The 144,179-nt window shown below is 41.6% G+C and overlaps 3 protein-coding genes across 9 annotated transcripts in view; 2 read left to right on the top strand and 1 right to left on the bottom strand.

The window, feature by feature from the left end:
• The window catches only part of rbfox3a (RNA binding fox-1 homolog 3a), a 340,376-nt gene extending 293,201 nt beyond the window's left edge, over nucleotides 1-47,175 (top strand). The window contains exons 8-12 of the mRNA XM_070990201.1: nucleotides 19,363-19,495; nucleotides 20,293-20,332; nucleotides 20,496-20,554; nucleotides 27,174-27,252; nucleotides 47,091-47,175. Of these exons, the coding sequence (XP_070846302.1) occupies nucleotides 19,363-19,495; nucleotides 20,293-20,332; nucleotides 20,496-20,554; nucleotides 27,174-27,252; nucleotides 47,091-47,093 (314 nt within the window). The 3' untranslated portion in view covers nucleotides 47,094-47,175. The remainder of the gene's footprint in view (nucleotides 1-19,362; nucleotides 19,496-20,292; nucleotides 20,333-20,495; nucleotides 20,555-27,173; nucleotides 27,253-47,090) is intronic.
• A 34,401-nt stretch (nucleotides 47,176-81,576) lies between these two features.
• csnk1db (casein kinase 1, delta b) lies at nucleotides 81,577-135,288 on the top strand. Of its 7 annotated transcripts, none has more exons than XM_070989881.1 (10): nucleotides 81,603-82,081; nucleotides 92,860-92,970; nucleotides 93,321-93,469; nucleotides 112,926-113,154; nucleotides 113,290-113,460; nucleotides 113,600-113,748; nucleotides 116,803-116,971; nucleotides 117,528-117,667; nucleotides 118,325-118,395; nucleotides 132,917-133,057. In XM_070989881.1, the coding sequence occupies exons 1-9, from the start codon at nucleotides 82,006-82,008 to the stop codon at nucleotides 118,355-118,357; spliced, it is 1,227 nt and encodes a 408-aa protein (XP_070845982.1). In that variant the 5' UTR covers nucleotides 81,603-82,005; the 3' UTR covers nucleotides 118,358-118,395; nucleotides 132,917-133,057. The 7 variants fall into 7 exon arrangements, 4 of the variants coding, with proteins under 4 accessions (XP_070845981.1, XP_070845982.1, XP_070845980.1 ...); XR_011603448.1 differs by having other exon boundaries at nucleotides 81,618-82,081; nucleotides 117,548-117,667; XM_070989879.1 differs by having other exon boundaries at nucleotides 81,618-82,081; nucleotides 118,330-118,395.
• Nucleotides 135,282-143,516, bottom strand: slc16a3b (solute carrier family 16 member 3b). The gene is made up of 5 exons (XM_070989877.1): nucleotides 143,265-143,516; nucleotides 143,005-143,148; nucleotides 141,913-142,508; nucleotides 141,374-141,554; nucleotides 135,282-136,037 (listed from the first exon to the last, which is right to left on the bottom strand). The coding sequence occupies exons 1-5, from the start codon at nucleotides 143,485-143,487 to the stop codon at nucleotides 135,721-135,723; spliced, it is 1,461 nt and encodes a 486-aa protein (XP_070845978.1). The 5' UTR covers nucleotides 143,488-143,516; the 3' UTR covers nucleotides 135,282-135,720.
• Between the last annotated feature and the right edge of the window lie 663 nt (nucleotides 143,517-144,179).

Raw genomic sequence — 144,179 nt, 5'->3', positions numbered from 1 at the left:
CTAGGTGAGACAGGTGATGTGATAACTCAGAAACCTGAACCGCCATGTGCCGGCTCAAATCACACAAAGCCTGAAGCAACTGCTCGTGCAGTCCTAGCTGAACCTCCTGATTTAGAATTGCACTTCGCATTGGATCTGCTGAGTCCATAATTGGCCTGTTCGTTCTGTTAAGGATTTTATCCTTCAGTAAGTATATTTTCAGGACTCAAAGGAGCAGACCAACACAGAGTCAATGACAAGAGACAAAATTCAATTTATTACAAAAAGGAGGAACAAAAGTTTTATGTGTGTGAGTGCACACAGACCAGATGGTTGAACTCACAGTGATAACTCAGAGAACACAGAGTAAACGGGCAGGTAGAAAACAATCCACAGATTTATTAACCAAGGGTGTCCACCAAAACAGGAAACTGAAGGCAAGAGCAAAAAACGCTCTGGAATAGTAGCCAGCAGAACTGTATAGTCTTTAAACAGAAAGAGTCCACAAAAAAACAGGAAACTAAGGGTGAGAGCATAAAATGCTCTAGGCAGGCAGCAAACCAACTCTTCTCACAGGCAAGGCTGGGCTGGGCTGAGGGCTTGCCAGACAGGTGAAGCACCTGAAAAAAATAAAAGAATTCAGGTCAGGAATGACAGGTTTCACAGGAATAGCAGAAGACAGGCAAAGGAACAGACGGGTGTACCACTGAGACAAGCAGACGATCCGACAAATACTGGTGGACTGCGCCGTGGTTAAATACAGCTGTAGATTAGGTTTAGATGAGATGATGACTTGTAGGTGAGAGAGGGGGCAGGGTAGGAGGAGCTGGCCGGCAGGTAAAGCCCACAGTACAGACCTGAACAGACAGGGGAAGACAGACAAGACCACAAGGGGGCAAGGAGACACAGGGAAAACACAGGGGAAAGGAGGAGGCCGAGCACTGCCTAATAAAAAGGCGCACTCAAAACTGAGTGGAAACAACTTAGAACTACACTGGTTACTGAGCAAGAGAGGCACACCGAGCAGGACTGAGAACACTGAAATGAAAAGCAAAGAAACAGAAGCATGAGTCCAAAAGTTCAACAGAAAATCCACTGGTAGAAAACTCCAAGACAAATACAAGAGCAGAGCTGACAAAAGCTTTCTTGGTAATTACTCACACAAGGGACAGGATGTTCACACAGTTGAGATCAGGACAAACTGGTGATCACATGTCCAGAGAGGCTCTCCTAAATACTGCTGGCACACAGCTCTAATGTGCCTCAGGTGTGCAGGTAATTAGGCAGAGCAGCCATGCATGGGGGAGGACCTGCCCAGACTCAAACATACAGGGGAGACAGACAAACAGACAAATAACACTAGGGAAAAGGGGAAAGAGAAAACACTGGGAAAAGACAAAAGGCAAATCCTAACACAAGTATGGGTACAGTTCTTTTAATTGTGGCATTATGTCAGTTGCCCAAAGTTCTAATTACTACTCACAATCAGTTACTTGCTTTTTCATTGAAAGTATCACAGAAACTGATCAAAATTTGAGCTCGTAAAGGACAGAGGTGTCTTTACATGGTTTACATCTCAGGTAACATTTACCTTAACTGTGCAAAATGCTGAAGATGGCAGTGTGTGCAGACAGTAGCCCCTTTCTGTCCTCAGCGTGACATGAGAGAATGCTATGTTTTTGTTCACATTCCTTTTTCCTGTGGCTCAGGTCTACTGGCATGTTCACCCATAAATGCAAAGTGCATTTTATATCCACACCTCCACCCTGCTGTCTGGGATTGGGATTTCTTTTGGAATAATTATGAGTGCATTTAATCTAGTTGTGGGCAGGAGTAAAACAGGATGTAAAGTGAGATGTAAGGGCAATTAATCACGTTTTATCAGACATCTTTGCCAGCACTCTTTTCCCAGCACTCTCTGGTTGTTCTCTCTGCAAAAGAAAACCAAACACGGATAGTTACACACAGCTGCACTCACACACATGGATACAATGAATTCTCAAATTGCAACCGAAATAATGGTCAGGTCTCAAATAATGTGAGTGTGCGGTCTATACAAATAACCAAAGGTCTGTCCCAATAACCCAGGACAGAAATACTGTATTAGGGGTCAACACCCACAAAGTTTAGGTTGCCTGTTCTCCTTCAGGGCCTGCCTTTCAGCAATGCAAAATAATTCAATTCAATTCAATTCAATTCAATTCAATTCAATTCAATTTTATTTGTATAGCGCCAAATCACAACAGAAGTTGTCTCAGGACACTTTCCATATAGAGCTGGTACAGACCAAGCTCTTTTATCTACAAAGAAACCAACAATTCCCCCATGAGCAAGCACTTGGCGACAGTGGCGAGGAAAAACTTCCTTTTAACAGGCAGAAACCTCGAGCAGAACCAGACTCTGGGTGGGCGGCCATCTGCCTCGACCGGTTGGGTGAGAGAGGAAGAGCAAGAGAGGGAGAGTGAGACAGACAGACAGACAGAAATGCAGTCAGAGAGAGAGAGAGAGACAGAGACAGAGACAGAGAGACAGACATGCAGTCACAGTAACAGTGACAGTGGATGTAATAACAGCAGTAGCAGTTGCAGTGGATGTCAGGCAGGGCCAAGGCAGGAGATGCAGCTGAAATCCACAATCCAGATTCAGCCACTGTCCATGGGAACCTGCAAGACGACAAAGCACAGAGACTCCGGGGAAGGAGCTAAGTTAGTAACACGCCGTGGTAGGACATGAAAGCGTGCAGATGGAGAGGGACAGAAGGACAGAGGAACTCGGTGTATCTTTGGATGTCCCCCGACAGTCTAATCCTATAGCAGCATAACTAGGGGCTGGTCCAGGACAAGCCTGAGCCAGCCCTAACTATAAGCTTTATCAAAAAGGAAAGTTTTAAGCCTACTCTTAAATGTAGAGACAGTGTCTGCCTCCCGGACAAAGACTGGAAGATGGTTCCACAGGAGAGGAGCTTGATAGCTAAATGCTCTGACTCCTGTTCTGCTTTTTGAGACTTTAGGAACCATAAGTAGACCTGCATTCTGGGAACGCAGTGTTCAAGTAAGGCAATAAGGTACTATGAGCTCTTTAAGATAAGAAGGTGCCTGGCCATTTATGGCTTTGTAAGTAAGGAGGAGAATTTTAAACTCTATTCTAAACTTTACAGGGAGCCAGTGCAAAGTGGCGAGTATTGGAGAAATATGATCTCGCTTCCTGGTTTTTGTCAGAACACGTGCTGCAGCGTTCTGGAGCAACTGGAGAATATTCAGCAACGAATTTGGGCAGCCTGATAGTAAAGAATTGCAATAATCCAGCCTGGAAGTTACGAATGCATGGACTAGTTTTTCTGCATCATTTTGAGACAAAATATGCCTGATTTTTGCGATATTACGTAGGTGAAAAAAGCAGTCCTTGAAATTTGTTTTACATGGGAGTGAAAGGACATGTCTTGGTCAAAGATAACTCCCAGATTCTTTACAGTGGTGCTGGAGGCCAGCGCAATGCCATCCATAACTGCTATGTCATCAGAAAGTGACTTTCTAAGATGTTTAGGGCCTACTACTATAACTTCAGTTTTGTCCGAGTTTAGCATCAGAAAATTGCAGGTCATCCAGGTCTTTATGTCATGAAGACATGCTTGTAGTCTAGTTAACTGACTGGTTTCTTCCGGTTTCATTGATAAATATAGCTGGGTATCATCTGCATAGCAATGAAAATTTATTGAGTGCTTCCTGATAATCTTACCTAAAGGAAGCATATATAAGGTGAATAGAATTGGTCCAAGCACAGAACCCTGCGGAACTCCATAGCTGACTTTAGTGAGCACAGAGGAGTCGTCATTAACGCGTACAAACTGAGAGCGATCTGACAAGTAGGATTTAAACCAGCTTAGCGCAGTTCCCTTAATGCCAATGAAATGTTCCAGTGTCTGCAATAGGATGCCATGGTCAATGGTATCAAATGCAGCACTAAGATCCAGTAAGACTAGTACAGAGACAAATCCTTTATCAGATGCAATTAGAAGGTCATTTGTAACTTTAACCAGTGCTGTCTCTGTGCTATGATGCACTCTAAATCCTGACTGGAAATCCTCGAATAAACTATTATTGTTTAGAAAGTCGCAAAGCTGATTGGCAACTGCTTTCTCAAGAGTTTTTGAGAGAAAGGGAAGGTTGGATATCGGTCTATAGTTGGCTAAAACCCCTGGATCAAGAGTAGGCTTTTTCAGTAGCGGTTTTATCACAGCTACTTTAAAGGACTGTGGTACGTAGCCTGTTGATAAAGAGAGACTGATCATGTCTAAAACTGTAGAGTCAATTAGAGGTAATACTTCTTTAAACAGCTTAGTCGGGATAGGATCTAAAATACAGGTAGATGATTTTGATGATGAAATTATTGAAATTAGTTGGTGAAGGTCAACAGGAGTAAAACAGTCTAAGACTGCGACAGACTGAGTAACAGTTTCTACGATTTCTGCGTTTGAAGACAAAACAGTACCTGTTAACGGCAGGAGTCGATGAATTCTGTCTCTAATAGTTAGAATTTTATCATTAAAGAAACTCATGAAGTCATTACTGTTCAGAGCTAAAGGAATACATGGTTCAATAGAATTATGGCTCTCTGTCAGCCTGGCTACAGTGCTGAAGAGAAACCTGGGATTGTTCTTATTTTCCTCTATTAGTGCAGAGTAATAGGCTGCCCTGGCACTGCGGAGGGCTTTCCTGTATATTTTAAGACTGTCTTGCCAGGCGGACCGAAATTCTTCCAGATTGATAGAACGCCATTTCCTTTCCATTTTCCGTGAAGTTTGCTTTAATTTGCAGGTTTGAGGAGTATACCATGGAGCTAACCTCCTCTGCTTAATTTTCTTCTTTTTTAGGGGAGCAACAGAGTCAAGTGTCATACGCAACGATCCTGTAGCACTATCAACCAGGAAGTCAATCTGGGAGGGACTAACGTTAGCATAAGACTCCTCTGTTGTATTGAGACATGGCATTGAATTAAATACTGATGGGATCATATCCTTAAATTTAGCTACAGCACTATCAGACAGGAGTCTGGTATAAGAATTTTTGCCTACTGGCTGGTAGTCTGGTAATATGAATTCGAAAGTTATTAAATGATGGTCTGATAAAAGAGGATTCTGTGAGGAGACTATTAAGTCTTCGATTTCAATGCCATATGTCAGAACAAGGCGAGGGTGTGGTTAAAACAGTGAGTCGGTTCATGTACATTCTGGCGGAAGCCAACTGAGTCTAATACTGAGATAAACGCAGTGCTAAGGCTGTCATTATCAACGTCGACATGTACATTAAAGTCACCTATAATAATTACTTTATCTGCTTCAAGAACTAAACTTGATAGAAACTCCGAGAACTCAGCTATAAATTCGGAGTAAGGACCAGGAGAGCGGTATACTACAACAAATAAAAGTGGCTGCACTGTTTTCCATTTTTCATGAGAAAGAGTGAGAACAAGGCTTTCAAATGAGTTATAGTCGAGTTTAGGTTTAGGGTTGATCAAAAGGCTTGAGTCAAAAATGGCTGCAACTCCACCTCCTCTGCCGCTGCCTCGAGGAATGTGGGTATTAATATGGCTCGGAGGAGTAGCTTCATTTAAGCTCACATACTCTTCAGGACACAGCCAGGTTTCAGTCAGACAAAATAAATCAACATTATGGTCTGATATTAACTCATTTACTAGAACAGCTTTAGAGGACAGAGATCTGATGTTAAGGAGTCCACATTTAATTATCCTATCTTGTTGTACTATTGCAGAGGTTGTTCTAATTTTAATTAGATTCTTATGTTTAACTCCTCTTCTCTGTACTTTTGGTTTACTTAGTTTACGTGGTCGGGGGGCAGACACAATCCCTATGGAGTGACTGCTCTAATGTAACTGCTCTAATGGAGGCGCAGAGAAGCGTGTAGGACTGCAGCTCTGCCTCCTGGTCTCAACTCTGAGTTGTCAGGGGTTAGGTTCATAAATAAAATCGGTCAGATTTCTAGAGATGAGAGCTGCTCCCTCCAAAGTGGGATGGATGCCGTCTCTCCTAATCAGACCAGGTCTTCCCCAGAAAGTCTGCCAATTATCAATGAAGTGTTTGCTGGACACCACCTCGACAGCCAGCGATTGAACGATGGCATGCGGCTAAACATGTCATCACTGGTCAGATTTGGCAGGGGTCCAGAGAAAACTACGGAGTCCGACATCGTTTTAGCATATGTACACACCGATTCCACATCAATTTTAGTGACCTCCGATTGGCGTAACCGGGTGTCATTACCACCGACGTGAATAACAATCTTACGGTATTTACACTTATCCTTAGCCAGCAGTTTTAAATTTGATTCGACGTCACCCGCTCTGGCCCCCGGCAGGCATTTGACTATGGTCGCTGGTGTCGCTAACTTCACATTTCTCAAAATGGAGCTGCCAATAATCAGAGTTGGTTTCTCAGCGGGTGTGCCGCCGAGTGGGGAGAACCTGTTAGAAACATGAAGCGGTTGGTGGTGACCCGTGGGCTTCAGCTTGGGACTATGCTTCCTTCGAACAGTCACCCAGCCTCCCTGGTTTCCCGGCTGCTCGGGAGCTGTCGAGGGACGGCTAGCCGGAGCTGCACTTGGTCGGTCCGCACCGACTACGGGGGCCTGGCTAACTATAGCTAATGGTTTTATTTCCATGGTGCGGAGCCGAGCTTCCAATTCACTAAGCCTCGCCTCCAACTACATTTATTACACGTACCAGTATCACTAAAGGAGGCAGAGGAGTAGCTAAACATGTGACACACCAAGCAGGAGAGAGCTGGAGAGGGACAGAGAGAAGCCATCGCTAGCTGCTAGGCTAAGTTGGTATAGCTAGCAGAGCAGACAAGCGCGTAGACAAATAAAATTGACGGTCGCTAAATAAACAGACTTATGGGTGCTTGAGCAGAACTAATGTTACTCTAGCACGCGGATAAAAGGCCGCTGTAACAAAACACAGAGCAAATTAGACTCAGAGGAACAAGAGCGACAAACGCACACTACTCGTAAGGCAGCAACCAGAAACAGGAAGTGAGACGATACGCTTACCTCAGCACGTCAGCACGTTTCATCAAAATAAGCACGTTTCATCAAAATAATAGAAATAGCCTTGGCCAAAATTACTGTAAAATGAAGAGGACACAGATGTTTAGTGGATCTTACCAAACTAAATTTCTTGCCCCTGTGTACATGTGACCAGTCTTCTAAAGCAAGCCCCTTCAAGACCGAGAAAGAATCACTGTGACAGTAACACGGCAGGATGAAAGGAACCATCATTACTTGTGGTGTGTTCTGTAAACTTTTTTATCACGAGATTAACGCCCTTTGTGACCTAGTGAACTTGTAGTTTTTTATAAGCTGTGGCCACTGCCAGTAATGTAAGAAAAACTAAGGATCCAGTTATAAACCGAAAACAAAACAATTGGTGTACACTACCGGTTTGTGTGGATGTCAATTGCGAAATGCCGAAATGGATGCGAACAAGAATCTGAATGGCAAGTTTAGTTTCAGAAAGTTGCCAGATGGGTCGACTGACAAGACCAAAGTTATCTGTGTGTATCGTTGGTGTGAACTGAATTATCACCGTAGCACATCCAGTCTGAAATACCACTTGATGGCCAAACACACGGCGAATACGAATTCTCTGCCACCTCCTTGTCAAAACCAGGTGACAATGGATGGCTTTTGACAGAGGCATGTGAGTACTATTATGTTCAAAGGAAACTTAAGAAAGGAAAGCTTAAGCCATGGTTTAACTGCACTATAGCCTCTATAGTCCTAGTTTAGCGATAATAGCAATAATGTGCACTTTGTAACTTAATCTTGTATCACCCTGTTTTGATCCCTTAGAAAGGGTTGTTGAAGGGGCTTTTTTGTAACCAAGTTGTTTTTTTTTTCTTTTTTTTGGTCATCTGTTTATTGACTGTTAAATTGTGTGAGATTTTGCTTCATATGTGAATGACTGCTCAAAGTGAGAATGTTAGTGTGAAATATAACCCTACACGTTGTTGTTTTCAATTAAAATACATTTGCTACAACATTAAATAAGACAGTGTCCACATCTGAACATTAGACTGTCTGTCTCTCATTGGACCCTCAGTGCAAATGTTTTTTTGTTTTTTTTTTAAAATATCTTATATTGGTAACACATTTTTATGAATGCATATTTCCAAATACAAGGGAGATTGTATTTGGAAAGAGACTGTGGTTTCAATTAAGTGTTGAGTTAAAATGTTTTGTCTTGTGCTTCAGACAGCATATTTTTTAAACCTAGGCCATTATCTCTTCCTTACCTTAACTAAGTGCTGTGAGTGCCTAAACACAGCTATGCAAATGTTTATAAATATTTTCATTGCTATGAGCAGATATTGTGGAAAAACAAATTATATGTGTTTTTAGTGAACGATTCAGAGATAAATGTGTAGAAGTGTTAACATTTAGTGACTTTCCAGTTACTATTAATTATGAAGTTTTGACATCATATTAATGAAAAAAAAATTGCTGTTGCAAATTATTACCATATAAATGTAATTTAAATTCTGATGAGAATGGGGACCAGACAAACAGGTGTGTGTGTGTGTGTGTGTGTGTGTGTGTGTGTGTGTGTGTGTGTGTGTGTGTGTGTGTGTGTGTGTGTGTGTTCAGGTGACTGAGTAAAATGGGTTGCATGGGCATAAAGGACAATGAGGAAAATGTAATACTGATTGATTGACTGTGTCCTATACTGAATATATGCAAAGCAGGACATATGTGTGTGTGTGTGTGTGTGTGTGTGTGTGTGTGTGTGTGTGTGTGTGTGTGTGTGTGTGTGTGTGTGGCCATGTATTCCTTAAGTTGTAGGGACATAAATCTGTTTACAAAGTCACATTGTGGGGACTCACCTTCCTGATGGGGAAAGGTATGGTTAGGGTTTGGTTAAGGTTAAGGTAAGGTTTCGGGTTAGCCAAGTAGTGGTTATGGTTATGGTTATGGTTAGGGTAAGTCTCCAGGAAATAAATGTAAGTCTATGTAATGTCCCGAACAGTGATGGAAACACGGCTCTGTGTGTGTGTGTGTGTGTGTGTGTGTGTGTGTGTGTGTGTGTGTGTGTACACACATATAACACATATATATTATTAAAAGTGAAAAGTGTCGTGCAAACATATATAAGTATGAGAGTATAAAATATAAATAAAGTTGCGACGCAAAACGCTGATGTGGGCTGAGGCATTCAACGGTAATGTTAGCTTAACACTTACGTATGAGACTTTTGAGAAGCACTTTAGGTTTTCGATCATCGTAATTATTCTGGTAACGCTTCCAGTTGACTACTGAGTCTCAGGCAGGGCTTCCACCCCGCCGCCAATTACACCATGAGTTTCCAGATGCTGGGCGCAAATGCAGGATGGAATGACACTGAGTACTCACTGCCATTCTCTCTGTCTCCGCTCTGCCATCCTGCCGTCTGGCAGAGTTTCCGGCTCAGTTACAGCCACCCCTGAACCTCCAGAATTCTCTCATGTTCCCACTATATATCATGACCTCCAGGAGGTGTTTAGCAAAGAGCGTGCTCTGTCTCTACCCCCTCATTGCCCCTTTGATTGTTCCATTGATCTCCTCCTGGGCGCCCCACTCCCCTCCAGTCTGCTATAAAACCTGTCGCGCCCTGAAAGAGAGGCAATGGAACAATACATCACGGACTCATCGGCAGCAGGCATCATCAGGCCTTCCTCCTCGCTGGGGGCAGGCTTCTACTTCTTCTTCTTCTTCTTCTTCTTCTTCTTCTTCTTCTTCTTCTCCTTCTTCGTTGCAAAGAAAGACAAAATTCTCCAACCCTGTTTTGACTTCTGAGGGCTTAATGACATCACTGTGAAGAATAAGTATCCTCTGCCACTAATGAATTCTGCCTTTGAGTCTCTCCAGGAAGCAGCTGTCTTCACTAAGCTGGACATAAGGAATGCTTACCACCTGGTGCAGATAAAGGAGGGGGGCGAGTGGAAGACAGCATTCAACACCCCTTTAGGCCACTTCGAATACCTGGTAATGCCTTTCGGTCTCACCAATGCTCCAGCCATTTTTCAGGCTCTCATTAATGACGTTCTTAGAGTTTTTATCAACAGATTCGTCTTCATATACCTGTTCGTATACCCGTTCAGCCGAGGAGCATGAGATTCACATCTGGCAGGTGCTCACTTGCCTGCTGGAGAATAAACTATGTATTAAAGCTGAGAAGTGTGAGTTCCATGTTCAGTCAGTTTCGTTTCTCAGTCCCAGTCGTCCCAGAAACCCGTAAGGAGTTGCAGCGATTTCTGGGGTTTTGCGAACTTCTATGGGACTATAGCAAAATTGCTGTCTTATTGACTAAGCTATCTTCTACCAAAGTGAAGTTTAGCTGGTCAGACGAGGCAGACAAGGCTTTCATTAAGCTCAAGGGGCTTTTCTCCAAGGCTCCAATACTGATACAACCTGACCCCAGCAAACAATTTATTGTGGAGGTGGGTGCCTTGGATACTGGGGAGGGAGCAGTGCTCTCCCAGTGGGTGGGGGCTGAGAACCACTTGCTCTCCAGGCTTTTTTTTCCTCTCGTCTCTCCCCCGCGGAGCGAAGCTACTGCTGTTGGCTGTTAAACTGGCATTGGAGGAGTGGAGACACTGGCTGGAGGGGACTGAACAGCCTTTTGTTGTATGGACAGATCACAAGAATCTGGCAGACAGTCTGCCAAGCAGCTGAACTCTAGACAAGCCAGGTGGGCCTGTTTTTCAGAAGATTTAACTTCTCTCTGACTTACAGACCAGGATCCCGGAACACAAAACCCAGTGCCCTCTTTCGGCAGTTCTCCCCATCTGTGCCTGAAACTACTCCTGATACCATCCTGCCTGCTGATCGGTTGGTGTCAGCCCTCACCTGGGGAATTGAGGGCGTAGTTTGGGAGGCCCAACAACACCCTGACCCAGGTAAGGGACCTGCAAATAAACTTTGTCTCTCCATAAACTTTGTCAGTCCATTCGCAGGTTCTTCACTGGTCACGTGCCTCCCGCCTCGCCTGTCACCCCGGAGCCAACCGCACCATCTCTCTGCTCTGCCGACACTTCTGGTGGCCATTTCTCAAGGCCGACACCCAGGAGTACGTCGCCGCTTGCACCATATGTGCATGGAGCAAAGCCTCCCATCAGGCACCTAGAAGACCTTGGTCTCACATAGCTGTGGATTTTGTCACTGGTTTGCCCCCGTCGAAAGGTAATATAGTCATACTCACAATTGTCGACTACTTTTGTAAGGCTGCTAATTTCATTCCCCTCTACAAACTCCCATCTGCCTTTGAGACCACTGAACTACTCACTAGCCCTGAAGGGGCTAGGGGAGCCTCAGAAACTTGGAGGGAAGTTAAGAAAAAAAAGCAAAAAAGCCAAACATGTTAGTTAATATTCTTATGTTTAACAAATGTAATAATTATTGAATAGTGAATAAAAGTAAGAAAATCATTCTAAAAGTTGATGTTTCGTTACATATTTTGTAGCATTGTCAGTGGGTTTGCAAAGGGGGTCCCCGGCCAGAAGCTAATGCTGTTTGGGGGGCCATGGCATGGAAAAGTTTGGGAACCCCTGCCCTAGTGTTATGTTTTTGTCTGTCTGTTCCCCTGTCTCAGCTGGGTGTCTCCCTGCACCCAGCTGGCTCCGCCTCTCCAGCAGCGCACCTGGAGCGCATGAGGTTGATTAGGACTCCGTATATAAGGAAGACGCTGAGCTTGGTTTGTCACTGCATTATCCTGATCTCTCCTGTGAGTTCCAGAGCCCGCACCTAGTGAGTACCTCCAGTTGTTTGTCAGTTGCTGTCTCAGTATTTTGCGCATCTAGTAAGGTGGGCTTTCATTTGTTCTTACGTGTGCTTCTGGCTTTCTTGAAGTGCCTATCAGCCACATCCAGCCTTTGCTCAGCCTCAGCCTCGCACGTGGAGTTTTGTTTGTTCCAATTGTTTGAGTGCGCCTTCAGTTTGTTTTTTCCACTCGCTTGAGTGCGCCTTTATTTTAGTTTGGTTCCACTCCTTATGACTGCGCCTTCTGTTATTTCTTTAATAAACTTGTTTCCTTTTTACTCTTGTCTCCGGTCTGTATATTGAGTCCAACTACTGCTAAATTAAGGCCAGAGCCTAACAGATTTAAGGATTGATTTAAAGACCAATTGGTTAGGTAGATCATAATAAAAAGTGTTCTGTCATTATCCTACAATTGTAGTGTAATGTTTTAGATCCCAACACACTTACACACATGTGTTTTAGATCCCCACACACTTACACACATGCACATACACACATATATACATAAAAAAGCTGCAAAAAACAACCACATATTTCTCAATCACAACCTTCCAAGTTACTTTTCTAAATAACAGAACATATAACTTATATTATTCTTATCATCACTCCAGCCAGCATCACAGCTAATTCTCACACCACCGACATTAGCAGATAAGATGTGCATGTATGAACGTCTGTGTGTGTATCAGTGGATGTTTGTTTTTATGGGTCTACTGGCTGTCAGGGAGAGGCCCTGTCATGACTCATGGGTTTTTACAGTGCTGCTGTAGCATGCACAAGCCATAGCATCATCCAATTGTCTTTATATGCGTCACACCACTAACAACATACACGTGCGCATGCTTTCACATATGCTTATGCACATACTGAATCCCTGCTGGAACACATGTTATGGGGCTGTAAAGCCTATTGAAATAGGACCCAGAGATGCAGACCCGAAAACAGAGGTTGTGTGAAACAAAACAAATTTATTAATAAAAAGGGAAACAAAAAACACGCTCAACGAGCGGATAATACTAAACAAAAGACGCACTCAAAAGGAGTGGAAAACAGAAGGAGCACCGACGAAGCGGGTATGACACGAGGCACGCGTGGAAGCGGCAGGCAGGCACTGAAACAAAGGAAAACACAGCTCACTTAGAGACTGGAAAAAATGTGGACAATAAACAAACGTAAATCTGGTTGAGAGAGTGAGACTAAAGACATGTACTTACGAACCATACTACCAACATCGACAAGGAGCTCAAGGAATAATCCGGCGACGAGGAGCAGGAAGTCCACGTCTTAAATACTCTCCCTGATGAGGGAGAGTGACTGCAGGTGAGTAGCAGTGGGAGGAGCTGGCAGCAGGTGAGGGGCTGCCCAGCCATGGATCCAGGGGTAGACAGACAGACACACACACAGGGATAAGGGAGAGGAGACACACAGGGAGAGACAAGAAGCCAGGATCGTAACAACACACACAAAGATAAATGAATATATACCTATGTCTGATATTAAGAAAGTGAGAAGATGAGGGCAATTTAGGAGAACTTGATCAATTTACTCACTAATCACCAACAGACTATTTACAATCACTGTGGTATATTAATGCTGTTTTCTGATAAATTAGAGTAGGCAAAGACACACAGCAGAGAGTGGTGGATCTCTATCAACCTAGATAGAGGGTTAGGAGAGAGAGAGATGGGTGGAAGAATAAGAGAGACAGAGTGTTTATGTTTTTGAGCACTTAAAGTATTGTGTTTTTCTCTGCTGCTGCAGACAGCAGATGTGGTCATCTATATACAGGTCTTCTCAGATGCCTGAGATTGGATGGTGATACAGTTTATTTGGAGGTTAACTGGAGCACTTTTAAGTGATCCATCTGTTCAACTTTACAGCACACAGTGAAAAGGGTTTTATATTGTTCTACACTCTACTATTATGTATACAGTGGTATGCAAAAATTTCTGTTCCTGTGATTTTCTAAGCAAGTAAAAGATTACTTACTTTCCAAAAGACATTTTAAGCAATATTACTTTTTTATTTATATAATTTATAATATCAAAGTAACAAAGCAAGAAAAGGGCCTGAAGAAATAAGTTTGGGCATCCTGCATGGTTTGTTTTTAGTAAAACCCTCTTTGACAAGTATCATAGCTTGTTAGCACTTTTTGTAGCTGGGTAAGACTCTTTCAATTCTTGTTTTGGGGATTTTCACCCATTTTTCTTTACAAAATCAGGGTTTGGGGTTTTAGTTTAGTTTATTACCTGTTTCATAAGCATCTCTCCTTATGTTTTGTTTTTTCCTACTTGTTTCCTGTTTCACCTGTGTTTTATTAGTTGCTTGGTTTTCTGTGCATTTAGTCAGTGTTTTTTCTCTCTTTCAGTTGTCAGGTCATCTGCTCCCCTGTCCTGTGTTTGTTTCTCATGTTCCACTTGCCAGGTTTGTTATTAGCTCAGTTATTTGTGTTTCTTCAATCTGCCTGTCTTCAATCAAAACTATTAAAAAATAAAAGGACGCCCTTACCTGATATGGTCCCAGTAGACCATCCACCGCAGAATCTACAGGACTCCCTCTGCACCCTGGTTAGCGCTGTTAGCTCTCCCATCTGACTGGGGAGAGATCTCACATTCCCTATAATAACAGACCCTATGTGATGGTTTGGAAATCTTGAGCTTTCTTTATGTGCTGTGGAGTGGTGTGGGGTTGGGTTTCCTGTGTTTCCTTTTTTGGCAGATGCTTGGCATGGTTCTCCAGGTGGCTGGGAGCTGGTTCCTACTCAGCTGAGACTTGTCACAATCAGCACAGTATAAAGACTGTGGACTGCTGAAGACTCTTCGTGAGATTGTTTCTGCTGCTTAATGCGAATTCACCACCACCAATCTCCAGTTCCAGTGTCTCTACCACCATGCTGCCTCAAGCCTCCTGCCTCCACCTGCCTCCTTTTTGCACCCTGTTTGACACCATGGACTGCTCAGAGGATCAGTCCATGAGGAACAGCATCAGTCACACACACAGTGAGTCAGCACACTGTGGAGGATGTACACCAGCAGCTGAGCTGTCGTAAACCAGGCAAGGTTCCAGGGCCAGATCGTAACCAGGCACGGGTGCTGAAGGAGTGTGCCATGGAGTTTAGGACTGCCTCAGTGCCTGCCCAATGGAAAACATCCACATCATACCCCAAACCTTGTCCGTCAGAACCACAACCACTCCTGCACAGTTGCACTCACCTCAAAAATCATGAAATGTCTGGAGAAACTGGTTCTCAGCATTATCTTTCCAACTGTCAAACCACTCTTGGACCCAAACTAGTTCACCTAAAAGGCCAAAAGGGTCCTGAGGATGCACTAGCATGTCTCCTCCATCCCCTCCTACAACACCTTGAATCACCCTGTAACTTTGACAGACTTTCTCACTGACTTCAGCTCAGCTTTCAATACCATCCAGCGCCACTAGATGATCAGGAAACTCCAACACCTGAATGTTCCACCACTTCTCATCCACTGGGTACACAGCTTCCTCAGTGACAGAACACAGTCCATTTGAGTGGGCAGTACAACATCCTCATCCTTCATCACTGGAGTTCCAAAAGGTTGTGTCCTGAGCCCCTTCCTGTTTACCCTCTACACCAATGACTGTGTCAGCCCCTCACCCATCATCACATACCTCAAATACTCCGACGACACTGCAGTACTTGCACTACTCAAATGATTACAACTCGGTTCCAAGCCATTTCTCATCGCATTTCATACAGTGGTGCATGGACAATCACTTGCAGTTAAATGTCTCCAAAATGTCTCCGATCATGAGATAAAACCCAGTCAGTCAATCATGTGAGATGCAAACAAGTCAAGTATTAAACTGAAATAGGCTGTTCATCAGCAAAAGTTTAAGACCATATCCGGAGGATCAAGGTGAGAAAGGCTGCAGGTCCAGACAGCATCAGCTCCAGGCTCCTCAAGTCCTGCGCAGATCAGTTGTGCGGGATTGCTGAACGCATATTCAATCTGAGCCGGAAGCTGGGGAGAGTGCCACAGCTGTGGAAAACATCCTGCGTGGTACCAGTGCCCAAGACTCCGCACCCCAAGGACCTCAGCAGCTACAGGCCAGTGGCACTAACGTCCCACTTGATGAAGACCCTAGAGTGGCTGATCCTTGGTCATCTCCACCCACTGGTGAGCCCGTCACTGGATCCACCTCAGTTTGCCTACAAGCCTGGCATCGGGGTGGACGATGCCGTCATCTTCCTCCAACACTGAGCTCTCTTTTCACCTGGAGAAACCTGGGAGGAGTGTGAGAATCATGTTTTTTGATTTCTCCAGTGCTTTTAACACCATTCCATTTCCATTTCCATTTCCATTTTTGCATTTCTGAGGGACAAGCTGGAGTACACTGAAGTGAACCATCACCTCACACATTGGATTCTGGACTACCTCGCCAACCATCAACAGTATGTGAGGACCCGGGACTGTGTGTCCGACACGGTCATCTGCAGCACGGGGCCCCACAGGGGGTCCTGGCTCCGTTCCTCTTCACTCTCTACACTGCAGACTTCTCATACAACACACCCACCTGTTACCTGCAGAAGTTCTCTGATGACTCTGCAATCGTCTGCCTCATCACAGATGGGGACGACAGAAAGTACAGAGAACTGACGCAGGACTTCGTGGACTGGTGTCATCAGAACTGCCTCCAGATCAACGCAGGGAAAACCAAAGAACTGGTGGTGGATTTTCGCAGACGAACACTCTGCTCCCTGACACCGGTGAATATCCAGGGAACGGACATTGCGATGGTGACATCTTATAAGTACCTGGGTGTTCACCTGAACAATAAACTAGACTGGACTCACAACACAACCACACTTTACAAGAAAGGCCAGAGCAGACTTTATCTGCTCAGGAGGCTGAGGTCGTTTGGAGTGCAGGGGGCACTCCTGAAGACCTTTTATGACACTGTGATGGCATCAGCCATCTTTTATGGAGTGGTCTGCTGGCGGAGCAGCATCTCGACAGCTGACAGGAAGAGACTTGACAAACTGATCAGGAGGGCCAGCTCTGTCCTGGGATGCCCCCTCAACTCAGTGGAGGTGGTAGGAGAGAGGAGGATGATGGCTAAGCTGTCATCCATGATCAAGAACGACTCCCACCCCCTGCAGGACACTTTAACAGCACTCTCTCCTTCAGCGACAGACTGCTTCATCCAAAGTGTGTGAAGGAACGCTATCGCAGGTCCTTCCTTCCTGCAGCAGTCAGACTTTACAACAAGCAGTGCTCCCAGTAGACCACACATTCACCAAGTCTTTCAAACTGACTGCACTATAATACACTGTGTTCACTTACCCTGTGAAAATATTTTATTGCTCTGAATCTCAACTTATGGTGCAATATGTCAATCTTTCTATCAGGTGTATTATTACTCCTATGTGCAATATCAATACTCAATTATTGAATTCTTTTTATATTCCTTGTTTATATTGTTTATAATGCTTGTTTGATATTTAATGTCTTTTTTACTGTTGTCCTCTATTTTTTACTCTCCTCTTTGCTGCTGTAATACCTGAAATTTCTCCAATGTGGAACGAATAAAGGTATATCTCATCTTATCTTGATGCTAGTGTTTCCAGGAGGCTAGTGGGAATGTTGCTCCAAGTGCTGAAGATGGCTTCACAGAGGGCATCCACTGTCTGGAACTGGTGTCCATTTTTCTAAACTTCCCTTGCCATCCAACCCCAAATGTTCTCATTTGGATTTAGATCAGGAACACGCAGAATGGTCCAAAAGAATGATGTTATTTCTCTGGAAGAAGTCCTTTGTCAGGCAGGCATTGTGAACTGCAGCATTGTCCTGTTGAAAAACCCAGTCATTACCACACAGACGATGGCCTTTAGTCATGAGGGATGCCCCTTGCAACATCTCCATATAGCCAGCTGCCATTTGACGCTTCTGCACAACCTGAAGCTCGATTGTTCCATTGAAGGAAAAAGCCCCCCAGATCATGATGGTGCCCCCTCCACTGTGCCATGTAGAAAACATTTCAGGTGGGATCTCCTTGTCATGCCAGTAACGTTGGAAGCCATCAGGACCGTCAAGGTTAAATTTTTTCTCATCAGAGAATAAAACTTTGTTCCACCTTTCCATGTCCCATGTTTGGTGCTCTCGTGCAAACTCCAAACCGGCAATTTTATGCCGTTGAAGGAGACGAGGCCTTTGAAGACATTTTTTGTTCTTAAAACCCCTCTCTCGCAGATGCCATCTGATGGTTATGGAGCTGCAGTTGGCACCAGTGACAAGCTTAATTTGGGCCAAGGATTGTCCCGTGTCTTGATGGACAACCAATTGGATCCTCCGGCTCAGGGCTGATAAAATTTTTTTGGGTCTATCACTTAACTTTTTTGTTCCATAACCCTCAGGATCTTTTAAGAAGTCTGTCTTACTGCATTCAACCTCAGCAGTAATGGCACGCTGCAAGATGCCTTACTTATGCAGCTCAACAATCCAACCGCGTTCAAAGAGAGAAAGCTTTTTTGCCTTTGCCATCAGGAGGTCATGGATACCTGACAGCAAATGACACTGAATCCACATTTTTGCGAAGATTTGGGCTTTTAAATGCTGTGGTCTTAAACTTTTGATCAGCTGATGAACAGCCTATTTCAGTTTAATACTTGTTTGCAATATATTGCTTAATTGCTTAATTTTTTTTTGTCTCTCTCCCATTTCTTCTTTTTGCATTTTGAAGCTCTACTTAGAACCTTCTTAAGATCCAACAGTGCAAAATGTAAATTCTTGCAATTTTTCAACTGGTCTTAAAATTTTGATCAGGAGTGCATGTGTGTGTGTTTGTGTGTGTGTATACATATATACCTATACTTGATTGAAAATGGCATTATCATATTTATGATTTTGTTTATATATTATAAGGCTTTGAGTCTTCCAACATTTAACATTTGCAAGGCACAGGAGCGGAAATCTCCTCTCGGTTGCCTGTGACCAAAAGTCCAGAGCAACATTTTCTACTAGAAGGAAAAATTGAGTCACTTTGTCTGGCACGTATTTACTCAACATTCAACAAACCATGAACCATGCTTTAAGAGCTGCTAACCCACCTAAAATCATGCATATTTTGTATATATTTTAAAACATATTCCTCATTTTGTCTGTGTTCTACAATGCGCTCAAGCCATAACCCACTGGACCATGTTTTTAGGTAGGCTATGGCTTCAGTGTATCATAGAACGCAAATGATGTTTTAATATATTCCCTCCACAGCATTAAGACACTGCAAGTGTGAGTTCTTTTTTTTTTTTTTAAGATTAGCCTTTTCAGTAGGAAACAATGAGCTTGGAGCTGAGAGCCACACCCAGGACAGAAAAGTAGAAACATTTTTATATATATAGTTAGAAATGGACCACCACATTTTTGGTTTGGTCTTTTCATGGGTTTTGTTTACAAAAAGATGTATTTCAGAGTTGTTTTTTTTTTTTTTTTTTTGCAAAGATGTACATGAATATTAGCATTGTGACATGTTGTTGCTGTTGTTCTGACATATTGCCTTTTCTGACCTCTCTCTCTTTGTGTGCATGTGCCACTCTCAGTGACAGGGTTTCCATACACCAGTACAGGAGCAGCCATGGCCTATAGAGGGACCCATCTGAGAGGGAGGGGTCGCGCCGTCTACAACACATTTCGCACTGCACCTCCTCCTCCACCTATCCCTACATATGGAGCGTGAGTGCCTGCTCATGCACACACACACACACACACACACACATCCACCTGACCCACATGTACATAATCAAATAATCACTGTATGGCAGGTTTTCAAGACGGAAAACACACTACTGAAAAAATCTAATACACAGAAGTACACAAACACAGACACTAGCACACGCATACTTACAAATATGTATCACACTTAGATACATGCAGTAACAAGAGAATGGCAAGTGGGAAATAAAAAGAAAGCAGAAAATTGCTCTTCAATTTCAGAATGACCAAATTTGTCCCTCTTTTTTCTAATATGCCATTCTTTATTGGGCTGTGAATGGGCTGCTTTGACCTGCCCTGCACACACCAACATGACTGCCTCAGAAAGAGCAAGAGGCCTAATTGACATTAAGGCGGAGATGTGGAGAGAGAACGAAAAAGAGGTGTCTGCATCTGAGTGTCTGAGTGATGAATGAAGAATGATGAATGCAGCAGTTTGACCACATGGAACTACTAAATTTCTAATTTACTGTATGTTAGAAATTCAGATTAATTTTCCATATTTTGATTTTAAAATATTAAAACCACTTTAAATCTTTAATTTTGAAAAAACAATGCTTTATGTCCAGTCGGATGTATGTATTTGTGTAAGATGAGATTGTTCCAAAGATGGAAACAATTTTCCTTGCAGAAGCACAAATAAATCTAAATCTAAATCTGTCTAAATCTACATTCTTAATGACACCATAATCACCATTTCATTTTATTTTAATTAAATGCAGTAAAAATGCTTAATTTTTGATATCCTCTGTCAATAGTGTGGTCTACCAGGATGGCTTTTATGGAGCAGAAATATATGTAAGTCAAAATCTACTTATTCACAATAATTAATCAACAAAATAAAGTCTTACTGAGCATCTTAAACATTTGATCAAATACCTAACCTAAAGTCAGTTGTTACATTCGCACCTTAATTTTGGTTACGATCTTGGTGATACTGGTTCCCTGTGTCTCTCCTCAGGGAGGTTATGCCGCTTACAGATATGCCCATCCAGCTGGTACTGCTGCATACAGTGACAGGTATGTTGGCTTCTTTTTGCCTTTTGAGGATCACTTCAAGGTACCTAGTTATGATTTCATTGTAAATTATTTTAAAGGATAAATGATTTTATTACGGGCTGCACGGTGGCGCAGCAGGTACTGTAGTGCGCGTGCCTCACAGCAAGAAGGTTGCCGGTTCGATTCTTGGGTCGGGCCTTTCTGTGTGAAGTTTGCATGTTCTTCCTGTGCAAGCATGGGTTCTCTCCGGGTACTCTGGCTTCCTCCCACAGACCAAAAACATGCTCATTAGGTTAATTGGTGACTCTAAATTGCCCTTAGGTGTGAGTGTGAGCGTGTCTGTATATGTTGCCCTGCGATCGACTGGGGACCGGTCCAGGGTGTACCCCGCCTCTCGCCCGTTGACAGCTGGGATAGGCTCCAGCCCCCACGCAACCCCGAAAGGAATAGGCGGTATAGAAAATGGATGGATGGATGATTTTATTACATTCGATGTTTCATAAAATACATTGTGCACTTTGTGTGTCTCTCCTACTTTACATAAAACCTTCCCAGAAATGTGTTCAGACATGGATGGTGGCTCAATTAAAAAAAAGTTCCTTCTCAAGTCATTAAAAGAAGTCGAAGTCAACACTGAATGCAATGATGTCATGTAAATCACTCATGGAACAAGAGAAACTGAACTTTCTCACTAAGACATGAATAATAGCAGCATCATCATTGTATTGTTTTTTTATGTACAATATATAATTTGCCCTAATGGAAGCACATAGGCAATAAATAATAGAGGGAAAAGTGATACTGACCTATTTAAAAAAAAGTAATTGATACCTGCAGTCAAAATTTAACTACAGAAGCAGAAAGCGAGGTGAAATATATGCAATAATTACACAATAAAAGCTACAAAATAATAAATTGTAGATACAGTAAAATAATATCCAAATAATGGTAAGGCAATAAATACGTTCCTTTTTAATTATGGTTTCTATTTCAACATGACTTGTACAGTGGAGACTATGGTAAATTTGTTTTTTTTCCATTGTGACGTTTTGGTGAAGACAGGGAAAGTAGTCAAAAAGGCCTATAGAAAATAGCTGAATACCTGATTGAAAAAAAAAGGTATCTCACCAAAATGTAGCATTTCTAACTTATTGAGCTAATCAACAGTGTGCTTAATTGATATGTAACTATAATCACCATGTATTACACTTTTAGTGTACACTGGTTTGTTTTAGACCTAGAATGGAAATATGGTTGTTAAAAAAATGTTTCTCCCATCAAGATATAATTCATGGAAAGCAAAGTAATTAATTCATTGTTGAAAATGTTTCTATTGCTCTTTGCTACTTCTTACTTTATTCTTAAGTTAGTGCTTTTGTCCATGATGGGATCCCATAGAAATTATGACTCCAATTTTTCCAGTCATCTGATTGGTCAGTAGTCTCTCCACAGGTCCACAGCACAGGTTACCATAGTGATATACTGGTTAAATATCTGACATTTGGTTTACAATGTGTAAGCATTGTGATGCCAAAAAACTTGAGTTAAGCCCAAACACATCTGGTTAGACCACTAAACTTATCATACTGTATTAAGTAACAGCAATAATGAACTAAGGATAATTTGGCGACACTATTTAAGGGGTGTGCATAGGTCTGACATGACATCTGTCATGAACATGAAGGAATCTTTATGAACGTTTATGACTGCTGTCATTGTGTCACTCGGCCAATTAACTACTAACACTTAATGACAATAGTCATAAACATTCATAAAGACCGATTCATGACAACTGACATGTCATGCTTGTGATGGTGTCACGTCAATCTCTGGAACCTCTGATTCCTGAGCCTGTGGAGCCTTGTACCTTCGCTTCCTCCTGCCTCTGCCAAGAATCACTGCTCTCCCCCTTGTGCAGCTGTCCTCAGTCCTCTAAGAGCCTGCAGCCAGCCTGAGTCCTCTTGATCAAAAGTGAAGAAGTAGGAAAATCTGTGTTTGTGTGTGTGTGTGTGTGTGTGTGTGTGTGTGTGTGTGTGTGTGTGTGTGTGTGTGTGTGTGTGTGTGTATGTTTCTGTATGTGTGTGTGTACGTGTGAGTGTTTTGCACCTCTGCTGCTGCTACTACTGCCTAGGTGTGTGTGTGTGTGTGTGTGTGTGTGTGTGTGTGTGTGTGTGCGCGCGCGCGTGTGTGTGTGTGCGTCTGTGTATGTGAAGGTGCTTGGGGAGCTAATCTTAGGGAGATTGAGCATGTCAGGCCTGATAAGAAACAGCCACTGCATGAGGCTGTAAGCCTCAGATAATGTAAGATTTATCAGAGGCAAGGAGCAAGCGGTGTCCTCGGGGGAATTATGAACAGAGCAGAGGAGAAGAGCGAAGTAGATGAAGGGGCTCGTCTCTCTCTACAGGACTTTCATTCCCTTTCTTTGTCTCTCACACATTCCCTATTTCTCACTGTCACTATTATTTGTTCTCCCTCCATGGACGATACATATATCCCACTTCACTGTGTCCCCGTTTAATCTTCAACCAAATTAGTTTGTTGTGAAGGACTCCTTAAGGTCATCTGATCTAAGGGGAAACACAAGCAGTGTGGTTGAGTTGATAGGGATGGGGAAATACAAGGGGGTGAAGGAGTTTTTTTTCTTGTGATATAAGAGAGGTCTTGTACAGTGGATGGGCAGAGGACTGAGAGACTCCACCTCTATTCTGTCTCCCTTGAGTGCCAGCACACACATGCCATTTATATGACAAAAGGTCAGAGGAAGCAATCAGGACTGACCATTAAATTCACATCCATCATTTATCACTAGCACTTTAAATACTCCTCTCCACACTCACTGGATTTGGCTTCTCAGGATCTGCTCTCGGCTGGTTTGAGTCCTACCTCTCAGGGAGATCCTTTGTGTCTAAATCCCACTGCTTGTCCACAGGGGTACCTCAAGGGTTGGTGCTTGGACCCCGTCTCTTTTCAATATACACCATTGCACTTGGTGCAGTCATCTGCTCACATGGCTTCTCCTACCATTCAGATGCTGACGATACCCAGCTCCTCCTACCGATACCCAGCAACACAACTCTACTACAAGTGCTGGTACTATCACGCCTCGACTATTATAGTTCCTTACTGGCAGGGCTCCCAGCATGCTCATTAAAACCTTTGCAGATGATCCAGAATGCCCAAACGAGCGTTTGTTCTCTCCCATCTAGAACCTTGCTTGTGATGTATGAAAATCTCATATGTACGTTGCTTTGGATAAAAGCGCCTGCCAAATGACAAATTGTCATTGTAATTGAAAAGGCACTAGCACAGAAACAACCCTTTAACACCCACATTCTTTGTTATACTATATTTGTAGGGTTTCAGTTTTGTACTCTGCTGTGTATTGTACTGTGTATTGTGTATTGTGGATCATTTTTACAAAATGGACATTCATTTTGAAATAAACACAATGAAACAAAAGCTGATAGTATAACCTATCGATACATGTATTACATGTTTGCATTCATGTAGGTTTTCATTATATTGTCAGTCCATGAAAGTTCTATACAGTTTTTGTGGTCCCGGGGATGGAACAGTCAAAAGCTTGTTTAGTAGACATGCCAAGAAAGAAAAACAGTTGCGCAAGTATGACAATGTTTAGCAGCTATCTGTTTTATGATATTGTCACTAACAATAACACTACACCTTGGGCTCTGGGAAACTGAAATTTATGGACTAAATTATAAATCATGTAAAACTTTGCATCATTTGATGTTGAACTCAGTTTTTACTTGACTGCTATTATTATTTACAGGTTGATGTCATGATCACTGCATGTGTTACTTAGTCACGTCACAGGCATGCCATATTTTGTGTTGACTCAGAATACCATCAAATAGCCTGTCAGTCGTATTGTTGTACTGTTCTAGGCTTTATCTACACCATGAAAAGTCATGCTCCATTAGCTACGAGCAGCACCTGTTCACACTGCAACCATGGAAACAGACATCACTGGATTATTGTTTATACTGAAGAAAACAGCTTTGTTTTATGAATTTTAAACAGCTTTAGGAGACATATTTGTATTTATTTTGGAACACATTTTATATACCATTTCACCATAAAGGGTGAGTCAGATTGGACTTAGATATACTTAGAAAAGTGCTTGATCATTGGTGAAAATAATTATTATTTGCAGCCCTAAACATTAACCTTGCTCCTTCCTTTTTCCCTCACTGCCATACTTTCCTTAGGTCTCCCTCTGTAACACATGGTCTAACACATATTATTGCCCTCTTATCTTTGCCCTCCAGACCTACAGTGGCTTCCCTTTACTTTTAGAGGAGAATAAACAAACACAACAGGAAGGTAGGACTATAAATAAAGTGGTCTTGTGTCATCAGGGAAAGAGGAATGGATGGGGTGGAAAGAGAAAAAAGATGAACATTGAGGGAGGGGATTAGTTCCAAGCCAGTGCCAGTGAAAAGACTAGAAATAAGTGTCAGGAGACATAGAGATTCAGGGGGAGATTGCAGCAAGGGGAGACATAGAGGAGAGGAGGAGAAAGGCAGTTGATGAAGAAGACAGGGAGGCATGGGACAGCATCAGAGAAATGTCCTACCTTTATTCTGTCATTCTTTCTTGTAACTTCCTACTGGCTGTCCCTTGATTTAATCTCTTTCTCCTAAAGATTTTTCCTCATTACAAACCTATAATTCCTTTTTTCCCCAATGCCTTCCTTTTTCTTTTTCCCTGCCCCAAAGGATGATATTTCTCCCTTTCTCCCTCTCCCTCTTCATGAATGATCTTATTTCTCCCTCCCTTCAGCCATCTACTACTCTTATCACTCTGCCAAAAAAAATAAATAAATAAATAAAAATCTTATCTTTTTCCTCTTTGGCTGACATTATTTTTATTACAATCCTTCCCCATTATCTGAAAGATAAAACACTCTTGCCTTTTTTCTCATAAATTGAAAGGGGTAAGGCTGCACGGTGGCGCAGCAGGTAGTGCGCGTGCCTCACAGCAAGAAGGTTGCCGATTCGATCCCCGGGTCAGGTGGGGCCTTTCTGTCTGAAGTTTGCATGATCTTCCTGTGCATGCGTGGGTTCTCTCCGGGTACTCCGGCTTCCTCCCACAGACCAAAAACATGCTCATTAGGTTAATTGATGACTCTAAATTGTCCGTAGGTGTGAGTGTGAATGTTTGTTTGTCCTTACATGTGGCCCTGCAATCGGCTGGCGACCGGTTCAGGGTGTACCCCGCCTCTCGCCCATCGTAGCTGGGATAGGCTCCAGGATGGATGGATGGATGAAAGGGGGTAAAACAAATTATTGCAATCACACACTCTCTCACCTTTACAATGGCCGATATCGATTGCATTTTCATCCTGTCCTAAGGCTGAGTGAGAGGGGGAAATGATGATAGATCTCTCCTCTGGACCACAGTTAAAATCAACGACCCAGTGCCTTATGTGTCTCATGCATACTCTCCCTTTTTAGTTATTGAATCTATTCAATCAAAACCAAAATTCAAAAGGGTTTATGTATGGTGGTTGGAGTTGGGAAAGGGGGAAACAATCAACAGTATTTCCCAACTCAGTAAATTTCCGTCTGATTTGCACTGGTTTATAGATAGATAGATAGATAGATAGATAGATAGATAGATAGATAGATAGATAGATAGATAGATAGATAGATAGATAGATAGATAGATATTATTCATTTAGAAGTTTCAAAGTGTCATTGTTATTCACATAACATATATAAACATTAATTAATAAACTTTAATGCAGATGTCATGTGCAAAGAAAAGACAAAACAACAAGGACGAAAAAAAACTTGCAAACTTGTTTGACTTGCACTGGTTTAAATCCATTTTAGTTTTGTGTCTGGAGAATAAGTCAGTATGTCATAATATGCTTCATAGCTGTGGAAAAAAATGTCCTCCAAAGCTGCAGAGCTGTCCTTGTTCGGACTTCCTAGCCAGTGGTAAATACACAATATCATATGTTCACACGATGGGAAATAGGGGGAAAAAGAAGAACTCTAAATTTGAGATACCAATAAGCTTGTTGAGATAAAATAGCATTAAAACAAATTTTGTTTGGGATGTATTCACTCCAATCAGAACCGTAACTTGAACTATGTTACCATATTAAATTAGTTTTGGATACATATTCCTTCACACAAAGCTGGATCTAGTTTAACAACCATTATAATTTCATTAGATGTTAGGCTTTCATAGTGCATATTTATTTATATTTAATTAAATTACCACAGACTAACACAAAAAAACCTGGGGCAGGTAGCACACCAGCATAGAAATATCTCGATATCTGGGTCTGTGAGCAAATGTGTAGTTTGCTGTTTGCAGCAGTGTGCACCTGAGGGATACTTAAATGGAACAAGATATAAAGATAGTGGGGGGGGTAGTGGGGAGTCAATATAAGCCCACAGTTCAAATTTTCCCCAGGGATGCAAACTATTGCTTAATTAGTATTGCTGTCAAGGCACACAAAATCCTAGTCAAACACTGTGCACAAGCCCCTGTTTGTCTTTTGAAGTCTTGGGGAAGCTACTGTAAGACTTTAAGTTTTTTATTACTCCATTTTATCTATTTTTGTAGTAAACACTGTTTATGCCTGTTTTCTCCTCTATAGTTATGGCAGAGTCTATGCAACAGCAGACCCATATCACCATACGATTGGTCCTGCAGCCACATACAGTGTGGGCACTATGGTGAGTCTGTTCCCTGTTTCTTAGCTGCTGAATATTGTATCAGACTGTATGAGGTATCATGATGTACTGGGTCACCTGGACACGGATATTTAACTTTATGGGAAACCCATTTTATACCATCAAGGTCTGCTGAACAATTCATATGAACTGCTGAACTAAATGAACCACTAACCATAAATTAATAACTCAAATCAAATGATTTGCTGATCTTCAACAAAAGAGCCTATTTTTACCTTTCAACTTGTTGTTCCTGAGTTGTGTTTCCCTCTGGGAGATCCATTTTAATGTTTAATGTGAATCTTCAGTAAATGAAAAAGGGACATTGCTGTATTCTCAAACTCCCCATTCAATTTCATTGACCTGAAGTGACTTGCTTGAAATCCAATCAAGACTGAGAATTCCTCCCCGCAGGAAACAGTCTTTTGGGGGAGATAGTTGAATGGTTAATGCTTGTTTTTAGCTAGCTTTGCAGCTAACATCAAAGATGAAAAAAATCTTTCTAAAGAAAGAAAGAGCACCCCAGAGCATGGAGGAGGAAGAGAAAGTGTAACTTGTTTCCTTTTGTAGATTTGGGTAGCGACTTCCTCCAAAGATTAATGACCATCTACTACATACATCAACATGGAAGATTAAAGTTGAAAAAAAGAAAGATAGTCTACAAAACAAGGAAAAGTAGGGGAAGGAGAGAAAACTTTAATTTCTTGGCAGCAAACCAGCTACACCTGGAGCTGCTGCTTGGTGTAGCATTTTGGACTCCTGACAGATGAGAGTTGATGCTGAGTGTTGACATGCTTGTAGTGATGGAAATCAAAAGCCCTACCACTTCCCCCAAGTGTACCCCTAACACCTACCTTCCTCCCTTAGTGCAGCTGCTAGCTAAAAGCCTTCATTAATTATGACCATCCATTTTTTCCTCTTCATTTATTAATTAAAACAGTGGCCAATGTTTTCCTCCTTATTCTACATTTTCTTTATCACATTTTCATTATCACATTGGCCAAAAACTCAAAGTAGTGCAGAAATGCTATAGTCTTCTGTCAAACATAGCTGGGACTATAAATCTCATTTAGTTCGTTATGTGTCTCTCACTGACTGTTTTCAGAATCTAAGTTAAAATCATTCTCATGTACAACATACGTACAGAAATCACACACACACACACACACACACACACACACACACACACACACACACACACACACACACGCGCGCGCGCAATCACAATCTGTCAGTTCAGAAAATTAGAATTAAAACTACTTTGTGCACAAAATCACTCTAACTTAAACAAGAGGCAAGTGGAAAAAAGGAGGAATGTTTCTTTGGAGGAAAGAGAAGAGTTAACTTTAATATTTATGTGACAAGCAAAGATTCTACTTTGAATACTGATTGGAGATTTTTCATCTTTGATGTTGCAGGCTAGCCTTTACAGAGCTGCAGTCGCTTCACTCCCTACTAGAAAAGAGGGAGACCATTTCTTTCCCTGCAAAACATACCTACAAAAACCCAACAAATGAAATCATTGAATCTCCATCTTCACCCCTTTGATGGAAAACTAAAAACAAAATAACTCGAGGCACGAATGTAGCGAATGTGACCCTGAAACCCAAGGAACATTCTCAAGTTGCTTCCCTATACAGAGTGTACACATTGTCATTTATTGATGCAATGTAACTATTTTGAAAAAAACACTTTTTGTTACTCTGTGTTGACTTGAATGTGCTTGTAATAACATGTCAATAGTGGAAAAAAGTGTCAAAAGAGTTGAAATAGTCTTCCTCCTAGTTCTTTCCTGTTTAAATTATTGGTCCGCAACTCTACTCCTTTGTGGTGGACTTTTGGTCAGGTTTAAAGTCTTGACTCCATCTAATTTCTGTGACTTTATTGTTTCAATTAGTTATTTCTCCATATGCATTAAGATCACTAATGTTCAGCAATTCTAGTTAGAGCAACAAATTTCATATTAGGTCTACTAAGTACATGATACAGTCATTCCACCTCTTAAGAGAACTCAATTCCAAGTGAGCCAATAACTGGAGCTGAGTTTCAGACTGACTTAATGGGACAAAATGGCTTGAAGAAAGTGATGCATTGTGGAAACCAAAAAGTGAGAGGATGTATTTCTGAATCTGATTCCAAGAGGAAGTTATGTATAGCAGGGTCTGGAACAAAAGCTATGGTAGCCATTGCAAAAAGTGCACCAGTGTGTTAGACTCCATTGATTGTTGGCATCGTACCATTTCCAGGAGGTATCCAATGACTGCTGAATAGCTAAATGACACTATTTCCACACAACCTGTTTCTGTTTCATGTATCCTTGTGCCCTGCACATACTGAGCAATAATCCCACACTTACCATATATGCATGTGGGGGAATACTGATAAATATCTTTGTCTTCCTAGTGAACAGATGGGAGAATGTGATCTTCTTCAGTTTAGTTAAATTCACATCTTAATGTCACGCACATGTCAAAATTGCATTAATCACATTATGGCCACTAGCTGGCAGAAAAACATCAAAACACATATCACAGGCTAACATGTTAGCCATAACAATTTTATGTTTTCACATCCAGCAGACACAGAGAACCACATTACCTTTCATTTGAAGTCACATTTGTGTAAAGATGATAAATAAGTCCAATAGTCACTCTCCTATCAGCTTTGGTTTGGTTTACACTTGCCTGATGATCAGAAAATTTCACCCTATATTACCTGATAACACTTCTAAAAGTTCTCACCAAGCAATAGTGAATGACATAACTTTTAATTCTGTAGACATCATTTTCAGTGAACGTTGCAGCTGTGACATGAATGGTTAAAGTTTTTTCACACTTATTTTTTGTTAGTTCTGTAAATCAACTACAACAACTTGCACACCAATATCTTTTTCATCCACACTTTTCTGTCACTGTTTATTAATGTGTGTAACTATTTAGGAAGTAGATGTCCCCATTCTGAATCTTGTCTACAAAGCTCTGATTGGGCAATTGATATGTCAGAAAACAGCTGTCAATTACTATACTTTTTCACTGGGCATACAGTGAAATAGTATGTTCTCTGCTGAGCGAACTAGCTGGGACTGCTCCCTACTAAAACACTCTGATTATTTCACAAGGTTTTACTAGTACAGCTCCCTAAACATCAGTTGAGTGTCATGTTGTCAGCTGAAACAAGGTGCATCATTTCCGAGGATAACACTCATGTAGTTTTACAAACCTACTCATGTTGGAAAATATATAACTGTCAACTGAATTATGTTGGATTTAAAGGCACACCTCCTTTTCTTTGTGCGGCAGGCCCCATTTCCTCACCTTCCCATTTCTGCACACTCTGCAGCTCTAGAGCTAAAAGCAAGCAAAGCTTCTGAACCAGACCAGACCCTTACACCACTTTTCTTCTACTTACCTGTCCAGTATTATCAGCACTCAAGCTGACAGCACAATCAATAAATAAGCATGTTGATAGCCCTATCACATATACACGTTGTTGTCCCACGTATGTTGACCAGCTCATCAAATACCTCTGAAAACTAAAGCTGACATGTTTACTAAAATACATGATTTAAATATGAGAGTTGAACAGATAAATGATGTGCAACCAGGTATTGGTCGCTCAGTGTCATTCATATTGAACGTGAGCAGCTGTTTGCCTCTTCAGAATCAGAATCAGAAAAAGCTTTATTGCCAAGTGCGATTTTACACATACATCTACTAAAAAATAAGCTATTAAAAAGTAAAAAATATAACAGTATAAATATATATATACAGTACACAAGTCTGTTTTTGTTTTGTTTTTTTCCAGAAGCACAGTCTGTTTTTAAACACAGTCTGTTTTTTCAGAAAGAAGGAAGTCCAAGCTTCACTATTTACTGTCAAATGGCAAAACCGTGAAAAAATAAAATAAAATAAAAGATACTAAGATACTGTCTCAGAGCAACCTCAATCCAGCCTACTTGTGTAAGTTATTAGGCCTCTAAGTTTATTTCATATGTAAGTAATTTTAACACATTTCCTTGATTGTTATTGTTAGCATCAGGAGGGATCTAATGGGTTTTATGGGGTAGTTTTTTTTAGTGTTTAATACAGATTGGTTGAAATATAAACAGGTGGAGATCCAGGGAGGAAACGCTAGAGTAACTTTCAAAAACCACCACAGACCATCTTAATGGATGTCAAGTAAAAGAGGGAAATATAGGATCCTCATTGGAAACACAAGCTCTCTCATCTGCATCAAGTTAATTAGTTTTCAGTAAGATGAGCTGTCAGCACAAAAAAGAACAGTGAAGACAGTGCATGGACAGATGTTTAGATCAGTCAGTCATTCAACAACAACAGATAACCATTATTTCGTTATTAGTTATTATTTCGTTATCAGTACTCTGGATGGGTACTGGGTCAGTTGATACACAACCTGGATAGAGGGAAAGTTTGGTTTGGTTAGATTTCACATTTACTTTTTAATTGAAGTGATGTATTTCAGTTTTTCAGTGTAATTCAGTTTTTCAGTATTCAGGCATTAAAAAAAATGAAACCACAGACCCAAAAAGGTTTTGAGGCCCAGTCTTCAAAGTTCATGGAAAACCAATGTGAAAAGAATAAGAAATGGTTTATAGACTTGACACAAACCAAAAAAGTTCAGCTGTGACCAACTAAAATCAAATATGTGACCAACCACGACAAAAATAGCAACAAGTCTCCCGGGAGGCATTTTGAGTTATTTACAGATTCTGAAAGTGTAGTTTATAAGCTTTCCAATGATGTCTAACACAAGAAAGCAGAAAATATTTGAGGAAGATGTGGCCATTTGAATGTAGGCACTCCTCAAACTAGTTTTTTGAGAAATTGAGTCTGAAAGATTCTCACCTACCAGGACAGCCAGGTAACACAGTGCTGCTCATTGCATCTCATTTATATATATCACTACTACTACTCTTCGTCGTATTTTTCATCGTCTTCATCTTCAGCTAAGGTCAACTGTAAATTAGGGATGTTCTCCAGTGAAATGCAGTCGTCCTCTTGTCAATTTCTTCAGTTTCATTTTCTCGTTGGGGTTCAGAATCAGAAGTGAGATTGCCGTCAGCGTAACCAGAAGCTACATAAGTAGCCATGTGGTTCCCTTTTAACGTGCAGCTGATTGGCCGAAAAAAGAACAGAAGCACGTGAATAGCCATGAATAGCCAAAGAAAGCCAGTATGCTAATTTACTGTTGAATCGCCACACCCCTAACTAGGACCGAGAATTTCCTCTAAAACAGCCCAAATTCAAATACAAAGTTTACGGTTTTAAGGCCCCCAATACTGTTATTTGAAACATGGAGTGGCTTCTTCATTATTCCAACTTACATATTCTGCAAAAAGCAAAAATGAAAATCCCAAATTTTTTTCTTCTTTACAAAGGGCCGACTTATTGCTGGTTTTCACGTGGCGGGTCACATATCCATTTATCTAAGCATTTTCTGCAATCAGGAAATTACAGGGGCTGTATGTAGGAATCAAATGATGCACTACATAAATATTTAGCAAAACATATTATAATCACATGACACACAAAGGAAGTCAATATACTTTGCTGCTTCGAAGCTGAAATCTGAAATGTCATTGCACTGGCCAGTAGCTTGCCACCTTTCAATATGAAAGTATTAATAAAACCAATTTAAAACAGCATCCCATTTCACAAATGCAGGTGACAGATTTATTTTTAGTGGTTAAATGTGTCAAAATAAATGCAAGAGGATTTTGCTAGAGATATTGGAGATGCTGAAGTCACAGTTTGCATGGTTCAAATTTAGAAAAGCAAACCCTAGCACCATTCAATACAAAGTTATGTTTACCTGAGTTACCATTAAATGATAAAATGACTATTAAAAAAAAATAACTGAACCTGTGCGAAATGGGAGCCCACTCATCAAAACTGCTCTATAGCACCACTAGTGGCAAGAAACTACGCAGTGAAGCTTCAATATTGGAGAAGCTACATCATCTAATAATGATGTATTATGTGTGTTGTAGGAGAATTAGTTTATTAAACCTTTGTATTTAATGTTTGCGCTCATTAATATAGAAAGAGTCACCAGTCTGCATGAGATCAGAAGGATTTTATTTATTCTTTTTTTTAATGCTTATTTAATAATAATTAATGAATTAATGGTAGATCAGTCTCATCATCTGAGTCTCATCAATTCAGTGATCAGTTTCCAACACAAAAGGACGCTATCCAACAATGACTTAAGTGAAAAATATTATTTATTTGGCACACTAATGAGAATGGATATGAATAATGAATGATATGGATTATATGATGTAATATTAAAAAAAACTGAATGAAGAAGCTATAGCAGGATAATAAAATGAATGAGGTTGGCAATAGTGAGACGTAGTTTGAAGAGAATGAGGACTCAAATGTAGTGTTAATTTCTTGAATTAATGACTAAGCGAGTCTAATGAGAATTGAGATTGTTATAGCCTACAACACCAACTCTTGTCAAATGCAGCATGGGGGATGCCTACTTCTGTGCCAGCAGTGCTCTGATGAAGGATTGTCCCAAACTGACTCAAATTGGCTCCAGGCTGTCGCTCATTGCTCCGATTTGCACTGCGGTCCAATGGGAAGAACCAGTCGAGTGGCGGTGTTCAGAGCTAATACTGGACAGAGATGTTTCAGGGGCTGGTCCTTCTGCATCGGTAACAGAAAAGGAGTGGCTCTTTCAGTGGCTATTTGACCCAGACAGATGGGTTGAGGCTGGCTGCAGAATTTTGGTCAAAACTTGTAGTTAATAGTTGACATTGTAGTTGAAAATACTTCTGATGGCCAGTTGAAAAATCTACAATAATATTATTACATGATTACCTTAACGGTTAAAGAAAAGAAGAGTTCAGCTTTAATTTTGAAAAAGTTATGCAGTTTAACATAGCAAGTAAAAGTAGACAAAAGATTACAATAATGCACCAATAGGCAGGAAAAAGGCAAACGACAAACAAGAACATGAAGTTACAAGAAGACTGAAAGAAGAACTTAAAGGGAACAAAGACAAAATGGAAAACTAAAAAAAAAATGTAAAGAGAAACTAAAGAAAGAGTAAAAAAGTGAAAGAGAAGAGAGCGTTTGCAGTGGACTGCGGGGAATATACCCTCCAGCGCTCCGGGGCGTGTATGTGATAAACGGGCCTTTGTTCACTTAATTGATTTACAGGTGAACGCTGTTATTTCATCCTAAAAGAAAACAAAAAAACATTAATTTACAATTTCATGCGATGGACTCATCTGCTTCTCACTATGGTCAACCATAGAGTTTAAATGACCAGTTTTCGGTCACATTTCAACATTGTTTACAGCATGTATCTTGGCACAAATATACATACATCAGACACATTTCACTGATTAACGGCAACATTCTTGAATACTAATGCTAACCTATATGATAACTAATAGTATAACTAACTAATAAAACAAAGAAACAATGAAAGGCAGATTATATTTGGTGAATTTAAGCACTACTAATTCTAACTGTCTCATGCCACGTATGTGAAACCTAACTGCCACTAGTCTCTAGATGGCAGTATGGTTCCATGGTAAAAACCTGGACAAAAATGCTTATTAGAATTAAGATCAGTTTTGTCATTTTACAAGGTAGAAACACAGGAAAAACATTGATACCATACAAATTATGAGTTTAGTGTTGTGGGAGCATCCAAGTTGAATCAAACATATCAGAAATCAGAAAGAATCAGAAAGCCTTTATTAGTCCCCCGGAGGGGAAATTTCATTTCAGTTACATCCCGTCCAAGAAACATGAAAAAAACAATGACACATAACATGGGGAGTACAGGAACAGGAGAACTGTGGGTCTGCACAATCCAGCGATCAGTACCCCGTTTACTTAGATAAGAAAAAGGAGAACAAGAGGGAGGAAGAGGCAAAAAAAGCAAATCCCAAACTAGACTCCTGTGTGTGTATGTATGTGTGTGTGTGTGTGTGTGTGTGTGTGTGTGTGTGTGTGTGTGTGTGTGTGTGTGTGTGTGTGTGTGTGTGTGTGTGTCGGGTGGGGGGGCAAAGTGTGGGATTAGGAAAAAAACACCTCAGCACACAAGCAACATAATAAGACATTACAACAAAACTCAAAGACTTGCACATGTGGGAGCGGGTGAGGGTTTCCGGGGGGTGGGAGGTTTCGCAGTACAGACACAGAGGGGGCATGCATGCAGCCACATTACGGTGCCTCGCAGACCCCCTCCGTGATATACTACAACAGGAAGGGAGGGGGAAGGGAGGCACGAAGGCGTTGAGTTTGAGGGGGGTGTGTGTGTTATATGTCTCTTCGTGTGTGTGTATGAGTAAGCCCATGTACATCATCTCTGCTCAGTCCCAACCCATTGTCTCTTCCGTCTGATGACTGATGACGAAGACACAGCCATAGCCATGGAGACGACCTCGGAGAGTTCTGATCCAGAAACAAAGTTCACGGGAGTAGAGGCTGTTTGGGGGAGGAGATAGGGCCAGAGCGTCCTGTCTGCATAACATCCAGGAGAGTCGAGAGATGCCGACCTTGAGAAGGCCGGTTATCTCGGGGAGCCAGGAGGGCTCACCTTGACCCAGTCTCTTTGTCGAGAAAATTTGGTCGATTGCATTGAGAGACCAGCTAATCAAATCCATGATTTTGGGTTTTCGGAGAGGATGACGAGAGAGGCTCCAATAGATCAGACACAGACAGCACAAGACAAGAGTAGCAGCAGCAGGGCAGATAAGGGCAGGGAGGGAGCAAGAGAAAAAGCGTCCGCCTTCGTTTAGAGCCAGAAGAGAAGCTGTTTGCTCCAGGAATGTCTAATTTTCAACTTGTCAGTGTCCAGCTCTTGAGACCTGTTAATCGTCAATCCTGTCGGTTTTAACGCCTTTATCTGGTGTGGTGCTGGAGGAAAGTATTAGTATCTCCATGAAAATGTTGAAAATGTCACTGAAATGTCTTTCCTCCCCAGCTCTCCTGAAGGAATGTGCAGGGGTTAGATGCAGGTCTCTTGTTCTCCTATAGTGTTATGTACTTAAGTCATCTGTTTACACGCAACAATGTGTGTGAGATTGGTGGGTAGCAGTAGCAGTAGTGTCGTATTTCAAACATTTCCTTTTTTGAAAGTTAGTAAGTTTTCATCTTAAACAACTAGTTGTGGTCAGAGGACCCCCATCATCATCATCATCATCATCATCATCATCATCATCATCATCATCATCATCATCCCCACTGGAAATTTAGGCTTGTTATACTATAACAAAACATTCACAGACTATGCTGTGCTAAAACCAACACAAGGAACACCTAATACACCCAAGAACACTGCTACCCACCAATCTCATTCCCTCTCCCAGTCACACATACACTCACACACAAACTCTCCCACCAGTAAATAGCATCTGTTCCTGCTGTGTGTGATGCAATCGTAAATAGGGGAGTCAGTAGTGCAGGAAGAAAGGGGCTGTGTGAAGTGAAGCAGCAACCGAAGCATTTTACCCCACAGATAAGAGATGAGAGTTCAGTCAATAAGCACTGATCTCATTTGAAGATATACCAGACTGATTTGACACACACACATGCACATGCACATGCACACACACACACACACACACACACACACACACACACACACGCACGCACACACACGGACAAACACAAACACATTCACAACAGTCTATTGCTGCCACTGTTGTGTCTGTCTCCAATCTTTTCTCTCGCTTTCTTGCCATTTCCAACATGGATGAAGCCATTTTTACAGTAAATATGGATTGGACAAATCCACCACTCAGTGTCTAATAACACAACTCATTTTTTTTTTTTTTCGGCTTTATTTTTGTACACAGATGAAATGTGGCCTTAATCTAACATGTCTGGAGCCTCTTAAGACATGCCCCTATACACGGTACAGCTTTCTGACTCCCACTTACAATCCCTCTTGTATGCAAATTATGTTTTTGTTCTTACTGAATTCCATTAGTAGACCAAAACCAACAATTACTTGATCCTACTAACATACAGTACCTGTCATACTGTATCTTATTCTTCTGTGCCATAGAGCACCACTGTTGTCCAAAAGCTATTAAAAACAAATCACTGAGCCACACTGTTGCACTGGGTGACATGTTCCTTCATTACCATGAACACACACTGTAATTTATTTTGACTCAATCCCACATATACGATCCTGCTGCAATACTCACTAGAGCAGCAAATGTGGAATAATCTGCTCCTGAAAATAGTCCACATCAAGGCCAGCTATTTTAAGAAACTACTGAGCCTTTTAAAAAAGGAAACTGTAATTTTTTTTATCATTTTTACTATTTTTTATTTTTATTTTTAAATCACTTTACTTTTTCAGAATGAACCAATGAGAGTGGCTAAGAAAAATTTGGGATGCAGGACAGTATATTGGTTTGGGCCCCCATAGCAGGTTAATCTTGCCATGGATTTGAGTGCCAAATTGTCCTTTCAGATCTAGTGTATAATCTCTGTGACAACATGAATGATTCAAATAAATCAAATGTTGGTGGCAAAATGTTTGTGGCAAAGTGTAAATGTACACAGAACATGCTTACATATTTGATAGAAAATTTGGTGTTTGTGTTTTCTTTAATCCATTGCTATTCCATGCACTTTAAAATTTTTAATTTTATGTTTTTCCTAAGGTTTTAAAAGTAATTTGCCAGTATTTGTGTATCGTAGAGAGAAGTTTCATAGCATAGTATTTCCATCCATCCATTCTCTATACCGCCTATCCCTTGCGGGGTTGCGGGGGGGCTGGAGCCTATCCCAGCTGTCAGCGGGCGAGAAGCGGGGTACACCCTGGACCGGTTGCCAGTCGATCGCAGGGCAACATATATACACAAACCACCAGTCACGCCCACACTCACACCAAAGAGCAATTTAAAGTCACCAATTAACCTAATGAGCATGTTTTTGGTCTGTGGGAGGAAGCCAGAGTACCCGGAGAGAACCCATGCATGCACAGGAAGAACATGCAAACTTCACACAGAAAGGCCCGACGCAGGGATTGAACCGGCGACCTTTTTGCTGTGAGGCACACACACTACCAGCTGCACCGCCGTGCTGCAGCATAGTATTTATAGTAAACTTCAGGGATATCAATCTCTGCCTTTTAGGAAGCACAAGTGAATTTGACTCAATTACACCTGCTTTGGTGTAAATGAAAATGACACAGGTGCAATGGAGAGGCAAAAGTAATGCAACCCCTAAAAAGTAAATGTTTTTGAATATGGTGGTCACAGACAATTGCTCTCTCCTTGTCCTTCCTGACTGATTCTTCTCAAGTTTTGAGTTCTGTTAGTGTCTTTGTAATTGCTGGTAGTATGAGGCAGTATCTGCAGCCCAGTCAGGTCGCACGGGTAGTCTAGCTCCTCCAGGATGGCACATCCGGTCACAAGAAGGTTTGCTGTGCTTCCCAGCACAGCCTCAAGAGCATAGAGGAGATACCAGGAAACCGGCAGTTACACAAGGAGAGTTGGCCAGGTCTGTAGAAGGGTGTCAACCCAGCAGCGGGACCAGTATCTGTTCCTTTGTGCGAGGAGGAGCAGGAGGAGCACTGCCGGAGCACTACAAAATGACCTCCAGCAAGCTACTGCTGTGCTTGTTTCTGACCAAACTGTCTCAGAAAGACTCCATGAGGGTGGCATAAAGGCCCGACATCCTCTAGTGGGACCTGTGCTCACAGCCCAGCACTGTGCAGCTCAACTCGCATTTGCCAGAGAACACCAGAATTGGCAGGTCTGCCATTGGCACTCAGCTCTCTTGACAGATGAGAGCAGATTCAGACTAAGCACATGTGATAGGCATCAAAGAGTCTGGAGACGCAGTGGTGAACGTTATGCTGCCTGTAACATCATCCAGCATGACTTTGGTGGTAGGTCAGTGATGCTCTGGGGAGGTGTATCCTTTGCACAGTTGCACAAACCTCCATGTTATAGTCAATGGTACCGTCACTGCTGTTAAAGTCCTCGGAGCTATTGTCAGACCTTACGCTGGTGCCGTGGGCCCTGGGTTCCTCCTGGTGCAGGACAATGCCCGGCCCCATGTGGCCAGAGTGTGTAGGCAGTTCCTGGATGATGAAGGCATTGATGCTACTGACTGTCCTTCACGTTCCCCTGACCAAATCCAATTGAGCACCAATGGGACGTTATGTAATGTGCATCCGATGCTGCCAAGTAGAGACTGTCCAGCTCACCAATGCCCAGGACACCATCCGTCAACTCATCAGGAGCATGCCCAGTCATTGTCAGGAGTGCATACAGGCAAGTGGGGCCATACACACTGCTGAGTCACATTAGGATTGACATTATGAGTTGCCATGATGAAATTCATGTAAGTTGGATCAGCCTTTTTACTTTGATTTGAGGTGTGGTTTTGAATCCTGCCCTCAGTGAGTTGATGATTTTGATTTCCATTGACTGTTGTTAAATCATTTTGTTCAAATTATACAATGTACATCAGATCAGAAATATTTTCAACTTGAATAATTCATTCATCATGATCCGATGTGTGATTTAAGTATTCCCTTAATTTTTTGGAGCGGTGTACGGGGTTGCGTATTTGTGCTGAGTTATACAAGAATCTTCGTGGTTGCCCACTATCAGTGAATGCATCACAGATTTATTTTGTTTTATTGTCTCTATTATCAAACACATATATCATATTTAATTGTTTATCCTCAAATCTCAATATATTTGCCTTGAAACCTGTCTGTTCTGTTCAATGATCCTAATTCCCAGTCACATAACAAGTTAACAATGTCACAGGGCTCTGGCTTTGGAAACATGACAGATGAGCTTACCTTGTTTCTCCCCTCTAAAGCTCTTTCCGTCATTCTTTTTTGAGTTAGAGCAGATGAGGTACTTAAACTCACATACTGGCAGGTGAAGAGGGGTGAGGGAAACTTGTAGGAATATTTGTGGAGTTGTTGAGACAACTTCTGTTGTGATTTGGCACTATACAAATAAAATTGAATTGGGGAGAGGGTACACTGGAATTGGCCAGTGTCGGGGTAGATTGTTGTTAAGGGAAGATGTGGGGCATAGACTTCTCAACTCATTAACTTCTGTGGGAGGTATTTGCCAAAGTGATTAATATATTTGTCACCAGAGCTGGCAGCCCCTGCCCTACCACTCAGCCTTTGCCTCCTTTTCCCTCTGAAGCTCCATTTCTTTGACAGCCCTGGTATAAAAATGCATCTTGGAGGGAACAGGGCCATTACGTTGAGACAAGAGGATGCTCTTATTGGTTGTTATTGGCTGTGATTGGCGATTCGACGGTGTCTCTCCCTACGCCTCTCTCCAGAGAGGCAAGAACAAGCAACTACAAAATGATGCTGAAATTAAAGTCAGCCTCTTCTGTTGTCACCTCTGAAGATCCAAACTCCCCTCGACACACTCACTCACATTGGTTTGGAAAAAATCCAACAGACTGAACAAACTGTACATAAATGTGTAGAAAATGATGCTGAAGACATGTAGAATATTTCAATTGATGTATTGATACAGCCATTTAAAAAATGAAGTCTTAATTTTTAACATTTTAATTAGCATAAACATTGTATGACCCCCCTCAAATTCATTCCTGTGCACGTGGTCTAAAAATATTTGATTCATTGGGTTTAACAGTTTCTCTTTGCTGACCAATAAAATTTTATGGATGAGACACACAATCTCATGGCCATTAAATGCAGTAATTTTGGTCATGCATCAACAATGAAATATTATAATATGTAAATACAGATTATATTTGTGATATAGTCAAACAGTGTGCAACAGATCTTAATTTAAAACAGGTATGAGGATGCAGCTTCGTCTCCTAAAAAATACATTACCCATGAGTTTTGCTAAATATACTTTATGATTCATTATTCAATTCAATTCAATTCAATTCAATTTTATTTGTATAGCGCCAAATCACAACAGAAGTTGTCTCAGGACACTTTCCATATTGAGCTGGTACAGACCAAGCTCTTTTATCTACAGAAAACCAACAATTCCCCCATGAGCAAGCACTTGGCGACAGTGGAAAGGAAAAACTTCCTTTTAACAGGCAGAAACCTCGGGCAGAACCAGACTCTGTGTTGGTGGCCATCTGCCTCGACCAGTTGGGTGAGAGAGGGAGAGCAAGAGAGGGAGAGTGAGACAGACACAGACAGACAGACAGAAATGCAGTCAGAGAGAGAGAGAGAGGGAGAGAGAGAGAGAGAGAGAGAGAGAGAGAGAGAGAGAGACAGAGACAGAGACAGAGACAGAGACAGAGAGACAGACATGCAATCACAGTAACAGTGACAGTGGATGTAATAACAGTAGTAGCAGTTGCAGTGGATGTCAGGCAGGGCCAAGGCAGGAGACGCAGCTGCAATCCACAATCCAGATTCAGCCACTGTGGAACCTGCAAGACGACAAAGCACAGAGACTCCGGGGAAGGAGCTAAGTTAGTAACACGCCGTGGTAGGACATGAAAGCGTGCAGATGGAGAGGAACAGAAGGACAGAGGAGCTCGGTGTATCTTTGGAGGTCCCCCGACAGTCTAATCCTATAGCAGCACAACTAGGGGCTGGTCCAGGACAAGCCTGAGCCAGTCCTAACTATAAGCTTTATCAAAAAGGAAAGTTTTAAGCCTACTCTTAAATGTAGAGACAGTGTCTGCCTCCCGGACAAAGACTGGAAGATGGTTCCACAGGAGAGGAGCTTGATAGCTAAATGCTCTGACTCCTGTTCTGCTTTTTGAGACTTTAGGAACCATAAGTAGACCTGCATTCAGGGAACACAGTGTTCGAGTGGGGCAATAAGGTACTATGAGCTCTTTAAGATAAGAAGGTGCCTGGTCATTTATGGCTTTGTAAGTAAGGAGGAGAATTTTAAACTCTATTCTAAATTTTACAGGGAGCCAGTGCAGAGTGGCTAGTATTGGAGAAATATGATCTCTCTTCCTGGTTTTTGTCACGTGCTGCAGCGTTCTGGAGCAACTGAAGAATATTCAGCAACGAATTTGGGCAGCCTGATAGTAAAGAATTGCAATAATCCAGCCTGGAAGTTACGAATGCATGGACTAGTTTTTCTGCATCATTTTGAGACAAAATATGCCTGATTTTTGCAATATTACGTAGGTGAAAAAAGGCTGTCCTTGAAATTTGTTTTACATGGAAGTGAGAGGACATGTCTTGGTCAAAGATAACTCCCAGATTCTTTACAGTGGTGCTGGAGGCCAGCGCAATGCCATCCATAACTGCTATGTCATCAGAAAGTGACTTTCTAAGATGTTTAGGGCCTACTACTATAACTTCAGTTTTGTCTGAGTTTAGCATCTGAAAATTGTACGTCATCCAGGTCTTTATGTCATGAAAACATGCTTGTAGTCTAGTTAACTGACTGGTTTCTTCCGGCTTCATTGATAAATATAGCTGGGTATCACCTGCATAGCAATGAAAATTTATTGAGTGCTTCCTGATAATCTTACTTAAAGGAAGCATATATAAGGTGAATAGAATTGGTCCAAGCACAGAACCCTGCGGAACTCCATAGCTGACTTTAGTGAGCACAGAGGAGTCGTCATTAACGCGTACAAACTGAGAGCGATCTGACAAGTAGGATTTAAACCAGCTTAGCGCAGTTCCCTTAATGCCAATGAAGTGTTCCAGTGTCTGCAATAGGATGCCATGGTCATTGATGTCAAATGCAGCACTAAGATCCAATAAGACTAGTACAGAGACAAATCATTTATCAGATGCAATTAGAAGGTCATTTGTAACTTTAACCAGTGCTGTCTCTGTGCTATGATGTACTCTAAATCCTGACTGGAAATCCTCAAATAAACTATTATTGTTTAGAAAGTCGCACAGCTGATTGGCAACTGCTTTCTCAAGAGTTTTTGAGAGAAAAGGAAGGTTGGATTTCGGTCTATAGTTGGCTAAAACCCCTGGATCAAGAGTAGGCTTTTTCAGTAGCGGTTTTATCACAGCTACTTTGAAGGACTGTGGTACGTAGCCTGTTGATAAAGACAGATTGATCATGTCTAATACTGAAGAGTCAATTAGAGGTAATACTTCTTTAAACAGCTTAGTCGGGATTGGATCTAAAATACAGGTTGATGATTTTGATGATGAAATTATTGAAATTAGTTGGTGAAGGTCGACAGGAGTAAAACAGTCTAAAACTGCGACAGACTGAGTAACAATTTCTACGGTTTCTGTGTTTGAAGACAAAACAGTACCTGTTGACGGCAGGAGCCGATGAATTCTGTCTCTAATAGTTAGAATTTTATCATTAAAGAAGCTCATGAAGTCATTACTGTTCAGAGCTAAAGGAATACATGGTTCAACAGAATTATGGCTCTCTGTCAGCCTGGCTACAGTGCTGAAGAGAAACCTGGGATTGTTCTTATTTTCCTCTATTAGTGAAGAGTAATAGGCTGCCCTAGCACTGCAGATGGCTTTTTTGTATGTTTTGAACTTGCCACGCGAAACGAAATTCTTCCAAATTGGTGGAACGCCATTTCCTTTCTATTTTCCATGAAGTTTGCTTTAATTTGCGAGTTTGAGGAGTATACCATGGAGCTAACCTCCTCTGTTTAATTATCTTCTTTTTTAGGGGAGCAACAGAGTCAAGTGTCATACGCAATGAACCTGTAGCACGATCAACCAGGTAGTCAATCTGGGAGGGACTAACGTTAGCATAGGAATCCTTTGTTGTATTGAAACATAGCATTGAATTAAATACTGATGGGATCATATCCTTAAATTTAGCTACAGCACTATCAGACAGGAGTCTGGTATAAGAATTTTTGCCTACTGGCTGGTAGTCTGGCAATATGAATTCAAAAGTTATTAAATGATGGTCTGATAAAAGAGGATTCTGTGAGGAGACGATTAAGTTTTCGATTTCAATGCCATATGTCAGAACAAGGTCAAGGGTGTGGTTAAAACAGTGAGTCGGTTCATGTACATTCTGATGGAAGCCGGCTCAGTCTAATACTGAAATAAATGCAGTGCTAAGGCTGTCTTTATCAACGTCGACATGTACATTAAAGTCACCTACAATAATTACTTTATCTGCTTTAAGGACTAAGCCTGATAGAAACTCCGAGAACTCAGCTATGAATTCGGAGTAAGGACCAGGAGAGCGGTATACTATAACAAAAAAAACTGGCTGCACTGTTTTCCATTTTTCATGAGAAAGAGTGAGAACAAGGCTTTCAAATGAGTTATAGTCGAGTTTAGGTTTAGGGTTGATCAAAAGGCTTGAGTCAAAAATGGCTGCAACTCCACCTCCTCTGCCGCTGCCTCGAGGAATGTGAGTATTAATATGGCTCGGAGGAGTAGCTTCATTTCACAATGAAGCTTCAGCTCACAAACTCTTCAGGACACAGCCAGGTTTCAGTCAGACAAAATAAATCAATATTATGGTCTGATATTAACTCATTTACTAGAACAGCAGATCTGAGCAGATCTGTGTTTGTGATCAACTCGGCTCAGCTGGAGCCTGTTTGAGACAAAGAGACACTTCGTATCCAACAGTAAGTGTCATTTGTCATTACCATTCAGTCATATGTAAGACTGAAAAGGTAGCAAGTATTGTATTTACATAATTCCCATTTTTCCAACCTGGACTGTTGAGTAATTCATTTACAAACAGAATATCAATAAATGGAGATACATATGGGCTGCACAGTGGTGCAGCAGGTAGTGCGCGTGCCTCACAGCAAGAAGGTCGCAGGTTCAATTCCCGGGTCGGGCCTTTCTGTGTGAAGTTTGCATGTTCTTCCCGTGCATGCGTGGGTTCTCTCTGGGCACTGCGGGCATGGCCACACACTCTCCCAGCTGAGCTATAGGGGCGCCCTGCAAGCCAAACAGACTTGACTGTGGTTCAATAAACAGTAAACTACAGTTGTAAAACTGTGAAGCAGGAAAGAAGAAAACAGCTCCTTTTGCCAGTTCACCTGATAGTTGCTTATTTCAGTGTTTGATGTCTGAAAAATTAACTGATCAATTGTGTCATGTGATGAACATGCAAGTATGCTGCTTACTATGATCAGCAGGGCAGCGCTATAGTCATCTACTGCATCTGCAATAGAAATGTGTCAAAAATCAATCTAAATACAAATGAACAGTCAATTGAGATGATGCACAGTGCACGGTGGAGAAACAATCAAGGTTACAGCAAAGCAAATCTTCAGTACTTAATTTGTGATCCAATAATTATCTCAAAAAAATCTTGCCTTCATTTGAATCTGCACTGTGACACACAATAATTAGCATGCACTCTAGTCTTACATAATAGTAGTCTAATTCAACTGTTGAAGTGACTTACATAGACCGTAAAATGTTGACACAAGACTATCGTAAAGCTTCATGAATTCACTGGCAAAATGCAGGTGTTAACACACGTTAACTTAGTATAAATTAAAATGTGCTCCTTGTGTTGTTTGATTAATCGGCAATCATCTTTGAAAATTTAGCTGCTAAATTCTTCTCGCATGATGTGCACATGCTGTAATCATCAATGCAAACAAAAGAAAACATCGCTTACAGTAGCTACATACTTTGCACCAATTTAGAAATCAAATAAAATTGCTACTCACCAAATAATTAGTAAGATGGGGATGGATCAGGAAAGGCGAGTATCTAGCTTCACACGTGCCGCTCAGGTGATGCATTTCCCAGAATGCAAAAAATACTGCATGATATTGTTAGTTAAGATACATTAGCAGTAAAGTGCTGTAATTTAAGAATACATTACAGTTCTGTTAAAAAACAGTAAATGGGCTGCAATTTAACAGATTTTCATTAGTATTAACAGTAAAGCACTGTATTTTTAAAAAAGACCTTAATACTTTTGAAATCCTGCTGTAAATTTACAGCAATCATTTATTCCCAGAATTAGGACTGGGGATAATGCTATGATAGCATGGCCAACTACTCTCCAGGCTGATGAAGTGCTTCCACTATTTCTCAACAACATTTGTCATTTGACTCAGTCATAGTACTCTCTCGAGGGGTACTGCTGCCACAGCTCAATGCACTTTTCCTCTCTCTCTCACTTCAGCATCCCTCCTCGTCCTCGGCATGGTTACCTGACTGCACCCTGGAGAGAGCACCTGATTCATATATGCTCAGGAACATGTTGTGGGAGATGTCAAACTAGGTGTGTCAAGACAAAAAAATTCTGACATGCTCGTCTTTTTGTCAGGGTGTCATGGGGGGTCCTAGATGTTGCACAACATGTCATTTAGCTGGCCATGACACTGGTAATTGGTCAGCTATCACAAAATCATCTCAAAATAGGGCTAGATTTGTGTAGTTTGATCTGTGCATTACACAGCCTGCCCTTTTCCCTCTTGCCTGCAATTCAGGTGTCGCTGTTGAAGATTTTTAATCAGAAATTCAATACTAGATTTTTTCCAAAGAAGAGATAAGAACAATTTTAGAAACACTATTAAGATTTGTACAGCTCAATGCTGTATACACTGCTGTTATTCTAATTGATTTTGATCCTGTGTGTATGGTGTAATTTATGATATTGTTTCACAAGAAAATCCTCCAGTTTCCTCCAAAGTAAATTTATCTTATTGCTGTGATGATTTGTTTTTAGTGAATACTAAATCTGATAATGATGTTGCAGCTATTTTGATGTCATTACGTTGACGGTGTATATAATAACTCTTCTTTTGCTTTTTAATTTTGTTTTACTTTTAACTCTGAAAAGGAAAGTAATTATCACTTTTTGTATTTCTTAACACTGTATAGAAGCAAATTCACCTTCCCCAATGAAGATAAATGTCTTATTTATAATGACTTGCTTGTTCTCTCTTTTTTAGTAAATAAAAGAAAAACTAGAGGGATGAGTACAGATGGACAGCAACCAAACAAAAGAACGAAGACACAGAAGGACACTAAAAAAAGATCAACCAAAACAAAACAGAGACATCAGGAATGAAAGGGATCTGAAAGGATGGATAGAGGATTGTTGAGGGCCTGCTCTGAGGCAAGGGTCCGAACCATTGAGTCTGTAGTCAAGGGGCAGAGGAGCCTGCCGGCTCTGACCCCTGACAAGCAAGCCTTACTGAATGGAAGAGACCAATTACACAGGTTGCCATAAACATTTTATTTTTGTAAACTTTTTTAAGCTTATGATTTCCAAAAGGAGAAAACACAAAAGTATGTATACACATATTACATATTATATGTGTGTAATGTAGTAAGTATGTTGAGGAAAAAAAAGAAACATTTTGGAAAAAATGTTATGTGTCTTTGCAATTTGCACACCTTATCCCCCTCTGGATGGATAAGGGGTGTTGGAGAGGCTGAGGACTTTTTCTGTTTTTTTCTGTGTGTGTCTTTGATTGTTTGTGTGATCAGGTATTTATCACGTTGTGGGGACAAAAATCTGTTTACACAGTCACATTGTGGGGACTGACCTCCCTTATGGGGACAAAATGCAGGTCCCCTTAATGTAAATCATTAAATTTTAGGGTGCAGACTGAGGATAGGGTTACGGGTTAGGTAAGGTTAGATTAGGTACAGGGTTAGGAACAGGCAAATAGTGGTTATGGTTAGGTTTAGGGTAAGGCTCCAGGAAATGAATGTAAGTCTATGTAATGTCCCCACAAATGATATAAACACAACGTGTGTGTGTGTGTGTGTGTGTGTGTGTGTGTGTGTGTGTGTGTGTGTGTGTGTGTGTGTGTGTGTGTGTGTGTGTGTGTGTGTGTGCGTGCTCGCGCTGTGTGTGTGTGTGGTGGTGGTGGGGGGGGCTAGTTGGTGCAGCAAACATGTTGATTGTTCTTGTAATATGGAATCAAACAGTAAAAAACATTTTTTGAGCCTGTCTTCCACTCATGGACTGCAGTAGTGTAGTTGTTACTTTAGCTCATTTTGTGAAGTGGTCTGCAATTTGTAGATTCCAAAAATAAACATATGAATAAATAAGTATCCCTGCATCGTTCGGAGATAAGAAAGGATGGAAGTGACATGATTTGATGAGTGCATAGGCTCAGCTGAAGACCACAGTGAGAGCACAGAGGTCATGTCTGCGGAATGCCTAGCAGCCCCTGACACCAAACATGTCATTGTTATGTTGTGGTTTGAGATGGCTGCGCTGTGTAGTAAAACGCTTTTGTACATTGTGTTGGGTAGACTATGCAGGTAGTCTGAGGGATTGCAAAAATTAGAAATATGGAAGTTGTCTGCTTTAAAGCATCAAGCATCCATCTTTCAGAGGAGGGAAGTTGAAAAAAGGGTCACAAGAGTCTCTTTAAACTTTTCTATTTATATGGATCTCTACTTTAATGACTTCCTTCTACATTTAAACGTTGTATTAATAACATGCTGTCAGGCATGGTCAGACATGGTCAATTGTAGCTATTTACGAATGTTGAACATTTCTAAATAAATATAGATATCTCAATTTGTGATTCTGCAACTCTTGGACATGTTTTGCCTTTGATTTTCAACTTTCATGCAGGATTCAATGCACTGTTGATGTATGATGAGGTTTCTACTTCTATGACGTTTTATTCTGTTGACATTCATTTGGTTTTGTTTCCCTTCAGTTCAGCTACTGAATGTAAAACTTTTTAGGTCGATGTTGTTTTCTACATAATCAAAAAAAAAACATACAGTACTCTGTAAATTATATACATGTGTAAATGATATAGCAAAAATGTTTCTGATAATATGCTGGACTTCGTCTGCTAACCCAGATAGTATATAATGCCATGGCCAAATAAAGAGCGAGACAAGAAAAAAAGTGAAGCATTTACAAGGAACACCAGTGCCCTGCAGCCAGTGAGGAGTCAGTGGGAGAAATAGAAATGTGTAATCATTTCAGGATCAGTGAAAATGTTTCTCAGCCAGGCTTTTCAAATTTGATTAAAACAAGGAAATGGGGAATAGCCTGTCCTGTGTGAGAGACAAGGGCGGATAAGAAAGAATTTTTTTTTTCTTTTTTTTTTAAAATATTGAGTTTTCTCCAAGTTTTTGCTCTTTGTCTTTTCTTTCTCTTTGTCATTCTCTGCTGTTGGCAAGTGCTATGTGTAGGGCGAGGAAGGGGAGGAGGAGGAAAAAGGGGGCCACAGGCCAGATGGGATACAGATGAGGTACATGAGGTGGATGAAATAAAGGAAACTTCCAGTAGCATATGATGATCCCAACATTACATCGGGAAGAAAACATGTTTAAATTTCCATCTCTCTGTTGATGAGCTTCTTTATAATTCATTCTATTAATTATTGTAGTTTCTCATGCATCTTTTTGTCTTTAAACAGCAAGTTACTGCAGCTTACCAGGAGACTCTAAATACCTTAAAAGCATCTTTACATATTTATGTTGATCTATGGCTGTGAATATGGTAGCCTTCATGACACTTTAATTTTTTAACCAATGAAATATTTCCATTCTTAGTTGAGTTTTTGACATATCATATATTTTGATTTATCCTTTCCTTGACTGCCTGGATGTCCTTTTCAGGCGACAAATTGCTTACTGTAACTGCCTTTACAGTTGTTATTCTGATATTGAAGTCTTTTATGTTGTGTTTCCATTATTTCAGTCCACCTTCCATAGAGCACAGAGTGGAATGGTAAAAGTGGAGTGACCTGAGGTCCTCTAGGGTTAATGAATGACATTCCGGAGGCATTGTTGATCTAAGGCTGAGGGCAAGGAGTACCTGCCTCAAATTTAGAAAACATAATACACACGGGGAATGTTCAATCCTCTCCTCCTCTTCCTCGTCCGGCTCTTTTTCTTTCTCATCCAGGTCACCTTCCCCAATGAGCAAGGACTCCCTTTTCTGGTGTTTCATTGAAATGGACTTTGCTTCCACGTGAAAGGATCCAGTGATACCTCTCTAAGTCATTCAAAGTGCACGTGGCACAGTGGACAGGACAGTGGGCTCATACAGTATATGGCCATTCCCTGGATGTGTGTGTGTGTGTGTGTGTGTGTGTGTGTGTGTGTGTGTGTGTGTGTGTGTGTGTGTGTGTGTGTGTGTGTGTGTGTGTCATCCAGAACTGAACTGACTTTTGAAAACTGAAACACCTGTCCTCCTATATGTAACTGGGATAAGAAAAAAAGGCTGGAACTTTATGTAAAATAAATAAATAAATAAAAATAAAAAAAACCTTTATGAAAAACAACTAACGATGTCAATCACAGAGATCCAGGTATCCTTAAATCTCTGCTTTGTTCTTCTCATTATGAAGTTTTTGTTCTTTCCACTGTTGGTGTAAGAAATTTGTCCTATTTACATGTACTGTAAGTGCTGTCCATCCATTACTGGCTGGAAAGATGAAAAAAAGATGTGAAGCAGCTTACATTCTAGCTCTGGTATTCTTTATGGCTGATTACTGTAACCCTGAGACACCTTTCTGTTCAAGTTAGCATGCCCTCCTGTACCTTAGTCCTTCCAGACATCCCTGCTTTTAGGTAAAAAGTATCCATACCACAGCAAGGCCCCAAATCTTTTCACCTGTTCTACAGTACAAAATATACTATGTGAAAAATCCTTGAGCTTCCTACCTAAACCTATATGAGTCTTCTACAAAACAATTTTTCTTTACAATGTGTATACCTCAGATGTAAGCCCTAAAGCAGCTACTTTTCTCTGAAATCACCTGGCAACTAGACCTCATTCAGCCTCACCCCCCACCACCCCCACCCCCCAAAAGCCAAAACCACACCTACCTCCCCTTGGTAACCTGCTAACCTCCACCATAAAGGCCACAGTATACTTTCTGCAGACAGATTTTGGCAGGTTTGCTCAAACTTAAGAACAAGTACAAATTCTTTCCACACCAGCCCTGATTGTGCATTTAACCTCTAATGTTTGTATTAAATCCTATATGAAGTGAAGGTCCAAACTTTTGTTTTGGTTAAGATTTAGCTATGAGTTCACTTTCAGTCCATGTTATCCACAACATATAGGATTGAAAAGATGTCTTTTATTTATTTGACTTAAGATTGTTGAGAGAGCAGTGAGCGTAAATGTAAGTCTTGTACACCATGCATGTATCTAACTTTACCCACAGAATCATCAAATGAAGAAAGTAGAAACCAGTGAGAAGAGACAGACACAGAGAAAGCTCACATATGCTTAACTTGGCTTGAAAATGTTGTGGGCAGCTACAGATGGCAACAATTCAGTTTAAATTAATGAACTGGATGTGGGATATTGTCATAATGTAAATGCAACTGTGACCTGGTCCTTAGTCCATGTAATCCCTGAGTCTCCTATGTGACTTTCTCACCATAGTCATCTATTTCCACCTTTATTCACCTATTCACCTATACCCTCACATAAGTATATGGATTTGAAGTCTTAATGTTTTGAAAGACCTTCCAAAAGCATTTTTATGAGTACTCAAAAAAGCAGTCATGACATTTTCTGTTCTGCTACCTTTAATGTTTTACTACATCAAACATAGTAGTAACACAAGTAGTTATGTTAGAGAACTATCCCGTACATGGCTAAAAATAAATGGCACTGACTGAGACAGGGAACTGGACACAAAGCACGAAGTCAGGTGCTGAGGTCACAATATTCCCCCCAACCCTCTTCCTATTGCTCTTATCAATAAGGGCTTCATCACTGAGAGAAAGAACAGTCAGTTTTCACATGACCACAACAAAAAATAAACAGGTTTGCAGCTGACTTTTCATATTAAACCTTCATGTGCCCCCACTGGTGTGGAGTGTAAATAATTGTGAAATCCACTACAATTTGTTTATGGCAATGTGTTTGTGTTTTTATTTCTGTAATTTTGACTTGACTGAAGTATACTGTTGCCTTTACATCACGTCACTCCCCAAACCCCAATAGCCTCCCTTTCCTATGCAGATCCCAAAGCACAAAGGTTTGAATGGTGGACAGTAAGTAAAATAGAAAGAAAAAGATGAATTTCCCTCCTTTCCAGTTTGTATTTGTCTGTCTTTTTTTGGTCTGTTCTATCTATTTGAGGCTTCAGTGTGCTTTGTACTCCTTGTATACAGGTCTTACCTTGCTGTCAATAGCAGAATCTTGTATTACTGTAAATTAGAGCAACAAAGTGATTCTACATGTGTGGCTGTTGCTTCACTTAATCTGTGCAATCAAAAGAGTTTTTGTTCAGCACCTGTACCATACAGGTTTGGCTGTTTTTGTATTTCTTTTTCCTGATTTTTTTTTTTTTATTTCTGTATGCTCCCAATGTGCTTTGAAGAAACAGTGCTATTTATTACAATACTGGTATATTATTATTACAGTTATTCTAATTATTACTACCATGATTACTATTAATAAATATTTCTTTCCACAGTTACTTGCCTGTTAATGTGTTAAATGCAGTTAAAGTGGTTTCATGCATGACCTGCAGAAATAAGTCTATTCTTGAACAAATAATACAGTGATGGATTACAAAATGTTCTTTTAACATATCAAGATTGTAGAAAGTAAAAGGCAATCTTTTTGGATCACGAATATATGTGTCCAAAGCAGTGAACCACTTCTCATGTGGAAGAAGAAGAAGAAGAAGAAGAAGAAGAAGAAGAAGATACTAGATTATGATAATTAAAATTAAAATTAATTTGACCACTTACTTTAGATTTTCATCTGGGTCTTCTCAAAGTGACAAAAAGCTAAACTCAATATGTGATAGACCAAAATATTATTAAAAAGTAATACACTCATGCATGCGTGTGTGTGCGTGCATGTGAATATGCACATACATGCTTGTGTATGTGTCTTGTCTCCCTGCATGCTCTATCATATACAGATAAATAGCCCCTTCTAATGGTATGTGTTCTCTTGTCCCTCATTCCTGCTAATGAGATTTCACTGTTAACTTCTGTTCTGGTTCCACATACATTTCAGCTGGAACACAATGAATTAAACACGTCACCAATGCTTAAATTGAGCACTTTGGACTTTTGCCCACCAAAGTATATTTGTGTAGGATACTTGTTACTTCGTACCACCACTTACTAATGAATGCAGGTACGCATGTTGTAGTAAATGGTTAATAGATGGCATTTATATAGCGCTGGAACACCTCTTTTCCTGTGTCTTTTGAAAGATGTGTTATGTCCCAGACTAGGGGAACCAGGACACAACACAAAAGGGCTTCCCTCTTCCTCCCAGCTCCCAAGAAAGGCCGGTCACAACTTTCTGCAGTCTAACAAGGTTTTTTATTTATTTCATCAAGTAGCAATGGCGTCGGGGAGGGCATGGCCAAAATAACAAACAAAAGACTTCCATTTTGTCAACTCTTACCTGTCCAAAGTAAAATAAAATAAATAACAAAACTCTAATCCTCCCTAACCAAAACAGGAGAAAAATCAAGTAAACTTAAACGGCTTCCCTCCCCTACAGCTACTCACCTCGCTAGGATAAGGTTAATATTATTAATAGTATTTACAATAATCACAATAACCGGTAACGAACACACACAAACTCAGCCACCGGCCACAGCAGCAGCAACACCATTTGACACAGCCCTCTCTTGGAAGCGGAAGGAGAAGCAGGAGATGGAGACCGTCCACCAACCTCCCCCTTAAATAGCAGCACCGGCCAATCACGCCTCCCCACCTGTAATAAGGGCAGAGAGAGCAGAGTGCACACACACACACACACACACACATACACATACACACACCCTCTTGTGCCCAGGATGACACACAGCATTGAGGATACACTAAACAAATGCAGTAAATCATAACAATCATAACACCCCCCCACCTAAGATCAAACATTTCTCCCCTACAGAAATATTTGATCCCAGTCACACTACAAAACCTAAATTTCAACAAGTGATAGAGCATCAGCCACAATGTTATCGGCTCCTTTAATATAATGCACCTCCACATTAAAGTCCTGCAGCAACAGCAACCACTGCATGAGGCGGCTGTTGTGGTTGCGCATGCGTGACAAGAACACGAGGGGATTGTGGTCCGAGAACACTTGGACCGGGATGGAACTTGACCCAACATAAACCTCGAAATGCTGCATGGCCCACAGTAATGCTAGGGCTTCTTTTTCGATGGTGCTATAATGCACCTGGTGCTTATCGAACTTTTTAGAAAAAAACACACAGGGTGATCGACACCGTTCTCATCCTCCTGCACTAGGACGGCACCGACACCAAGGGCGCTGGCGTCAACCTCAACCTTGAATGGCCGAGCGAAGTCAGGTGCGGCTAGAACTGGGGCGCTACAGAGCAACGCCTTTGCTGCGTTAAATGATTCCTGACACGCATCAGTCCACACAAAATGACGAGAAGGGCTTGTCATAGTAGTAAGCGGTGCAACTACATTAGCAAAGTTTTTGCAAAAACCCCGGTAGTAGCCACACATCCCCAGAAAACGGCGGAGCTGCCGCCGAGTCTCTGGCACTGGAAAGTCAAGAATGGCCTGCACCTTAGCCGCCAGGGGGCGCACCTGTCCCTGTCCCACGTGCTTCCCCAGATATGTGACCACAGCCTTACCAAATTCACATTTTGCCAGATTTACTGTGAGTGAAGCCTCCCTCCAGCGCCCAAAAACTTCCCACAAAGAGCACAAATGCTCGGCCCAGGTGGATGAATACACCACGATGTCGTCTAAGTACGCTTCGCAACTCTTAACGCCAGAGAGCACCGTGTTTACAAGTCTTTGAAAAGTGGCTGGAGCGTTTTTAAGACCAAATGGCATAACGGTATATTGGAGGAAGTGATCTGGTGTAACAAAGGCGGATATTTCGGATGCGTGAGGCGTAAGAGGCACCTGCCAGTACCCTTTTAAGAGGTCCAGCTTAGTCACAAATTTAGCAGAACCAACACGATCAACACAATCATCCATCCTGGGCAGTGGAAACGAGTCTGATTTAGTAATGGCATTCACTTTGCGGTAGTCATTACAAAACTGAGGAGTTTGGTCAGCCTTCGGCACCAGAAGAGAGGGAGAGCTCCACGGGCTAGAACTCGGCACAGCAAAACCATTCTAAAGGAGATAGTTCACCTCCTTGGCCATCACAGCTCGCTTGGTGGGATTAACGCGATGCGCATGTTGTTTGATCGGTTGGTGGCCGCCGACGGCAACATCATGCTGTAAGACAGTAGTCTGGGTAGGCTTATCACCAAACAGCTGTAGATGTTCATGGATCATACAACATACGTCACTTCGAGCCGGTTCACACAGGTGCGACAAATGATTCTCCAGCCCCGCCAGAATCTTGGAGTTCTCCAGCCGCGCCGTCGGCGCCGTTCCCGACTGGTCACGCAAATCATCCTCCTTGGGACAATATGCAGAGACAGGAAGGACACACGCTACAGGAGACACAGGAGAATCATCCACCGTGGAAGCATGGCGAACAAGGTACGGCTTCAACATGTTAATGTGACACACGCAAGACTTCTTTTTCCTATCTGGCGTCTTGATTACATAGTCGGTGTCACTTAACTGTTTCTCCACCTCGTAGGGACCGCTGAACTTAGCCTGCAAACCAGAACCCAGTAAAGGCAACAGCGCCAGGACCCGCTCACCCGGCTGGAAAGAGCGTCAGAGAGCTTTTTTATCAAACTGTTGCTTCATTCTGGTCTGCACACTGGAGAGTGCACTACGGGCCAACTCAACCGCAGAGTGTAACCTCTCCCTGAATGAGCTCACATAATCTAAGATGTTGTGCGCGGGTTCTGGTTTATCTGTGAGCGACCCCTCTCGCAGCAAGCGCAACAGACCCCGCACCGTATGTCTGAAAACCATTTCGGCCGGATTGAATCCCAGAGATTCCTGCACAACTTCCCGATAGGCAAACAGGAGCAGTGGCAACCCCTCATCCCACTCCTTGTTTGACTCAACACAATATTTTTTTAACATAGACTTTAACGTCTGATGGAACCTCTCTAGTGCGCCCTGGCTTTCTGGATGATACGCACTGGAGACTCGATGTTTCACAGACAACTCCTGCATAACCTGGGAAAACACAGTCGACATAAAATTTGATCCCTGATCAGACTGAATGCGCCTGGGTAGTCCGAAAATGGAGAAAAACTTGATCAAAACTTTTACAACTCCTTTGGCACACAGCGTGCGTAACGGAACGGCCTCGGGGAAGCGCGTGGCAGCGCACATCATAGTCAGTATGTATTGGTTGCCAGATTTTGTTTTAGGCAGGGGGCCGACACAGTCAACTATGATGTGCTCAAACGGCTCACCGATTACTGGGATTGGCTGTAAAGGAGCAGGTGGAATTACCTGGTTTGGTTTTCCCATCATCTGGCAGACATGGCAGGAACGGCAGAAGTTGGCAACATCAGTTTTTAACCCAGGCCAGAAAAAATAGCGGAGTACTCTGTTATAAGTTTTTCTGATGCCCAAGTGACCGGACAGGATGTGATCATGGGCTAAACAAACAAAATTCGGTGGGAACAACCACTTGGCGCACCGCGTCACATGCCATCCCAGCCAACGGGACCCACTTACGCAGCAAAACACCATCATCGTACAGGTAAGACACATTTTGTGACGAACCTTCCTCACTCTGAGCAGCAGAGACACACTTGACCAAAGAACCATCTGATTGTTGGGCTGCTACAAGCTGGTCTTTATTCACTGACAGACACAGGGTCTTCTCATCAGGCAAGATCACAGAAACATTCACCTCTTTTGCTTCTGAAGCGGGGCTGCCCGAGCTGTCCGGCGTGCATAAAAACGAGTCAGACAGGTCGATTAAATCTCCCATCTTACGAGTGCGGGCACGGGCGACGACGCATGTGGGAAAAACAGGGGGCGAATCGGGTGGCGAAGAGACGGTTAAATCCGTGGTCGGATTTTCTGTTACCTCGGGAACCATGAGAAACACTTTTTTCCCGGCCAGATCGTTCCCTAGAATAAGGTCCACTCCCGCCATCGGCAGTTCGGCACGCATGCCGACGCGTACCGGGCCAGTCACCAAAGCAGAAGAGAGGTGGACGGAGTGAACTGGCACGCGTAAAACACTCAAACCAATTCCCCACTCCAGGAAATCTGTCCCGCAGTAAGTTTGGTCGGAGAATGGCAGAACCCCACTACGAGCTATCGAGTATTTGGCACATGTATCGCGCAGAATGGTTATTGGCAGACTGTCCGCCTCATTTCCAGGCACAGACAAACACCCGTCGGAAATAAATGGTTTAAAATCCTCATCGATGTCTGTAGCCTTCGCTGTCAGCTGAGTGTCATGCTCTTCTGGAGCGGACCCACGCTGAATCAGCATGACAGCTGACGGTTCTTTATTTTTGACTTGATCTTTCTTTTTCAGGGCTGGACAGACCGAAATGAGGTGGCCAGGTTCACGGCAATAAAAACAAGCTCGATTTTCGCCCGCAGCAGATGTGTTACGCCGGGAGGTTTTTGGTGAACGAGGTTTCTTACTTTCAAATCCGGGAGTCTCTCGGCGCACCAGAGACACGAAAACACTCTTATGAGTTAACGCAAACTCGTCCACCAGCACTGCAGCCTCAGCAAGTGACATAACCTTCTGTTCATTTAAATAAATGACAATATGCTCCGGAAGACACTTTTTGAACTCTTCCAGGAGCACGAGCTCTCGCAGCTGCGCGAATTCCGTCACCTTACTGGCTTGGCATCACTTGTCAAAAAGTACTCCCTTCTCACGCGCAAACTCCACATATGTTTGGTTGACATTTCTCTCACAGTTCCTAAATTTCTGTCTATATGCTTCCGGCACTAGCTCGTAAGCCCGTAAGATAGTAGCTTTTACCACGTCATAATTTAGGCTCTGTTCCACCGACAGAGCAGCGCACACTTCCTGGGCTTTCCCAGTCAGTTTGCACTGTAACAACAGAGACCAGACATTTTTTGGCCAATGTAGGGTGGCTGCAATCTTGAAGGCGTTAAAATACGAGTCTACCTCAGCTTCTCTAAATGGTTCCCTTCTGCTGCAGAGCTTTAATGATCAGCTCCCTCAAGTCCAGCTTTCTCGCAGCCGACGGCACATCAACACCCAGCCACGCCGCTATTAACATCAAATCGACCACCCGACAAGCATCTAACTGAGCTAACGTGGGATTAACCTTAAATTCCTCCATGTTAAACTCCATAGTGTTATGAGAGTAAAAATTATCAACCAGACATAGGGGATAAGAAATTACAAAAAATACCTACCAAAAACTCACCCGATAGAAAAAGCAATCGGCGCTCCCGGACAAGCCCCCAATTTATGTTATGTCCCAGACTAGGGGAACCAGGACACAACACAAAAGGGCTCCCCTCTTCCTCCCAGCTCCCAAGAAAGGCCGGTCACAACTTTCTGCAGTCTAACAAGGTTTTTTATTTATTTCATCAAGTAGCAATGGCGTCGGGGAGGGCATGGCCAAAATAACAAACAAAAGACTTCCATTTTGTCGACTCTTAGCTGTCCAAAGTAAAATAAAATAAATTACAAAACTCTAATCCTCCCTAACCAAAACAGGAGAAAAATCAAGTAAACTTAAACGGCTTCCCTCCCCTACAGCTACTCACTTCGTTAGGATAAGGTTAATATTATTAATAGTATTTACAATAATCACAATAACCGGTAACGAACACACAAACTCAGCCACCGGCCACAGCATCAGCAACACCATTTGACACAGCCCTCTCTTGGAAGCGGAAGGAGAAGCAGGAGATGGAGACGGTCCACTGACCTCCCCCTTAAATAGCAGCACCGGCCAATCACGCCTCCCCACCTGTAATAAGGGCAGAGAGAGCAGAGCACACACACACACACACACACACACACACACATACACATACACATACACATACACACACCCTCTTGTGCCCAGGATGACACACAGCATCAAGGATACACTAAACAAATGCAGTAAATCATAACAATCATAACAGATGGTACAGTAGTCTAAATTACTATCTTAAGGTTTGACCATAAAACAAAAAGATTTGATAGTTTTCCCTAAGTTAAACAATATGATGGAGAAGGCTCTGACACAGCACCAAGGCAAGGAAAACTCACTTGAAAGACATAAACTGTTGACACTGTTTTATTGTCTGCTCAGTGAGGTTTATAGTATGTTGAAATAACTATTATATTATGACTGAAATTATTTGATTGCACTCTTTATACAGAGCACTCATACATCAGCGCTGTTGTGCATATGGCTTTTTTATGGATAGTATCTGCTGGAGACAATTTGTTGAATTCCTTATCTGATTAGTAATCACTAATCACTAATCAGTCTGCCACAATGTGAACCATGTCCAAAAAAGTTGGTACGCTGTCTAGAATCTAAATAAAAACAGAATGCAATCATTTGCAAATGAAGTGCATTTCCAAAAGCTTTACAAAGTGATCTCGAGCCCATGTAGTAATATCCTTTGTATAATATGTTTCACAAAGTTTTGGACTTCACCTCATCCTTGCTTGTGAACGACTAAGCCTTTTGAGGATGCCTCTTTCATGATACTATCACCTGTTTTCAGTTAATCAATTACCTATGGAATGTCCCAGGCAGATGCACTTTCCCAGTCTTTAGTTGGCCCTGTTCCAACTTGTTTGAACACACTTGTTTTACACGGCGTCTGTTTTTGGAGTGTATGTACACAGTTTATTTTAATGAATATAGTAGTTGTTCACAAAACGAGATGCATCATTATATGTAAAATACTTTTCTTAATTTTTGAAATTATCAGATAGTATAAACATAAGCGCACTTGTTGCTCATCGATCAAATTAAACCAGACTTAACACCCTAATACCACAACAGCAGCATGTAGATGGCATGCGTTCTGCCGATTTGGAATACAGAACATGTTTTAATTTTGTATTGACCCATGAAAAGAAAATGTGGTTATATTTCAAAATTGATGTCTACTATTGAAGTTCATAGAGACATCACATAATATTTAGGTTTCCTAGCAATTCTGTGAGATATTTGTTGTTAAATTTGACCTTTTACAGCAGGTGTGGAAACTCTTTGTGGTGATATGTGCTACTGATGTATATGGTGCAGTGTGTGGGACTGGTCCTCTTTCGGCAGAGGTTGGGCAGGGCTGGGGAGGCGGCCCAGACACAGCTGGCTCCTATCACAATCCTGTACGGGATATCTACGGCAAACGGCAGAGGACTTGGCGCCAGATTATAACCACAGACAGCAGATGGTTAGATGGTTAGGGGGGTAGCCATTACCCATCCCTAGCAGACCCTGGTCCCATATAGCAGTGGACTTTGTTAATGGGTTAACCCCCTCCGATGGCCACACCGTTATCTTGACTACAGTAGATTCTCCAAATCAGTTCATTTTGTGCCGCTGCCTAAACTTCCTTCTGCTTTAGAGACTGCTAACATCCTGGTGGCCGAGATTTTTCGGGTGCATGGCATCCCAGTAGACATTGTGTCCGACCGAGGCCCCCAGTTTTCACCCCAAGTGTGGCAGGCTTTTTGTAAAGCTCTAAGTGCATCCTCCAGTCTCACCTCTGGTTATCATCCCCAATCTAAGAGAGAGCTAATCAAGACCTGGAATCCACACTTCACTGCGTCACAGCTCGTCAACCAGCATCCTGGAGCACACACCTTCCATGGATCGAATATGCACACAACTCCCTTACCAGCTCCGCCACCGGTATGTCTCCATTCATGGCTGCTAATGGTTTTCAGCCTCCTTTGTTTCCCACACAGGAAAGACAAGCTCCTGTTCCTGTCCAGTGTGGGCACATCTCCAAGGAGTCCACAGTGTATGGAGAGCAGTGAGGACATTAAAGTTGTTAATCCCTCTGCAGTCCGCTTAAGACTACCTAAATCCATTAATGGACACTGCCCCTTTCACGTGTTGTTGCGGAGAACATCTTGTTTAAACACTCTAACATCTTGTTTTGTACTCTGGCATACAAATGTACTCTGGCATAGAAGGCCTGACTCTTAGCCCTGAGTCATAAATATCATATCCCCAGAGACAATCAGTAGTGGCAAACAAGATGTCCATGGCACCTCTACTCCTTATTTACGATGTCTGCAATATTATCCTCACACCGGACACAACACATATACACACATATGGTTTACTTATCACATGTTTAGTGGTTAGTACTTGAAGATGTCTAGAATGTCCTGAACTGATTAATGTACTGGGCTGGTCAATCCCAACTCCTTAAATGTGAACGATTGTCTGTGAACGGTACTCATTCTGGCTGAGATCCTGAGGGAGCTCTGTCAGTCTGAGTCCAGCGCTGCATTGCTTTACCTGTGACCTACAATAAATACTTTGACTGTGAACTGAAGACTTCTCCGGACCGTTCTTGAGCTTCCAATAAAGAACCAAGCTTCAAAGCTAACAAATTGGTGCCGTGACCCGGATTGGCTGACTCCGAGGCCGTGTCCTATTGATGACCACCGGAGCCGATCAGAGGAGGATTTTTTTTTTTTTCAGACAATTCTAGGCGCCTAAATCAAAGGTATGCAGAAACCTCTTTTCTATCAGAAACTTCTGCACATTGGACATACCAAATTAAAATTGTCTGACTAAATGCCATCCACTGATCGCTGAAAACTAAATAATTTTATGCTTAAAGAAAAAACTTGTTTATTAAATGAATGGTCACATGTAAAGTATAAACATAGATTATTTAGAAAGTTAGAGCTCCGTCATTAGGGCGTGGTAGCGACAAAGGTAAGCTCCGTCATTAGAACGTGGTAGCGACTGTTCAGTTACGGCCCAGGGAGGCGCGTAGCTGACTAAGATAAGCTCCGGCCCAGAGAGGCGCGTGGGAGCGACAAAGGAGAGTTCTGGCCCTGGGAGGCGCACGGAGCTGCAAGAGAAAAAGCTTTGGCCCTGAGTGGGGTGCTGAAGCTGTCAAGAGAACGACCTCCGGATCTATAGGCCGACTATAGATACGTGTAGCTGGCCTTGGTCTATAGGCCGACTATAACCGAGTGCTGGGCATAAGTATACTTATTAAAAAAAGAAAAAAAAAAGGACACAGGGACAAGTTTGTTATTTTTCACATAAATGTGGGGTGGTTTCCTACTTGATCGAGGTTGATTTCACTGTGTGAGTGACAGCGTATCGAGAAGTACAGACTGATCGAGAATTCCTGCTCTGCCACAGATCTCAAGTAGTCCTGAAAAGGGGGGCATTGGAATAGATTAAAGGGGATTTTACAGCTAAGGTGTTACAGAGGTTGGTGAATTAAAACGAGTGAACAAGACTGGGAAAACCCCCAGCGATCAAGCGCACATAGTACTAGACCGTGTGTAGAAGCTTCTTGATCAGGTCCTCACTCGGGCACTACGTCATTCTCCTTCTCTGATAACACGTGTGAAAACTTTTGAATATGGCACAATCTGTTGTTGACAATTGGGAAAAATGAAAACCCGGCTCTCTGGGGTCGGTGTTGCACACAACTTTGACTAGATGGCAGAAAAAGGTTATGCCCGAAGAAAAAGACAATGGCAGGGATAGATTTGTGAACTGGGTCAAGGACATGCAGATGAGAGTACAGCAAAAATTTTATCCCTGATTTCTCTGGCTTAGTAGCACCTCTGAGAGCATTGATCACACAGGCTGGCTACACAAACTATAACTCTCCTTTGCAATGGACAGCTGAGGCTGATAAGGCTTTTGTTGATGTTAAGGCCGCATTATCTAGTGCCTGCTCTCTGCACTGTCCTGACTACTCAGAGCCTTTCCATTTGGATGTTGATGAAAAGAACGGCTTTGTCAATGCCGTTCTGTTTCAAAAGGGGGAGAATAGAAGTGCAACAGACAGAAAGATTTTGATATACTACAGTTCAAAATTGTATAATGTGGAAAAAGGGCACCCTACATGTGTAAGACATGTGGCAGCATTAGGGAAAGCAGTACAGAAAACGTCTCACATCACCATGAGCAACCAGACAATAGTGCATACTACACACGGCGTAAAAGCATTTCTTGACTCTAACGCATTCACATTATCAGCAAACAGAATCTTGGGCCTACAACAGTTGCTTAACAAACCTCACATTCATTTCACTAGTGAAGGCACTAATATGGCTCAGCAAATGGACACTGTACAGGATCATGATTGTGTGGCAGAGACAGATAAGGAGATGCGGCTGCACTCCTCGCTACATAAAGAGCCGATTGAAAATGCTCAAATGATCTTGTTCTGCGACGGTCATAGTCATCATACACCAACAGGGACATTAATAACATCATATGCCGTTGTAGAAGAAACATCAACTGGTTTACTGACAAAACAGGCGCAAACTGTTGCACAACCAGCATCAGCTCAGATGGCGGAATTAATTGCAATCACCGAAGCATGTAAAGTGGCAAAAGGCAAGACTGTGAATATCTATACTGATTCGGCTTATGCGGTTCAAGCTGTGCATGTGGACATGTGTCACTGGAGAAGGAAAGGGTTTATGACCTCAGCTGGCACCCCTGTTAAACATCTGAATCAGTTAATTGACCTTTATTATGCTTTGTTAGAACCAGAACAGGTTGCTGTTATTAAGTGCAGAGGACATCAAAAAGGAAATGGCTACATTGTAAGAGGCAACAATGCTGCAGATATGGCAGCAAAAGAGATAGCAGGATACAATGTGAGTAAACAAATGTCTCAAAAGGCTCCTGATGACAAGCCACATAGAGATCTATGTGTGCAAACTATCAAGGAGCTTCAACAGGCTGCTGCTCCATCTGAAAAACAAGCATGGAGTGAAAAAGGAGCCACCAAAGATTCTCTAGGGCTCTGGAGAAATCATGAGGGAAAAATAGTAGCTCCGGCTGGACTACTAAATCTACTGTGTCAAGAGGCACACAGCAGGGGTCACTGTGCTAGTTCAAAGGTGACAGCTCTTATTTCACAACATTGGTGGCACCCGCATCTTAAAGACATCACCAACTACTTTGTGCAGTCCTGTGAAATATGCAATCAGTATAACCCGAAGATCTCCCTCAAAACTGGGCTAGGCAGCTATCCAGTTCCTGATGCCCCATGGAAAGAAATAGTAATTGACTGAATGCTGAAATCGAAAAGCTATGGTTAACTTAGCTCAACCTCAGTGGATCACGCCTTCTAAAAGACTCCACTCTGGAGAATTGGATTTGGAACCCGACTCACTGTCGCTATATTAACCACATTAGTAGTCATAACCATATTGCCCATCCTGTGGTGGGACAGTCAGCAGCTTGAAGCTTTATCTGTCCTAAAGAGAAACAGTGATTCGACACGTCCCCTCTGCAACTCTTATACACCCCCACTCTGCACCAAAAACTAGAATCAAAAGACGCATAAAGGGGGACACGTATGGAACTAACATTGAATTAGTTGTAGCTCACAATCCGGCCCCTCAGTCCTTCAAATTTGATCTGTGTGATGCAATAGTATGTGGACTTCACCCTCCTGCTAGTTGGACAAAGTATGATGCTTACATGTGCATCCTCCCACATGGGCTGCCTGTTCAGGGCTGCTCATGGTGCCCAAATTGGACTTATGTGTATTGGAACACTGGACCTTTCGGTCACACTGCCACACTCATCTCAGACATCTGGCAAGAACTAAAAGACAAAATCACCATCATTTGAGATCACCAGGTTGATTCATCAACTAAGCAAAATCCTCTGATTATCACTATAAAGAATCTAACTTTCTCCCGCTTGCCCTGGCCACCACTCGATGATTATTTCTATTTGGCGTTAGGGGTAGACGTGCCAGGTAAAGATCCTTTGACAACTATCAAAATAACTCAACAATCAGCCACCGCAAACGCCGAGATTACGACACCTCTTTTAACAGAACCCACAACAGTAACTAAACTCAACATTAAAAATTATACCATGCATGACAAAATTTTGATTGAGACTGGATTCTCACAGAAAAACTATTGGCTTGACTGGGTTCAGAATGCTGCCGAAACTATTGGCTTGACTGGGTTCAGAATGCTGCCGAGGTATCCACTAAGAAGGAATGCATAGTCTGCTCCTCGCCTCGACCGGCTTTATTAACAGTTCCCTCACCATTTTCTTATAACGAAACCTACTGCATGTTGCATCTGCACATGACAGACAACCCGACGGACCTTTGTAAACACCTTGAGGCACCTTACCCACTGTCTCAACCACTTATGGTCCCTCCAATTTTCACCCCTGTAAGAAATAACCACACCTGTTTAGTGAGAGCAGACCTTGCGGGCTCTGTTGTTGGAAACATCCCGAATGACTGGTGTGTTACTACTATTAATATTACTGCAGGGGCGGATCTACCGGGGTGGCATAGGGTGGCAAATGCCACCCTAAAACAAACCCTTGCCACCCCTGCTGCCACCCCAGTTGGCGGCAATGAATTGATAGAAAAGTCACAGCAAATTTAACGTTTACGAACGCGAAGCTCCGATGTCCGACAACAGTGCATGCAGCACGAGAGAACACGAGAGCGGCACGAGACTCCTTTGATCGGAGGGGCGCGAAGCAAGAGAGCCAGGAGTCAAGGACGAAGACACCAGGAAAGAGGTTAAAAACTGATTATCTATCAAATAACGAAAGAATAAGGAAAGCCCAATATGAGTACACGTGTGATTGTGGTTTTGAGATGACAAAAATCCAATTTAAGAACGTTATTATAGGGCTCAGGTCACGTCTTTTCATAGAATATTGGCTCAGACGTGGCTTGGGGTTAAAAGACAGGCCGGCACGCCGAGTCCATTTTTTTGTCTGAAAGTTAAAGTTAAATTCGACCTCATGTTGTGTCATTCATGTTTAACCAATGTAGTTTTCACGCATAATTCAAGCATAACACAAGTATGTCCAGGCGCTCATATGGGCGTGTCTGGGCAGAGTACCGTTATCTCGTCCAAGCATACGGAGAAACTCCTCTGTTGGAAGCACTTTCAGCCTTTTTTCTGCTTGCTATTGTTCTTAGCTCTCGTAAAAGGACGAAATGCAAATAAAACAGTAAAATAACACTTCGGGCTGCTCAGCAGAGTCCTCTGTGAGCGCTCTGCTCCTTCATGAGACGGAGCGGTGAAACTAACTGTGGTTACGCGGGACGCTCAGCGACCTGCCCACATTCACCATAGAAACACCAATGATGATCCAGAAGGAAGTAAGCCCAGAGATAGGTTATTGCATGAAGAGCGCTCCCTCTCCATTCGAGAAACCCCCTCCTCTTTATGTAAACAAGAAGGACCTTCGTGATTGATCTCAAACTAACGCAGAGTCATAGGAGGAGACGTTAGCAACGGTTTTTCGGGCTGGAATATAACTTTTGACTACAAAAAAGTAAAGCTAAAAAATACTTTATAATTTAGCCAAGTTTTTTTTCCTGCTACTCTTTGGCTGCTAGCTCGCCGAGTTTTTGTTGCACAGTGAGGAGGCAGACATCTTCGTGGTCAACACACTCTCTGCTTTCATATGATACCAGGCTTTTGTGGTCTGCGTGAAGTGGTGAAATCAGCAGATGCAGTGCCATTGACGTGCGCTATTTTCGTGCTTTCGTTACATGCACATATAATTACACATATTGCATATTGCACATATTTCGTGGGGTATGAATTGTGTTTCGTTTGTGTGGCAATGCTTGGTAGAGGCTTTTAGCTGAGTTTCTCCCCGTCATTCTGGTATGCTACAAGTTAGGACTGGTGCTTCTTCACGTGAGCATTGACCGTCTGAACTGCACGCATGTCACGCTGCCCTGCAAAGTGATTTTTAATTAGTCACGGTAATACCGTATACCCCGGGAAAATGTGGGGAAAGTTTGACGGTATCCAAATTTGGATACCACCCAACTCTACTTTGCAGGTATGTATTTTTGAGTATTTATACCCTTAAGCTTTAAATAACATTTTGTGATTTGTTGTGTGTGTGCTGTGAAAACATTTAAAGGCATTTCAAGCGTTTCGTGAACATTTTTGGGGGGATTAAGTGTTTAATTAGTATATTGCCGCACCAGCTAGCTTAATTTTGTCCTCTCAGCAAGCAGCACTGGATAGCACCTCCTATTTTGATTTTGAACAGTCATGGACGTCAGTGAAACCTTTGTTTTCCTATGTACATGTGCATCTTAAGGAGCCCCTAAAGTTCCATAAAAAAAGCTATATACTGCGCTCAGCGCAGGAGATACCAAAACGTTCCCTCATTTAAGCTAGATGGATAAAAGTACTATACCACTGTGAAAACAGTCCACAAGTCCTGCACTGAAAAACTTAAGCAAAATGTACTTGAAAGTATCAAAAGTAAAAGCACTCATTGTACAATAAAATGCTCCCTCTCTGTGTTTTACTATTATACAGGATTAATATTATTGCTGCTTTAACACTAGAACTGCCTTTATAATCCAAATTAGTTTGTTTTATAAACTACAAGCCTGTCATTCTCTGACTTTTCCTAAATATGTATTTTGTAGGGTTTTTTTTAAGTTTATAAGGTGCTTAAATAAAGCACAAAAGATTTCTGAGCATATACCTCTGACCGCCACAGCCGTAAGACCGCAGTTGAAAGATTATAGATTTTGCAGGGTTGTTTTCAATGGCTATGATTTTTTTTCCCACATGAAAATTAAATCTTAAGAATAATATAGCACATGCTATGATATGATGATGATATAGTAGAATAAATGTTACATATTATCTATTATTATAGAGTGTATTTCAGCAAATTATTCTTTTTAATGGGGGATGTGAAGCAGCGGCAAAAAAATAAAATAAAATGAACAATTAAAAAAGCCTACTACTAAATTGACATTAGACATTGAAAAGTTTGTGATCCTGCTCTAGGCTGTGATATTTTGTTGATTTATCATAATTTCTGGTATGACAAAATGCAGTCTTGGTGTGCTGAGCACAAACAATGGAATTACGTATAATGGTCTGGCTGACGCGCGGCGCTTGGAGGGGGTGCTGTAATGCTGGCAGTCCTAGTTTTAATGTGCATGTTTTGTTTTACTATTGTAGATGTTTAAGGTTGAGATAATTTTAACTACTTTATATACTGTTGTGTAGGCTAATCTGTAAGATCATATTATTGTATTGTTTGATTAAACATGCACAAAATGAGCTATGCTGTGTCTTATGTCTTCCCATCATGTATGCGGCAAAATTTTGGTTGGCTCAACCAAATCTCACTCCAAGGTTTTTTGAAAAGTTGGCAGCCCTGGTTATAGCTGATGATTTTTTGTTGTTGTTGTTAAGTGACAGCCCTACTAACTATACATAGCCTATAACGTTAATGTTAGCTTGGACTGACATTTTGATTCATTGATTCAGTGTCTGTAAAGGGAAATCTAGTAAATTTACTATTTAGCTGTTATAAGCATGACAATGTCACATGCTCTCTGGGATCACCATCACATATGAACACTCTGCTGCTCTGAGATGAATATCTCAACATCTGGTGACTCTTTTTTGTATTGTTTTTCTCATTCATTTCTAGCATACACTGCATGGATTGGTGATTAATCCATGCAATGTATGCTGTCTTTAATTTCTTTTGTATTTAAATTTGTATTATATATTAAATCTGTAAATTTTGGTATGTTTAAAATGTGACACTAGTGTAAATAGTGTAAATACTACTGAACATGAAGCAGTGTTGTTGCTGTTGTTTTTTTTAAATATATATCCTATCTCTTATACATTGTGTTCTATGAATATCAATAAAAGCAATGTTCAGTGCCTCGCTTAAGTGCCATGACCAATTTATTTCCATTGTGTATGTATGCTGACCTTAGTACAGTCCATTGATCATGGGTAAGATTTTCTTTAGATTTTTTTTTCTTGTAATGCTGCTTACATTCTGCAAGCAGGAATACTTCAGTGTAAATTATCAATTACAAACTACGATAACTTAAATATATTTACATCAAAATAGGTTGCCACCCCTCAAAAATTCCTGCCCCCCTCTTGCCACCCTATAAATATTTTTCTAGATCCGCCCCTGGGCACGCGTAATGGTCACTCACCCTGACCGAATGTACACAGGTGAAACAGGGATGCGAACTAATCGGTTAGCGTCGCTGTGCCAACAGAAACAGCCGTGGCATCCTACAGAGCATATATACTGCCTCTATCTCAGAGCACTCGAGAGACAGAGAGAGACAGACACATGAAAAAACGTAAGTGATGATGTTGTCCGCTATTACCCACGTCACGTCATTTCATTCCAAATACAAATGTTATCATTGTAATGCTTAACGTTATCTGTAACGATGGAGTACATCATTGCTTTGAGGAGGATGAAGAGGAGGCCGAGGATTTACCATCTAAGGACCATATTTAGACATCAGAATCAGAATCAGAAACTCTTTATTTATCTCCGAGGGGAAATTGTTTTTGTTGCAGTGCTCCTTACAAGAATAGAATTAGAATAAAATTAGAGGAAAAAAGAAAAGAAAGAGAACTATATATATAAAAAGCAAATATAAAAACAAAATATTTATATTGAAAATATAAATATATAAACAAAATATACCACAAAACACAATATAAAACAATATATACATATATATATATACTAAGAAAAATTAAACAGTATATACAAACGGTTGTGCAAAGTAATACAAAGGGATGTCAGGAGACATGAGTGACGTCAATCTCCTGGAAGGAGAAAAGGTGAGGCGAGGAGCTGCTGTGATTGGTGAAGATTTGACTCGGCTGTGCCAAACCCACTCCACGCCTTCTCCCCTCCCTCTTTCCGAGTTGAGCCGCTGGGTGGGACTGAAATGAGAAGGAGGAGGAGATGCGCCGCCGGCGCAGCTCACGAAAATACCAAAGTCTGCGCCTCCACGCCTGCGCCGCGGTGGCGGAGTCGAAAATAGAGCCCTATGTTCTTACCTCTCAATCACTCACATAAATTTAGTCATATGCCAAATGCAGAAATTTGGTATAAAAACAAGAGGTTTTCTGCTTACCTTTCTTAAAGCAGCCGCGTTGTGAGTGATGAGAAGTCAGGGCAGGGAGTCTGCCCCCACTGGGAAAAAATCCAGTCCAGGACGTGCCAAAAAATCCTGGTCCTCTCTGCAATCACGTCGGGATCACCATTTTGTGAGTGTGGTTGTTTTTGCAGAAAGAGGTCAGGAGATATTCTGTCTTCAGTTAAGGATATTTATTAACACACTGATAAAATAGAGAACATGTACATGGATCTCAGTCTTTTGGGAAATCGCAGTCTGCAAGCAGTTAGCTGCAACCACTCGCCAGAATGAGAATGCCTGACTTACGATTATACAGAGTTTTAAAAAGAAATGTGCAGCTATCTGATTGGTCAAAACAGGTGGTGATCATCGTGGTTAAGAGTATAGTGCTCCCTCCTTGGTCCACAGGCTGGTCCCAGCCTGTTGGCACAAGATCCATCCAATCCATAGGAGACAGCGCCCTGAAAGAGAAGATAGCTAGACCCCCCCTCTATATGTAAATTATGTGTTACCTGACACGAGATATCTTTAGTTTCGTTTTCTGTGTTTTCTGAGGTTACTGAAGGTCACATTGCCTGTGTGGCTATGTGTGTGCAGCTTATAGTTACTGGAGGGCATGTTGATTGTATTACTATGTGTATGTAGCTTATTAAGAGATGAGAGTAAATATTTAACTCTACCAAGAGTCCTTCATGGTTCCATTGCATCAAATGCGTTTACCTCCATCATAAACCTTGCTGTGTCCAACCGGTGCCCTTTTTGTAACTTGAAGGAAACAACCTTTCACATTTTCAGTGAATATGAAAGGCTTACAGCGTTCTTCACTTTTTTAACTCATGTTTTTAATTTTTTTAACCAAACATTTTCAACCGCTAAACTTATTTATGGGGTGGGGTACAAGAAAGCAAACAAAAGAATGTGGCAGCTTTTAAATTTTGTTGTTGGGGAAGCAAAAATGACTATTTATATTTCCAGGAGGAATAAAATAGAAGGCCAGTCAGGTATTGATGCGGCCTCAGTGTGGCGCTGTAACCTCCGCTGCAGGCTCAGACGGAATTTTCTTTTTACAGACTTGTAAAAAGACCTAGGAAGTTTCTCGGACATCTGGTGCCATAAGAACATTCTGTGCGCTGTTTTGAACAATGAGCTATTTTTTACTGACATATTAAAAGACTGAATGATTTATCTATTTATTTATTTATCTTTTTTCTTTATAATATAGATAAATCTGTATTCTTGTAAAAAATAAGCGTTTTTTTGACAGTGAATTGTCCCCCAAAAATTGTAATAAAGTGTGGTTGTAAAAATCAAAAATCTTCTTCTTCTTCTTCTTCTTCTTCTTCTTCTTCTTCTTCTGTTGTTTTCTGGCGGTTGGCAAATAACTGTTAGGTGCATTACCACCACCTTCTGGACTGGAGTATGGAGTGGGATAGCTTGTAACTCCATCAGATCCAAATAATAGCCTCCGTGCTCTGTAAAAACCTGAATATAGCCCTGAATATAGTCCTGTATCCAACATCTCCTGAATTGATTCCTTTTTAGTGCTGTTTTGAGTGTTTATCTCTGCTGTCGGTACCTTGGACAATGTAAGAATACATGCTCCACCGTTTCCTGTAATCCACAGTACTTACAGTTCCCTGTAGCATGTTTCTTTATGACGTATAGTGTACTGTTAAGGCCAGTATGACCTAATCTCATCCTGGATATTATGTCTTCTTCTTTTCTGCTCCTATGACTTTTTCTCATTTCTCCAACTTTCATTTGAATACTATAGAGGTGTCTACCCTTACTCCCTCTGTCCCATCGTTCCTGCCATTTCTTATTTATTCTTGATTTGATTATACATTTCATCTCAGACTTACTGTCTTTACAACCATATTTATTTCTCTCTTCCATGTTGCACTCTTAGCATATTTATCTGCCAGTTCATTTCCTTCTAATCCAATATGTGCTGGAACCCATATTAACCCCTATCCCCCTGATTCTGTGTATTGTCAGGCCCGAACTCAAAACAGGACTCAGGAGCAGAGAATGACAGTGAGCAGACTTTTATTGAGTCAAGACAACCTCAATGCAGAGCAAACAAAGGGGCTATGAAACCTGATCTATGAGAATTCTTGACTACTCTAGTGAAAACAAAAAACACTCCAAAGGAGGAAAATATCTCAAACACGGATCTATTAAAATTATCAAAATCAAAATCACTCACAGAGAGGAAAATCAAAAGGCTACAAAACTTTAAACTAAAGTCTCTCCGAATGGAGAATGAGCTAACAAAGAAATAGAAAGAACAGGACAGAAACAAAAAACTCTCCTAAAAGATGGAGGCTAGACTCACTACAACTATGAACTATATGAACTAAAAATCACTCCTAAGGGAGGCAAACCAAGAAAGCAAATTACTCAGAAGACTATAAATGCTAAACTAAACTACAGAAGTTACAACAAAAAATCACTCCGACGAGGAAACAAGACTTACAAGTACAGACTGTGGCTGTGAGCTATGATGCAGGCTTTGGTGATCGGACATAAGACGAAACACTTCGGCACAGGACAAAGGGAGACGCAGACTATTTAAACACATGAGGGTAATGGGGAACAGGTGGACACAATCAGGAATCAGGGATGACGAACAGGTGACACAAGAGGAAGGGCAAGTGATCTGAAACGAGAGGAGAGTTAGACTTTCAAAATAAAACAGGAAATGACAAGACAATAACCCAAGACAGGACGACCTCACCGCAGTGTGACAGTACCCCCCCCCAAGGGCCGACTCCTGACGGCCCAGGAAGTTCAGGATGGTCCCTGACAAAGTCGTCTATGAGGGACCGGTCCAGTATGAAGCGGGACGGGACCCACTGACGCTCCTCTGGGCCATAACCCTCCCAGTCAACCAGGTACTGCTTGCCCCGACCCCGGGTGCGCACTGCCAGCAACCTCTTGACCTTGTAGACAGGACCCCCGTCTATAACTTCCGGAGGAGGAGGGGGCGGGGGGGCCGGGACCATGGAACTGTCCTTGACTGGTTTGACCTGGCTTACGTGGAACGTGGGGTGGACACGGAGAGACCGGGGCAGACGCAGGCGAACTGCTGCAGGACCAATAACCTTAGTGATGGGGAATGGCCCCACGAAGCGTGGTGCCAATTTCCTCGAGGTGGTTCGGAGGTGAAGGTTCTTGGCTGAGAGCCACACTCTCTGGCCTGGCTGGTATGCAGGAGCGGGCCGTCTTCTCCGGTCCGCGGCCTTTTTGACCCGGTCTCCCTGGCGGATAAGGAGCTGCCGGGCGGCCGCCCAGATTCGTCGGCAACGGCGGATCATGGCATGGGCGGAGGGCACCGACACTTCAGGTTCCTGGTCCGCGAAGACAGGAGGCTCGTAACCATACGCACATTTGAAGGGTGAAAAACCTGTGGCTGAGGTGGGCAGGGAGTTGTGGGCATACTCGACCCAGACCAGGTGTTTGCTCCATGTTGAGGGGTTCTGGGACACCAAACATCGGAGGCCGGTTTCCAACTGCTGGTTGATGCGTTCGGTCTGGCCGTTGGCCTCCGGGTGATAGCCTGAGGTGAGACTAGCCGTGGCCCCGATGAGACGACAAAACTCCTTCCAGAAACGTGACACAAACTGGGGCCCCCGGTCAGAAACAATGTCCCTAGGAAATCCGTGGACTCTGAAGACATGGTTAATCATAATCTCAGCCGTTTCTTTGGCTGTGGGCAATTTGGGCAAGGCTATGAATCTAGTCATTTTGGAAAATCTGTCTACCACCGTAAGAACCGTGGTGTTACCTTGGGAGACCGGGAGCCCCGTGACGAAGTCCATGGAGATTTCGGCCCATGGTCTGGAGGGGATGGGCAGCGGCTGAAGAAGTCCCATACGTGGCCTGGAGGACGTCTTATTCCTGGCACAGACCGAACAAGCCTCGACGTACTCCCGGACCTCCCGTTCCATGGATGACCACCAGAACCTCCGGGAGATGGCATACATGGTGCGCCGTACCCCCGGATGACAGGAAAGCAGCGAGGTGTGAGCCCAGTGGATCACCTGTGGGCGCAGCTCAGCCGGGACAAACAATCGATTCTCGGGACACCCACTAGGTGGCAGGCTCTCACCGTTTGCATGCTTAACCTCATTTTCTATCTGCCAAGTCACCGCTCCAACCACACAGGTCCGTGGAAGGATTGGCTCTGGTTCTTTGGCAACAGGCTCGGGGTCGTAGATTCGTGACAGGGCATCGGGCTTGACATTCTGGGACCCCGGCCTGTAAGAAAGAGAGAAGGAGAAGCGGTTAAAAAAGAGTCCCCACCTGGCCTGGCGAGAATTCAGTCTCTTGGCTTTACGTATGTATTCCAAGTTCTTATGGTCGGTCCAGACAATAAACGGATGTTCCGCCCCCTCAAGCCAGTGTCTCCACTCTTCCAAGGCCAGCTTGACCGCCAGCAGCTCCCGGTCGCCGACGTCATAGTTCCGCTCCGCCCTGGACAGGCGCCGCGAAAAGAAGGCGCAGGGATGCACCTTCCCGTCCTGTTCCGACCGCTGGGACAGGACTGCCCCAACCCCTTCATTGGAGGCGTCCACCTCGACCACAAACTGCCGCAGAGGATCAGGCATCGTGAGAATGGGAGCCGTGGTGAAGCGGGTCTTGAGGTGCTGAAAGGCTGCCTCTGCCTCCGGAGTCCAGAGGAATGGCTGCTTCGTGGAGGTGAGTGCATGGAGCGGAGCCGCTATAGCACTGAAGTGTCTGATAAACCGCCTGTAAAAGTTAGCAAAGCCGAGGAACTGCTGGACTTTTTTGCGGCTATCAGGCGTGGGCCACTTGGCCACAGCGCTCACTTTAGCCGGATCCATCTGCACCCTTCCAGGGGCTACAATGAAGCCCAGGAAGGAGACGGTGTCGGCATGAAACTCACTTTTTTCTGCTTTCACATAGAGCTTATTCTCCAACAACCGTTGGAGGACCTGGGATACATGGTTTCTGTGAGATTCTAGATCTGGTGAGTAAATGAGAATGTCATCCAAATACACATACACAAACCGGTCTAAAAAATCCCGGAGCACCTCATTTATCATAGTCTGGAATACAGCTGGGGCATTAGTGAGACCGAAAGGCATGACTAAGTACTCGTAGTGGCCGCTAGGAGTATTAAATCCTGTTTTCCATTCATCCCCCTCTCTGATCCTGATTAAATGATAGGCATTGCGTAAATCTAGCTTGGTAAATACCTTAGCCTGCTGCAGCTGGTCGAAAACAGACGTCATCAGGGGCAGGGGATAGCGATTTTTGACGGTGATGGCGTTTAGGGGGCTGTAGTCGATGCAGGGCCTGAGAGATCCGTCCTTTTTCCCCACAAAAAAGAATCCGGCCCCAGCTGCTGACGAGGAAGGACGAATAAGCCCCGCCCTCAATGATGACTCTATGTAATCTTTCATGGCTGCTTTCTCTGGCCCGGAGATGGAGTACAACCGGCCCTTGGGTATGGGGGAGCCAGGAATCAAGTCTATGGCGCAGTCGTAGGGCCGGTGTGGGGGAAGTGACAAGGCCTTGCTTTTGTTAAAAACCTCTCGGAGGTGGTGGTAGCAGGAAGGCACGGAGCTCAGGTCGGAGGTTTCAGAGTCTGTGGCAGAGGTGACAGAGAAGTGATTAATAGCAGTCATGTTATTCCCCTGGACCGGAACCGGTTTGCGGTGGTCCACACAATCCTCCCCCCATCCCATAATAGCCCCTGTTATCCAGTTCACGTGGGGGTTGTGTTGACATAACCAAGGGTAGCCTAAAACCAGAGACTGAGAGGGTGAAGTAACCAAGTAAAAGGTCAGGAGTTCCCAATGCCCCTGGATCTGCAGATCCAGTGGTTCCGTGGCGTGAGTGATCAAAAACAGTTTTTTTCCGTTGAGAGCCCTGGCTTTGATGGGGCTGGCCAGGGGGTTTGATTTTAACCCCAATGTCTCCGCCAGCCCCCAGTCAATTAAGCTCTCATCGGCCCCAGAGTCTATGAGTGCCTCAATGTCCATAGTGATGGCATGGTGCGTTACCTTAACAGGCGTCAGGCTGCGCGGAGCGCGGTCCGTGGCTGGGGGTTGACTCACCTCCTGGATCTTTTTGGCCGGACAGGTAGCGACGAGGTGATTAGATTTGCCGCAGTAAAAGCAGCTGCCTTCCTGCTGGCGTCGTCGTCGCTCCTCCGGTGTCAGCCGTGTCCTGCCAAGCTGCATGGGCTCCTCTTCCCTGGTGGGGAAGGAGGGAAAACGGTGCTCAGGCGGTGAATCACGGAGAACTTGCCCCCCCGGGGTAGGAAAACACGGAGCCCTCTCCGACCTCGAACCGCTGCTCCGTGGTTGCCGGAGCTCACGAACCCGGTTGTCAGTCCGGATGGCAAGCGAGATGAGTGAATCCAGGTCCGCAGGCAAATCCAGGGGCAACAGCAGCTCCTGGATATGAGTCGCCAGCCCCTTCAGGAAGACATCGTACAGGGCGGTGTTATTCCACCCACTCTCCGCCGCCAGGGTGCGAAAGCGAATAGCATAGTCGCACACCGAGTCCCGGCCCTGTGTCACTCTGCTCAACTCCCTGGCCTTTTCCCTGTCAGTCGACACAGGATCGAAAGTCATCATGAGAGCAGTTTTGAAGTCTGTAAAAGAGGAGCAAAGCGGAGAGTCTCGAGCCCACTCAGCGGCGGCCCAAGCTTTGGCTCTCCCTGTCAGGTAGGAAATCATGAATGCAATTTTAGACTTGTCTGTGATGAATGCGTGCGGGAGCTGTTCAAAATGTATGGAACAATCAATAAGGAAAGCCCTGCATTGTCCTGGTTCCCCCGAGTATCGCTCCGGGGAAGCCAACTTGATTCCCATCCCGGCCACGCCCTGGGACGCGGCCGCAGCAGGAGCTGGGGGTTCCGGCGCCGCTGATGGTGGGGCTGTCTGCCGCAGGTGGTCCGTCAGCTCCCTCACCTGGGCCGAAAGCTGGCCAAGCTGACCCACCATCGCCGTCTGGAACTCCTCCTGACGAGAGATGCGGGCTTCCTGAGCCTGTAACGTGGCCGCCCACCGGCCAGCCTCTGCTGAGTCCATACTGGCCGAAGTGTACTGTCAGGCCCGAACTCAAAACAGGACTCAGGAGCAGAGAATGACAGTGAGCAGACTTTTATTGAGTCAAGACAACCTCAATGCAGAGCAAACAAAGGGGCTATGAAACCTGATCTATGAGAATTCTTGACTACTCTAGTGAAAACAAAAAACACTCCAAAGGAGGAAAATATCTCAAACACGGATCTATTAAAATTATCAAAATCAAAATCACTCACAGAGAGGAAAATCAAAAGGCTACAAAACTTTAAACTAAAGTCTCTCCGAATGGAGAATGAGCTAACAAAGAAATAGAAAGAACAGGACAGAAACAAAAAACTCTCCTAAAAGATGGAGGCTAGACTCACTACAACTATGAACTATATGAACTAAGAATCACTCCTAAGGGAGGCAAACCAAGAAAGCAAATTACTCAGAAGACTATAAATGCTAAACTAAACTACAGAAGTTACAACAAAAAATCACTCCGACGAGGAAACAAGACTTACAAGTACAGACTGTGGCTGTGAGCTATGATGCAGGCTTTGGTGATCGGACATAAGACGAAACACTTCGGCACAGGACAAAGGGAGACGCAGACTATTTAAACACATGAGGGTAATGGGGAACAGGTGGACACAATCAGGAATCAGGGATGACGAACAGGTGACACAAGAGGAAGGGCAAGTGATCTGAAACGAGAGGAGAGTTAGACTTTCAAAATAAAACAGGAAATGACAAGACAATAACCCAAGACAGGACGACCTCACCGCAGTGTGACATGTATCTTTTGGCCTATCTCAAGTATGATGTCTAGCCTGGTATTTGAAAGGTTATGTCTAATACTTTCTAATGCACTGCTCGAATCTGATCCTATTAAGACTTTCTGTGGTCTGACCTCCTCTATCCAATTCAGTGCAAGCAGAATAGCCAATAACTCCCCTGTATACACTGCTAAGACATCACTTATTCTTTTACTTGACATTGTATCTAAATCTGGTATTACAAAAGCTATCCCTACCTTATTATTCTGTGACTTGGATGCATCTGTGTATACTTTAACAAACTGCGAGTAATTTCTATTTATGTATTTGTTAACTTTGTTTGCACTTAAAATTTTTCCTTTTTGGTCCTTTAACAGTTTCAAATTGATGTTCACTTCTTCCATTGTCCATGGTGGCACGTCAGAGAGGAACAGTTTGGCCTATAGTTTTGTTTGCTATCCCGACTTCCTTAACCCGCTTCTCAATTGTCCATCCAAAACTCCTCGCCTGTCCTTTTCCTTTCTCTTGGCATGTTTGATCATATTCTGACCTGGATGATTTTCCTCATGTCCTCTTAGGTTTGCCCAATAGTTTAATGAAATCTGTTCTCTTCTCAATTCCAATGGCATCTCACCCATCTCCACTTGAAGTGCTACTACTGGAGTTGTTTTCATGGCACCACAGCATAGTCTCAAAGCTTGATATTGGATGATATCCAGTTTTTTCAGCATTGTATTTGATGCTGATTCATACACTATACATCCGTGATCAAAAACTGAACAAATTAACTCCACATATAATGATTTCAAAGATGCTCTGTTTGCTCCCCATTCTTTGCCCTTCAAACACCTAACAATGTTTACTATCGTTTTACACTTTTCAGCTACTTTCTAAATATGTTTTTTCCATGTAATCTTCTTGTCAAACCAAATCCCTAAGTACTTAAAGCAATCTACTATTTCTAGTTCTTGTCCATGTAGTTTAAGGCTGATTTGGTTTTGTGTTTTCTTTTTAGATAAGATAACTGCCTTTGTCTTTGTAACTGAAAACCTAAAGCCCCATTCCAAAGCCCAAGCTTCTACCTTCCTTATTTGTTCCTGCAATTTCCTAGCATTGAGTGCCAAGTTCCGTCCCCTTTTCCACATAACCCCATCATCTGCAAATAATGAGGTCCCTATGGACCTGTCTGTATTACTGAATATGTCATTTATCATCATTGAAAACAAAACTGGACTTATAATACTGCCCTGAGGGGTTCCATTCTCTACTATGTATTTCCCACTGTAAGTATTTCCCACTCTCACTGATATCATCCTGTGTGTTAAAAAATGCTTAATCCACCTGTACATTTTCCCCCTTATCCCCATATGGTACAGTTTGATTAGTAGCCCCTCCCTCCACATTATGTCGTAGGCTTTTTCCACATCGAAAAACACAGCCACAACACAATGAGCTTTCCTAATTTCATGTTCTAAACACAGAGCGGGGTCTGCAGTATTCCTTCCTTTCCTGAATCCGCTCTGATAGCATTTTATTTCTCCCCTCCTTTCTAAATAATAGACTAGCCTTTCGTTAATCATTTTTTCCATAATTTTACCAACATGTGACGTTAGGGCTATTGGTCTGTAACTCTCTGCCAAACTTGGATCCTTACCTGTTTTACAGATAGGAACAATTATGGACTCTTTCCATTGATCTGGCAATTTCCCATCTTCCCATATCCTATTATATAATTTCAGTAAAATCTTTTTACTTTGGTCACTAAGATTATTTTATCTAACTTATTTGATCTTTTCCTCAAGTTGTCTTTCCAGATTTTTTTAAGGCATTATTCAGCTCTGTCACTGAGAATTGCAGGTTAATTGTATTTTCATACTCCTCTTCACCCTGTATAGGTTCCATGTTTCTTAATATTGTCCCTTCTCTACCTCTCTTTTCTTCATCACTCAAATTTCCTGTGCTATGTACTTTAACAAAAGTCTTTGCTAATAGTTCTGCTTTTTCCTCATTATTTACTACCATTTTCCTATCACTTTCCATTATTGGGTACCAATACTCTTTCCTATTACCTGACATTCTTTTAATCATACCCCACACTCTATCCAATGGAGTACTCCTTCCTAGTGACTCACAATATCTCCTCCAATACTCTCTTTTTGTCTTCCTTATTACTCTCCTCACTACTGCTTGTTGTTTCTTCTAAATGATTAAATTCTGAATAGAAAGAATTTTTTTAAGGCTATAAAAAATTTGTTTCGAGCCTTTATTGCTTTAGTGCATTCACTTGTCCACCATAGGACTAGTCTTTCCTTTTTATTCCCACTACTTCTTGGGATGGACTCCTTTGCTGCTCCCTCTGTACTTTTACAAATTTCATTGTTCAGTTCATTTACTGGTTGGTTTATATCTATCATTTGCATTTTGCCCTCAATACTCTGAATTTGTTCCAATTTGCTTCCTCAAATTTCCATCTCCCTTCTCCCTTATTCTGGTCAATATCCTTTTCTAGTCCTATAAAAACAGATATCGGATCCTATAAAACAGATATCAGATAGTGATCACTACCCACTGTGCTCCCAATTACTTATTGCTGCAAGAGATTGTGAGACCAAAGTGAGGTCAATTGCTGATTCTGTGCCCCTTGCCAGGTTCACCCTGCTGCCTAAACCATTATTTAAACATACCATCTCTTTCTCTTCCAGAATTTCTTCTATAATTTCCCCATTTGTGTCATCTTGGTCCCCCCACACTGTGCTGTGCGCATTAAAATCTCCACACCAGATTACTTTCCCTCTCCAGTCATCCAAGATGGATTCCATCTTTTCTTTGTCTAATTACTGACGGGGATTATAAAAAAAATATTATTTTCATACTTCCTGCCTTTATCCACACCTCAGTGACTACTACCTCTAATTCTTGTTCTGTCATTATTTGCCTGAATTTTATACCTTGTCTAATAAAAGTTGCACATCCCCCACCATTTCCACTAGGTCTATCTTTACGAATGCTAGAGTATCCTTTAATAATAAAGTCCAGAGTTGGTTTGAGCCATGTTTCCTGTACACAAATAATGTCTGGTTTTACTGCTAATTCCTTGATATACTCTTGCCCTTTTTTGCAATTAGACTTCTAGCATTCCATTGTAGAATGAGCATTATGGACGTTGCTGACTGCTATCTAATGTCCCCTCTCCTTGACTGAGGTCTGTATGTTTTTTTTTCCCAACATAAATCTTTTATGTTCAAGAATTTTGCTGCTGCTTTCACAATGATCTTGATCATTTCAGTTTTTGTTTTTGCTTGTTCTGAGCAGTTAATCACGTAGGCCAAGAGCAAAACTAGTTTGTCAGTTGTAAGTCCTGTCTGATGGATGTTATGAAGTAAGGAGTTGAAAGTACAGATATTTGTGTTCAAATGTAGGGAGTAAAAGTAAAAAGTCACCAAAAAAATAAATACCACACCACATTTTCTCACTTTCACATAGATGATTTCACATAGAGATATTAAGTAGGTAGTTAAAATTATATATTTTGTGCCAGGCGGCTGTTTACTTTTACTTTTTTAATGGACTAACATTTGTCTTGGATTTAGACTGTCTCGAGGCTTTTTCCAGATTTGCCTTTAGTTGCTAGGGGAAGTGACGCAATTGCCGAACGACAGCTTTCACAGTAGAGGAAAAATCCGATAGTAGAGAAAAGCAACCTTCGAGTAGAGAGAAATGTACCAGCAAAATCCGTCTCCATCCTTACGTTTTTTTTGGTTGTAATGACCCCTAAAATAAGGATGACATAAACTACGCGTTTCACAGTATTGGAAGATATCAATATTATTGGTCTTTGTCTTTCAGAAAGATAAAAAAGGGATGGTGAAAGTTGTAATGTTGAAGAAGGAACTGGGATTCAGGGGGACGGAGGAGTGTGAATTAAGGAGCAAGTAACCTATCTAGGGAAGGGGACATATTTGCCGATGTAACGTAAACAAAAGGGTAAAAGCTGAACAATTATAATAAACAACGTTAATTGCCAAGGTACAAAAGAAGCAACAGACGTAACGTTGGCTACTAGCGAAATGGAGCTGAGAGTGGGGAACCGGTACAGACTAGGCAGAAAAATCGGAAGTGGATCTTTTGGGGACATCTATTTAGGTGAGTAAAATTTGTTAACGTCAACTTCCTTGTATATTCTCGAAACATTTTGTAATTCCGAGTCCAAAGTACACAACGATCATGTCATGTTTGTAGCAACTTCCGGTTACGTCTGCAAGCCAGTTGTTAAGTTTTCCCCACCGCTGTCTTGCAAAGGAAACTATTGTAAGATGTCTTCTCATATTACAAACAATGTGATGTCAGTTGAAATACCTTGACCGATTTGTGGCACTACAGACATTGTAGAAATTCTAGGCAAATAGCACAATTTAGCTTGTTTAACTTACAATGTTTTACGTTAGTTCAGTGAAAACTTCAATTCTGCAGTCTTAGATTAATCAGTGTGTAAGGTTGTAATTTAAGTGGAACAAAGCTGGGTATATGAAAATTCAGCAAATTGCAGTTGCAGTGGTGGACACAGATCTTAAGTAACAGTAGAAATATCACAATGTAAAAGTAGTCTGCAACAAGTGAAAGTCCTGCATTCAAAATCTTACTTAAGTAAAGGTGCGAAAGTATTAGCATCAAAGTATGCTAAAATTACTGAAAGTGCATTCATCACTCTAATGTCGCACATGTTAAAGGTGGGGCTCATTTTGCTTACTTTTATACTGCTGGCCTAATAGTGCATAAATGTATTGATTGGATTTTTTATTTTATATTAATAATCTGAATATGCTGAATAACTAGCAGTAATTAGTTATCAAACAAATGTAGTGAAGTAAAAAGTACAATATTTGCTCTTAAATGTAATAAAGTATGAAGTATCAGAAAATAGAGATAACCCAATTACTAGTATTTCAAAATTGTGCTTAATTACAGTACGTGAGTAAATGTACTTAGTTATATTCTACCATTGGCCAATGAATACATGGTTGGAGTGGAATGAGACACTGAACAGTCACCATGGACATAATTCACCCCAGTAATACATTTGGCAGGCAACAGTCAAGAGTTTCATTTTACTACTTAAGGAATAGATTGTTTGTAGTCATGTGATGTTAAATTCAGATGGAGGCCCGAAGTGAAAACTGCAATGGATAAGATGAAGGAAAGTTCTTACTAGGCTAGGCTAGGTTAGATTACAAGCGAAAGGTATTAACAGAAAATCAGAATGTGTGTTGGATGTGACCCTTACGTTACGAAGAGGAGCGATTTTTCAACTCAACTAAAAGATTTGCCTGCTACTGAGGCAGTAGATATAACCACCTACCTGGTGATTCAGACAGTTCTACACTAGACAACAAATGAAAGGATACAAACATATGGAGGCATACAACTTTGTTGGGTGGCAGTTGGGTCCACAACCTCGGTACCAAGTGCTCTGGGGTGACTGTCATTTTGTTTTGTCAAGGGTGCATGCATTATTATCCAGTGGATTAACTGAGCAACAAACTTACAGTGCGGCGGTGCTGAATGTTGACATTTACATTATGGTTGTTTGTACTATGTCAGTGTTTCCCCTGGAATTTTTTTCAGGCCTGGTGGCACCCACCGAAAAAACCCTAAACAGACGAGATGCGTGGGATGGTGTATTGCTGCAGTTGGATTAAGTCAGGTGGCACAGCCAGCAGTCTGCAATTCTGCAATTATTATATTTGCATTCAAATTTTTGTTCACCCAGACTGTATTCAAGATCACAAGGAGACGGTGACTTAATAAGGTGTATTTATTGCATGCGAATGGCAATATGCTTGATTACACATGGGCTTCAACCCCACAGTGTGCATTGTTCTGTGCTGCACTTGATTTTTCTCAGTTTAGAGAAGAACTTCACCAAGGCATTGTGGTAGGGGAATTTTGCCACAGGGGGACCATTAATGGAAATTCTCATGCAGGCCAAGTGATCCCCCTGCAACCTGTTCCTGAGGTCTGTTTTTACCTACCAAAAATCCAGAAAGTTTATTTAGTAAATTGTTACATTTAAGGATCTTTTATAGTGTGAGTGAGTGAGTGAGTGAGTGAGTGAGTGAGATGTGTGTACCCTGTTCATGGTCAAGAAATCCCACTCACAGTTCACACTGCCCACTGGAACAGTGAGTGCAATGGCTGCAAGCTTGCTCAGGCAGGGATACAGCTAACCAAGCTCACCATACTCTGCTGCCACCTCACTCATGACAGCCAATTGAGGCTTGTCCTGCAAATAGATTAAGCAGAAGACAAGGCACATGAATAAGATACTTGATTGTGGACAAGGCTAGCTGTCTAAAATGTCTCTCACCTTTAGCACACCAGTCAGAAGGTGTTCTTTAAATGAAGGACATTCCTCTAAAAGTGCCTCCTCATCCGTGAGAGGAAACTTGGCAGCAAGGGTCTTAAGGTGACTTACAGGAACATCTTGGTCTGGGTTCTTGGCTGTTTGTGGACCCAGGACACTGAATGCCCTCAGGATGTGCAGTTGTTGGAACTGTTTATTTAGTTCAGCTGTTAGGTGCTCTAGATATGGCTCCATCACCTTGTTAAAGAAAAACATATGATGTCTGGATTATCTTGATAATTGATCATTTACAAATACTAAATTAGTATGCAGCTTTCTTTTGGCAGTAATGACAAATAGTAAGTTAACATTCCAAATACTTGTAAATACCTGAGTGCGAAATCGCTCACAAAATACATCCAGTGTTTCAGGATGAGGATTTCTGGACTGCTGGCCTCTCCTGCACCTCCTCCTCTTCAGCTTGAACATTCAACAGTCCGAGCACATTGGGATTGTGAAGGTCGTGATGTAGTGCAAACAGCCCAGAGTTGACATTTCACCGACCTACTACCTAATCACATCAAGCATACGACGAAAAAAAAAAAAGACGTAACCAAGTGAACATGACCTGAAGTTCCTTACTTAATAACAAAAAGACATAACGACATACCAGTAGGTAGACTATAGCAAGTATAAGGGAGGAAAACCTGCTGTTTGGCTCTGGAGATGAAACTGTTCACAACTTCAACAAGGCTTATGCCATGGTCTGGATGAATTCTCGGTTCTGAATGGCTGCAGGGTGTCCGTTAAAAAGTGTTGTAGGACACTTATAAAAAAGTTTCGGTCAAATAGCCTGATTGTTCTAAATTATTGCGCTGGCTCAAACGCTGGTTGAGCCAGCGCTTCGCGTCGGACGGTTCACGCCTCAGCGTCGTCCATTCATTTCTGATACTGGACACCTCGTTATACCTGCTGCAACCGCTTTATAGCTGTGGCCAGACGCACAATAATATAGGCCCTTTCGGTTACCGTTACTTTGGGGAAATAATAAATCTCCTAATGTGTCTCAGCCCATGGGGCGGCTCCTGGTTTATCAATGAACAACACCGCCAGTCGCCTCTCCCTCAGCACTCGTGCTCTCAGGACACTATGATGCAGCAACGTAACTACTGGTGTTACATGATCGTCTTTTTGCCCGTCACTCGTAAAGTCCAGGGATATGAGTGAGGCAGAGAGCACACGTCGAGGAGATTATTCTTAGTGTGTTCCGTACCGTCGCATCTACAACTCACGTGTGTAATGAAAAGCTTTTCCAAGCTCGAAGATATGAAAACTGTGGCGCTGGCATGCCTCCTGCTACTGAATTGGGAGTACTAACTCAGACCCAAATTTCAGAATAGTTCAGTTCTGTTTATTTTGTTGATGTTTCAAAAATTCAGGGAGCTATTTTATTTATTTATTTATTCATTTGAGTGAGTTTTAAGAAATGTTGCTGGAAGACCCCTGCACTTTTTATTAATAATTAAACTTAAAGGCATTTCAGTGAAGATTTTGTGTCTGTGTTATTTTACAAAATGTCAAGGTCTTTTTTTAGTGTACACAAAACAAACAAACAAACAGTATACTGTATTCATTCTAATCCCAGGTGTGTTACTCTAAATTTTGACACTAAAATTTTAATTTTTGCTGCAAGCGAATATCGGTTCTAAATATCGGCTATCGGTTTCACTTGATTATTAATAATCGGTATCGGTGTTGGCCCTGAAAAATCAGGGAAATCAGGGAAAAATCAGTCGATCTCTAGTATTAATGGTTATTAAGCCATTCGGGATCCCAGCCAGATGTTCTATGTTTCACTGTATTTTTTTTGCCTGGGTTACCAGCAGGGACGGACTGATCTTCTGGCATACTGGACATTTTCCCGGTGGGCCGACGTGCTATTTCGGCCGACAGTCAGCCACTTTTTTTTTTTTATTTTAAAGATTGGTCTGACCGGCCCATAATACCAGACAGTTGATCAGCGGCCCCATTGACATTGGGCTGGCTCAGTCACATTGTTACACCAACCCCTTTCGCTTTGGTCCTGCCACTGACAGGCCCTGAATTTGTTCATAACCACTGACTGGCCCTCGACACACGCTGGTCTGCGGCCCATAGGTTATATTCTTCACTGACACGTGACGACCAATCATATCATGAAATACTTCCCCTTTTGCATCGGTAACGTAATCTGTTAGGATCTTTGAAAATGGAGAGAAAACAAAAAGGAGGTGCAGAGAAACTGCCAGACAAGAAGAAGCTGGCTCTTCAAGCCGACGCTGCCAAATGTGCAAAAATTGCACGATAGGGGGCTAGCTACAAACCTTAAATATCCCATAAAATATTCCCGCGCTCTCAGCAGCGGTACTCGCATCGTTAATAGGCAACGAAGCAGGTTGACTCACATTGCGCTGCACAGAGGAGCTCCTAAATGTAAATGATTATTGATTTATGAATGAATGGATAGGTGGCTTATTTTTGGCATATTGATTTTTTTTGGCCTGGCGGGGGGTCTCCTTGACCTGGCAGTCCGCCAGGTCTGTACAATGGTAGGGGAAAGACTGTATGTTAACCGCACGCAAAGGTCTGGTGAAATGCCACTAAAGACCTGGATTGCCTTGAAAGAAGACTGGGTACTGTACATTCACCGTTAACGCTATGTTACGTGAAATGTTAGTCGTGTTGCCTGTAATTATTACTTTATATTGATTACCAGAGATTTAAAACAATAGCTAATGTTACTTTTGGTACTCAAAACTCCTGGTTTCTTGGTTTGATTGATTTGAGCAACAGTGAACAACATTGGCATTTTGAGTGTGAGTTGTAATTCTTTCAATGAAGGTAGTTACTTCTGGTCCTCCATTTGCAGTTCGCACCACAACAAAAGAGTGACGTTACTTCATGTGCAAACAACCTATTAATCAAATCTGATAGCTGTCATTTTTGTCAGCGAAATAATGTAGGCAGCTAAATGAATGAGCAGCCTCAGCGAGCTTGATCCCTACTTTCTGTCACTTCTGAAGATGACAGCAGCTGGACAACAGCACAGTTCTGCCCTGTTCTAGTGTACCTAGTACAACCCAACGTGCTTGCCATTTTCAGTTTGACAAGGTTTCTTCTTTTAGTTTACAGTAGCCATGCGGTAATGTTTCTGATCCCACTGGGCACACTGGTTTTTCCAGTTAATGAAGGCATCAGTCACCTCTGAAAGGGTGCAGGCTATGCAGACTTTTAATAATAATTTACGGCAGTCAGTTTAATCTCTTCATAGTAATGCAGGCCAAACTAGCTAGTCTAGCCAGTTAGCTTGCACATAGTTGAACGTAATTTCTGAAAAGGCTGATTACAAGTCTTGACCAATATTACAGCTGTGCAGTAAACTTGATATTGACTTGACAGTATAACACTATAAATAACTTGATGTTACAGAGAGATATTCTAGAGTATACTGAATTTTTTGTGTATTTTCGGTTAAGATCCTATGGGATGCGTGGTTTCTACATTGTCAAAATAAAACTTTATCTGTAAGGCATCTGATAGAGATTGACAGAGATTGACCATAGCCAGATATATGACTTTTTTGCACAGGTAATGCTCCTGTACATAAGTCAGAGTTATAGTTGGCAAGGAATACATTTGGGCTACAAATGCAGCTAAAGGATCATTAAGTGTTTTTGAATTCCCTGTAACATATTCAGGTGTGAGATTAGTTGTGGCTTCTACTGCAGCTGGTTTCCTATCAGTGTCATTCAACATATTACAAAGCTCCAATTCTCCAGAAACATCATCAATTTATTAATTTGACTTATATGGTCTCTTGAAATACTTTGTACAGTTTAGATTGTGACATGTTCTTTGGCACTTGTTCTGGCAAAAAACAATTTGAAAGTGGGAATCTGACAAGGCATGAAAGGTTTTTAGATGGCAGATAAGCTTCTTGACTTCTCCAGTTACATGCCTGCACTTTGGGCATGCATACATGGTTTACTTATGACATAGCCTGGACTTTGGAGATAAGCTCAATGAGATTTAATATTACAGTGTCTGTGTTGTTCCTACATCATAATTGCTTGAGGACTATCATTGTAACCGAGCAATCACGCTATTTTGATTTTGAAGCTTTGAGTCTTGAGAAAAAAGAGTGGAAAAATAAGTACGTGGGAGAAGTTTCTAAGTGGTTCACAATATGAAAGAGTATATTGTAACTTAAACCTTGATCTTTTCTTAAACCTAACCATCTTTCAAATAATTTTGTTGCCTAACTGTAACCAATCAGTTTTATTGCCTAAACAAAAGGAAACCTGAAAATAAAAAGAAACTGAAAATAATAAGTGAATTAAGTAAAAAATAACAATAATAATAATAACAATAACAATGTAACAGAAAGTTTTCCCGTGTGATGTTGCTTGACCCATTCATTCATCACCTTCTTCTGCTCTCGATACTTTGTTGCTTTTGGTCAGTTGCAGTGATGGAGCAGTATTAATTATGACATTGTGGGAACAACAACAACACAGTGATATCAGATAAACCAGCAGCCCGTCAGCCCCAGGGACTTTTCACATTTAAACATTTTATGTAAGGAGACCTTTGTTTTGAAATTTTGGTTTTGTTTCCTTCTCTTACAGCTCAACCTCTGCCATTTCCCCTCGGGGATCAATAAAGGAATGCTGATTCTGATTCTGATTTGTTTCGGCTGCCATCGTTGCAAAGTTACTGGGCAAAAGTCATGTAAATTAAGTATTAGTGATATGAGGTTTATGTGGCACAAAAACTAGATTCTCTGTCTGTGTTTAATGATGCAGTCTAGTTAATGTTGAGTGTATTTGTTGTAATGTCAGTAAGGACTCATTTCAGTAATTAGCCTGTTCAGAGATAGGCTTTGCAAAGTGTTGACCTGGTCAATGGTAAAGGTCGCTGTGACTTCACCGATTTTAAGGAACACGATATATGGCAGTGGCGGCTGGTGAAAAAAATTCTTGGTGGGGCTGGTGTGCCAACAAATTTTCCTGCCTAATCTAGCATAAGCATTCAAATGAACAGTCGTAAAATTACTACAGTTCCACAATAATAATTTAATTTCACAGTTTCAAAGAAAAAGTAACAATTTACAGCTATATTAGACTTTATGCTCTCAAATACTAATCAAGGGATAAATTCACAACAAGTATGGTATGATTTCAGCTGAATCTATACAAATCAACAGTGAGTGAGTGAGTGAGTGAGTAGAGGGGGGAAGTGTTATTATATGAAGAGAGAATGAAACAGAACATTTCCTATTAAAATGTAACAGAGAACCAAGTTCAAAAATTAAACATAAACAGATGATTTTAAAACCCTCTCTAATCAAGAAAAAATGCAACATTTAATTGGAGAAAACAGCATCAGTGCCATAGAAGCAGCAAAATGTGTCATTGCATGTCACAGCCGGAGAGAAACAACAAAGCAGTCTCCACAACTATATTATTACATACGGTTTACGGTCTACCTCTTCATTGTGCCTTCTTACAGCAATGCGGTGCCCATCATCTAGCTGCGTTGCTATGCTAATCTTTCCGAACACAGCTGGCTTTACGCAGTTTTCCATGTGACCTTCCACCTACCATGTGGAGGTGTGCTGCATGTCCACCCTACTATCTCCCGCTGTCGTAGTTTGGTTGGGCAAACAGGGGCGTAACTGATTGCTGCATTAAATAGTCTGTCCTCGCGCGTTTTTATGATCATGTGACCTACGTTATTATTTGTTTTTTGTTTGTAAAGTTAATTTTGTGATGAATAACTAAGGATGGTTAAAGGGGAACATTCATGAAAATAAATACTATTTTTGCTCTATTTATAGTGGAAGTTGGGAGACTATATATATGGATAGGGTTAAGGAAAATGCTGAATATGTTTTTTTATGTGTATACCGAGCCTAGTGGGAGGGGCAACTGGTTTAAAAGGAGGCTGCTCGGCCCTGGATGGAGAGTCTTGGCTTGGTTACAGAGGAGGTAACATTGCTTGATCTCCAGACTGTGAGTTGTTTCTTTGGAGGAAAAAATGCTATTGTGAGTTATTGAAGGACTCTTTTTTTTTTTTTTTAGAATATTATTTGAACTTTGGTCTATTTTCTTTTTGTCTGTTTTTCACTTTTTGTAAATATGTTTGCACCTTGGGAGGCCGGCAAATAAATAACACCAACAGTATCTTTTCAACTACGCCTGTGTTTTAAAGGAGAACCCCGTGACAGGGTGATCAAGATTAATCAGAAGAAGTTGCATCACCCATGCATTTGAGATCATAAGAGCAGTCACATGACTTAAGAATACTTTTTACATGTTAAACAAACACATGAGAAACTTCCCAAGGCGAGACTATTACTACTACTACTTCTCACCCTTATTCTTCTTTTTTATGTGAATACACTGAACAAAAATATGAACGTAACACTTTGTTTTTGCTCCCATTTTTCATGAGCTGAACTTAAAGATTTAAAATGTTTTCTAAAAATTCTGTGATACACATTTTCGTTCATATGCTGCCCAGCACTAGGATGCCATGGTCAATGGTGTCGAATGCAGCACTAAGATCTAACAAGACTAAGTCCTTTCTCTGATGCAATTAGGTCATTTGTTACTTTAACCAGTGCTGTCTCTGTACTATGATGCATGCAAAATCCTGACTGGAAATCCTCAAATAAACTATTGTTGCGTAGTAAGTCACACAGCTGATTAGCAACTGCTTTCTCAAGAATTTTTGAGAGAAAGGGAGGTTTGATATAGGTCTATAGTTGGCCACCTGAATTAAGAGTAAGCTTTTTAAGAAGAGGTTTTATTACATTTCCTCTGTTAGTGAAGAGTAATAGGCTGCCCTAGCACTGCAGATGGCTTTTTTGTATGTTTTGAACTGTCTTGCCACGCGAAACGAAATTCTTCCGAATTGGTGGATCGGCGTTTCCTTTTCGTGAAGCTTGCTTTAATTTGTGGGTTTGGGTGGTATACCATGGAGCTAACGTTCTCTGTGTTTTTTTATCTTCCTTCTTAGAGGGGCAACAGAGTCAAGTGTCATATGCAATGTACCTTTGGCACTATCAACCAGGTAGTCAATTAGGACTGGACTAGCATAGATTAGTTAGTTAGCATAGGAATCCTCTGTTGTATTGAGACATGGCATTGAATTAAATGCTGATGGGATCATATCCTTAAATTTAGTTGCAGCACTATCAGACAGGAATGTAGGAATGGCTAGTGGCGAGTGGTCTGGTATTATGAATTCAAACGCTTTTAGATGATGGTCCGATAAAAGAGGATTCTGTGAGGAGACTATTAAGTGTTCAATTTCAATGCTATATGTTAGAACAAGTTTGAGAGTGTGGTTAAAACAGCGAGTAGGTTTGTGTCCATTCTGACGGAAGCCAACTGAGTCTAATGTTGAGATAAACACAGTACTGGTTGTCTTCTGGCTATCCAGGTCTGGGTCGCGGGGGCAGCAGCCTCAGCAAGGAAGCCCAGACAGCCCTCTCTCCAGCCACTTCCACCACCTCCTGCTGAGGGATACCAAGGCGTTCCCAGGCCAGCCAAAAAACATAATCCCTCCAGCGTGTCCTGGGTTGGCCCTGAGGTCTCCTCCCTGTCAGACATGCCGGAACACCTCCTTAGAGAGACGTCCCAGAGGCATCCTCATCAGATGCCCGAACCACCTCAACTGGCTCCTCTCGATGCGAGCTGCAGCTCTACTCCGAGCCCCTCCCAGATGTCTGAGCTCCTCACCCTATATCTAACGCTGAGCTCAGACACCCTGCGGAGGAAACTAATTTCAGCCACCTGTACTACTGTTCTTGTTCTCTTGGCCATTACCCATAGTTCATGATGTAGATCGAATGGTAAATTGAGAGGTTCGCCTTCCGGCTTAGCTCCCTCTTCACCGTGGTGGACTGCCACCCCATTTTGCTTATGGACCTCCGTTCCTTCCTTCCCTCCCTCGTGAAAAAGACCCCAAATAGGGCTGGGCTATATGGCTGAAAACTCTATCAAGATATAATTGTAAATATTGGTCGATAATTATTGCTATTTTTCCAATTTAAAATAAGGACCAGGAGAAAAATACATTCAATTTAAACATTTTTATTTTAAATTTAACCTTCCTCTGATTATAATGCCCTCAGCTATCAAGGCAGAAAGGAAAGGAAATGTCAATGACACCATGGAAAACACTCAAATAATAACTGTGAAAAAAGTGTAAAAATGTAAACAGAGAGAAACCTGGGAACTTTGTGGTGTGTTTTGGAAACATAGCAGAAAACATAGCAGAAACTGAGGTGGACTTGACATACCTGCCCAGGGACTGCTGGTGAAAAACTGCAGTTAGCTAAAACCTAGTACATCACATCTTAATTAAGGTTTTTTGTGCATAGTCTGTCCAAATAATAATAGAAGAAACATGAAGCAGGATGTCTAAGCAGTCGATATTTAAAAAGTTTGGCAGATAACAATTAAGGTTTAGCAAAATGCACTAGTTTTTGTAGTTTTGATGAACTGATACTTTAAAATTTGTCCTTTTCCAGGCACAGATATTTCAGTGGGGGAAGAGGTTGCAATTAAGTTGGAATGTGTGAAGACCAAACACCCCCAACTCCACATCGAAAGCAAGATCTACAAGATGATGCAAGGAGGAGGTGATGTGTCAGCTCACATACTTAAATCCTCTTATTTCATTTGAGCCTTGAACCTTGAACCTTGATACCCTAATAGCATATGTGGTGGAATGGAATGGTGGCTCAGCTGTAAGTACTGCACTAAATAGCATTATCGTGTAGTTTGTTTGCCCCCTGCTACCCTGAGTAGAGGGAGCAGGCCAGAAAACCGTAATAGTGCACACTGCAAAGAATTTGATGTTACTGAAGTTTCAACCCACACACATCAGCAAATGCTTTATGTTTTCCATGATGATCCTATTGAAGATGACCTAAGGCTACATTTTTGTGTTCTTATCGTTGTAATTGCATTAACTCCCATGATTTTGCAGTGGGCATTCCAACAATAAAGTGGTGTGGAGCAGAAGGTGATTACAATGTGATGGTGATGGAACTGCTGGGGCCCAGTCTGGAGGATCTCTTCAACTTCTGCTCCCGCAAATTCAGTCTTAAGACAGTACTGCTGCTTGCTGATCAGATGGTGAGAGCACTTACCTCACACACACAATTTCTGTACCCTCTAACCACTGCCCACACACATCCCATATTCTACTGTCAGATAACATCATATTTTCCACCACTAATCCAGAGCATCACTGACAGATATATGGAGTTAACTTGATACTAGAATTTTTAGATTTTTTTCTTTTTCTGTTGTATCAATTTTGTAAAGAAAATTGTGCCATAAAATTGTTTTTTATGTATGAACAGTGAAGTGAACAGTGTATCAGTGAAGAAGAAAGCCTCTTTTATTGGGATTGCCCATAGAAAGTAATTAATAAAATGCATTTCAGGGAGATGGTCTGATGTTTTGAGAGTGCAACATCAAACACAATAGTGCATTGTTAAGGGGAAATGGACCATAACAGACATGAAATTAAATGAAATTAAACCCTTGCTCACAGTGGGTGTAATTAGCTTTGTTAAGACTCAAATTAATATTGTTAAGGGCAAAAGTATGGTGTGATAAACTGAGTCAGTTGTAGTTAATAATCCTAGCAAACTTGACTCTGAGATATGTACACTTCAGTCTAAATCTGTAGGCAAGCTTGTAGGCAGCAATGGTTTCCAAAAGTCCCAGTCCACTCAAAGATATGTTTTTCCTTCTTTTTCACACAGTTGAATGTTTGAGCTTCGCTGTGCAGAATGATGTACGGTACTGTGCAAATGTTTTAGGTACGTGTGAAAAAATGCTGTAAACTAAGAATGCTTTCAAAAATCTAAGTGTTAATAGTTTATTTTGTACAATTAACAAAATGCAGTGAATGAATAGAAGAGAAATCTAAATCAAATCAATATTTGATGTGACCATCCTTTGCCTTCAAAACAGCATCAATTCTCCTAAGTACAATTGCTCACAGTTTTTGAAGGAACTCGGCTAGTTGGTTGTTCCGGACATCTTGGCTTCCTCAAATCCTTCTGTCTCTTCATGTAATCCCAGACAGACTCAGGGCAGTGATCAGGGTGTACCTGGATCCCACTGGTTAGTGCTACTTCCAATTTCAAAGCGAAATAAGCTTGATGTGTTTTTCATCTGATGCAAGTTTCCTTGGCCGACCACTGCGTCTGCGATCCTCTAGCCCGTTTCTTTTTGTTTCTTCAAAAGAGCTTGAACAGCACATCTTGAAACCCCAGTCTGCTTTGAAATCTTTGTCTGGGAGAGACCCTGCTGATGCAGTATAACTACCTTGTGTCTTGTTACTGTGCTCAGTCTTGCCATGGTGTATGACCTGTGACATGATACTGTCTTTCACAACCTCACATTGGTAGCAGAATTTGTATGTTCCTCACCCAGTTTTAAGCATCCTACACAGTTGTTTCTGTTTCAGTTATTGACTGTGTTTCAACCTACATGTGAAATTGATGATCATTAGCACCTGTTTGAAATAATTTGTTGATCATACACCTGACTATAATCCTAAAAAGTCAAGTCAAGCAATACTCAGAATAAAATGTAATATTAAATATAAAATAAAAAAATACAAAAGAAATATATACAAGTTAAAAAGATCCAGTGTCCAGAGTTTGTGGGGGCAGAGGGCAGAGAAGGAAGGGGGGGCTGTGAGGGAGTTCAGCATCCTGATGGCCTGGTGAATGAAGCTGTCTCTCAGTCTGCTGGTTCTGGCCCGTAGGCTCCTCATTCCACTCCTGGAGGGCAGGAGGCTGAAGAGGCAGTGGGTGGGATGGGTGGAGTGACCCACAATGCTGAGTGCTTTGTGGGACAGGCATGTGCTGTAAATGTCCTGGATGGAGGGGAGGGGTGCACCGATGATGCTCTCAGCTGCTTTTACTATGCGTTGCAGGGTCTTCCAGCAGGATACAATGCAGCCGCCGTCTGACACAGTGATGCAGCTGGTCAGGATGCTTTTGATGGTAGGAGGTGTGCATGATGGGGACTGGTGCTCTGCCTCTTTTCAGTCTGTGAAGGAAGGAGAGGCGCTGCTGAGCTTTCCTGGCCAGTGAAGAGGTGGTGCTGCTCCAGTGAGGTGTACGCCCAGGAACTTGGTGCTGCTCACTCTCTCCACAGTAGCACCGTTGATGGTCAGTGGCGGGTGTTGGATGGAGGCTCTCTGGAAGTCGACAACAATCTCCTTCGTCTTCTCCACATTGAGAGAGAGATTCTTGTCTCTGCACCATGCAGCCAGTTGGCTCACCTCATCCCTATAGTTTGACTCGTCGTTGTTCTTGATGATTACAATAGTGTCACAATAGTGTCGTCTGCAAATTTGATGAAGAGGTTGGTGTTGTGTGTTGGTATGCAGTCATGGGTCAGCAGGGTGAAGAGGAGGGGGCTGAGCACGCATCCTTGGGGGGGCCCTGTGTTCAGCTTGATGGTGCTGGATGCGTTGCTGCCTAGGGCTGGGCTATATGGCTGAAAACTCTATCGTGATATAAGTGTTTTATATTGGTCGATATCGATAATTATTGATATTTTTTATGACCTATTTAAAATAAGGATCAGGAGAAAAATACATTCAATTTAAACATTTTTATTTTAAATTTAACCTTCCTCTGATTATAATCCCCTCAGCTATCAAGGCAGAAAGGAAAGGAAATGTCAACACAACCATGGAAAACACTCAAATAATAACTAAAAAAAAAAAGTATAAAAATGTAAACAGAGAGAAACCTGAAAACTTTTTTTCTACAGGTTTAGTGCAGGAAGTTCACAAGCTGATTCACCTTCTGGTGAATAAAATGTTTTCAGATATGTGCAGTGTTTTGGAAACATAGCAGAAACTGAGGTAGACTTGACATCTGTAACATAACTACAAACATGATAGACAGTACAGTAAGATTGACTGAGCTATAAAACCAGCCTAGACATATGAATAACTTTAGTCACTCTTCTTACTCTAAACATACATGAATTATTCAATTATAATTTTATTGCAAGTGTGTTAAAGCACGTGTAAGAGATGTTTGTAACCTGGCTTCTCCACAGTGCTCAGCGGAAGCATGTCTTTAGCTATAAGATATGCCGCTGCCTCCGTTATGTCTTTGTGCCTTTTAGATGATTTGTCATCAGGCACTGAAGCAGAGCACCTCTGCATGGTGGTCAGCTGCTTGTACGGTGGTGCTGCGGTTGGCGGGCGTTGGCGAATACGGCTGCGCTCCAAAGAGTGAGCGTGGCTAAGGTGGTTAAACAAGTTTGTGGTGTTACCGGTCTTGGTGGGGACGACAGTCTTGCATAAGTTACAGACTACATTGGTCTGACTACGGTCCGACTTATAAAATCCAAAAAACTGCCATACTGCAAGCTGACTTTCCCTGTTTTATCGACAATTTCTTCGCTTGCTGCAGGACTCACTTTCTGTTTCTCATCTCACTCCTCGCAAAGCATCAAACACGAGACAACGAGATGGCGCAACCGAACTTGATAATGTTACATGATTGATGTGTTAGCGTGTCTCTCTCACTGATTAGCGATTACTCCCTATGTTGCTCGGTTACCTGAGACCGAGAGCCTTTGTTCATGCAACCAACCTCGCTTAGCAACTTCAGGTTTCTTCTGACGAAGAAAAAAAAATTATCGAATATTTTATCAAACGCATTTTTCATTAATATTGATGACCTGTCTATCGCGAGACATATCGCAATCGTTTTATCGCCCAGCCCTATTGCTGCCGACCCGGACTGCCTGTGGTCTACCAGTCCAACAACCAGTTGCAGAGTGAGGTGTTTAGCCCTAGACAGTCCAGTTTCTGTATCAGCTGCTTGGGGATGAATGTCTTGAAACCTGAACTAAAGTCTAAGCATCCTCACAGCATCCTCATGTAGGAGTTCTTAATGTCCTGGGGCCTCATTTATAAAACATTGCGTAGAATCCACACTAAGAGTGTGCGTACGCCCAAAAGCTGAAAATGGCGTACGCCAAAAAATATTTGGATTTATAAAACCGTGCGTACTCACACCTGCACGCAATTTTCCCTTTATAAATCACACTCCACCTGGAAGATTGCGCAGGTGGATTCACCTCACATCCCGCCCCCGACACACCCACATTTTACCATGAATGGTCAATGCAAAGTACCTCATGAATGTCTTTGCATATAAATATGCCTGCGGCTCAATGGCATTTTGCGTTCGATCATGGCAGAGAAAAGAAAAAGAAATTTTACAGAGACTGAAATCGAGGTGCTTGTGGGTGAGGTGGAGGCCAGAAAGGATATTTTGTTTGATGGTCACAGTAATGGCGTCACGAATAAAATAAAATAAAAAAATGAGTGGCAGCACGTCGTCACCGCCGTGAATAGTTCCAGTGCCACAGAGCGTTCTGTGGCAGAAATTAAAAAGAAGTGGTCGGATGTGAAGGTGGAGGCCAAGAAGAGAGTGGCATGGCACCGTCGACGCGCATCTGCTACTGGTGGGGGCAAGAGCACACCCGAGCCCACACCGCTGGACACCAAGGTAGCCTTGATCCTTGGTACGGGATGGCGCGGTTCCAGCGGGTGGGTCTATCTAACACTGGGCCCAGTTCAGCACATAGATCCAAGAGCACCGCTCTAGGGAATCTAAATTGGCTTATTAGCCAGTCATCATCATGGACCAGGAAATCTCCGGGGTCCCTAAAACTTTTCTCCATCCTGATCCTACCATTTGCGTGATCTTCCAGCAGTGCCAGCGCATCCATTGTGCAGCATTACACATGTAGGGGAACTACCTTAATTTGATGTTGCATTCGTTGATAAAATGACGGGGCACCACCTTCCTCAGCTAAAAAGGACTGCAGAAATTAACTGCTATAACGCTGATAAAATACTAACGAATGAACTAACGGTAAACCAGTCTGATAATCTGAGTGTAAACTCTGGATGCAGGGATCGTATATATTCAGCTCAAAAGGACACCGTCTAACCAGGACTTAAATCAAAATTTCATTTATTAAGCAGAATTATGGATAATGAATGATATATCATGTATGGTACGACAGAAGATATGAGGTGATATGACAGAACACAAAAGAAACTTATGGCAACGCAATGGCAAACAAGTCTGGCGATAGTGAGAAGTAGTTGTAAGGGGATAATAGGGATGCGAACATAAAGTTAGCAGTATCTTAACCTCACGGACCAACTCTTATTCAAACCCGCTGAGCATGCCTACTGGATTGATGGCGTCCCGGTGAGTTCTGCTCCGAACTAACTCGAAGATGCCCAGGTGCTCGTCCGTGGCTCGATCTGCTCGGTGGTCCGGTGGAAGGCCCAGGCACACCAAGGTGAAGAGCTGATGTTGGACGGTGATGTCTCTCGAACTGGGTTCTATGGTGTCGGTTACAGATAAGGGACAGCTCCGGATGGTTGTTAACCCAGATCAACAGCTGGCTGCAGGGTTTTGGTTCGGTTGAGTCCGTGAAGGATTATTTTAGACTGATAGTAACAAAATTGATAGTCTCTTCGATGGCCGGTCGAAAAGGGTCTACAAAATTATTATTATTTGACTAAAATTTACAGATAATAAAACAAAAACGTGTGACTTAGAAAAATGAAAGTTTACGGCAAAACTATGGAAACACGTCTTCTGAAAAATAAATCACGCTACTCGGTATGGCTTTTGAGTAGCTCGAAGACGGGAAAAACTTAAAGAGTAAAATGACTGTACAAGACTAAGACAACTAAGAAGTAACAAACAAAACTAAAACATAACGTAACATAACTTTAGACAAGACTGAGTAACGCGCACTGAATTCATGCCGCGACTGCAGACATTTAAATCTCGCTCCAGGGCATGTCTAATGGGCAGGCCGTCATACACGTGAGACGGTTTGTGACGCGCAATGTAATCTCACCTCATGGAGCTGGAATTAATTAATGATTCATACGAGGGGCTCATCTGCTTCTCACTATGGTCAATCACATATATTTTGAATGGACGATTTTCAATGACATTTCAACATTGTTCACAACATGCGTTAGGCAATTCCTATGATTGGATGACAACATTAAACGATAATCGTGGTAACAATTTATAATACTCGTCCTAATATGAATGATGACTCAAGGTATAACTAATACAAAATAAAGAAATAAAGAAAGGTAGACTATATTTGCCCAAAATGATTATCACTATTACGGTTACTTATTGATAAATGTGTCAAGTCAAGCATATTCAGTCTGACGGTTAGGAACCTCTGGATGGCAGTATGGTTCAATGGTAAAAATTCAGGCAAACTTTATAAAACAGTTAAAATCACAACTTTGTCATACTTCAGGTTGGAGATACTGGGAAAACACCAATATTATGCATACAATGAGTCCTGTAAGGTGAAAACATCAAAAGTTAAGTTTAACATAGAAGTTTGGTTATCCTGGAGTATTGAGAAAAAGCACACAAGCATACACCACAAGTTGCTTCAGGAATGTCCAATTTACAACCCATCAGCATTTGCTGATTTTTGTGGATTCCTCTGAGGCATGTCATTTGTCTCTCCAGACAGTGGGACATCCTGGGTAGGGGATAGCCGTTAAGGTGGTCAAAGGCGTTGACCTTTTGGCTCTCCCCCTTCAACGTGTGAGAAGAGTAGTTCACTGAGCCAGACATCCTGTCTCTCTCCGAAATCACATCTCCTTATAAGCAAACCAGATGGTCTATAATTCAATTGGTTAGACTGGTTTACACCTCCGTTTCCCATGAGAAGTCAGAGAGGGTAAGAGAAGGTCAGTTAGAGGCCAGTTCTGCTACACACACGAGTGTCACCGCACTTTTTATATGCTTACTCAGCAAATTGAATGATTGTTACACACCTTGTCACAATTAATACTAATCCATCAGTGCCATCCACTGCTCTGTATCATTTGAAGATGGAAGTATGACATATGAACATTGTGCATACAGTAGTAGGCCTAAGGGCTCACTAAAGGAACACATCTGTAACACTGCAGACTTGGGTGTTTATGATTACGCGGGTCTATAAGTCTGATATGTGATGACATTAAATGTATGAGATCAATCTGGCTTCAATTCACCACCTCACCATCTGCGTTGCCAGTTCCCCCTGTCTCCAAAATGTTCGTACGCAAGCATCAAAGTTGGCGTACCGGTATGCACATTCTCACGCTAAGTTTATTTTTATAAATCACAGCCTTTGCGTAGGAAGTTGCGTATGCAACTTTCAAGCCCCGCTTTGTGCTTAAGCAAGTTTTATAAATGAGGCCCCAAGTGGGTGAGAGCTGAGTGGAGGGCAGTGGAGATTGCATCATCAGTGGACCGGTTGGCCCGATATGCAAATTAGTAGGGGTCCAGGGAGGGAGGACGGACAGATTTGATGTGGTGCATGACTCGAAGCACTTCATGACGATGGGGGGTCAGTGCCACAGGGCAATAGTCGTTGAAGCAGGATGGAGAAGTCTTCTTTGGAACAAGGATGATGGTGGTGCTCTTGAAGCAGGTGGGGACAACAGCTTGGCTCAGGGAGGTGTTGAAGATGTCTGTGAGGACATCTGTGAGCTCCTCTGCACAGTCCTTAAGCGCGACCAGGAATGTTGTCAGGACCTGCTTTGCGAGTGTTGATCCTGGAGCGAGATCTCCTCATGCTGGCTGGAGACAGGGACAGCACCTGGTCATCTGGAGGGGGTGGTGTCTTCTGTGCAGGGGTGTTGTTGTCAGCTTCAAACCATCCAAAGAAGTTATTTAAACTGTTCAGCAGAGCGATCTCACTGTCACAGGTCTGTGGTCTGGGTTTATAGTCCGTGATGGTCTGCATCCCTTGCCACAGGCTCCTCGTGTCTCTGCTGTCAGTGAAGTGGCGGCTGCTAATGCTGTACTGCCTCTTTGCTAGTCTGATGCCATGGGACAAGTTGGCCCTTGCTGATCTCAGACCAGCGTCATCACCTGCTCTGAAAGCAGCGTTCCAGGCTCTCAGTAGCCTGTGGACTTGCCCCATCAGCCATGGTTTCTGGTTGGCCGATACTGTGATCGTCTTGGTGTCCATGAAATCATTGGTGCATTTACTGATGTAGGCAGTGATTTTCACAGAAATGTCTGATAGCAGTAAATGATTAAGTGATGACATTTTATATCCGTCAAGTCAAAGTGAGATGTAATGTTCTGCAAAAAATATATTTCTTTATTGAATAGAAATATACATCATACATCCTCTGAATTCAAGATTCTCTTGCCCACAGAACTAATACTAGCTGAATTGCCTTGTTAACTCATCATAAAACACACTTCATTCAAACTCAGCATAAACAAAATAACTCACCAAACCTGTCTTTGTTTAGCATTCCACTGTTCTAACAATCACCAACTGTTTGTTCAAAAGAAACCCTTAACCCATGAGTTAGAGAAGAGATAAGGCTTTATTGATCCCACACCAGGGAAATTTAGTCGTTACAGCCAGCAAGTATTACAAAGAGCAAGGACATTGACATAAAGAGGTCAAAATAAAGAAAGTGTACAGGATACAGGATACAGAATAGAATAACAACTATGTATATGCACATTTGTACAGACTGTAGAAAAACTAGTATATGCCATAAAAATCCTACTGCCACAAAAAAGTACTATTGCCGATATTCTTATGAGAAAACTACTAATGAAGAAGATAAATCAGAGAGACAGTGCCCTTTGTCACACACAACATGCACATGCACACACACGCCATGCACTGGTGAAATTTTTCCTCCGCCTTTAACCCATCCTGGTAAGTCCTTCCTCCGCTGCAGACCAGGAGCGGTGGGCTGCCATCCGACCAGCGCCCAGTGACCCAGTTTTCTTCGTTGTCACCATTGGTCAGGTGGTGATCTTCATGCATGTTTTTAGAGGGTGGTTTCATTTTCTGGATGATCCCCCAGGTGAACACAGGGAGAACATGCAAACTCCACACAGAAAGGCCCCTTTCCTCGAGATAAGGGGCAGCAGGCACTGAAGGTGCCACTTAAGCGTGCCTTGAATTTTGAATAAATCACCAACAGTGTCACCAGCAAAGCACTCCCACACCATCACACCTCCTCCTCCATGTTTCACGGTGGGCAAGGCAAGGCAAATTTATTTGTATAGCACAATTCATACACTAGGCAATTCAAAGTGCTTTACAGAAGCATAAAAATACATTAAAATCACACATTTCGAAGAAAGAAAGAGAGTAGAAGAGAATATCAAAATAAAAATAAAATACAATTAAAGGAAAATTAAAAACAGAAGCCAGTAAAAGACAATAATTTAGCATTTAGAATGATTAAAACCATTGAGCAAATACATTTACTTTAAGTAAAAGCTGTAGCAAATAATAATGTTTTCAACCCTGATTTAAATGAGCTGACAGTTGGTGCAGACCTCAGGTGTGCAGGGAGGCTGTTCCACAGGTGAGGAGCATAATAACTGAAAGCTGCTTCACTTAATTTGGTTCTGATTCTGGGAACACACAATAGACCTGTCCCTGATGACCTGAGGGGTCTGGATACCGCATATGGAGTTAATAAATCTAGAATATATTTTGGTCCTAGACCATTTAATGCTTTGTAGACCAACAGTAAGATTTTAAAGTCTATCCTTTGACTCACAGGAAGCCAATGTAGTAATTTGAGGACTGGTGTGATATGGTCCATTTTCCTGGTGTTTGTAAGGACTTGTGCAGCAGCATTTTGAATCAGCTGTAGTTGCCTAATTGATTTTTTTGTTTAGGCCAGTAAAGACTCCATTGCAATAGTCCAACCTACTGAAAATGAATGCATGAACAAGTTTTTCCATGTCTTCTTTGGACAGACATCCCTTGATTCTGATTATATTTTTCAGGTGGTAGTAGGCTGATTTGTTAATCAGTTTTAAATGGTTGTTAAAATTCAGGTGAGCACTGATCTTTGACCTTTAATTTTTGGGGCCAAATATAATCACTTCTGCATTAAGCTGAAGAAAATTCTGGCACATCCACTCATTGATTTGATGAATACACTCACTCAGTGAAAGTAAGGGACTGTAGTCATGTGATGACACAGAAATATAAAGTTGTGTATCATCGGCGTAAGCATGATAAGAAATATTATGATGCTCCATAATCTGAGCTAGGGGCAACATGTTGATATTGAAAAGAAGTGGTCCGAGAATGGACCCTTGTGGCACCCCACACTTCACCTTTTTTCGTTCAGAGACATGCTCACCAATTGACACAAAGTAGTCTCTATCTTGTAAATAGGATTTGAACCAGTGTAGTACAGTGCCAGTAACCCATTTTTCCAGTCTGTCAAGAAGTATGTCACGATCAACTGTATGAAAGGCAGCCCTGAGATCTAATAATACTAAGACTGAGGTTTTGGAAGCATCATTATTCAGATGTATGTCGTTTAAAACTTTGATAAGTACAGTCTCAGTGCTGTGGTGTGGATGACTGAAATGCATTAAAAAGATTGTTCTGCATCATGAAAGCATGCGTTTGTTGAAAAACAACCCTTTCAGTAATTTTTCCTAGCAAGGGAAGATTTGATATTGGCCTGTAGTTACTTATTACTGAAGCATCCAGATTAGTCTTTTTTAGGAGAGGTTTTATTACTGCAGTTTTCAAGGCCTGGGGAAACTGACCAGACTGAAGAGAATTATTTATAATCTACAACACATCTGGAGCTATGCAATTAAAAACATTTAAAAAAAGTTTGTTGGCAGAGTATCAAGGCAGCATGTTGTGGATTTTAACTGTGATACAGTTTCTGTCAGCCTTGTATGATCTAGCAGGTTAAAATGTGCTAGATTTACTGGAGAACAAAAAGGCACAGATGGACTTATCATTTTGCCTGAGTTGGAGCTGCACACTGTTTGTCTTATCCTTGAAACATCTCTCACCCAACCGGTCGAGGCAGATGGCCGCCCACCCAGAGTCTGGTTCTGCCCAAGGTTTCTGCCTGTTAAAAGGAAGTTTTTCCTCGCCACTGTCGCCAAGTGCTTGCTCATGGGGGAATTGTTGGTTCTCTGTAGATAAAAGAGCTTGGTCTGTACCAGCTCTATATGGAAAGTGTCCTGAGACAACTTCTGTTGTGATTTGGCGCTATACAAATAAATTGAATTGAATTGAATTGAATTGAAATTTTATCTGTAAAAAAGGCTGCAAAATCATTGCATGACTTGTTGGATAGCAGCTCAGGAGGGACTGATGCTGTGGGGTCTGTCCACAACAGAAAACAAAGTGCGGGCATTATTACAGTTTCTGTTGATAATCTCTGAGAAGAATACTTGGCTTGCCTTCTTTAGTTCATGGTTATAGGTGTGGAGACTGTTATTGTAAATCTCATAGTTAACCTGGAGTTTGGTTTTTCGCCACCTGCGCTCTGCCTGTCTGCAGACTCTTTTCTGGACTTTGACCAGTGTGGTGTCTCTCCAAGGAGCCTTTTTCCTTCCTGACAGAGCTTTGGTCTTAATTGGGGTGATGGAGTCAATAATAGTCATAACTTTGGAACTGAAATTATTTACAAGGTCATCAGTTGAAGCTGAGGGCAGTGTTGGTGATGGTATAAAAGACTGAGTGAAGACTGCACAGGTATTATCATTAATAAAACGCTTTTTGATAATCTCTGTTCCACTTTTGTTAAGAATAGCAGGTGTGGCCATTTTAAATGACACACAGTAATGATCAGAAAGAGCAACATCCGTCACCACAACCTCAGAGATATTAAGCCCTTTGGAGATAACCAAATCTAATATAAGCCCTTTGTTATGTGTTCAATGTGTTACGTGCTGAGATAGGCCAAAATGATCCAGGATATTTAAAAGTTCTTTAGCACATCCATCTTTGAGATTATCAACATGAATGTTGAAGTCACCCACTAACACAACACAGTCAAAATCAATACAAACAGACAGTAGATTGGCAAACTCATCAGAAAACTTTGCATTGAATTTGGGGGGCTTGTAGATGGTTACGAAGACTGATCGACAGGGAAACTTTGATTGAATGGCAACATATTCAAAAGATTCAAACTGACTGTAAGAGACTCTCTTGCATTGAATGCTATCATTAAACAAAATGGCGACTCCGCCTCCTCTCTTATGCATTCTTACTTCACTTATGAAACTGAAATTCAGAGGGGCTGACTCATTGAGAACTGCTGTGCTGTTATCTTGTCCTAACCAAGTTTCAGTTAAAAACATTAAATCAAGCTTGTGCTTGATGATAAAGTCATTGATTAAGAATGATTTGTCCGCCAAAGACCTGACATTTAAAAGAGCCAAGTTAAATGTGCTAAAAAGTCTAACATCCCCATGTTTTAGAACATACTGTGGCTGACATGGAATACATGTTAAATTCGATGATGTGATGTTTCTGGAGAGATGGACCGATCTTCTCCTCCTACCTATTGAGACATGAATCAATGTAGCTTCTGGCACAATGGGCCCTGGCTTTTCCTTGGAAAAGTGAGGCATAACATTTGCCTTAAAAGCTGGACCCAGAACACATCAGTTACCAACACAAATAGGTGGCTGTGCTGGGCTCTTACTAGGGGACTGGAGTAGATTCAGATCAAGCCGTGGAGGGGGTGGAGGAGGTGCCCGTCGGCGCTGTGGCGGTGGAGGGGGACAGGGTGGTTGTAGGGGGCGGGGTGGATTTTGGGGGGACAGGATCCCAGATGGGCGAGGAGTAAGCCTGATACCAGCACTGACAAGTTTGTTCATTTGGTCAGTAAACTCCAGTAGGGGGGAGGAGGGTGATGGGATACCCAGTGAAGATGATGAGTTGGATGGAGTTTGAGCAGTTGGAGATGGTGGCCTAGGTGGAGTTTTAGTGGTTGGAGTCAGTGAATCCTCACGAGCAGTGGCCTCTGGTGGAGGACATGAGGCATCCGCTTTTTTGCTCTGGCATCCCTCATGGTTAGAGCACACAGGCGGGGGGAGAGTTAGTTCTCCTTCATGTTTTGGTGTTTGCTGCTTTTGTTTGGATTCCTCTTGTCTCTTGTCCTTGGGAGTGGGAACAGTGTGACGCAGGAAGAAAGATAGGTTGGAGGCAAAAAGTTTTACTCCTGACTTGTTTAGGGAAAGTCCGTCTCCTTTGAAAAAATGTCTGCGGTCCTAGAAAAAGTTGAAATTGTCAATAAAATGCACTGAGTGGACAATGCATGCAGTTGAAAGCCATCTGTTTACTGCCAACAATCTGCTGAATCTCTCTCCTCCTCCTCTGACTGGTGGTAAAGGCCCACTGAAGAAGACTTCAGCATTCAGAGAGCTCACTGTATTTAGCAGTTTACCTAAATCTCGTTTGAGCCCTTAAGATTGTCGTTTCGCAATATCATTTGCCCCTGTGTGCAGTACAAGGTATTTCAGAGTTGGAATTTCTGCAACAATACTGAGGATTTTGTCGGTCATGTTGGAGACTGTATCATCAGGAAAGCATAACACTTTTGTGTTTCTGCTGTACATTCTTCCCACATCTTTAATAGCAGAATCGCCAACAATCAGAGTCTCAGGACCAGTCAGTAGCTTTCCTTGTAGCTTTCTAGATTCTGACTTCCTGTCAGGCCTTACCCTTCTCTGTGAGTCCGAGAAGTTATCCAGGTTTTCAGTTGGAGATCCGGGGTCCTGCAGTAGTGGAGCAAACTGATTTTGTAACTGCACACTAGCTGGTTTGGGAGCTTTGTTGCTCAACTTCCCTTTAGCTTTTATCCACGGCTGTGTCTTACTCTGCACAGATGTTGAGGAGGATGATAATGCAGGCCAGCCTGTCGCATCACAGATCTCTGGGCGCTGGGTTCTACCTGTTGGACGTCTCCCCATATCAGCTGATTTACTCTTGGGCTTTGCCCCAAGAGCATTCCAGGGAGGACTAATACTGGCAGATTTATTACCCAGTACACAGCCCTTTAGTTTCAAGGGAGCTGTATAAGAGCTAATTAGCTGGATGTTGGCATTCTCCAGTCCGCTGTTTTGAGTCAGCGGCAAAGTGCTGTCATTTCCACAAAGTCCGTTCACTTCTGCGTTTATTTCCAGACGCTGGACTTTAGTTTCCAACACTGCTGCAGAAGTTTGTAGAGGTCATCTGTGGATGGCTTTTTTCAGGCTTTTTCTGTTGGTAGGCCGAAGCAGGCTTTTTCTGTCAGTAGGCCAGAGCAGAGTGTATCCGTGAAATATCAGAGGTCTCAAGGGTCATCCACAACTTTTAAATGTTTGTCCATAAAATATGTCTTTAGATGTCCAATTCAGCCAAAAATTAAAACTTTCAAGTTTAAGGAAAATTAAAATAAATACAGAAAACAAAATGGGAAATCACGAGCCCAGACAGAAACCAGCTACCAGAGGAGGAGGAGTTATCAGCCACACTGGAAATGTTAAGGAGTTCCCTTACTGACTATCAGAGGGCTGTACAGGAAGCAAAATCTTGTCCCAGGGTTTTATTCAATACTATTAATGCTGTTGTTAATCCATCCATTTCTGCTGTGACTGATGTCTCAACTGCCACTTGCGAGATGTTTCTGCGTTATTTTGTTGACAAAGTGGACTCTGTCAGACAAGACACTAGTAAAAGTTTTAACATGAGTGTTAATAAGGACTTGCTTGTTGCCCCAACTCACTCTGTTGTACTCGACCAGTTTGAGTTGGTTTCTCTTTCTTCTTTAGGTGACGTAGTGAAATCCTTAAAACCTACAAATTGCCCATTGGATATTGTCCCTCCCAAAGTCCTAAAATCTGTTTTTAATACTGTGGGGCCAAGCCTTCTGGTTCTTATTACCTGCCTTAGGTTGGGAACCTTCCCGGCTGCTTTTAAACATGCTGTGGTCAGGCCCCTTCTTAAAAAGCCTAATCTTGACCCCTCAGTTTTATCAAATTTTAGACCTGTTTCTCATCTGCCCTTCCTTTCTAAGGTCCTAGAAAAGGTTGTTTTTAAACAATTACAGTCCTTTCTGGAAAACAATGCTGTGCTTGAAAAGTTTCAATCTGGGTTCAGGTCTCGACACAGCACTGAGTCTGCACTGTTAAAGGTGCACAACGATATTGCGCTGTCTGTGGATGCCAAATGCCCTGTTGTCCTAGTACTGCTTGACCTTACGGCAGCCTTTGACACGGTGGACCACTCAGTCCTCCTGTCACACCTGAGAAATTTTGTTGGTATCCACGGCACTGCTCTGCACTGGTTCATATCGTATCTATCCAGCAGAACCTACTCTGTTATGGTTGGTGACTTGTCCTCTTCCAGTGCTTCCCTCTCCTGCGGGGTCCCACAAGGCTCTATTCTTGGCCCTATTCTCTTTTCCCTATACATGTTACCACTTGGGTCAATTATTGCAAGGCACAACCTTTCTTTTCATTGTTATGCAGATGATCTACAAATCTATCTGCCCATGAAGAATAACAGTCACATTGCAAAGAATTCTTTGTTTGCTTGTGTTGCTGATATTAAGCACTGGCTAGCACAAAACTTTCTTCACTTAAATGATGATGAGACAGAATGCATTGTGTTTGGGGATATCGTGACGGCTGGCTTTGGCACCTTGTCTTCAAAACTCAGTCCAACCGTCAGAAATCTGGGAGTGCTTTTCGACAGTCTTCTGAAGTTTGACAAACAAATTGACAATGTTGTCAGGACTAGTTTCGTCCAGCTACGTCTACTGGCCAAAGTTAAAATGTTTTTAAGCCGTCACGACTTAGAGAAAGCCATCCATGCGCTAATCAGTTCAAGATTAGACTATTGCAATGCACTTAATGTCGGCGTCTCCCAGTCTTCTCTCAGTCGCCTTCAACTTGTGCAAAACGCTGCGGCCTGTCTTTTGACCAACACAAACAGACGAGAGCATATCACTCCTGTTCTTAACTCCCTTCATTGGCTTCCTGTCCAATACAGAATTGATTTTAAACTTTGTTTGTTTTTAAAGCTCTTAATGGCCTCGCACCACCTTATTTATCTGAGCTTTTAACTGTTCGTGAGCCTGGTAGAGCCTTGAGGTCATCCAACCAACTCTTGTTGGAAGTGCCCAGGTCAAAATACAAACACTGGGGTGACCGAGCCTTCTCCATTGCTGTTCCCAGGCTCTGGAATAAGCTCCCCGCTGAAATACGTCTGGCTTCTGATCTGGGCCTCTTCAAATCTCGATTAAAAACCTATTTATTCAGGATGGCTTTCACAACCCAATAGCGTGATGACATTAACTTTGTTTTATTGTATGTTATTTATAGTATTTCATTCTGTTTGGTTTTATTGTTTTATTGTCTCTCATTGTTTTTACTCATTTTATTGTAAAGCACTTTGGTTCACCGAAAGGTTGTTGTAAAGGGCTGTATAAATAAAGCACATTTACATTTACATTTACATTTACATGGCTGGAACCACAAATGTAGAAACCATCTGCTCATCTTTTCTGCATCTCACAAAGACATGGCGGGTGGAGCCAGAAATCTCAAATTCTGACTCACCAGACCAAAGGATAGATTTCCAGTGGTCTAATGTCCATTCCTTGTGTTTCTTGGCCCAAGCAATTATCTTCTTCTCGTTGCTTGTTTGCAGAAATTCGACCATGAAGGCCTGATTCACACAGTCTCCTCTGAGCGGTTGATGTTAAGATGTGTCTGTTACTTGAACTCTGTGAAGCATTTATGTGGGCTCTACTCTGAGGTGCTGTTAATTTGTGGTTTCTGAGGCTAGTAAATCAGATGAACTTATCCTCTCCAGCAGAGGTAACTCTTTGTCTTCCTTTCCTGTGGCAGTCCTCATGAGAGCCAGTTTCATTTTGATCATCTTTGCAACTGCACTTGAGGATACGTTCAGAGTTCTTGAAATTTTTCCGACCGACTGACCTTCATGTCATAAAGTAATGATGGACTGTCGTTTATCTTTACTTAGTTGAGTGGTTCTTGCCATAATATGGATTATAACAGTAGTCAAATTCACTGTACCAATTCTACCTCTGCACAACATAACTGATGGTCTCAAACACATTAAGAAATCAAGAAATTCCAGAAATTAACTCTTGAGAAGGCACACCGCCCTGCCATTGACACTGACACTCCCTCTACCATGTCATGGCTCTCCTACACCCCCCTCACCCCCCCCCCCCCCCCCCACCCAAAATGATTGACACTGACACTAAACTGCATTTTGTTGTCTCTGTGCTGCACTCTGACAATGACAATAAAGTTGAATCTAATCTGTCATTAAAGCAAATGGTGGCTGCTTTGAAGAATCTAAAATTTAAAACATATTCTGGTTTGTTTAACACTTTTTTTGTTTACGTTCAGTGAGAGACTCATACCACTAAGGACTGAACGCTACAGGAAATCATTCCTGCCTGTGGCCATCAACCTACACAACTCCTCCCTCTGAATGGCCCTTGGACTTTCACTGTCACTGTCTGTTCTGATGTATATTTTCCAATTTCAGTTTCTGCACATCTAATTCAATTTTGCACATTCAATATTCATAGTCTGAATATTGTGTAATATTTCAGTTTTTCTTTTTTAAAAATCTGCAAAAATGTCAACAATTCTGTGTTTTTCTGTCAATATGGGGTGCTGTGTGTACATTAATGAGAAAAAAAAAAGAACTTTTTGATTTTAGCAAATGGCTGCAATGTTTGCAGCAACATCTGTATTTGAAGCATTGTCTATTGCTAGAACGTTGTGTTCTATCAGGAGCAGCTTTATTGGCCAAGCATGTGCAATGATCTTGTGCCATGTGACAAAGCTTTCTGTCAGTTCATTGAAGAAATAGTCTCTAAGTGAAGACGCCATGATTCTCATTGGAAATTATTCACAAGAATCATACATGTCAATATTGTGATCATTTTCATTTTCCTTCACTTAGCTTTTATTAAATTTAGTTAATTGGGTATTTAGTTACTCTATTTAGTTAGAGTTTGAATGAGGACAGACATGGATGTAAACTGCAATTTGACTTGTTGGTGGAGGCATACAACCACAGTGCAGTAAATTCTTGTCGTTATCTGAATAATCAAACCTTTAACAATGTGTTTATGAACACAGCATTTATTACAGTTATATTTAAAACAATGTTTGAAGTTCTAAATAACTGAAAATAAACATCCATCCATTGTCTATACTCGACCATCGCTTTTCGGGGTTGCGGGGGTGCTGGAGCCTATCCCAGCTGTCAACGGGCGAGAGGCGGGGTACACCCTGAACCGGTCGCCAGCCAATTGCAGGGCAACATATACAGACAAACAATCATTCACGTTCACATTCACACGTATGGGCAATTTCAGAGTCACCAATTAACCTAAATGAGGCACGCGCACTACCTGCTGCGCCTCCATGCTGCCCTGAAAATAAACAACTTAATGTCTGGAAAAATTTTAAAGATTTTAATATTAAAGAGAGGGCCTTTGTAGCCATGTGGTTATAGCCAGTGTTGGGAAAGTTCACTTTCTACATGAACTAGTTCAAAGTTCAGTTCACAAATTTTAAAATTAACTAGTTCAGTTCATAGTTCATAATTCAAAATTTTGAAGTTTACCATTCTAAAATGAACTAGTTCATAGTTCTTTTTTTCCATATGTTGCTGCGAGCGATTATTTTTCAAAATTATTGCCACAGACCAAATAGAACAACAGACAGCAATTATTTTATCAGTTTTAACAGTGTAACTATGCGTCAGATTTCATCTTCATATCCAATTTTGAATCCTTATCTAACCAGGGTTTACATTAGCATTGATGGGACAACATTCCCCCATTGCTGCTTTAGCGCTTTGTTGCTGTCCATTCAGTCCACACCAGTAGCAGCTGCAGCTTTCACCCCATGTGACTAAAGTGGGGATTTTCTTTTTGAAAGCCAGTAGGCAAAGTTTGCACAGAAATGTAAGATTTTTCCCATCACCGACCTTGTCATAAAACTTGTTTAAATGATCATACGATGCCTCCATGCTGCTTTGTCGCCTACATGCTGCTGTTGCCCACATGCTGCTTTTTGTTTTGATGACGCATGCAACGGTGTGACACGGGTGGCTGGAGTTGCCAGCTTGGATGTTTTTTCCGCTACATATTAAGGCCTGTTTACAGTGTGTTTTAGCCGGGTTTTTGCCCGGAAGGCTCTATAGAAATCTGGCACCCTATTGAACGAAGTTAAACTGAGAGCGTGCCATTCACAGACACCAGAATGAGTTCACAGTAACGTTCATCAGGCAGTAATACAGTACGTTCGGTTCATGTTCGCCCAAAATATGAACGAGTACATGAACTATTGTTCAGTGAATGTGTTCAGGCACAACACTGGTTATAGCACATACTGCATGGTTACAACTGTCACCAGTTCAATTATAGGCAAACTTTGACAACAGTCCTTCTGTGTGCCACATTCACCTATCACTTATCCTGTAAAATCTACCGTAAATAATAGGTTATAAACTAATGGTTTGTTCTGATTAAGGTCATGGTCATTGGGTTTAGTCAGCAAACATGAGCTGTCAGACAGAGGTGAGTGTGTGGCTGCTTAGCCAGCACTTGGCAAATGCTTGCGTATTAACATGGTGTAGTGACCCAATTTGTCTGTTATTTTGTTACTCTCCACTACAGATCAGTCGCATTGAGTACATACACTCCAAGAACTTCATCCACAGAGATGTGAAGCCTGATAACTTCCTCATGGGACTGGGCAAAAAGGGCAACCTGGTCTACATTATTGACTTTGGCCTTGCCAAAAAATACCGTGACGCTCGTACACACCAGCATATTCCCTACCGCGAGAACAAGAACCTGACTGGCACTGCACGCTACGCCTCAATCAATACACATCTGGGGATTGGTAAAAAAATAAATAAATAAATAAAATACATCGGCTAAGCTTGTGTGACATATTTGAAGTTGTATGAGTGCAGTAATGTTTCTTTTTTGTCCTCTTCTGGTCATTCTTCTCCTTGTCTCTTCTCTGCCTCTACAGAGCAGTCGAGGCGCGATGACCTGGAGTCCTTGGGCTATGTTCTCATGTATTTTAATCTGGGCTCGCTGCCTTGGCAAGGCCTCAAGGCTGCCACCAAGAGGCAGAAGTATGAACGCATCAGTGAGAAGAAAATGTCCACTCCCATTGAGGTGCTTTGTAAGGGATACCCCTGTGAGTCTCAACTCTTTTTTTTTTTTTTTTTAAACTTTCAGCTTTTAAAAATATTTTAAAATGATTTTGTGTTCCATATTAATCAAGAACAGTCAGTCACTCCCATCAAATATGAAATGTTTTCTCCATCTTATCACAGCTGAGTTTGCAACCTACCTGAATTTTTGTCGATCCCTGCGTTTCGATGACAAGCCGGACTACTCTTACCTACGGCAGCTCTTCAGGAACCTGTTCCACAGACAGGGCTTCTCATATGACTACGTCTTTGACTGGAACATGCTCAAGTTTGTGAGTACTAATGTACTCACTCTGTATCTGAACTGTGTGTGGTTGATCATCTACAGTAAATGTGTATAAGTGTATGTTTGAACAGTTTTCTAGATACCTGCCTTAATTCATGGTGAGGTATTTGTGTTGATACCATGGCATTTTATCTCAGATTAGCAAAAGGCAACACTGATACTTTGAGGCTGGAATTATTTTACCTATTTTTTGCATTTGATCAGAATTTGATTTGTATATTGAATCCATGTCATATTCATTTTACCCTCAGTGTGTTTTGTCTTTTTTATGGTGGAAAAGACTGAATGAATGTAAGCAGGGGAGATGACCTGTTGTGTAAAAATCATTCCACATCATATTGCAATAATTCTTGTGTCAGGGTGATATCTAAAAATAATTCTCAGTATTGATGAATAAGCACCCTTACTAGTTGTGAAACTAGTTGTTGAAGAAACTTCATTAAAGGCTTTAGTCTTGTGTTGTGGCTGTAAGGATGGCAGTGTTGGGCAGTCCACCACTTTAGGCAACTCTCTGATGAATTTTTTAATTACCCCCTGACTTTTCCTCTTGCACAGGCCTATTCAAATAGTCTCCCCACTTGGGGGGTTACATCTGGGCCACATGTAGCCCATGGGCCGCTATTTGACCAGTGCATGGTCTAGCCAGAGGAGCAGAGAAAAACACCTTTCACAAGCCTTTGAAAATTCCTACAGTAGTACAAACCATGAATGCAACACTCTGCATAGCGTAGCGACATTCAACCCACAATGCAGCACATTGTTGTGAAAGTGTGTCCAGTAGTAGTAGTCTTAGTAGTAGTAGTAGTAGTCCTATGATGCCAACTAAAAGATCTTTCTCAACCATGAAATGTAAAATTGATTATGAAAACTGTTGTTTTAACCCAGCCTGGACTGACATTTGTAATGAGTGGGTTGCGGTACTTACAGATTACAGTGTCCACAGACACCACATTGAGACACATCCACCTTTCCAAGCAAACTTTCTCAGGAAAGGGATCTCAGGAGAGGGCCTCAAAAGTGCAGAGTTTGATTGCATCTTACAACTGGAGCTGTACTACCATGGTGTGGACATACATGTTGTTACTCCCTGACTGACAGTATTCTTCACCAGTGTCTTTGGATTGCATTGGCTTCTTGCGTTCTTGTTAAGACCAAAAATGTTACTTCTCCCACTAACAAAGTCAGCAGGGTAGCTGTAGCCTACATATCAGTATAATGTTGGAGGTGTAATAAAGAGATGCTTAATATCACATGGGGTCATTTAAAAAAATGGGTAATAGGTAGATGTGTAGTGTAGTATTCATTCATGTATAGATCAGTGTTAGTTACTGTTGTCACTTGTTTTGGGTTTGGGCATGGAAGAGTCTTTTATTTAGTTAAATGCATTTTGTGATGTGCCAGGGTCAGATATGATAACAATGTTTATTTTATTATCAAGGGGAACCAAATGGCATTGCTAAACTGTACTTTTTTGATTGCATGAACTTTATATGTGTCTTTTGTTTCAAAAGGGAAACAAATGTTTCCAATACTGTGTAGTTTATTGTTTTTTCGTAGTTTGAAATGTTCCTGGGTATCATGAGACCATAATGTTTATTCTTTTATTTCAAAAGTGTTGCTACTGCCTGGGATTCTATTCAATTACAGCTCTTTTCTAGTGTTTTTATTAGTGCTGTCAATCGCACATTTTTATCTAATCTAAATGTCCCATTAATTATTATTTTAATACTGTTATCAGCATGGAAAAGTGGATAGGCTTGCTTTGTGCAAATGTTTTTTTATTGAAAACTACAACATGTAGTGTTACATTTCACACTGACATTCTCACTTTGAGCAGTCATTCACATTTGAAGCAAAATCTCACACAATTTAACACTGTCAATAAACAGATGACAAAAAAAAAATACTTGGTTACAAAAAAGCCCCTTGAACAACCCTTTCTAAGGGATCAAAACAGGGTGATACAAAATAAAGGTACAAAGAACACATCTTTGTAAACTAGGACTCACCCTATAGTGCAGTTAAACCATGGCTTCAACTTTCCTTTCTTAAGTTTCCTTTGAACATACAAGCAGTCAGACTATAATGCTCTTCTGTTTATTCACCAGAGGCTTATCAACCCAGCCTCTTATTTCCCTCCAGAAAGAATGAACATTACTTAGCTATGGCTGCAGTAAGCTTGTTCTTAGTTGTGGTATCCATATGCCTCTGTTGAAAGCCATCCATTGTCGCCTGGTTTTTGACGAGGAGGCGGCGGAGAATTCACATTAGCCGTGTGTTTGGCCATCAAGTGGTATTTCAGACTGGATGTGCTGCGGTAATAATTCAGTTCACACTGACAATACACACAGATAACTTTGGTCTTGTCAGTCGACCTGTCTGGCAACTTTTTGAAACAAAACTTTCCATTCAGAATCTTGTTTGCATCCATTCTGGCGTTTCGCGCTTGACATCCACACAAACCGGCAGCCTACTTTTTTACAGCTAGCGGGCAGGCAAGACCAAACACGTGCGTGGGGCATGCCTATTGTTTTGTTTCCGGTTTACAATCAGATCCTGTAGTTTTTGTAACGTTACTAGCAGTGGTCACAGCTTATAAAAAACTACAAGATCACTAGGTCACAAAGAGCGTTATTGGCACCATAAAAAAAAGGATGCTGTTAAAATTGATTTGCGTTAAAAACGCGATATTTTTTGACAGCACTAGTTTTTATACACTTTTTGATGTGCCAGTAACCAGTGTTACCAAATTGAAAGGGTAAACAATTAATAAGCACAAATTTGTGTTAGTTTGAAATGTGTCATTACCTCTTCCGTACTGGCCACTTAAAATGTCTGGCCGAGCTTAAGTTCTTGGTTTTAAAATCTGGCCCAAATTAATTTGTAATTGAATAGCCCTGCTGTAGCTCCACCACCAGGTTGACATTTTTGGCTTTTACTGAAATATAAGAATCCATTCAATAACGCTATTGAATGGATTACTATGAAATTTTCCTGTGCTACCACCAGAAGGTACCAGTGCTGTTTTTGTTGTACACAGGGAGCCAATCGTGCAGCAGAGGAAGCAGAGAGAGAGCGTCGGGACCGGGAGGACAGGCTGAGACACAGCAGAAACCCAGGGGCCAGAGGAATACCTGCTGCATCAGGACGACCACGAGGAACCCAAGACGGAGCCCCGCCAACACCCCTAACACCCACCTCACACACGGGTCAGTTCACTCTGGCTTACCTCAGCCTCTCTAGACTCTGGTGCTATCAGTGTGGCATGATCCTCATGGAAAATACTGTAAAAACCACAGTATAATGGGAAGTGTTTCATGATTTTAGGATTTCAAGGCCAGTATTTAGTGGCTTAAACTGTATGCTTTATTTCAGTCAGCAATAAAAACATGGAAAGAAGTGATATGTAGGGTGTTCTTTATGATGGCAATATCAACAACTGTCATATTCCTGACTTTGTATTTGTATAGTCAGTATAAATATAAAGTTATTACGTAGCTGTTCCTTTTATGGCAACATTAATACCGTTTTACTTACTGCATGACCACTTTTTTTAATTTTAAACTTTAAGATTTGGAAAAATGTTTGTCATTACAAACTCAGGCGCTTATATCAAAATATTGAACACCTTGATCAAATCTATTTGTGTTGAATCTGTTGCAAATAGGAAAGTATTCATGAATTATTTCATGGTATCCATTCCCTCAGAAGTGGTTGGTGTGACGATGTTGATATATTTTTTGTGTCTTGATCTCTCGTCTCCAGCAAACACATCCCCTCGACAGGTGTCTGGGATGGAACGTGAACGAAAGGTCAGCATGCGACTGCATCGCGGGACTCCTGTGAATGTTTCATCCTCAGATCTAACAGGACGGCAGGACACCTCTCGCATGTCCACCTCACAGGTACAAGACACCCCTGCAACATATCTGCTTTACTCTTATAATGTCTTCTAACCTCTAGCAAGAAAGAACACTGTACTTACCATAGGTAATTCAGCCAAGGCTAGGCCTGAAGTAGAAGCCTTCTGAATGTGCATGAGAAAGCTGTACTTTGAGCTTTGTAGTAACGAGTAGCAGGTAGAATTACATTTTACAGTTCATGAAACTTTGCTTTCGTGGAAGTCTGTATCTTGCCACTTCGTGAGATAATTAGATATTAGTCTCTGATTACTGGAGAGTGATGCTCATAGAGTTTTTGTCTACATGATTTACAAAGGACTGATATGTAGTGATTAACACAGGACTCAGATTCAGAGCTGCAGAAGAAAGTCTTGATGCTCATCTGACAACACACCAGCCTTATGTTTCTTGTTAGAGAAACTATTCTGCTATTAAGTCCGTCCATCAATCAATCAATCAATCAATCAATCAATCAATCAATCAATCAATCAATCAACCAACCAACCAACCAACCAACCAACCAACCAACCAACCAATCAATCAATCAATCAATCAATCAATCAATCAACCCAGTTCTCCAGTGATGTGGTTGGTGCAGAATGTGGGTTCTGAATGGGTTCTGACATATTGGGCCTTCTCTCTCCCTTCCCCCAACCTCAGAATAGCATTCCCTACGAGCATCATGCCAAGTAGACGCTCGCCACGTCCTTGTGTGACGGCGGCAACACTGGGTGAGTCCCATCCCTTAAACACCAGGGATGCATGGGTCTAAACCAGCAGTCCCCAACCTTTTTTGTGCGACGGACCGGTCTCATTTAAAGCAATATTTTGACGGACCAGCATAGAAACAACTAAGAACAAATTATTAAAAATACAACTCACCATTTTGCTGAATGTAGTTGTAATTAGTGGGAGCCCTGCGCTTGTTTCTCTACAACGAGAAGGCTTCATTGCCTCATTTGCGAGCCTGTCGCCACATATTACGCAGAGCGGACTTGGTGCGTGAGAATCACCTGAAGCAATAAACCTGTATTTTAAGTAGGACTTTGTCTCTTAAATGCAGCTTTCCTTTTCTTGGAAGTTGTAGGTTCTTCTTCTGTCTCATCATTTGGCCTTTTCCCCTATTCGAAGAAGCTCCCCAGAGATGTTTTTTTTTTATTCATTTTTGCTAGCTTGTGGACTTACTTTTTTACTACCATATCACATGACCGAAACGAGCGGTTTGACGTGTACAGAGACACAGGCGGATGTACCTGATTTTGAAAATAAAACTTCTTTCAGACTCTGATGATCAATAAAATACTTTTTGCTCAGTCTCTGCAGCCCGGTACCAAATGGTCCACGGACTGGTAGCGGTCCATGGCCCGGTGGTTGGGGACCACTGGTCTAAACTCCAGTTCTACATTGTGTTGCCTCAGAGTCCTGTATTCAGTCGTGGTTCCAGCATGTGTCACTTCTAGTCTAGTGTTTGTCATTTTATCTGAGACAAATTCAGTTTTCTAATAAACAAGGGGGCACCATAGTGACACCATAGTTAAGTCCCAAACCTAAATTATTTGTACTCGTTTCATTTCAGCTCAGTGTGTGAATCCTTACTGCCTTCTGCTGTAATTGTCGGCCGCACTAATTTCTCTTTCCTGTTTCAACAAGGCCAGGGCTGAGACTCTCCACAGTTGTCGTTACCAGTTACAGGCAGTTTCTGAATTTAATTACATGCTAACATGCTGACAGAATCAGTGTTTGTGTGTTTTTAGCTGAGTTAGACCAGAGAATTAAGTTAACTCAAAACAGATTGCTGTTTTGCCCATATTGTTCCCTGTGAAGTTTGCTGAAAGAAATGTAGTCCCTGTGCATTTTATGTAGAGTGTGCACTGTACCGGGCTTTGTTTAAAAAATTGCCCTTTAAAACTGCATTGCTTGTCAGCAACCAGCGATATGGTAGCTTAGCAGGCAATTTGTTCGTGTGTACTTTAATGAATTCAGCATCCAGTTCCACTAGTCATAAGGAAAAGGAAATAACCGGAGTAACAGACAAACCAACTTTAAAAGTGAGTCATTTTCTTTCAGCACTGTGCAGCGGATAAAATTTATGGTGATACAAAGAACTGTTGTGAATTTCGAAAAGTTGCAGATACACCCTCTTCACGAGTCCACATTTATGTGGCATGTAAGCAAAGAAACTTTAAATGGTTCAGTTTAAGAATGGAATTTGGTCTGGTGGTAGAACAAGAACGTTAATGGGGCAGGATGTGATGGAATCCACTTTTTGATAACCAATTGTTATTTTATACAATTCTTTCAGCATTTGAACTGGACCTTTTCACTTCCACTGTCATTCAGATAAAACTGGAAAGGTACTAAGAACAGCCTGTCCTAAGCCTGTAGAAGTCCATAGGGGACTAAATCAAAATGATAATGCAAATTGAAAATGGTCCAGCCAAACGTGCAGCTATGATGCACCAGCTCAACAAGGGTCGAGTCCTATAGTCCCACCTGTGAGAAATGAAAGTAAACAAAATACTTTTCTGTTCATTTCGCTCCCTGCAGGCCCTGCAGTGGAAGTGAAATAAGAAGCCTCATGTGAAACATTATTTTGCTTCTTTTCAGTTCCTGCATCAAAGTTGTAACAGCATGGTCATCATGAGATATGAGATAGGTATCAATAAAGGAAAGTATTTTCTCTTGAGCAATGTCCATAGTGTGGTCTAACCCAGCCAGTTGAGACCAGTGTTAATTTTGACAACAATTTTAAATTTAGTTTTAGTCTTAGTAGCTTATTGAAAATAATTTTAAATTTAGTTTTAGTCTTAGTCGCTTTACCAAAAAAAATTTACATTTAGTTTTATTCTTGGTCGCTTAACTGAAAACTGTAGTTGGTTTATGTCACATTTTAGTCTTTTTGTTTGTTTGTTTTCGTCAAGATTTTTGTGTAATTTCAGTCAAATGTTTTAGTCATAATTTTCTCAGTCAGTTTCATGACACTGTAATGGATTTTGAACTATGCATTTGGTCAGTAAACTGAGAATGTGTTACTGACTTACCATACTTTTATAATCATATAAAAATGAATGCCTAAAGTGTGCTAGATAAAGTGCAATAAAGAAATTATGTTTCCTCACAGGTCATTTTATTTATTTTCTGCATACATGGCACTGTGACTTGATGTGCAAGACTTGATGTGCAAGTCACAGTGCTCCTCCTCCTCCTCCTCCTCTGGCAGCTGGATTCTGTCTGTGCTCGTGATTTCCCATTTTGTTTTCTGTATTTATTTTAATTTTCCTTAAACTTAAAAGTTTTAATTTTTGGCTGAATTGGACATCTAAAGACAAATTTTATGGACAAACATTTAAAAGTTGTGGATGACCCTTGCGACCTCTGATATTTCACGGATACACTCTGCACTGGCCTACTGACAGAAAAAGCCTGCTTCGGCCTACCAACAGAAAAAGCCTGCTGGCAGCTAAAGCTAATTAGCACCAAGATGCCTCTTTTCTCCACAGATGACCTCTGCAAACTTCTGCAGCAGGTTTCAGTGTTGGAAACTAAAGTCCAGCACCTGGAAATAAGTGAACGGACTTTGTGGAAATGACAGCACTTTGCCGCTGACTCAAAACAGTGGACTGGAGAATGCCAACATCCAGCTAATTAGCTCTTATACAGCTCCCTCGAAACTAAAGGGCTGTGTACTGGGTAATAAATCTGCCAGTATTAGTCTTCCCTGGAATGCTCTTGGGGCAAAGCCCAAGAGTAAATCAGCTGATATGGGGAGACGACCAACAGGTAGAACCCAGCGCCCAGAGATCTGTGATGCGACAGGCTGGTCTGCGTTATCATCCTCCTCAACACCTGTGCAGAGTAAGACACAGCCGTGGATAAAAGCTAAAGGGAAGTTGAGCAACAAATCTCCCAAACCAGCTAGTGTGCAGCTCCACTACTGCAGGACCCCGGATCTCCAACTGAAAACCTGGATAACTTCTTGGAGTCACAGAGAAGGGTAAGGCCTGACAGGAAGTCAGAATCTAGAAAGCTACAAGGAAAGCTACTGACTGGTCCTGAGACTCTGATTGTTGGTGATTCTGCTATTAAAGATGTGGGAAGAATGTACAGCAGAAACACAAAAGTGTTGTGCTTTCCTGATGATACAGTCTCCAACATGACCGACAAAATCCTCAGTATTGTTGCAGAAATTCCAACTCTGAAATACCTTGTACTGCACTCAGGGGCAAATGATATTGCGAAACAACAATCTGAAGGGCTCAAACGAGATTTAGGCAAACTGCTAAATACAGTGAGCTCTCTGAATGCTGAAGTCTTCTTCAGTGGGCCTTTACCACCAGTCAGAGGAGAAGGAGAGAGATTCAGCAGATTGTTGGCAGTAAACAGATGGCTTTCAACTGCATGTGATGTCCACTCAGTGCATTTTATTGACAATTTCAGCTTTTTCTGGGACCGCAGACATTTTTTCAAAGGAGACGGACTTTCCCTAAACAAGTCAGGAGTAAAACTTTTTGCCTCCAACCTATCTTTCTTCCTGCGTCACACTGTTCCCACTCCCAAGGACAAGAGACAAGAGGAATCCAAACAAAAGCAGCAAACACCAAAACATGAAGGAGAACTAACTCTCCCCCCGCCTGTGTGCTCTAACCATGAGGGATGCCAGAGCAAAAAAGCAGATGCCTCATGTCCTCCACCAGAGGCCACTGCTCGTGAGGATTCACTGACTCCAACCACTAAAACTCCACCTAGGCCACCATCTCCAACTGCTCAAACTCCATCCAATTCATCATCTTCACTGGGTATCCCATCACCCTCCTCCCCCCTACCGGAGTTTACTGACCAAATGAACAAACTTGTCAGTGCTGGTATCAGGCTTACTCCTCGCCCATCTGGGATCCTGTCCCCCCAAATTCCACCCCGCCCCCTACAACCACCCTGTCCCCCTCCACCGCCACAGCGCCGACGGGCAGCTCCACCACCCCCTCCACGGCTTGATCTGAATCTACTCCAGTCCCCTAGTAAGAGCCCAGCACAGCCACCTATTTGTGTTGGTAACTGATGTGTTCTGGGTCCAGCTTTTAAGGCAAATGTTATGCCTGACTTTTCCAAGGAAAAGCCAGGGCCCATTGTGCCGGAAGCTTCATTGATTCATGTCTCAATAGGTAGGAGGAGAAGATCGGTCCATCTCTCCAGAAACATCACATCATCGAATTTAACTTGTATTCCATGTCAGCCACAGTATGTTCTAAAACATGGGGATGTTAGACTTTTTAGCACATTTAACTTAGCTCTTTTAAATGTTAGGTGGGTTTGGCAGACAAATCATTCTTAATCAATGACTTTATCATCAAGCACAAGCTTGATTTAATGTTTTTAACTGAAACTTGGTTAGGACAAGATAACAGCACAGCAGTTCTCAATGAGTCAGCCCCTCCAAATTTCAGTTTCATAAGTGAAGTAAGAATGCATAAGAGAGGAGGCGGAGTCGCCATTTTGTTTAATGATAGCATTCAATGCAAGAGAGTCTCTTACAGTCATGAATCTTTTGAATATGTTGCCATTCAATCAAAGTTTCCCTGTCAATCAGTCTTCGTAACCATCTACAAGCCCCCTAAATACAATACAAAGTTTTCTGATGAGTTTGCCAATCTACTGTCTGTTGTTTGTATTGATTTTGACTGTGTTGTGTTAGTGGGTGACTTCAACATTCATGTTGATAATCTCAAAGATGGATGTGCTAAAGAACTTTTAAACATCCTGGATCATTTTGGCCTATCTTAGCACGTAACACATTGAACATATAACAAAGGGCTTATATTAGATTTGGTTATCTCCAAAGGGCTTAATATCTCTGAGGTTGTGGTGACAGATGTTGCTCTTTCTGATCATTACTGTGTGTCATTTAAAATGGCCACACCTGCTATTCTTAACAAAAGTGGAACAGAGATTATCAAAAAGTGTTTTATTAATGATAATACCTGTGCAGTCTTCACTCAGTCTTTTACACCATCACCAACACTGCCCTCAGCTTCAACTGATGACCTTGTAAATAATTTCAGTTCCAAAGTTATGACTATTATTGACTCCATCACCCCAATTAAGACCAACGCTCTGTCAGGAAGGAAAAAGGCTCCTTGGAGAGACACCACACTGGTCAATGTCCAGAAAAGAGTCTGCAGACAGGCAGAGCGCAGGTGGCGAAAAACCAAACTCCAGGTTAACTATGAGATTTACAAAAACAGTCTCCACACCTATAACCATGAACTAAAGAAGGCAAGGCAAGCATTCTTCTCAGAGATTATCAACAGAAACTGTAATAATGCCTGCACTTTGTTTTCTGTTGTGGACAGACTGACAAACCCCACAGCATCAGTCCCTCCTGAGCTGCTATCCAACAAGTCATGCAATGATTTTGCAGCCTTTTTTACGGATAAAATTTCATGGATAAGACAAACAGTGTGCAGCTCCAACTAAGGCAAAATGATAAGTCCATCTGTGCCTTTTTGTTCTCCAGTTAATCTAGCACATTTTCACCTTCTAGATCATACAAGGCTGACAGAAACTGTATCACAGTTAAAATCCACAACGTGCTGCCTTGATACTCTGCCAGACTAATCTGGATGCTTCAGTAATTAGTAACTACAGACCAATATCAAATCTTCCCTTTCTAGGAAAATTATTGAAAGGGTTGTTTTTCAACAAATGCATGCTTTCATGATGCAGAGCAATCTTTTTAATGCATTTCGGTCTGGATTTCGTCCACACCACAGCACTGAGACTGTACTTATCAAAGTTTTAAACGACATACATCTGAATAATGATGCTTCCAAAACCTCAGTCTTAGTATTATGAAATCTCAGTGCTGCCTTTGATACAGTTGATCATGACATACTTTTTGACAGACTGGAAAAGTGGGTGGGACTTACTGGCACTGTACTACACTGGTTCAAATCCTATTTACAAGATAGAGACTACTTTGTGTCAGTTGGTGAGCATGTGTCTGAACGAAAGAAGATGATGTGTGGGGTGCCACAAGGGTCCATTCTTGGACCACTTCTTTTCAATATTTACATGTTGCCCCTAGCTCAGATTATGGAGCATCATAATATTTCTTATCATACTTACGCCGATGATACACAACTTTATATTTCTGTGTCATCACATGACTACAGTCCCTTACTTTCATTGAATGAGTGCATTCATCAAATCAATGAGTGGATGTGCCAGAATTTTCTTCAGCTTAATGCAGATAAAACAGAAGTGATTGTTTTTGGTCCCAAAAATGAAAGGTCAAAGATCAGTGCTCAACTTAACTCCATGTCACTGACAACAACAGATAAAGCCAGAAATCTTGGTGTAACTATTGATTCGGACCTGAATTTTAACAACCATTTAAAGCTCATTACCAAATCAGCCTACTACCAGTTGAAAAATATAACCAGGATCAAGGGATATCTGTCCAAAGAAGACATGGAAAAACTGGTTCATGCATTCATTTTCAGTAGGTTGGACTATTGCAATGGAGTCTTTACTGGCCTAAACAAAAAATCAATTAGGCAACTACAGCTGATCCAAAATGCTGTTGCACGAGTCCTTACAAACACCAGAAAAATGGACCAAATCACACCAGTCCTCAGATCACTACATTGGCTTCCTGTGAGTCAAAGAATAGACTTTAAAATCTTACTGTTGGTCTACCAAGCATTAAATGGTCTAGGATCAAAATATATTCTAGATTTATTAACTCCATATGCGGTATCCAGACCCCTTAGGTCATCAGGGACAGGTCTATTGTGTGTTCCCAGAATCAGAACCAAACAAAGTGAAGCAGCTTTCAGTTATTATGCTCCTCACCTGTGGAACATTCTCCCTGCACACCTGAGGTCTGCACCAACTGTCAGCTCATTTAAATCAGGGTTGAAAACATTATTATTTGCTACAGCTTTTACTTAAAGTAAATGTATTTGTTCAATGGTTTTAATAATTCTAAATGTTAAATTATTGTCTTTTACTGGCTTCTGTTTTTAATTTTCCTTTAATTGTATTTTATTTTTATTTTTATATTCTCTTCTACTCTCTTTCTTTCTTTCTTTGAAATGTGTGATTTTAATGTATTTTTATGCTTCTGTAAAGCACTTTGAATTGCCTAGTGTATGAATTGTGCTATACAAATAAATTTGCCTTGCCTTGCCTTAAAAGTGAAGCAGACCCTGTAGACATGGCACACTGCCACACTGACAGAGTTCAGCAGGGTAACAGCTCTGGGGAAGAAGCTGTTCCTGGGCCTGCTGGTGCAGGAACGGAGGCTCCTGAACCTCCTACCAGATGGTACGGGGCAAACAGTCCATGGTTGGGGTGGGAGCTGTCACTGCTGATGCTGCCTGCCCTTCTTAGACACCGCTTGCGCTGGAGGTCCTCGATGGCAGTTAGCTGGGCACCGGTGATGTACTGGGCGGTTTTCACCACCCGCTGCACGGCCTTCCGCTCGGAGACTGTGCAGCTGCCATACCACACTGAGATGCAGTTTGTCAGGATGCTCTCGATGGTGCAGCAGTAGAAGTTGACCAGGGTCTGACAAGCCAGTTTAACTTTCCTCAGTCTCCTCAGGAAGTAGAGGTGCTATGGAGCTTTCTTTATCAAGGTGGAGGAGTTGAGAGTTCTCAGAGATGTGGATGCCCAGAAACTTGAAGCTGGAGACACGTTCAACCTCAGGCCCATTAATGTGAATGGGGGTTTGACTGCAGCCTTTGGTTTTCCTGTAGTCCACGATGAGCTCCTTGGTCTTCTTGGTGTTGAGGGTCACATTGTTGTCGGTGCACCACATCACCAGCTGCTGAATCTCATCCCTGTGGGATGACTCGTCGTTGTTGGTGATCAGGCCTATCACCGTGGTGTCGTCTTTGAACTTGATGATGGAGTTGGAGCCATGCACAGGCATGCAGTCGTGGGTGAAGAGGGAGTAGAGGAAAGGGCTCAGCACACAGCCCTATGGGACACCAGTGTTCAGGGTCAGGGTGGCAGAGGTGTGGTTGTCTAACCTGACAGACTGGGGTCTGTTGGTCAGGAAGTCCAGGGTCCAGTTGCAGAGGGAGGTGCTGATGCCGAGGTCACTAAGTTTGTTGATCAGCTTGGAGGGGATGCCTGTGTTGAATGTTCAGCTGAAGTCGGTGAACAGCATCCTCGCGTAGGTGTTGTTGTTGTCCAAGTGTGTCAGGGTGGAGTGCAGTGCCATGGAGATAGCATCCTTTGTCAACCTGTTTGCTTGGTAGGCAAACTGATGGGGGTCCAGTGTTGGGGGAAGACAGTATTTGAGGTGAGCCAAGACCAGTCTCTCCAAGCACTTGGTTATGATGGGGGTGAGTGCGATAGGGCGGAAGTCATTTAGGCCCACTGTTGCTGACTGCTTCGGTACCGGCACAGTGGTGGTGGTCTTGAGGCACGTGGGGACTGCTGCCTCGGCCAGTGACAGGTTGAAGATGCCAGTGAAGACACCAGCCAGCTGTTCTGCACAGGCCTTGAGCACACGGCCAAGTATGCCATCAGGTCCAGCAGCCTTATGGACGTTCACCCTGCTGAGTGCAGAACGCACGTCATAGGTGGAGACCGTGAGGGGCTGTTCATCTGGGTGGGGAGCAGTTTTGATGGCCGGTTTGTTGTCCCTGTCAAAGCGAGCATAGAAGTTGTTGAGCTCGTCAGGGAAGGAGGCATTGCTGGTTGGTGGGGCTGTCGTTTTTGGTAGATAGTCTCTGATGACCTGGATGGCAGGGGTCGGCGTTGTTGTGGAAGTGCTCCTCAATCTGTGGCTTGTGAGCGTGTTTAGCTTCCCTGGTGCCCCTCTTCAGGTTAGCTCTGGATGAGCTGTAGGCCGCTGCGTCGCCAGATCTGACAGCAGCGTCACATTCCTTTAGTAGGAGGCAGACCTTAATGTTCATCCAAGTTTAACTATGCATCCCTGTTTAACTCCAGCATCATGTAATGTAGCACTGTGTTGATGCTGTCTTTCTGTCTTTCATTCTACATCATAATAGTGGATTTGCACTACTGTTTCAAGGTTAATATATGCTCGAATGCTAATATCTGCTCACATGTATTGATTTCACCTGGTGCAATCTCTAAATTTCTAAGTTGTATATTTCTCTCAACTATGCAATGACACTATTAATTATCCATATTGGCAACTGAGGCTGGGTTGATAAGCCTCTGGTGAATAAACAGAAGAGCATCATAGTCTGACTGCTTGTATGTTCAAAGAAAACTTAAGAAAGGAAAGTTTAAGCCATGGTTTAACTGCACTATAGGCTGATTCCTAGTTTACAATGATGTGCACTTTGTAACTTTATCTTGTATCACCCTGTATTGATCCCTTAGAAAGGGTTGTTGAAGGGGCTTTTAAATCCTCATGAAAAAAAAAAAAAATCTTTGTATTCTGTAGGCACAGAACACACACACACACACACACACACACACACACACACACAATTCCAATTTGCATTTGTATAGCTTGCAGCATTTACATTTGCATTTTAACAATACCTCACAGTCACGGGCTGAGAGAGAACTTCCACGGCAATATACAGTATACAGTGACGATGATTGACGGAAATGCTACTTTTCATGCAGTGATATTTTTGGCTAATGCTCAGTGGCCAGGTTAGTTTGTATTCTAGTTAGTTTGTAATACCTGTATAAGCAAATATTTTTGAGACATTGTGTATGAAGCCCTCTCCCTCATTCATGTGTCATCATCCCTCTTAAGTTTTCAGTTTCTAAGCTGCTATTTTTATCTTGAAGATTGACCAATAATTAAATCTCTCTCTCTCTCTCTCTCTCTCTCTCTCTCTCTCTCTCTCTCTCTCTCCTCTCTCTCTCTCTCTCTCTCTCAAACATACACACAGAGTTCAGAGTTCATTCAGGAGTTCAGCTACATTCATCCTTTTGGACTGGGTCAGTTCACAATTTATTGAATACTACTCTTGGATGAGTTAGCATCTGATCCATCATTTCTCATCTCTATTCTTTCTTTTTTTCTTCCTTCCTGAAACACATAGGTACACCCATTAAGATGAATTCTGCTTAAAGATCATTACTGTGATGGAGTGGTGGAGTATACTGTTTTTGTAGCGTTAATAAATTACACTTTTTGGAAATATTTAACGTGTCCACTCTCACTGATTCCCGTTAACTCATTGCATGGCTTAAGGTACGTGGTTTTAAGAGTTGCACAGTTGGTATAGACATTCAAAAGACCGAAAAGGTGTGCGTTATCAAATGTGGTGGGCCAGTCTGGTCCAAAATGCCAGGGCCGATTTCTTGTCCCAGTCCGTCCCTGACCACAGTCAGTGCCCAGTCGGTCAGAACATCTCCCATGTCATCACCTCAGCACAGGCTCCCCTCAGGGCAGCACCAGGGAGCACCCTGCTGTTCACCCTAATGACACATGACTGTGCCCCCAGGGCTGCCACCAACCACTCAGTGAAGTTTGTAGACGGTACAACAGTGATGGGCCTCATCAGGGACAATGACCTGGCCTACAGAGAGGAGGTTGAGCAGCTGATGGAAAGACAACAACCTGATCATGAACTTGGACACAACCAAAGAGATCATTGTCAACTTCAAAACTTCAAGAACTTCCAGCCCAGCCAGGCTCCACTTCTCCTCAACAACATGGTTGTGGAGGTGGTCAGCAGCACCAAGTTCCTGGGGATGCACATCACAGACGACCTCACTTGGTCTGTGAATACCGCACCAGTTGTCAGGATGAGAAGAGCCCACCTGTCTCCACCCGTCTCACTCAGGCCATCAGACTGCTAAACACATAATGAGCATTTTTTGCACCACTGTTACAACTCAGGTCATTCTTCAATAATTACACCTCAAAATAACCTCTGCCTGCTGTTTTCTGGTGTTTATGTGTGTGTGTGTGTGTGTGTGTGTGTGTGTGTGTGTGTGTGTGTGTGTGTGTGTGTGTGTGTGTGTGTATATATATATATACACACACACACACATACATACATACACACACACATGAATACATACATACATATATTAGTGCTGTCAAAAATATTGCGTTATTAAGGCGCAAATCAATTTTAAGGGTGTCATTTTTTTATCGCGCGATTAACGTTCTTTGTGACCTATTGAACTTGTAGTTTTTTATGAGCTGTGGCCACTGCTAGTAACGTTACAAAAACTAGAGGATCCGATTGTAAACCGGAAACAAAAAAATAGGCACGCCCCACGCATGTTTTGGACTTGCCTGCTCGCTAGCTGTGAAAGTGTAGGCGATGTCAAGCGCAAAACGCCGAAATGGATGCGAACAAGATTCTGAATGGAAAGTTTAGTTTCAAAAAGATGCCAGATGGGTCGACTGACAAGACCAAAGTTTGACAGAGGCATATAGATACCACAACTAAGAACAAGCTTACTGCAGCCATAGCTAAGTAATGTTCATTCTTTCTGGAGGGAAATAAGAGGCTGGGTTGATAAGCCTCTGGTGAATAAACAGAAGAGCATCATAGTCTGACTGCTTGTATGTTCAAAGAAAACTTAAGAAAGGAAAGTTTAAGCCATGGTTTAACTGCACTATAGGCTGATTCCTAGTTTACAATGATGTGCACTTTGTAACTTTATCTTGTATCACCCTGTATTGATCCCTTAGAAAGGGTTGTTGAAGGGGCTTTTTTGTAACCAAGCATTTATTTTTTTTGTCATCTGTTTATTGACAGTGTTAAATTGTGTGAGATTTGATTCATTCTAATGTGAATGACTGCTCAAAGTGAGAATGTTAGTGTGAAATATAACACTACACATTGTTTTCAATAAAAAACATTTGCACAAAGCAAGCCTATCCACTTTTCCATGTTGATAAGAGTATTAAAATGATAATTAATGGGACATTTAGAATAGATAAAAATGTGTGATTAATCGCAAGTTAACTATGACATTTATGCGATTAATCGCGATTAAATATTTTAATTGATTGACAGCACTAATATATACATATATACACACACACGTATGTATATATACGTGTGTGTATATAAACATTTTTTTAATATTATTTTTTTGATCTTTTGCTGAGACTGTTGCAATCGAAATTTTGTTCAGTGTACACTTGCTGTTTACTGAATGACACTAAAGTTTGTTTCAGTCTTAGTCTACGTTATCAAGGTTTAAAACTTGATTTTGGTTGGAGGGCATTTTTAAAAAGCTTCAGAAGTGACTGTTGGCTACCTTGTCACAAGGACCTCTCGGCGAAGTAACTCATAATAGCGTTAGACTGCTGTATGAAATGACAGTTGCTGGCCACCTCAAGCCAGTTTGTGATTGGCTTTATCAAATATCTCTGTGCATCTGCCAGTCTGAAAGAGTGTAGTAGTTTGCAGAGGCCTCTGTAGTGTCTGAGCCATCATCTTTGCTCTGTAGTTTGAACAACAAACTGCCATAAAAACTACTGAGTCACATTATGAGTTGCCGTCCAACACTAGTTGGATCAGCCTGCGATTTCAATTTTTTACTTTGATTTTCAGTGTGATTTTGAATCTTGCCCTCATTGGATTAATGATTTTTGTTTTCATTGACCGTTGTTATATCATTTTCCTCATCCTCATCTTGAACCGCTTATCCAGGGATCGGGTCGCAGGGGACCAATGATACAATGTACATCAGTAAAGATTTTCAACATGAATAATTCATTCATCATGATCCGATGTGTTGTTCTCTTTGGGATGCACAATATTTTTTTTTTCCAAGCCAGTACCGATACCGATAACTTCCTGCTTCTCAGGACTGATACAGATACTGATAACCGATTATATATTGATATATATATATATTCAACTGTAGTTTGCGCACACCTTGAGGTAAGGACTCAAACAAAGGTGGATTTAAAAAACTGTACCTGTAAATTTGTCCTGACCAAATATCAGGACATCACTACTATTAACAAAACAAAAATCAAGACAAACAAAACACTTTCTCTTTCAGATGGCTTATCAAATGCAAACTTTAGTCATAGTTAAGTGCATAATAATAAAAAAAACATGAATGACAAATGGCGTGTGCATACGTAGCACACGTAGACCAATGACTGAACATGCGGGTGTGTGAAATCGTACCACAGCGTTGTCAACCTTTTTTAGATGTTCTTTTACTTTCCTAAATTAACTCTGCTCCGTGCCACGGCACTGGATACACATGGGAGATATAAAATTTTAAAATAAAGGCCTCTAGGAGTCCACAAACTCTTGTTTGTAAGTAAGTAAGTGTTGCTGTGTGTGAACCGGGGAGCTCCTGGGCATACAACATAGCCCTGTATAGTTTGAAGTCCTTATCCAGCCACTGCGCTCACACCCAACAAGCTAACAGGGCCAGCATCACTCGTCCATAAATCAGTAGTGAAGCTTATGTCCTTATTTCCATCTGTCAGTGTATGCAGGAGTGTGGCAATCACATCGTATTTTGCTGACAAACATACATCCGAAAAATAGCGGCAGCTTGAAAATACAAATCCTGGCTCCAAGTGGTTTGCTAGCCGACAAAAGCACATATCTTCAACAATGATAAAGGGCTGGTCGTCTAGCATCATCATTTCCAAGATGAAATCACAGATCGCTTTAGCCCTCGGGTTGTCTCTAGCAAACTTTTTGCATTTTTCAAACACTGCGGCGACAGGAACAAGCCCCTGGCATTTCTTTGCAGCTGCCTTTGGGTTAGTAGCTAACAATAATCATCTGTCCGATATTTATCGTGCACCCCAACTTCTAATACTAATCTTATTTTTTGTAATTTCATTCATTTTTACCAATTTATTGCCTGATGCTGGAAGCCATATGAGAGCTTGTTTCCTACATCACAGCAATATTTAAAGCATGTTTTTGTTTAAAATGCAATTTATCTATTCACTGTCCAATTAGGATGTCACTCAAAGAAGTTAAGAAATACTCTCCAGAGCCAGAAAGGATATTAATATTGGCATAAATCAACCTTCCCTGTTTACAGCCATGTAGCTGTTATGCTTGTTTTGTTTTGTTTTGTTTTGTTTTGTTTTGTTTTTTGATAATGTAGCATATGTGGTGAACTTTCCCCAGTATTGTGTTTTTCAGGTGACTTTGCGACTTGAAAATATTTATTTAAATTGTAGAGTAATTTAAAGACTCAATATATGTTATCCAGAGAGGGTGAGCTTAATGACGCCAGACAATTAAAGCCAATGTCGGGTTCACTCTGTTGCTTCCTGTCCTGTGTTTCCTCTAGATGGTGTCCAGTGTACCACCTGCTGGTCTCCATCTCCTAGTCCCTCCATGAGCCCCCACAGTGCAACCTGGTGGACAAAGCCCTGGAGCAATCTGACAACTAATACTACCACCACAACTTTTAATTATTCCTACTAGAGCTACTATTGAAAGCCAGCTTCTGACTTGCACGAACTGCTTTCTTAATGACAACTCACAGCACTGCAGCCTCTTTTAGAATCAATTACACTCTCTCTCCCCACCCTCAACTGTCACCACCCCACCATGACCATATTCTGAATGGGCAGTGCTATGTCCAGTGAAAACATGGCAACCCAGCAATCTTTTGTAGGACACTGACTGATGAAACAGCAGTTAACGACACTGGCTCCTACTTCTTCTGAGGAAACTTTTGTCATTGATGACCTTGCTTTTCCACTGTCATTGGCTGTTAGTTCATACAACATCAAAAAAAAGAAGAAGTTTTTTTCTTTTTCTTTTTGCATTAAGGTGTTTCAGACTGACCCAGTAGCTCTTCACTGTACATATGTGTATGGGTAGGTTGTGGGGTGTGATGCTTTTCATTGGTGTTTACAGTTTTCATTCTCTCCTTCCACCAGCTACTTTTCTTGTTTTTAACAATCACAGCTACTGATAGCTCTGTTCAGTATCTCTATACACATTGGTATTCAATAAAAGAAACTACTTCTTTGCATGCTCTAGAGGTGAGTCTTTGGAGTCAGGTGTGGAGGCTTAAGTGCTAGTTGAAGCCATGAACATATGCTTCTGTATCGGGTGCAGAAGGTTCTGTATTCACCTATTTGTTGTTGTTCTGTCTGTCTCGCAGACTCTAATATTCTGTCCAATGAGCCCTGTCCTCTTTCTAGTGTTCTGTGCAAGAGAAGTGCACTTTATGAGGGGGAATCATCTTGACATATTTTACCAGATGTCCATTCACTGTCATTTGTATTGTTTTTAATCTGTGAAATTCTTGTAATAATGAAGTGTAAATGTCTTCTCATATTTTGTTTTTGCCAACCTGTAGAGATGGGTCAGAAGATGATGTCTAAGCTTTGTCCAGGAACCAGGCTGCTTCAGGTTTGTGCTGCCATAAGTGTAGTAGTTTCATATTTCTTTCCCCCCTCAGAGCTATGGAATAATGAAAGAAAGCAGTGATGTGGGCACACTGAATGTAAAAGACATTTTGTATAACATGTTTTCTTGTCACAGCTACAGCTCTTGATATGAGATGTTCAGTGATCCTGCACCAATGTTGCAAGCAAACTGCAATATTGCCATGGGCATGGAAAATGCATTCTTCATGAATACATAAACAACTATTGAAATGACTGTGTTGAAAGGAAAGCTGACTTTTCACAGGCTTCTATGCCACCAGTGTTCTGGTTTTTTTTTTTTAATACTTAACTCATCTCTGATACTTGCCTGTTGTAATTCATTCTTACTGCTGCTCATTCTCTAGTTTTTGATTTTGACCTTTGACCTCTCTGGTCAGCCATTCTACACCTATTGAATAATGTACACAACCAAATCAGCAAGAGTTACTTCCTCATTGATATTTGCCACAGTATTTGTGTACTTAAACTGTAAATAAATGAGCAACTTGTACCTTTTATGCATTTCTTTAATAGTATTGTCGAATGAGTCAGTTGATTGTGGTGATAGAACTTAATTTGGTTGTACTCATTTATACAGCTGGGAAATTTGATCAACTGTCTGATCACTTGAGGAACTGGTAGTGCAGTCAAAAATGGCTGATGTCAGAAAGCTTGGAGCTTACACATTTTGTCTGAATGTAAGCCTGATGCTGAAGGTACAAAGATGTGTTTGTTTGTTTTTTCTCGACAGAAAATACATTTATTTGGGAAAAAATAGGCACTGCATGCCTATGTTGTGATGTAGTTGCCCTCTTGCGTTGGTCTATTGAGCACTAGATTGAACAGATACAAAGAGGGCACAGAGTACATAGATCACACCATCTGGCATCATACCAACACCAGACAGCAGTTCCCAGTGTTGCAGCATTAAGCAGACCTTTACAGAGTAGTAATGACAAGATAGACAGATGTGTATATACAGCACCAATACACTGCCCTGAGACGAACAGTCCCAAGTTTTTTTTCCACTATCCTATACACAAATGCATCAGACAGTCACTGGATGAAGTTTCAGAAAGTATCACATGGCTATCATGGAGCAAACAAAAACTTCTTTGAAATTATAACAATGAGTGTACAGCTAGAGTATGTCATTCAGTTGCCAGGGTGCATGTTGAAATATTCCTTTATTTTTACAAGTTTTTGAAAGTGAGTTGTCACAGTGTCAATACTTGCAATAAATAAAGCAAAAGAGTGCAACAAACAAGTACATTATTTGAAATTTGGGTGTGAAAAGTCATTCTTGAGCTTGGGGTATTCCCAAGTTGACCTCAAGTGAAGGGTTTTTATAAGCCCATTTTAAATCATTAAGGAAATGTGAAGTAGAATAGCTTGAGTCCTGAATGCAGAAAACAGGATATGTCCACTCCATTTACCTCCAGGATGAGCAGAATCTGATCAACATTTTTTTAGAACAAATACAACAAACAAAACCAGCTCTTACTTAATGAATCCTCTCTGCCTTGTAACATTATATCAGACTGTGATTTTCATCCAGAGTGTAGAATCAGCCCTCTTTTCATACCCTTGTTCCCTCACTTTCTCTCTGGCTTCTTGCTCATTCTGTTTGCCAGAGATCATACTCAGTACTTTTTATACGTATCCTCTTGGTGCACTCCTCTTTCCCTTTTGTCATTGCTCATTATACTCTTCATAATGATGTGTTTTCCTCTCTACCCTCATCCCCCATCTCTTTCACCACCATCATCTCGCCCGCTTTCACACCAGCAACTTTTCCATTCTCTTTTCCCTCTTGGCCTTCATCATCTTCCTCACCTTCTACTTTACAGTTTAGCCCCTCTTTCTCTGCATCAGCATCAGCCATCTCCATCATAGTCTGTGGATCTTCTGGTTTCCTTCTAATGCAAAGGATGTTACCCAAGGTGATGACAAAGGCCGACACTGTGACCTCGCAGCCCGCCAACAGGAAGACATACATGTACTGATGTGTGGCATCCAAGAGAAGACCTGGTGGATAGTACAAGAATATTATCATGGCTGTCACTGACTGTGAAAGTGAAACAGTGGTGGTGTAGTTAAGACACCACATACTACTAGAAGAACACTGAACATATTCAGAAGCAACAGTAGCTACAGAATGATGTTCTTGAATTAACTTACTCTTGTGAACATTTGTGTCAGTACTTTTGGCTAGATAGCAACTGTAAGCATCAGTTCATGGCTCTTTTGTGTCTGTCATTGCCATTGTTACTGGCTTTAAAAACACTTTAAAAGCTGTTTCAGTATACAGTAACAAGAAGTTACCCATTTATAAAGGACTGATAACAAATGGCATGCTTGCTGATTTAGTTTGTTTGATTTAGTGTGTTGACTGATTATTAATTGAACCATTTTCCATCTGCCAAACTAAATTCAATTCTCAGTGGATGTGTTCAGGACAAAAATCTTGTAAGATTTGGGCAGCTTTTGAAAGGCCACTTTAGAGCTGACAACACATACAGTTGTGTTCAAAATAATAGCAGTGTGTTTAAAAAAGTGAGTAAAGCTCAAAATCCTTATAATAGCTTTTATTTCCATACACGCAAATGCATTGGGAACACATGCACATTCCATTCCAAATCAAAACATGACGAAAGATTTATCAAATTTATTATTACTTGACAGGGTGTGAAGAAAAAGGAACATTAGGCTGTTCGAAAGAACAGCAGTGTCTGCATTTTTCTTTAAAAACTCAAACATTTACTGTATAAACTGAAAAATGCTAGAAGATTTAGCTTTCCTGTGAATCACTGAACTAATATTTATTTGTGTAACCACTGTTTCTGAGAACTGCTTCACAATGTGTTGCATGAAGTCGACCAACCTCTGGACTACATTTGATTGGAGTACATTCCAGAATTCCTCTGCATTTCTTGGTTTTGCCTGAGAAACAGCATTTTTGATGTCACTCCACAATTTTTCTATTGGATTAAGGTCTGGGGATTGGGTCGGCCACTCCAAAACGTTAATCTTGTTGGTCTGGAACCAAGATGCTGTTCGCTTACTGGTATGTTTGGGGTCGTTGTCTTGTTGAAACACCCATTTAAAAGGCATCTCCTCTTTGGCATAAGGCAACATGACCTCTTCAAGTAGTTTGATGTATTCAAACTGATCCATGACCCCTGGTATGTGATGAATAGGCCCGACACCACATTAAGAGAAACATCCCCATATTGTGATGCTTCCACCACCATGCTTCACTGTCTTAAAAGAATACAGTGACTTGAATTCAGTGTTTAGGGGTCGTCTGACAAACTGTCTGCAGCCCCTAGACCCAAAAAGAACAATTTTGCTTTCATCGGTCCACAAAATGTTGCACCATTTCTCTTTAGGCGAGTCAATGTATATAGTATTTTTTTTAGTTTTTTTTTTTTTTTTTTCAACAATGTGACTTTGCGACAGCTTCTTGCCAATAGCTTGGCTTCACATAGGCATCTTCTAATTGTTACAGAACTCACTTAGTAACTTAAGACCTTCTTTGATCATCCTGGAGCTGATCATTGGCTGAGTCTTTGCCATTTCTGCTATTCTTTGATCTATTCGAATGGTAGTTTTCCATTTTCTTCTGTGTCATTCTGGTTTTGGTTGCCATTTTAAAGCATTTGAGATCATTTCAGCTGAGTAGCCTATCATTTTCTGCACTTCTCTATATGTTTTCCCCTCTCCAATCAACTTTTTAATCAAAGTATGCTGTTCTTCTGAACATTGTCTGGCACAACCTATTTTACTCTGATTTTCAGAGAGAAATGCACCATAACCAATATGTACAACATTTGCTGCCTTCGTCCTTAAATAAGGGCCACCTATTTGACACCTGTTTTTTCACAGAATGAATGACCTTACTCATTGAACTCCGCACTGCTATTATTTTGAACACGCCCCTTTCAATTAATGATTCAATTACACAGAATCAGCAGCATGCATGTCTCTTGGGCCTGTTGGTTTTCTATTACTCTACTACTACTAGTAGATTATTTGCCATGTAGAAATATAATTTCTACTAAAAACAGTGATTGATCTGGTTAGCGTTAGGGGACTACTATTATTTTGAACTATACCTGTGTGGCTTCAAAGATGGTACTCAGCTCTAATCACTACTAGATGATCAAGAGATCAGTGCAAATCAACATTAGGCTTACATGAACTAAACTTACCATAGGCAATTGTAAAATCTCACTTTTGTATGGCATGGATTTGACTTATTTTCCTTAGTTAATACTAATGTCTATATATAACTTGCTGATCATGAAATGTGCTGAAAGTTTTTTACATTACGGAAATGGCTTTTTCTGTCTATGTCCCCATCATTTTAGCTTTTCTTATACTCCAGGTCCAACTACAGCTCATTCAACTTTGAAATACTACTACTACTACTACTACTACTAATCATAATAATAATTATTATTATTATTATTATTATTATTATTATTATTATTATTATTATTATTATTATTATTATTATTATTATTGAAATATCATATCTGTATGTATTAAAAGTCATCAGATAAATATGGGGGAAAAAAATATAAATAAAATAGATACTGGTAGTCAGTCTGCTTTCTATATTTTTAGAGTAGTGTAAGGATACAGATATAATCCAAGACAGACAATTAAAGGCAATTTTAAGTAAGACACATCTTTATTGATCCCCAGAAGGCAATTTCAGGTGTTAAAGGGGTATTACATATGTTTGATGTGGTAATAAATAAATAAAACTGCAGTATAAATTGTATTGAATATGTATATATTGTAAACAATATTTCAAGTATATATTTAATGTATATATATATTTTTAAATGTATTTATTTATAATAATATAATTAAAAATTGGACAACATACAGAATGTTATTCTATTTGTATTGAATTGAATGTATCTATTATTATTATATTTCATTATATACTATATACTATATAGGTCTTTTGTGTATATAGAAAATGTTTTAGATCTTTGAGTTCAGCTCATGAAAAATGGGAGCAAAAACAAAAGTGTTGCGTTTATATTTTTGTTCAGTGTTTATGTCTCTATGCCACCCTCTTGCCACATCATGAATATTACTCTAGATCTGTTACTGTCTGGACGCTTGGGGACTTAAGTCCTGGTGAAAATACCTGCATTAACCATCATTTGAAAAACATCTGCTTATTTTTGTTCAAAATTTGGAAAAAATGAAATTTATGAACCTTAAGAAACCCTCTTTGCATTGCTGCACCTTCATCTCAATTACTCATCCCTGACAGTTCATCTTGTTTTTAATGGCACCGCACATAATGGTTTTTGTTATGTATAACTGTCTGCTGTATCTGTCCCGGTAGTTTTGTATTGATTGTCTCTCTCTCAGTACCTTGATATGTTGTATTTGGACCTCAAACTCTATCTCTCCTATGTACTTGTTTTCTGTTTTGTTTTGTTTTTATTATGTACAGTGCACAGCAATAATGAGTACACCCTCTTTGAAAAGTAACATTTCATACAATATGACAAGGAACACAAAAATATATTTCCAAAATGTTCACAGACTAAGTTAAACACAGGATCTGTTGAGCTTTTGAACTTAAAACTAAGGTTAATAATATAACTTAAGTTTTTTTTTTTTTTCCGTTTTAGTAAAATTAGTGTGGTGCAGAAATGAGTACACCCCACTGAAGGTCTCTGAGTAAAGCAACCTTTTAGGCTCCCAATGTGGACCTGAACAAACAATTAACTACAGGTGAGTCTAATTACTCATTACACTGTGTTAATTAGGCAGTTGGCTACAAAAGGCTGTTACCTAAAGCAAACCGCCCTTTCCCATTTCCTGCTGTCAGCAATGGCACCACATGGCAAGGAAATGTCTCTGGATCTGAGAAAGCAGATTATTGCTTTACACAAGAGAGGTGAGGGCTACAAGAAGATCAGTAAAGCCTTACTTATTGGTAAGAACACGGTCGCAAAAGTGATCCAACAATTCAAGAGAGATGGAACTGCAACCAAAGTACAGAGACGTACAGGCCGGCCAAGAAAATTAACACCCAGGCAGGAGCGTCTTGTGATGAGAAAAGTTGAGGAAAATCGGCATGCAAGTGCACAACAGTTGGCTAAGGAGGTAGAGGCTGAAATTGGAGTGACGGTATCACGTGACACAATACGCCATACAGTGCAGCGGAATGGCATGCATGGGTGTCGTCCCCGAAGGAAGCCTCTCCTAAAGCCAAGTCACAAAAAAGCCCACCTAGAGTTTGCCAGGGCCCATGCTGAAAAGGATGAAGGCTACTGGGACTCTATACTCTGGAGTGACCAAAATCAATCTTTTTGGAACTGATGGCTTCAAAACGGTCTGGTGTCGCAAGGGTGAGGAGTACAAGGAAAAGTGCATGGTGCCCACTGTGAAACATGGAGGGGGTAGTGTTCTTATGTGGGGTTGCATGAGTGCTGCGGGTGTTGGAGAACTGCATTTCATTGATGGCATCATGAATTCTCAAATGTACTGCTCTATACTGAAGGCTAAGATGCTTCCATCACTTCGGGCCGTTGGTCGTCGTGCCAGTTTTCAACATGACAATGACCCAAAACACACATCTAAGGCCACTGCTGACTTTCTGAAGAGGAACAGGGTAAGAGTGATTCCATGGCCAAGTATGTCACCTGATCTGAACCCTATAGAGCATCTTTGGGGAATACTGAAGAGGCAGGTTGAGCATCACTCTCCATCCAACATCCAGGCTCTAAAAGAGGTCATCCTTGAAGAATGGAGAAAGATTGATGTGGCCAAATGTTGTCAACTTGTGCGCTCCATGCCAAGGAGACTTGGGGCTGTCATTGCAAGTAATGGAGGCCATACAAAGTACTAAATGTATTGGATGTAGGTGTTTGTTGTGGGGTGTACTCATTTTTGCTCCACCCCACTTTCACGGAAACAGAAAAAGAGTAATTTCAGTTGTCTCTTCACCTTTCTGTTTGAGTTGTTATGTAAGAACATAGTGCAATAAACATCATCAAGGAACTGTTTGGGATATATTGTTTGTGTTCATTTTAATACTGTGAAAAATGTCTTTTTTCAGGGGGGGTGTACTCAATATTGCTGTGCATTGTATTATGACCCTTGTATGCCTCAATGGCTCTTAACACCATGCCGGAGGACTACAGTTGGAAACTAGCCTTTGGCTAACACTGGCGCATTTACAGTAATGTATGATTGATGTGCGCTGTCCTCTTTAAATAAACTTAAGAAAAAAAAAAAGTATATACAGTCTCAGATGAACAAATGTGTAAGAGACTTGAATGTTAGGATAGACACATTCACGTTCATTTCTTTCATGCTCTGACCTGCTCCAGGAGGTCCCACAAGTACAGCAATAGCTTCCATCAGCAGCACTAGGCCAATGGCACTGGAGAACTTCTCTGTTCCTACGATAGCCATGAGAACCTCAAACTGTAGTGCTCCCACCATGCCATAAGACATACCAAAGAAGATACAGAAGACCACCAAACCTGTATAGTCATTTGCCTGGAAGGAGAGAAAAAGGAAATTACTCAACCTAGTAATTGCTTCATAAGGAACAAACAGGTGATGAAACAGGCCTTGTTGATCAGGAGCTATATAAACAGTAACCTAGCCTATCAGTCAGATTTACAGTATTCACTTGTAATGTTCATGAACTAACCTACATCTACATCAGACACATTTTATCAGCCTAATGACAGAATCTCTTCATTTAAGTAGGTCAGTTCTTTGGATCTGCATGATGGCAACAGACAGAAACAGTGTGTTTGTGAAGTAACTGCAAATCCTGGTTGGTCTTTGTGGCATACAGGCATTCCTTTCTATTCTCCTTGTGATATAGAACCCATTCCTGCATTGTTACCTGTGATCCTATAATGTCAGTGCACCCATTGAAGATTATAGCAAAGCTCAACAGGTAGACAGCTCTGGGCCGTACACACTTCATGCCCGCTATGAGTCCTGACACGGGCCGAGCAAACATATCAACAAATCCCAAGATGGTGAGCAGCAATGCTGACTTAGTGTCTTCATAGCCGAGGCCTTTAGCATAGTTGACCACAAACACAGGGGGCACAAACAAGCCCAGCACCATAACAGATGCTGCAATGGCATAGATGATAAAACCTCTGTCCTTGAACACGCTGAAATCCAACAGTTTTTTCTTTGGCTCGGCTTTCTTTTCCTTCACTGCACCATCCAGCTCCTGGGGTTTCCTAAGGAACAGCAATGGCCGCATGAGGGCACCACAGGCACAGCAGTTGAGCAGCATCCCTCCCAGTATGAGAAATCCCCCCCTCCAGCCATACTGGTACTGGAGAATCTGTCCCAGTGGGGAGAGACAGCACAATGCCACAGGGCTCCCTGCTGCAGCCAAGCCATTGGCCAGAGGACGTTTTTCACTGAAGTAGCGATTCAGCATTATCAGAGATGGCTGGAAATTTAATGCCAAACCCAGACCTGAAGAGAGAAAGACAATGATATATATCTATATCTATCGATCGATAGATAGATAGATAGATAGATAGATAGATAGATAGATAGATAGATAGATAGATAGATAGATAGATAGATAGATAGATAGATAGATAGATAGATAGATAGATAGATATGCTCTCCAGAGCAAGAATATAGCAAACCTCATGAAAATTTTGGAAAGTTGTTGTCAAGATATGCTGCTGTGCTATCAAATTATTTTCAATGAATAGATGGTGTGACTGACAAAACAGTTACAAGGAAAAAAGACACACATTGCAAAAATGTAGCACTACAGTACTGTATTTTGTGTTTGTTTATTAGGATCTCCATTGCTTCCATTCTGGTGGTTCGATAACTGGCCCTTGCAGTCTACATGTCTGACTGACTAGTGTTGTAAATGCACTTTGAATAGAAGAACACTATATAAACACAGTCCATTTACCATTTTGTGCTGTGCATGTTTGTGCTGTGACTTTACCTGTTATAACTCCAGTGCAGAGGTAGATGTGCATGATGCTGGTAGCAAAGGAGGCCAGGATCATTCCCAGCGAGGCAAGAAGCCCTCCAACCATCATCACTGGTCGACAGCCAAACCGGTTCACCACAACACTGCATAGAGGGCCTAAGAAAACAAAATCAACCAGTGAGCACAGATTATACACATGTGTAGTATGGTATTTTGAGCATTTTCATGTGAACAGTTAATCTCTATCAGACATGTGTGTTATCCTTGTCTACCTGTGCCATATAGCATGGCAAGCAGAATGGATGAGATCCAGGCAGTATCGCTGTAGCCAACATCATACTCTCGGATCAGCTCTTTGAAGAAGACGCTGACAGCTTTGGGAAAAGCATAGGAGAAGCCAGTGATGATGAAGCAGCCAGCCAACACTGCCCAACCCCAGCCGCCGTCTGGTGCCTTTACTCCAGGAGGCCCGTCATCTACCACTGCTCCTCCCATGTTGCTCTCTGACTGTTGTGTTGAGGTCAGTGGCTATAAATACAATGGTAAAAACACAGACTTATCCTTAAGTCATAAGGCCTTTATATTTCCTCAAAATGTACATGTTGATTTTGTTGAATTTTATCCTGTGGTCATGTCCTAGAGCACTTCATACCTAGTGCAGTTTAAAACTAGGAGGTTAAAGATTCCTCTTCATCACAGCATTATAATCAATACTTTCTGTCTTTCATACATTGCATTCATACATCCTTCTCCCTACACTTCTTTCACAATCCAGTATTTAAAGTGTCAGTTCTGTGTGGTAAAATGGACCATTTTTCTTGTTGTGTTTATTGAACCCCCCCACCCCCGAAGTAATGATACACAAGATTATATACACAGTACAGCTACACTCATTCTATGTGATAGATAGAGTTAATACAGTTTAGATATTCTCTGTAATCTGTAACTCCCACATGACCTGATCTGTTAAGCATGTGACAGCTTCTGTCATCTTCAGACACATACTGTATCTCTCACTGATGTCCTGTTGTGGGATATATCTCAGACATTTATGTTTCCTCATTTCTTACATCAGACATTACATACAGATATTGCACACCCTTTATGTCAGGGTTAGAGAAACAAAAGTAGGTTAAATCTATTAACAACCAAGTCCCAATAACTTTAAGCCTAATACTATTTACACA

This window comes from Chaetodon trifascialis, chromosome 21 (genome assembly GCF_039877785.1).
Source record: "Chaetodon trifascialis isolate fChaTrf1 chromosome 21, fChaTrf1.hap1, whole genome shotgun sequence".
NCBI classification, from domain to species: Eukaryota; Metazoa; Chordata; class Actinopteri; order Chaetodontiformes; family Chaetodontidae; genus Chaetodon; species Chaetodon trifascialis.
Note: the sequence above shows the minus strand (reverse complement) of the source record. Positions and strands in the feature narration are given on the sequence as shown.

What these genes read in the sequence shown, in the direction of transcription:
- csnk1db (XM_070989880.1), top strand. Translation starts at nt 82,006, where the DNA reads ATGGAGCTGAGAGTGGGGAACCGGTACAGACTAGGCAGAAAAATCGGA. An exon ending in TTTTGGGGACATCTATTTAG is followed by an intron (nt 82,082 to 92,859) that starts GTGAGTAAAATT and finishes GTCCTTTTCCAG; the next exon opens with GCACAGATATTTCAGTGGGG. An exon ending in ACTGGAACATGCTCAAGTTT is followed by an intron (nt 113,749 to 116,802) that starts GTGAGTACTAAT and finishes TGTTGTACACAG; the next exon opens with GGAGCCAATCGTGCAGCAGA.
- slc16a3b (XM_070989877.1), bottom strand. Translation starts at nt 143,487, where the DNA reads ATGGGAGGAGCAGTGGTAGATGACGGGCCTCCTGGAGTAAAGGCACCA. An exon ending in CTGCACTGGAGTTATAACAG is followed by an intron (nt 142,509 to 143,004) that starts GTAAAGTCACAG and finishes TTCTCTCTTCAG; the next exon opens with GTCTGGGTTTGGCATTAAAT. An exon ending in CTGACATTATAGGATCACAG is followed by an intron (nt 141,555 to 141,912) that starts GTAACAATGCAG and finishes CTCTCCTTCCAG; the next exon opens with GCAAATGACTATACAGGTTT.